Here is a 144,179-nt window from a genome sequence, read left to right as displayed (position 1 = left end):
ATAAATATTTGGACAGAGACAACTTTTTTTTCTAATTTTGGTTCTGTACTAGTGATGTGCAGGCCAGGAGGGTTCGGGTCAACCTCGCACTGCTCTTCGCGGGTGGAGGACAGGTGCTGGTTTAGCTTTTCTACTGCTCTCCCCGCCCGCCACTTTCAAATGGTGGCTTCCGACTTCTGGCTTCCTGCTTTATAGCCACGCACCTGCTTGCCCCACCCCTTTTGTGACATCATCGGCGGGGCATTAGGGAACCCGGAAGTGTGGGTGCGGGCGGGTGCAGGCTGAAGGAGGGCCAGTTAGGGTCGGGTGCAGGTCAGGAAAACCCCGAGCCGCACATCACTATTCTGTACATGACCATAATGAATTTTAAATAAAACAAGTCAGATGCAGTTGAACTGCAGATTTTCAGCTTTAAACTAGTAACTAAAGCCTTTTTTTTAACACAATCACTTCATTTCAGGGGTATAAAAGTAATTGGACAATTGACTCAAAGGCTATTTCATGGGCAGGTGTGGGCAATTGCTTCGCTATTTCATTATCAATTGCTTGTATGTGGAAGATTTTGACAACATTCTCCGTGCAGGTGAAACAAGCCATCCTTAAAGGGGACCTGGCATCCGAAAAAATTATTCCAAATCCTATTTTATCACGTTAGTCAAGCAAAATCAACTTTAATTACACTATATAAATTTTTTGAATCTTGTTTCCTTCAATCTGGGAATTCATAATTATAACAAGCAGCAGGAGCCATTTTGTGGACACTGTTATTAAGACAAGTCTTGTATCATCTCAGAATCTTGTTTGTGCACCAGAATGGGGGACCTGATGTCCATCCCCATGTACTGGCTACACAATTAAATGGTAAAGAGAATGGGGGAATGTGGGGAGAGCAGTGACATCTAGTAAGTGCTGAATGGAAAGTAAAAGTAGTTGTGCTGGAGCGCCAGATACAGGTAGAATTCTATTGTTTCTACTTGTTTGTTTGACGATTCAGCTGTACACGTGTGTATTGAAATGAAAGATCTTTTCCAAGAAAGATGGTAATTGTTACGTCTATGGCACCTTAACAGACGAGTATATTCACATATGACAGCTAGTATGATGGCTTCAAGATGGAAGAGTTGTATTCTGTGCTGAAATAGGAACGGTAATACTCACACTACAGTCTTTTGTATGAGACCAATAACACAACAATTATAGCTGCTAACACTGATCCGTGTAAGTAAGCTAATAGTGATAATAGTAATAGTAATAGATAATAGTAATAGAGTTAAAGGAATTTTAAGTCAATCAGAAACTGATTTTTAAAAGTACACTGTAGATAGACATGCCAAAGTGAATCATTCTAAGTGATTCTAGCCTAATAGCATAGGCATCTGCCAAAGATAGTGAGTTTCTTATTCATTTAAAATGGAAGCAGTCCCATTCATGTTGCTCTTGTTAAGACGTGAGCCTTCTTGCTGCTCTCTTTACTGTTGTTTCAAACGGCACATTTATGTTGCTTTCTCTCTCTTTAGCAGAGAGTCACTGAGTACCTTTTTGCTGCCCTATTTGCTTTTGTCCATGAAGCTACAGGGAAAAGATTACTGAGTACAGCAGAGAAAAGAATGCTGTGCTCTGTGGAATATTAGGGAGAATGTTTGTATTAAAAATAATAATAAAGAAGTGAGAAAAATGTATCTTCTGCTTCACCCTGTAGTGGGGAGGGGATCCATTGTTCTTTGTTTTGTGCATATATATATATATATATGCTATGATCTAAGCTACTAATTAGCCGTCTAGGGGCAGGTTTACATAGGGTCGAATATCGAGGGTTAATTAACCCTCGATATCCGACTGCCGGATTTACCGCAATTCGTTCGATCGAAGGATTTAAATCCTTAGAATCGTTCGATTCGAAGGATTTTAATCCATCGATCGAACGATTTTTCTTTGACCAAAAAAAGCTTACAAAGCCTATGGGGACCTTCCCCATAGGCTAACATTGAGGTTCGGTGGGTTTTAGATGGCGAAGTAGGGGGTCAAAGTTTTTTTTAAAGAGACAGTACTTCGATTATTGAATGGTCGAATAGTCGAATGATTTTTAGTTCGAATTGTTCGATTCGAAGTCGAAGTCGTAGTTGCAAGGTCGAGTAGCCAATTCGATGGTCGAAGTAGCCAAAAAAATCATTTGAAATTCAAACTCTTTTTTATTCTATTCTTTCACTCCAACTAAGTAAATGTGCCCCCTAATGTTGTGCTGTACAGAGGGAAATATGTTCATAGTATAATCTGAGCTGTGGGAGGCACCAAACATAGGGGCAGATTCACTAAAGGGCGAATTGTCGCCAGCGACCACTTCGCTCCACTTCACCAGGCGTGAATTCATTACCACTAGGCTAATTCTCTAAAATGCGAAGTTGCATCCTGGGCGTTGAATGCTGGCGACTTTTCGCTAGCGATACTTCTTTAGTGCGAGCATTTCATAGCGAATATTCGCTAGCGTTCGTTTGTAATTCGCTAGTAATCTTAACCTTAGGTCAGTTTGACTAGGGGAGGCGCATAAAAGTAGTATAAACGTCTTTTTTAGAAAAGTCTTTTTTATTACAAAAGTCCAAGGGAGCTTAATAAAGGCATAAAAGCTCCTCTAATGCCTTCGACATGAGCCCACCCTAAAATATATGTGGCATGCTCCCCAAATGTGTTAAAAAATGTTTTCATAGTTCAGACTTTTGAAGGCAATCCTGATTTAAAAATAGAAAAATTGCCTGCTTTTTTACACTTTTTATGACTTTCCGGGGTACAGGATATGATGTCATTGACATCAGATTGAGGAAGATGTAGCTTCAATTCAGCAGTTCGCCTGGTCCGGGGTGGCGAAGGAAACTCTAGCGATTTGTCGTCTGTGCCTGTTAGTGAATTGGCGATGTTATATCCTCATATAAAGTACTTTTATTTTACTGTGGTATAAGGTGAGCTATAATAGAGAGGAGGACAGTGTTCATATTGCTCAGTGCTGGAGCAGTGGTGTTGGGTGCTTAGGCTTCACAACATGATGTAGTAAGAAAAATAATATTCATTCTGCACTATGAGCTTTTTTCTGCAGAGCAAAATCTTTATGTTGATGACATGTAGGGGGTTATTTACTTAAACAACTTTATTTCACTTTTTCAGTAAAACAAACGCAACCTATCTCCCATCCACAAATTTCTATAATTTACGAAAATAACTTTTATTGAAAAAAATCGGATTGAGAAAAAACTTTCATGAAGTAGAACATCAATTCGAATCGTACGACTTTTTTCAAATCGTTGTGCAACAAATTATTTGAGTCATTATGAATTATTTAAGTTTTCCGGTGAAAACCAGTGTCAAACACCCCAAAACGTCCAAAATTTGTGAAGGTTAAAAACATCTTCAAAAGGTGAAAGGGACAGCTGCCATTGAGTTTTACAATAAATCGACGGGTTTTGGGTGGAGTATTTTCTGATTCTGACTTTTGGCAGCTTCGGGGCATAATAAAGCTCGAAGAATTCAGTTTCTTTTCGCAAACAAAACTCGACTAGAAAAAAGAAATATTTCATAAATAGCCCCAATAACCTCTGGAAAGTGCTGCTTAAATGGGACCCGTCACCCAAAAAAATTATTCCTAATTATTCCTGACTCCTATTTTATCATGTTAGTCCAGAAAAATGAACTTTAATGACACTGTATAAATTATTTGAATATTGTTTCCTTCAGTCTGGGAATTCATAATTATAACAAGCAGGCAGCAGCCATTTCGTGGACACTGTTATTAAGACAAGTCTTGTATCATCTCAGAATCTTGTTTGTGACCAGAATGGGGGACCTGATGTCCATCCCCATGTCCTGGTTACAGAATTAAACAATGAAGAGAACAAGGGGAATGTGGGGAGAGCAGTGACATCTAGGAAGTGCTGAATGGAAAGTGAAAGTAATTGCCTTTCCCGCCTCTGTGTCTAAGGGATGGCTCCGTTTTTTAAATGAGCTTACAACAGCTACGAATGCTTTAATAAAAAATTAAAAAAAAAGAATTTGGATTTCAAGTTTAATTTGAAAAGGACTTCGATTCTACAGCTTTTTATGTCTGGGTGACAGGTCCTCTTTAATATATTTGCTGCTAGATATGTTCAGGGCAGCCATCAGGGGGGACAGGGGGGGGAGAGTTGTAGGGGGCCCGAGGGTAAGGGGTGCCTGGCCACGCCACACTTACTTGATTAGCCGGGCCCCCCATCTTTCTGAGAGCTGCTGACTTCGGGAAGGCATGGACTTTAAGGGGCCCTGGCCACCAATTTTCTCATAATGTGGGGGGGGGCCTGGCCACCAATTTTGGCCACCAATTTTTTTTTTCTCATGTGGGGTCCTAGCCACCAATATTTTTTAATGGGGGGCCCTGGCCACAAATGTTTTTTTTATGGGGGGCCCTGACCCCTAATATCTTTTTATTTTTTAGCCACTAATATTTTTTTTGTTTTTTTACTGTGTGGTGGGGGGCAGACCTGTAGGTGGGGCTTGCGGTGGGTGCAGCCCAGGGGGCCCAGGAAATTTTGTCATATGGGGCCCTGTGATTTCTGATGGCGGTCTTGGATATGTTATACAAACAATAATCTCTCTCTGCTGGAAAAGAGAACATACAGGGGTTTCTGCTGTCTTTTACTATGTTATGGAACATATATGGACATATATGAATAAGTACTTGTTGCTTTTATGTTTAGCCTCATGTATTAGGGAAATAGCACATGGGTGAAAAATCATGTACCCCGCAAACAATAAACCAACTCAAAAAGCCCATGTATTGCAGTCAGTTTGTGAAATCAAGCAACAGTGCAGAATTAAGCTTTTTCACACAATTCCTGCAGTTTGCAATAAATAAAGTTTTTTCGCAAATTTTTTCACCATGTCACCATAAATTCGCAAATTTTTAGGCGAAATGGGACAAATTCGCCCATCACTACTTATGGGCACTTATGTGTGTCATCGCTCATCATAAGTATGAGACCATAAGGAAGAATCAGTCCTGTGCTCCCCTGCGGCTGAACTGATTAAAAAGGAACGTTGGGGATAGGGTTTTTTATAAAAATGATGGTTGATCCCAATGTTATTAATAGGGGAAAAAAAAAATATATAGGAAGGCCGGTATTTTTTTCCAGAAAAGGTGGCAACCCTAGTTGGGGAGCACAGGGCAAAAAACGTCCATCAGTAAGAGCCCTAACAGTACAGAGAATATAAACAGGCAGACATATGTTGCTTTTAATAGCAATTACACTTTCAAATAACATTTATACCATCCGCATCTTTTTAATGAATGCAAATCTTAAAGGGATACTGTCATGGGAAAAAAAATTTTTTCCAAAATGAATCAGTTAATAGTGCTGTTCCAGCACAATTCTGCGCTGAAATCCATTTCTCAAAAGAGCAAACAGATTTTTTTATATTTAATTTTAAAATCTGACATGGGGCTAGACATTTTGTCAATTTCCCAGCTGCCCCAAGTCATGTGACTTGTGCCTGCACTTCAGGAGAGAAATGCTTTGTGGCAGGCTGCTGTTTTTCCTTCTCAATGTAACTGAATGTGTCTCAGTGGGACATGGGTTTTTACTATTGAGTGTTGTTCTTAGATCTACCAGGCAGCTGTTATCTTGTGTTAGGGAGCTGTTATCTGGTTACCTTCCCATTGTTCTGTTGTTTGGCTGCTGGGGGGAAAAAGGGAGGGGGGTGATATCACTCCAACTTGCAGTACAGCAGTAAAGAGAGATTGAAGTTTATCAGAGCACAAGTCACATGACTTGGGGCAGCTGGGAAATTGACAATATGTCTAGCCCCATGTCAGATTTCAAAATTGAATATAAAAAAATCTGTTTGCTCTTTTGAGAAATGGATTTCAGTGCAGAATTCTGCTGGAGCAGCACTATTAACTGATTCATTTTGAAAAATTTTTTTTTTCCCATGACAGTATCCCTTTAAAGTTGCTTATTGGAAATTTGGTGTAGGACCCTTTGGCCAAAATATATAAACTCACAATGACCTTCATTGTCTGTGAGTCCTACAGTGCCTGTTGGTATATTAAACACGTATTTATATAATGTTTACAAAATTCTGCACAACAGATATATGTATTAAACATACAGATAACAAATAGCAGATCATATAGGATGTACAAAGGGCACTTCTCAATACAGTTTACAATATAATATTGCAACTAAATATTAGTCAACCACATAGGCTACCATATGCCCCAAAAAAAAGAAAGAAAACTTTATTGCTCAGTCTACACTGTAGAACTGAGTATCTGCTGCATTATTAGCAGTCGGACTAACCTATGTAAGGGTAAGGCCACACTAAGCGATAGCGCGGCGATTTGACTCGCCGCGACTATTCGCCGCGACTTTTAATCCTCAATCGCTGGCGAAACTTTGGCGCTGGCGTCTATGGGAAATCGCGCAAAATCGCCAGCGTAAAAACACACGCGGCGATCTTTTTTCTATTGTCGCTCGAAATCGCCTCGCTAGGCGATTTCGAGCGACAATAGAAAAAAGATCGCCGCGTGTGTTTTTACGCAGCGATTCCCCATAGACGCCAGCGCCAAAGTTTCGCCAGCGATTGAGGATTAAAAGTCGCGGCGAATAGTCGCGGCGAGTCAAATCGCCGCGCTATCGCTTAGTGTGGCCTTACCCTAAGCAGTGAAAACTTTTTATATTAATGATTGTGTCCTTTTAAAATTTTTATGGGTCTCCCTACCCACTAAAAGGCATACATGGGTTTGCTTTATATGAGGCTAGTATAAAGGACTGCCAGATATTCCCTTTCCCATCCTCATTTCTTCCCCTTGCTTTTCCTCTATGAGGAATAAATATATATTGTCACATAATGGTGTCCCCAGCAGTGTTCAGAAAGCAGCCATTAAATTCTTGGCTTCCCCCCTCCATTTCCTCACCTAACTAGGCCTGCTAAATACTACAGCCATTTAGGAATTAGCAAAAGAAACTGTCAGGGGCTGAAAGGCCTCTCTTAACGAGATCACTCAATTAACAGCTGTGGTGAACCCAGGCATGAAACCTCCTCAATTCCTCTGTCTCTCCTGAATACATAATTACCGTCTTCTCCCCCTATAATTTCAGATTTTGGATTACAAGCGTTGGAGGACTCTAATCGTTTGTTGGGTTTTTTTTTTAATGTAGTCGTCTGTCTATATTGTAATGCAGAAGTGAGCAAGTTAATGGTGAGAGTGGTCCTATTCAGTAGGCCAAATCTGCTTTTCAACCCCCTCGTCAACTTTCACCTGCCCTCGACAACATTAGTAAGACTCAAGCCAGATTTTTCCAGCTGTTATTGATTTTTCTAGCGTGGTTCTGATTAAGTACATTTTGTATTGTTTTATTATACAGTGGTTCCAACAATTCCATCAAAATTATCAACAAGTAATATTTAGAAATGCTTCTACATATTATAGCAAACAGGGTAGGAGATCTTTAATGGCAAAGACACATGCTCAGATTCGTGGAGACTAGTCGCCCAACGACAAATCTCCTCTTCTTCAGGGCGACTAATCTCCCCAAACTGCCTCGCGCCGGCTAGAGTGTAAATTACTGGTGGGATGGCAATCGGTCCGCTTCGTTTTCCGAAGTTGCCCAAAGTTGCCTCACGAGGAAATCTCGGCCGATTTCGTAAAGCAAATCAATCCGAGTGCCATCCTGCCGATTTAGATTCTAGCCAGCGGGAGGCAGTTTGGGGAGATTAGTTGCCCCAAAGAAGAGGCAATTTATAGCCAGGTGACTAAATCTCCCAAAATCTTAGCGTGTGCCCTTACCCTTAAGGGAGGAACTCCAAAGACGATTTTGGAGCGATCTGACGCACTGCGCAAAAACGCAGGCGTCAAATCAGACGCAACGGAAATAAGGTAAATTAATGCATTGTCGGATGGTGTTGCAGCGTTGATCAGACACGTCACGACTGTCGGATGCAGACGCAGTGCGCAGTCGTGTCGTGTCGGATCATTGCTGCGCCACCATCCGATAATGCCATTACTTAAAGGGATCCTGTCATCGGAAAACATGTTTTTTTCAAAATGCATCGGTTAATAGTGCTGCTCCAGCAGAATTCTGCACTGAAATCCGTTTCTCAAAAGAGCAAACAGATTTTTTTTTTCCCATTGTTCTTTTGTTTGGCTGCTGGGGGGGGGAAGGGAGGGGGGTGATATCACTCCAACTTGCAGTACAGCAGTAAAGAGTGATTGAAGTTTATCAGAGCACAAGTCACATGACTTGGGGCAGCTGGGAAATTGACAATATGTCTAGCCCCATGTCAGATTTCAAAATTAAATATAAAGAAATCTGTTTGCTCTTTTGAGAAATGGATTTCAGTGCAGAATTCTGCAGCACTATTAACTAATTCATTTTGAAAAAAATTTTTTTTTTACCATAACAGTATCCCTTTAACTTATTTCTGTCGCATACGATGTGACGCCTGCATTTTTGCGAATCATGTCAGATCGCGCTGAAATTGTCTGTGTAATCCTACCGTAAAACACAAAGGGGCAAATTCACTAAGCGCCGAAGCGCCGAACACTAGCGTCAGTTCGCTAGCGTTGGGCATTTTCGTTACTTCGCAAATTCACTAACGAACGCTGGCATAGATTCGCTAGTGTTACTTCGCACCCTTACACCTGGCAAATTTTCGCTATGGACGTAACTACGCAAATTCACTAACGCGCGCAGTGTACTGGACGCTACATTTTACGCTAGACTTCCTTCGCCACCTCAGACCAGGCAAAGCGCAATAGAGTAGATAGGGATTGCTTCAGTCCCAAGTCCCAAAAAGCGCTGGCGTGTTTTCTACATTATGGGTGATAGGCTGTAAAAGATCGAAAAAAATTTTGGGGCTCCCCTCCTTCCCCCCTACATTTCCTGACTCATGGCAACTTACCTATACAGTGGGCACATGTGTAGGGCAAAATAAAATTTTTATTTGATGTTTTGAAGGTTTTCTAGGCATTTGTAGTGATTGTACATATTTCTCCATTGAAATTTGAATTTGGCGCTGTATGCAAATGAACCATCGCTAGCGAAACTTCGCTTCGCTTGGCGAATCAACGCAAGCGCAACTTCGCAAACTTACGCTACCCCTGTGCGCAACTTCGAATCTTAGTGAATTTGCCCCAAAATGTACATTTCAATGGTACAATTCTCTCAATGTACAAGAAACTGTGAAGATGTTTTGTGTAGTGTGAAAAAGGGTATTTATTTTAATTCTGTAAAAACTTACAGCCACCTTGTTATTTTTTATATGGAAGTAAATGTCCTGGTAGCTTCTACCTTCAGCATCTGAGAAACAGCAGGCCTCTCATATGTTGTGCCTGGGATTATTATCAGTCTTTGTAACAGTACATAGAGTCACAAAATAATCATACATAGTCTATATTAAAATGACTTTTAGATACAGCTGATAATGTGTATGCAAAAGATGATAGATGATGAGATGAGTCTCCATACCCAAAGAACTTGCACTGATCAGAAGTTAATTAGATGCCTCATCCCTGCTCAAAAGCTGAATAGGAGAAGTACCATAGATGGAGATAGATATCTCAATATTGCATTGTTAATAACTGTTGTAAACCTGTCTATGATCCTATTGAATAACTACAGGTGGGCCCTATTATCCAGGATGCTTGGGACCTGGGGTTCTCTGGATAAGGGGTTTTTAACATAATGTGGATCTCCATTGCTTAAATCTACGAAGAAATCATTTAAACATCAATTAGACCCAATATAATTGTTTTGTCTTCAAATACGGATTCATGCTGCTGATACCGTGAAGTACAAGCTACTGCTTTATTATCACAGGAAAATAGGAAATCATTTTTCAAAATGTGAATTATTTGATTAAAATAGTAGAGTCTATGGGGGATGGACTTCATTTTTTTTTAACCCAACCACCATGCTCTGAGATGTATGTGATATGTAAATGAAGGAAAAGCACTTATGTTTCATTTCATTAGTGTATTTTCTTTACCATACTTCTCAACATTTTGGAAACATTTTGGAGACCTGCTTATCTTAAATTGGAACAATTGTTTCTGTTCTTATACTAAATTGCTACAAGTGCATCTGCCATGTATTCTGGACTCTACCAAAAGTCAATTAAGTTTTAGAAACATTGTATCTTTTTCTGGCTGTTCAGTACAGGAGATCAGAGAGAAATTTTAGTAACAATCCGGGACTGCGGGCTGAGCTGTCAAAATCTGGACTGTCCTGAGAATCTGGACAGTTGGACAGTATTACTTTTACTCAGTCTACAGGTACTCAAGAGCCCCATTTAAATAATGTCTCACTTTTATATTTTTTGCCAGGTGCCTCCTGTGCCCTGCAAAGGACCTCACTGCTGAAATTTTACATCAGTGTTTAAATAGACTTTCCTTTTTGGCCATGTGTGGGGTTTTGCCATGTTTTTAAAATAAGAAAACCATCTGGAATATGCTTGGGACACGACAATGACATAGGGGGAGTCATTGACATAGTGTGGGCCAAGTGTTAAACTGGGTTGCCGGGACACCGGCAAAAAACCCAGTGGGACCTGGCTTTTATAGGCCTTGCTGGAACAGCCCACTCCCCTGCCTACATCTGATAGCAGCAAATTAGGGAGGAGACCAAGAGGGAAGTATGCAGCAGCAGCGGCGTGGGGAAGGAGGGTGGCTAGGTTAGATGCTGGGCAAGTTTGCACAGAGGGCCCTTAAAGTTGCAGTCCTGTTGGGCCCCAGACATCACAGTCCAACCCTGAGTGGGCAATGACATAAAGGTGTGAGTTGTAGATTCTGAACAATCAGAAAGAGATGGGGTTAGATGGATTTTGGATGATTAGGGCTTAAGTGGATAGGCCAGGGGAAGAACAAGAGAGCATTACAAAGTTACTAGCAAATACATTTTGCCATTCTCTAAGCTATCATAAGAAAACACATCCTAGCACTGTTAAACTGGTTATAGTAGTTCTTTTTTAAAAGGGATTTCTAAATTACACTGCAAATAATTCACTCTACAATATAAAATACCATTCCTGAACCAGCAAGTGTATTTTTTTAGTTGTAATATTGGTGTGTAGGCGCCATCTCGGGTCATTGTGCCTGGTCATGTGCTTTCAGAAAGAGCCAGCACTTTAGGATGGAACTGCTTTCTGGCAGGCTGTTGTTTCTCCTACTCAATGTAACTGAATGTGTCTCAGTGGGACCTGGATTTTACTATTGAGTGTTGTTCATATATCTATAGGCTGCTGGGGGGGGGTGGAAATGGGATAACTTCAACTTGCAGTACAGCAGTAAAGAGTGACTGAATTTATCAGAGCACAAGTCACATGACTGGGGGCAGCTGGGAAACAGAATGTCTAGCCCCATGTCAGATTTCAAAATTAAATATAAGAAAATCTGTTTGTTCTTTTTAAAAAACAGATTTCAATGCAGAATTCTGCTGGAGCAGTACTTTTAATGGATGAGTTTTGAAAAAAAAAATTTTTTTTCCCATGACAGTATCCCTTTAATTTCCTTCATATGGCAGTTTATCAATGCTTAATCCAAGGACATTTTAAACATGCGCCAATAATATACTTTACTTACGTACTTGACCAGGGCTCTCCAGGACATAGAGCTAAGAGGACCGTTCTATCTTGGACTTTATGGCATAATTATGTGCTGGAAGAATAAATATATTGCTCAAAGACATCACCACCTCACCACCTGTTCATAGCGCATACTTTGGCTATTAATGCCTAAAATACCATATCTGCTGATTGTGGAGTTCTAGATATGGTCCTGAGTTTTATTTCATACAGGTATATACTTGCATGGGGCAGTGCTGAGGGTATAATGATAATAGTTAGACAACATCATATACTGTTAAGAGATTATGGTGTGCATACTTTGGAACTCTAGATTTGAATAGTAGACAATAGATTTCATGGTCCAATTTTCTGTATTTCCTGTGGGACTTGGCATTTTTACAGCAATGGAAGTAGCCACCATTTGGCACACTGATTCAGCTTGGAAATTTGAATATGATTTGACTCGCATTGGGTCAAATCTTGGACCAGGGTATTAGAGTCAAAATTAATCATTTAAACTCAAGACATTGCTTTCTTTAAAATCTAACACAACAGCCATCAACATGTAAAGGGTGGGTTAATATTTTGCAATTCAAGACATATTGTAATGAGTTGTATTTAGCTTTATCAGAACAAACACAGTATCCACAAGCAGTGTACACGAGAAAATATGCATCCATAAACCAAACTGTTGGGTTCAGCTCTCCTGTTCATTTCACATTCCCTCTGAGCTATCGGGTCTGCTAGAAACAAATAATAATTGAAATCTCTCCCTTGCCAACAAAGGCACAAAACTGGACAACAGAGAAAACATTTTTCTTCCTCTCTGCTACTTTATGCTCTTTCCCTCCTCCCTCCCTTCCCTTCACTCCCTCCTCCTCTTCTGTGCATATTGCTCCATTTCCCTTCGGCTGGCACTTCAACCATTGATTACCCGCCTGCTCCATCTATCACCTTGGAAAGCCGGCAAATTACTCTGCTCCCAGCATTCATTTTTCAACTCTCCTGCTTTTCCTCTAATCACTTTTTTCTGCTTCTCAGACTGTTTATATCCACTGTCCTCCCTCTATAACCTACCTGTCACCTACCCCCGTCTTGCCATTGCTTGGCAAACTGCTCTACAACCTGCTTCATGCACAGAGTGTGCCACGGTACTATGATGTGCACAATAATCATTTCAGAAATTTAAAAGAACCCTGCACTATCCCTGCACTCTTGGGCTCTCTCTCCAAACTATTCCCACAATTTATATGCTTTCCAAAACTATCTTTGAGAAGACATCTCTACCCTCCTTCTAAATCCACTTAGTTCTTTTGAAGTACTTCTTAATTTTTATTACTACTTAATTCTGTAATTGAATGGACCCACGTTCACGCTGGTAGCACAATCCAATTAAGAAGTAACGCTAGTGAATACCTCATACTAGTAAAAAAATAGGAGATGGATTTGTATAAAGAATTGAAATCAGGTCAACCTTAGATGGTTGGAAGGAATAGCTGTCTACCATGACATTGACCCAACTGCCAATTCTTACAGATAATCTTTGGAGCATGGCTTAATCCAAACAGACCCCTGTCTTGGTCTGAACAAGTCCTATTAGTGCACCACTTCCCCTTTAGGTTATCTGACCATTCTTACCTTGTATGTCCTCTTTTATGGTGATGCCAAAATGTATCTCAGCAGTAGAATGCTCCCTATATTTAGAGCCAATTTCTATTAGTTATGCATTATTTCCACATTTCCACAATAAAGAATACATTTTAGGACACAGACACTTTTATAATATGGGTACCCCATTGTATTGGGACATCACAAGGCATTATGATTTCCCCATGTGTTAGATCAAGTGTTGAATGATCGGAGGAGGTCAGCACATAAAGTTCAGTAGAAAATTGACCAAACTGTATACTGCAAGCAAACTTGACTCAATTGTCCCAAATGAAAATGGTTCTTTTGATGGTAGAATGTGGCAAAACCCCTGTCATAATTCATTTTAAAGGCAAAGTGCGCTGGCAATCGTTCTTCTTTTTGTGTACAAATATTGGCTTTTTATCGTTTATAGCAGCTGGTCAACTCCAGATTGTGGGTTAGACCGAGTGCTGCTCAAGGGGGTTTCTAGCAGCTGGTCAGCACCACAGCATGTGTTAAGCTCCCGATAGACGCAAAGATTTCTCTTGCCGAACGACCGATTTTAGCGAAGTCCGACCAATCCTTCGAAATTATCGTGCTGTTTGTGGGATTCGAACGATCGTACATCTTACGATTTTTCAGCCGACATCTGTCAGGAAATTGATCGGCCAGGTTATCGGTCCCAGTGCAATCTATCTATGTTTGCAGGGCCAAGCAGGCAGCTCCCCTTTGTTTTCCTGGCAAATTGGTCTTTTTAGTTGATGGACAATCGTACGATCGTTTCGAGGTAATCGTGGTCTCACGATGATGATCGGATCTTTTAAAAATCTTTACATCTATGGCCAGCTTTAGACCAAATGGTGGCTAGTTTTCTGTGTATTGTGGCAAAGCAGGCAGTTCCCTATTGTAACATTCACTGTAAATTAAATTAAAGTATACAAATTATTCACAATACCTCAATGCATTTTGAACTTTCCTCAAAAGACATAAATGTATTAAATTGGACTAAATTATTGCTAATAAAATCTACAATATACAGCTAAGAGCTTTTGTTATTATGATTTCATTCTCTTTTTCTTTACATATTGTACATCAGGTTGAACCTTCTGTATTGCTGCTGAACTCTTGCTCGTTGCTCTACAGACTCTCTCACTTCCCCCTTCCCCTCTCTCTCTATCATCCATCTCCCCTTCTCTCTCCCGCCTCCCCTCTTTTAATTTTCCAGGCTGTGCTCGGCTCTGGGACAGGAGCTAACATTTTTCTTCCCTTATTGTCAGGCGGATCGCTGTGCTCTCGGCTCCCAGAGAAGGCAAAAGCCAATCAGCTCGTCTATGGATTAAAGATTGTTGTTTACTGCTGGGGGATCATTGATCAAGTAAATGACTTTATGTTAATGAAGAAACCCTGCACACTCATTATTCTTCCCTGGCCTCTGACAGGACCTGCTACAGATGCAATTTTCAGTCCCCTACTCTGCTGCTGAAGAAATTCCTCTTACTGGAAGTACCTGCAAACCATATCTGCCCTTTAATGTGCCCTGTTTCTTTCTATGGACTTACTGTTTTCTCTGCTAATTCTGATGCTCCCCACTTTTTTTCCTATGTTCCTAATACCCTACAACGTCAGTGCTTACTAAATTCCACACAATTACCCTTAAAGAACCTGTTACACAGAACTGACCTCTGGCTACCAAATGGGAGATGTGAAGATCAAGATTTTGGGGTTCAAAGGATGTCAGTTCTTTTATGAGGTATGGTGAAATGTGCATTATTGGTGTCACAGGATGATACAAGTGGTCACAATAATGCAATGACATTAAGGGGCCAATTCACCAAGCTCGAGTGAAGGATTCGAAGTAAAAAAACTTTGAATTTCGAAGTGTTTTTTGGGCTACTTCGACCTTTGACTACGACTTCGACTTCCAATCGAAGGATTCGAACTAAAAATCGTTCGACTATTCGACCATTCGATAGTCGAAGTACTGTCTCGTTAAGAAAAAACTTTGACCCCCTAGTTCTCCATCTAAAACCTACCGAAGCCAATGTTAGCCTATGGGGAAGGTCCCCATAGGCTTGCCTAAATTTTGTTGGTCGAAGGATAATCCTTAGATCGTTGGATTAAAATTCTTCGAATTGTTCGATTCGAAGGATTTAATCGTTTGGACGAACGATTATTCCTTCGATCGTTCGATCGCAGTTTTTGTGCTAAAATCCTTCGACTTCGATATTCGAAGTCGAAGGATTTTAATTCCCAGTCGATTATCGAGGGTTAATTAACCCTCGATATTCGATCCTTGATGCATCGGCCCCTAACTGTAGGGACTATGAGGCATCCATTTCTCTCAAGGCCAGTTACTCATCTAATACGACACATAAATCCCATAAATGACAGGAAAGGAGAATGGGGTAAAAAGGCAACTTGCAAAATGTATTTGCAGTATCGACTGGATTTAAAAATATAAATTTGTATACCAATCCCTATGTGTACATTGTGTTAAGATAATTTAGTAGGTATTGCACATTATAATACACATTGTTCAAATACATATACGTTTGGATTTCCATAGCTGGATCCTCCTAATGGGGTACAGGTTGGTAGAGGGTATAGTAGGACAAATCTTTGAAGTAACAATCTCTTTCTTTGGTGGCACTTTTTGTGCCATGCAAAATTTTAGCTCCATAGAAGGCAATATATGCAATATACCATTAATTGGTCTATTGTCCTTTGTATCCCATTCAGTATATAGTATATCTCTTTGTATTGGTGGTCTACAGTTTCGCACATACATAGATTTTAATGAAGAATACATTTTTGATGTGCTTCTTGGTGTACTATGCAGTGCATCTAATATAATACATCGAATTCTTCCATTTAGTAAATATACTTCACTTTTTATAATCCTTTGTTACCTGAGCAACTAAATCTAGTTCTTGCAATTGTCTTTGTATGTCCCAACCAAACTATATATATATATATATATATATATATATATATATATATATATAATATATATATATATATATACATATATAGAGAGAGACCTGCTCGTTTGGCAATGTCCCCAAACTAGTAGTGATGGGCGAATTTGCGAAACGGTGCCGGCGTCTCGTTTTTGACGCCGGCGCCCGTTTTTGACGCCAGCGTCTGTTTTTTTTCGCTGCCGGCAAAAATTTTTTTGACACCGGCGAATTTTTTCGGACGAATTTTCGCAGGCGTTTTGCGAATTTATTTGCTGGCGGCGAATTGAGCAAATTCGCCACGAATTTGCGCCTGGTGAATAAATTCGCCCATTACTACAAACGAGCGGATCCCTCCCCGATATGCCCACCTTGAGGTGGGCAATATCGGGCTGATCTGATCGTGGTCCCTAGGGTCCAACGATCGGATCCTAACGATGGCTAACAGGTGGTCGGATCGTGGGACTGCATCAATGAACAGATGTGGCCGTCATCCAACGGGATTTTTAGTCCCGTCCGATCGACATCTGGCCGACTTTCGGCCAGATATCGATCGGGGAAACCCGTTGGAGGGCCCCATACACGGGCCAATAAGCTGCTGACTCGGTCTGTCGGCAGCTTTTATCGGCCGGTGTATGTCCAGGGCGGCTGTCCAGGGCCCCCCTGCTTACTCCCTACTGCGATGCTGCACATGCACAAAAGGACGTCACTGCGTGGTGCTGCAAATTGTTTTTTTTTTGTAGGTCCAGGAGACCGGGAGAGGGGGTCTGGCCCAGCAGTGGCCCTTGAGGGCTCTTAGGTACACTTGTGTAGGATATATTGGTGCTTAGTAAAAATCCTAACCCGATGTGCCCCAGCCCACACCCGACCCTAAACCGGTACGGTCATCTCTTTATATACCTGCACCCGCCCCACCCTGCTGTGATGTCACAAAAGGGGCGAGGCCTGCACAAGTATATAAAAAGGCATGCGCAGAGATTGAAGTGGAGCAGAATAAGGCTGTGGGTGGGGAGAATAATGACTAAAGTTCAGCCAAAACCCGCGGTCCAGGGACTTACTGAGGAAGTCGGTCCCACTGCCTGCACATAACTGTTGCTTTATAAATGAAAGTAAAATATAACATACCATTTTTGATACGTCAACTATGCATGCGAGTACTATAGGGTGTGATCATGATCATATATATATATATATATATATATATATATATATATATATATATATATATATATATATATATATATATATATATATATATATAAAACATATGATTATTTTTATTCTTATAGTTTTCCTTGTCAGGGTAGCATTGTACATAAAACAATTCAATAATGGAACAGACAAGGAGCAGTACAGTAATAGAACATAAATGTCAGGGTAATGTACAAACACAAATAGGATGACAATTGCCTCATAGACTGAATCAGAGGTTATGTCAGTGCTCCAGAGGATAGTCGTTGGGAGAAATGTAATAAACGTCGCACAAATAAGAATAAAATTTAGCATTTCGCAATATAATATTCGTCATTTTCATAACATTGTTATTGTATTGTAAATTTTAATTGTGCACTTTTAAGGCAATGTAGAAGGTGGTGGAATCTTTTGAAGCAAACATGACTGTGTGAGTGATACATTTTATTACAAACACTGCACACTGCCACAAACTATAAAATTCTCAATGTTTCTTCCACTGACGGAAGTGGTCACTAAACAGTTTCCGGATTCACAAAAGCTATATTAAATTCCAGCAAAGGAAAATATGTTTGCACAGAGGCATGTGTTTTAGCATTGAAAATATTTTCCCATTTCTGACTTTTATTACATTCCACTGTTTGAGTTTAAAAGATGGAGCAGTGATTTAGAGAAGCCTACCCTCACTCTGTTTAGCTACCAAATGCAATACCATATGCTACATTTCTTACTTGCTTATTTTGAATATTTTGCCTGCTCCCGCACCTGGGGGCAAATTCACTAAGCGCCGAAGCGCCGAACGCTAGCGTTACTTCGCTAGCGTTACTTCGCTAGCGTTACTTCGCTAGCGTTTGGCATTTTCGTTACTGCGCAAATTCACTAACGAACGCTGGTGTAGATTCGCTAGTGTTACTTCGCACCCTTACGCCTGGCGAATTATCGCTACGGACGTAACTACGCAAATTCACTAACGCGGGCAGTGTACTGAACGCTACCTTTTACGCTAGACTTCCTTCGCCACCTCAGACCAGGCGAAGCGCAATAGAGTAGATAGGGATTGCTTCAAAAAAAGTCAAAATTTTTTCTAAGTCCCAAAAAACGCTGGCGTGTTTTCTACATTATGGGTAAAAGGCTGAAAAAGATTGCACATTTTTTGGGGCTCCCCTCCTTCCCCCCTACATTTCCTGACTCATGGCAACTTACCTATACAGTGGACACATGTGTAGGGCAAAATAAAATTTTTATTTGATGTTTTGAAGGTTTTCTAGGCATTTGTAGTGCTGATACGTATTTCTCCATTGAAATTTGAATTTGGCGCCGTATGCAAATTAACCATCGCTAGCGTAACTTCGCTTCGCTTAGGGAATCAACGCTAGCGCAACTTCGCAACCTTACGCTACCCCTGAGCGCAACTTCGGATTTTAGTGAATTTGCAAAGCGCTGGCGAAACTACGCCTGGCGAAGTGCGGCGAAGTGCGGCGAAGTACGGCGAAGTTACGCCTGGCGCAACTACGAATCTTAGTGAATTTGCCCCCTTATGTCTCATTCCCTTCCCCTTTAGATTGTAAGCTCTTTTGCACAGGGCCTTCCTTACCTTTTGTACAGGTACCGGTTGTTATGTATGTTCTGTATAACTCTGTATGTAATTCATGTGATTTCTTTGTATACGCACATTCATTTTACAGCGCTGCACAATATGTTGGCGCTCTAAAAATATATTAATAATAATAATAATAATAACGGAACTCTAGAGGAAAGGAAGAACGATAGAGGTTTAAGGCTTGATACAGCAGCGGAAGTGGGTGGTTGGACAATGGCTCTGAGAGGAACAGAAGAGTTGGCCAGCAATGCATGAAGAAAAGTAAGGATTGAAAAGATGTAGCGAGGTACAGAAAGAAGGACTTTGAAAGCCGTAAATGTTACTATTAAAACAAGGACGTATTCCTGAAAACAATATATTTAGATTTTTTTACCTAGGTTGCAGTTTAAAAATCAGAATAGTATTTATTTATTACACATTGATTCATACTACATATATGGAATTTCTATCCAGAAATTTGTTACCCAGAAATATCCAAATTAAATGATGGCCATCTTCCATGCAGGGCATTTTAAGCAAACAATTCAAATTTTTGAAAATGATTTTTTTTCTTCTAATAAAACAGTACCTTGTACTTGATCATCCCAAAGCTGCATGAATCCATATTGGAGGTAAAACAATGCAATTTGGTTTATTTAATGTTAAAATGATTTTTACACCTATGGCGATCCAAATTACAGAAAGGCTCATTATTAGCGATGGGCGAATTCGGGGCATTTTCCCGCGAAATTCTTGAAACGGCGGAAAATTCTTGAAACTGTGCCAGCGTCTCGTTTTTGATGCCGGCTTCCGTTTTTGATGCTGGCGTCCGTTTTTTTTACGCCAGCATCTGTTTTTTGACATTGGCTACGTTTTTTTTTAAGCCTGCAAATTTTCGCTGACGAATTTTCACGGTGGTGTTGCGAATTTATTCGCTGGCGGCGAATCGCTGGAATTCGCAGCAAATTCACGCCTGCCGAATAAATTCGCCCATCACTACTCATTATCTGGACAACCCCAGGTCCCAAGCATTCCAGGTAATAGATCCCATTAATATATTTCATTCTACCTGCTTGCAGTCATAGGAGTCTGTATAACAGAACATCAGGTATGATCAAAGGGGCCATTATGGCTTTGAAGATGGGGGAATTGGACAATGTAAAAGAATATTATATTATTATATTTAAGCAGTAATCATCAACCCTTTTTAAAAGTATCTATAATCATTATTCTACCCAGCAGAAGAAACCCTGTTACCTCTATTGTTCCAACACTGGCTTCTACTGCAAGTGTCTTATTGAGTTCTTGGGGAGATAAATACCCTCTGGGGATAGGGAAGATAATTACCAAACTCCTTCTACTTGAGAGCTCAGCTGGGATTTGAACCCAGGTCTTTGGAGGTCAGAGGTTAATGTAGTAACCTTAGAACCTCTCCCGCAATTCATGTTTACAGAACATTCTGCAGCTATAGGTATTTCCCCCTAAAAATCATGTAATTATCAGACACACAAACTGACATACATGTACACAAATAACACAAAGTGGGCTCAATACCCCCATTGTTTACCTATAGCTGATGCTGGTTTTCATGTAGTTACACTTGTACCTAAAATCACTTCTGCAAATGCCACACTGGAGCCATATACACAATCAATAAGTGAGAGATAAATACTGCACTGATTGATGCTGTAAATACTAATAGACAAAAATAACTACCTATGTCAATAAGTCTCTTTTATGAGAGGCTCACGATGGTCTTTGACTTACTCATGTTAGTATGGTTAAGAGTTTGACTGTAAAGTGCCTGGTTTCAATATGCCTCCTCTACAGGGCCCTTCAAAGGGTCTCCAGTTACACTCACCTCCTCAATGAGGTTATTTAGCTGGAAATCACTGCCCCCAGCCTCCTCCTAAATTAGAGCAACAAATGACCCTGTGCCCAGCTCTGCTTTCATTCCCCCTCTGTATAGCACACAGATTCCTTCACGGGGCTGTGACCCCATGTGAGACAATTAGCAGCATGTGAGCCGGCTGTGTGCTCTTTGCTGAACACACCAAAATAGTATTTACAACTTATATACAAACTTTGGGGGAAAACTCAGTCTTTGAGTTAACATGCTATGTATTTTTGATTACTGGGTACACTTTTGTGTTTTTTTATTTTATTTTTATGGAACTTTATTTTCCCACTCTCCTGCACACATTAACAGCTTGGAAACACAGTAGAACCCGCATTTTACATCCCCTGATTTTAAGTTTGTTTGTTGTTTTGTGGTCCCACCTATATTTTATGCATAATACATTTACCTGATTTTACATTTTCCTGGATTTTACACCATTTTTTTCTGGTCCCCTGAAAAACATAAAATGAGGTTTCTACTGTATGAACATACCTCCCAACATTTTGGAAGTAAAAACATTTTTCCCCGCACGTAGCACAGCAATTTTTTGACCACACCCCTTTCCGTGGCCACACCCCCTAATTACCATGTTTGTTTTACAAAATTTGGCAGATTATGAAAGTTTGAAAATATTTCTCCTCATCTAAACTGTGTTTTTGTGTCTCAAAATTGTTACAAAGTATCTTATTTGCACCTGTTAGTTGTTCTGGGCTCTCTGCTAAAAGCCAATTAAGTGAGAAACTTTGTTTCTTTTTCTGGCTGTTCAGTGCATAGAAAAGAGGGACTTTCCAGTACAAATGAGGGACTGCGGGTTGAGCTGTCAAAAGAGGGACTGTCCCTCCGAAAAAGGGACAGTTGGGAGGTATGTATGAATTCTATTAAAAGGTAGCATAAAGGGTACTATAATGGTTTGTATGTTTGAGAATTTACAGTGGGTTCCCTGGATTAGCTGCTTTGTAGGAACTAGCGTTGTGGGCCAAAAATTGGGGTTGTAAGCAGGGCCGCCATCAGGGGGGTACAGGGGGTACTCCGGTATGGGCCCTGGACTAAAGGGGGGCCCGGCTGTGCTGCACTTTTTCGAAATACCCATGCCCCCCTTGACAGTACCGAAGCCATGCCGCCTGTTCTGAAGTCCCAAACAGCCGAAGTCCCAAAGCCGTAAAAAGACTCAAAGCCACAAAAAGAGCCGAACTTGAAGTCCCAAAGCCCCGAAATGACCGAAGCCCCGAAAAGAGCTGAAGTTGAATTCCTGAAGCCGCAAAAAGACCTTAAGTCACGAAAGGAGCCGAAATTGAAATCCTGAAGCCACGAGTTCTACTGAACATCAATGTGTTTTTTTTTAAATTGTTTTACACTCCTAGCCACCAATGTATTATTTTGATACTCTATAGGCCCCTGCCACCAATGTTTTTTTTAAAAATATTCCCTTGGGCCCCAATGTTTTTTTTTAAATTAGTTAGGGGGGCACTGGCGCCAATGTTTTTTTTAACTTATATTGGGGCCCTGGTCACCAATTATTTTTTTGAACTTGTAGGGGGGCCTTGACCACCAATTTTTTTTAAAAAAACTTTTATCTGGGGTCCTGACCATCAATGGCTTTTTGTGTGTGGAGGGGGGTTTACTGTTTTTAGTGCTGATGTCTGTGTGGTCTTTTAGGTCTGGGGTTGGTGGGATCTGGGGTAGGCCTTGGGGGCTGGTGTGGGCGGGGCCCAGGGGGCCTCGGAAATTTTGTTGTACGGGCCCCATGATTTTAAATGGCAGCCCTGATTGTCAGAAAGGGTTATATGTTCAACATGTAAACTTTGAAAATATTTGGGGTCAGAAAACAGAGGGGGTTATGCCGATGAAACAAATAATCAAAGGGTCAGTAAGGATTAATAGAAAGACACTGTAATGTTTTGAAAATATGAATGCAAAGTGAAGCCTTCTGAAATCAGAACATATTTCCTAGTCTCATTATAAAGGAGTGATTTGATGTTTCCACCCATGATGCCTTCTGGGAGAATTTTTGGTATTTAGATGTACAGTATATGGCATGAGACAAGTAATTACCTTCTGATTTCAGAAGGTTTCACTTTGCATTCATATTTTTAAAACATTACAGTGTCTTTCAGGTCCGGACTGAGAATTATAATAGGTCCTGGCATTTCAGTTACATAGAGGCCCAAACAGCCCCCACCAGCCCATTAAATACTGACTTCCTATGGGACTTTATAGCAGACCCTCAGCAGCATTTGTCAAAACCTGGAAAATGAGGTTCGATGTTGATAAATGCACTTTGGTAAAAATAATATAAATGTACGTTATACACTAAATGGCAGTGTGTTGGGAGTTTCCTTAAATGAGAAGGATCTAGGGGTTTTGTGGATAACAAGTTGTCTAATTCTGGGCAGTGTCATACATGTTCATACCTGGACCTATTTTCCTGGGGTAACTCATGTATAGTGGGTAAGGGGAGCTAAGGGCAAGACAGTCCCTTGGTCAAAAGATGGTCCATGTGATTTTTTGTATTTCCCCCACATCTAGGCAGGTGGTGTAAAATAAGGCCACTTATTTAAAAAATGTAGATGGATCACAGTTATCCACATTCACTTAAGAAATCTAAATGTTTTTTCTCTTTTGTTCACATACCGGTATATACCCCTGTAAGTGACTATGCAGGCTGTCGTTTACTTGGATGGAATCTTTTTGATACATTGTTAGTAATGGGCATGTTTCATTCAAGTAAATGAAAGGCTGCATGATCACATTCTGGCACAGCTATTAAATTCCAATGTATTGAACAAGTTTTATTAATGCATGTTTAAGTTCTATCTGCTGTTAATTTATTTGGATAATTAACATAACTGCTCAGCATCTTAATAGGGTTTAATAGGGTTACTGCGAGATTAATATAGTGACTATTTTTAATCTCATTATGTCCCTGAAGTTGACAAGAGGGTGGATTAAATCCAATAGCATTTCTTTTTTAAATTCCCAGTATCACCCCAAATGCCCAACCCCAATTATGTAAGTCGCATTGGAACAGCTAACAAAGCACTGAACTGTGTAATAGATAAGGGCATAACTAGAGACCCTGGAGCCCAAAGTGCATTGCACAGCTCTCTTCCTGCTTGTCATAGCCCCTAGACATTTCATCTTTTACGTTTCTAGTGTCAATAAGCCCTCCATATTACACACCCCTATCTCTACCCAATGATGCAATGCACATTAAATAGGAGTGCTTTGAGCAACTAAGATGCTTGTGGGCTCCATGTCTTTTAGTATGGACCAACATCAGGCAAACATTCCTGTCAATATATTTGTAATACATCCACCACAACTAGTTAATATCCGTTATCCGCCACTGTCAAAAACAATTGTAACATTTTCAACGTTATATTCCATAATAAGCTTTTAACTCCTCTCATGTACACTTTTTCTTTTTTTTGTTCTTTTAATTAAAGATTAAAAAAGAAAAGTTTGTAATCACATGAAAGAGCTTAAGACTGAGACACAGTTACTTGTGCTCTGGTGATCAAAAGTGGTTTGCAACAGACCCACTGGAGCAGGGGTCCCCAACCACCAGGCAGTGGGCTGTGCCAAACTGGGCCTACTCTGGTCCTGGCTGCAGTCTATAATAGCTGCACAAACAATTAAAGAGGCCCCAATTACCTGCAATCTATGCTCCCTGATGCACCATCACCATGATGACAGCTGTGCAAAGAAAACTTTCTACTGATCGCGACAAGGACCAAAATGCTGTTTGGACAGTGTTTTTTTGACAAGCCTGAAAAACAACTACGCATCAGCCCACTACCACCCGGTCCTCAGAAAAATTGTCTTGCTCTAAACCGGTCCGTTGTGAAAAAAAGCTCAGGGAGTGCAGCACTGGAGGGTTGAGTCAACCGCTAAGGTCCAGCTAAAATACTAAAGAGTAAAAGGATATTTGTGATCCAGAATTTATAGCATAGGCCTGGGGTCAATAACTACTGCATGGTTTGGAGGTGGTGGTAAACATAGGGTTCCCTTATATCACTAGGCACAACAGCACAAAATGTGGAAGAAGAGGAAAGGAGTGACATCAAGCACAACTATATGGAAATATGAGAAGCCTGACTGCGGCCAAGCGTTATTGTGCTAGTGTTTTCCTGCATATGTATACGATCCTAATAAAACTACCCCAATGATTTTATTTACATTGCTGCAGATATAATATCGCTTTTTAAATAAGAATATACAGTACATGCATAGAAAGAGAAAAACTGCCAGCGTGCGGTTTGCCCTTAAAAATAATTATTACAAAAAATTAGGTGTTGGTACCATACTTTGGCCAAAATATGTAAACTCACATGCAACGTCATTGCACATGAGTCCTACACTATCCATTAGCATTCTAAGTATGTAGTGCATTTAAAATCAAGTCTCTCAGCCAGTGTCGGACTGGCCCACCGGGATACCAGGAAAACTCCCGGTGGGCCCAGGTGTCAGTGGGCCCTTCCTGCTTCTAAACATTTGGCCTATTTCATGGCAATTCCTTATTTCATTAACAAAGAAGCTAAACAGATGTAATAATAGATTATAGTAGGTAAAGAAAAGAAGAGAATAGAGGTTGAGTGAGGAGAGGCAGAAAATAGTACTGAGAGTGGGCCCCTGATCTAAGGTTTTTTGGTGGGCCCCTGGTGTCCCAGTCCGACACTGCTCCCAGCAAACGGTGTGGCTGAGTAGTAAGACCAACAGTGTAATGTCAGTTTACCTGCCTGTATGATAAATTGATTCCACTCAATGTTGGAGTGCTCTACCTCTGTATTCCTTCTTTGGGAACAGGTGGTAGTCAGCGTATTACCCAACCTGCCACCGGTTGGTAAGTCACATACAATCCAAAGGGCTGCTGCTCACTGATGAAATGAATCAATTCTTTAGTTGTGCAATCTTATTGGCTCATGCAAAGTCCCCCCTCCCCCATGTGCTTACCTTTTTGCACCTGAGGGGGTCCACGAGGGTGGCAGAGAGGGCCAGTACTCTAGCACAGAGAGCCTAACTGCGCTCTCTGCGCTAGAAGAGCTGAATTTCCAGTTTGAAAATCGGAAATTCGGCTCATAAAATACCAGGAACCGCCCCTGGTACCTAGTGGGGTGCTGCCGTCTGAGGTGTCAGCCTCAACTCGCCTCATTGGCGAAGCGCCCCTGACAACGTTGCCTGTCTACTTTGCATGAGCCAATAAAATTGCACAACTAAAGAATTGATTCATTTCATCAGTGTGCAGCAGCCCTTGTGGATTGTATAATAAATTGAGTCTGGTACTGTGTCAGTGCATCATGAATATGAAACAGAAAAATATGGGAGCATATTTATAAATGTAAATCAGTAGGAGGCTAGAGAACGCTTATACCCCATACAAGTAGACAAAGCTGTGGAGTTCTACTGTCTGTTCACACTTTGATAAATATGTCCCACAGACTCCCACAACAACAGACTATTCCAGCAATGGAAACAGAAAGAAGAACAGGAAGGTGAAAGTCATCCTGTTGACTATAACGTGACAGCCTTTAAAGCAATGTGGCCCTAGAGAATTACATTTGTACCAATATAAACCCAAATAAATCTAAGGGGCCTAAATATTAAACCTCATTTTTTTCTGGTCAAGTTTTTAAAGGGGAAAAATTTAAATTTTTTAGATGAAAAAAAAACTAAAAATGTTTGAGATTTATTATCCTCTGAAGCTGCTAAAAATCCGAATCCAAAAATACTCCAGCTAAAATTTAAATCACGTAGAAGTCAATGGCAGACGGTCCCTTTAATAATTGGAACATTTTTTACCTTCAGGATTCTCAATAGTATCCAATACATTTTTTCAGGAATTCAAAAAAGTAGGACGATTCGACAGTCAAATCAAAAAAAAAGTTGCATGATACAAGTTGTTGCACAACTTTGTTGCGATTTTTTAATTTACCTAATTATTGGTAAATTAAGGGGATTCGGGTTTGGGAGCTAGGTCAAGTTTTAATAAATAGGCCTCCCCATGTTGATAATTACTAATTGAATTTTATTTTTACTAATATATTTGCTATTTCTGAGCTAGTACTGTACTAGAGCCCGATCATCACTGAATCACAGCTCCCCCCTTTCATTTTCTTCTGATCATTAATTCCTCCAGTTCATCCTTTTCACTTGACCATCTTCCATCTTTCCAGATTAGCCTTTACTAATAACTAATCAAGCATTCATGTGCGCACACTGATATATCAAAACAATATGCATAATAAATCGAAGCTTAAATTCCAGGGTGCCTGTCTTTCCGGCACTGCTTGATATATATTACATAAACTGTGAGAGACAGTCCATCTAACAATCAGTAAGGCATTGTCCAGCAGGGTGACCTTAAACCTTACCAAAAATGCTTTGCAAGGAAGCTGTATGACACCAAGAAAGTTAGCAAAGACATTGGTTAATAAATGGCGGTGAAAGAGGTATTTTCTAAGCAACAACCTTTGTCCGCCTCCATTGTTCACATTTGGCATTGCTGATACTCATTAGTATTTAGTATAGATACTGTATTTATGGTGCTATTTTCTGGCATAAACAAACATTTTAAGGCAAAGTAATGCCAAATTCATGTTAACACCATTCTTCCCTGTGTACTTCCTATATGCGTGCTCCATCACCTACTGTATCTCAGGGCCACCATCAGGGGGGCACAACTGTACCGGGCTCAGTGCTTTAAGGGGGACCCGACTCTGCTGCACTTCCTGGATTAGCCGGACCCCCTTGAGTCGCTGAAAATTGCCCGAGCTCCAAAAGCCACCGAATAGAGCCGAAGGCCGCGAAAAGAGCCGAAAGCCGTGAAAAGATCCGAAAGCCACAAAAAGAGCCAAATGGAGCTGAAAGCCACAAAAAGGGCCAAAAGCCACCAAATGGTTCTGAAGAAGAGGAGAAGCTGCTGAAAGTCATCGAATAGACCCAAAGAAGAGGAGAATGAAGAAGACGTTCCACTGAACACCAATGGTCTTTTTTATTTATTTATTTATTTTTTAAGCCTGGCCACCGATGGTCTTTTTTAACTTTTATGGGCGACCCTGACCACCAATGTTTTTTAAAAAAATTTATGGGGGGCCCTAGTGCCAATGTTTTTATTTAATTTATAGGGGACCCCTATAGAAATAAAAAATTGTTGTACGGGGCCCTGTGATTTCTAATGGTGGTCCTACTGTATCTTGATGCAGGTCTGGACTTAGAAACAAAATCAAGTACACAAAGATCTAAACAGCACCCCCCCACACACACACACGCCCAATAAATATTGTCAGTCAAAGGCATCTTATAATCAGCCTCTCTAGAATTTTCTGGAATGCACAGATTGACAGTCTGGGCCTGGCCAGACATTTAAATAAACTGCCCAGATTACTCATTTAACTGGGAGCATCCAGACAAAAAATGTTGTATGTATACATTTAAAACACTTAGGGGCCGATTCATGAAGCTCGAGTGAAGGATTCGAATAAAAAAAACGTCGAATTTCGAAGTGTTTTTTGGGCTACTTCGACCATCGAATGGGCTACTTCGACCTTCGACTACGACTACGAATCGAACGATTCGAACTAAAAATCGTTCGACTATTCGACCATTCGATAGTCGAAGTACTGCCTCTTTAAAAAAAACTTCGACCCCCTACTTCGGCAGCTAAAAGCTACCGAAGTCAATGTTAGCCTATGGGGAAGGTCCCCATAGGCTTGCCTGAGTTTTTTTGATCGAAGGATATTCCTTCGATCGTTGGATTAAAATCCTTCGAATCGTTCGATTCGAAGGATTTAATCGTTCGATCGAAGGAATAATCCTTCGATCGTTCGATCGTAGGATTTGCGCTAAATCCTTCGACTTCGATATTCGAAGTCGAAGGATTTTAGTTCCTAGTCGAATATCGAAGGTTAATTAACCCTCGATATTCGACCCTTCATACATCTGCCCCTTAAATTCCACACAACTGATAATATATTTAGGGGCCGATTCACTAAGGGTCGAATATCGAGGGTTAATTAACCCTCGATATTCGACTGGGAATTAAAATCCTTCGACCTCGAATATCGAAGTCGAAGGATTTAGCGCAGATAGTACGATCGAACAATCGAAGGATTATTCCTTCGATCGAACGATTAAATCCTTCGATCAAAAAAACTTAGGAAAGCCTATGGGGACCTTCCCCATAGGCTAACATTGAGTTCGGTAGGTTTTAGATGGCGAACTAGGGGGTCGAAGTTTTTGTTAAAGAGACAGTACTTCGATTACCGAATGGTCGAATGGTCGAATAGTCGAACGATTTTTAGTTCGAATCCTTCAATTCGAAGTCGAAGTCGTAGTCGAAGGTCGAAGTAGCCCATTCGATGGTCGAAGTAGCCCAAAAAACACTTCAAAATTCGAAGTTTTTTTACTTTGAATCCTTCACTCGAAGTTAGTGAATCGGCCCCTTAATGTCAGTCTTCTAACTATCCTATTAAAAAAGAAACTTATGAAACCCCGATACTATCTACAACTGAACTGTGTAATGTATACCCTGCAACAGCCACCCTCCAATGACTTATCTGTTCCCACAAATACAATGTAATGCAAAAAACATACAGCAAGGGGCAGATTTACTAAGGGTCGAATATCGAGGGTTAATTAACCCTCGATATTCGACTAGGAACTAAAATCCTTCGACTTCGAATATCGAAGTCGAACGATTTAGCGCTAATCCTACGATGGAACGATCGAAGGATTATTCGTTCGATCGAACGATTAAATCCTTTGAATCGAACGATTCGAAGGATTTTAATCCAACGATCGAAGGAATATCCTTCGATCAAAAAAACGCAGGCAAGCCTATGGGGACCTTCCCCATAGGCTAACATTGACTTCGGTAGCTTTTAGCTGCCGAAGTAGGGGGTCGAAGTTTTTCTTAAAGAGACAGTACTTCGATTATCGAATGGTCGAATAGTCGAACGATTTTTAGTTCGAATCGTTCGATTCGAAGTCGAAGTAGTAGTCGAAGGTCGAAGTAGCCCATTCGATGGTCGAAGTAGCCCAAAAAACACTTCGAAATTCAAAGTTTTTTTAATTCGAATCCTTCACTCGAGCTTTGTAAATCTGCCCCCAAGTGTAGTGAGGAAAGCTCGACTAGTTGAGTCCTAATAATCTGCCACACCCCTATTGGAAAGGAAGTTTTACAAAATGATGTGCTCATTTTTGTGCTTTAGTCTGAACAAATACTTTTGTACAAGACTGCTAAATAATGAACTTAATAGGTTTGGTCTCTATGCTAAATCAAAATTCTTGCATTATTATAACATTTGTTTTAATCTTTACAAAATGGCACAGTTCATTCTGCCCAGCAGAGGTTTCCATAGACATTTATTTCCTAAGGTGCAAGGAGATAAAATAACCCCGTTGTTGCAGAAGTATACAATTTTAACTTATCCCTCCTCAAGCAGTGCAGCAAGAGTTTCTGTATAGGAGAGGTACCCTCAGGAAACAGTGTTTCATGTGTAGAAATCGGAGGAGCCTGTCCCTATGTCATGCTAGCATGAAAGCTTGGCTTCTGGAACGCCAGATCTAAGGTGCTTGTGTTAGAAGCCATCTCTGAATTGTTATCCAGGAGCGCTGTGGGCTAAGAATGATTGTCAGTTTTTTTATACAGCATTTACTGTGTATTATACTCTGAGAGCTTCTGTTCTGCCAGATATAAGGATGACTTTATGGTGAGTTTGGTGCCCCTCCCTGGTCCTATTTTCATGTGACTTTTGATTTATTCAGTGCCAATGTGCATCTTCGATGAACAGAAGCCGTCAATATGTATCTTCAACCCTCGAAGAACCCCGGGGTTCCAGCTTTGAGATGTCACAGCTTCCTATATGCCTGGTTGCATCAAGCCCACCAGCACAAAGCATCAGGCAGAGGACAGGCAAGCCCCCCTAAACCACTAAATGGCACAAGATGATGGATCACTTTCCAGGGCCTTGGAGTCAAGAGGGGATGACCTCTCAGCACCAACCCCTCCAGAGGCCACAGCTCCCCCTCCGACAGCCGGCATGCCAGCCACACAGAGCTGTGTTGATGAGGTCCTGGGGACTTCAATTAAATAGAAGAAAATGAAAGATCCATCAGAGGAGGAGGGGAAAGGACAGGACAGCTAGGACATGCTGATGTATAGGACAGGTCAGGATTGATGAGATGTAGTGGGGGGGGGGTTATCTTAAAAGTGGAATATATCTTCCTTAGAGTTATATAAAACAGAACCCCAGGCCCAATCTGTCTCCTGAGGGATGCTTAAGCACATCCATGTGGGCACCAAGCTACAGGAAATATTTGACCTGTATAATTAAAGGAGCAATTACAGTAGCATTATTGGGGTATATATATATATATATATATATATATATATATATATATATATATATATATATATATATATATATATATATAGATATAATGTAAGCAAATGGAACTCACATCCATAAGAGAAGCTACAAAACCTGGATGCCAGTCCGTGTCTCAGTTATTTACTGCAAAAATTGACAGCACTCCAAGGATGATGTCCAACACGATCATTAAGTCAAAAAAGTGGAGGTTTATTTGAGTCCAACGTTTCGGTTCCGCACAGGAAGCTTCGTCAGGGAAAAACACAATGATCGTGTTGGAAATCATCCTTGGAGTACTGTCAATTTTTGCAGCAAAGTATATAAAATACATAGTACTCATTTAATATACCTTTTGTGGTGCTGGGTAAAAATAGTGGGCATTGATAGTATTAAGTCCTTGCAGCGGTTGAGGTGAGGTGATGCACATATGGACAGAAGGAGTAGAAACAGCAGTGGGATGGGGCTTTGTTCCAGTGCAAAGATCAGAGAACCCCCTTTGAGCCCAGCTGCTGGAATGACAAAGCTTTCCAGTAAAGATTCTGTGGAGATGCTTGTGGTCCTTCACAGCAAACAGCTGCCTGGGATGATGGAACAGCAGGGGCAAAGGCTCCTATAGGGCTGGAGATGTCCTGACCTCGGCTTGACCCCTTGCAAAATGGCAGCTAGCTCTATGCAGGAAAACAGAATCCCAATGCAGTGCAAATGGGATGACTGGACCGATACATGGACGCAGGCAAGAAAACGAGCTTCATCTTAAACTTCTGGCCACTATGCATTCTCCTATCCAATCTAGATTACTGTCAATCCTTGGCTGCATGGGAATAAAGGGAATTTTTTAGTCACAACTATATCCAAACTTCAGGCCTTGGGCCTTGGCTCTGTATGCAGCAATATCTCAGTAAATCACTTGGTACAGGGCGTAAATATTGCATGGGTTAGATTCTGAATACTTTCACATATTTACATGCACATTTCCAAATCGATAGGATCTGATAACAAAAAATAAATATTATATATATATATATTATATATATATATACACACACACATATCATACAGTATATTTATATATTTGGATTCCTTCCACATGAAGTCTGTGTATTTTATGTGTGATCTTAAGAGACAATTGAAAATGTTAAATCAGCAGGCCCGAATTTGTGGCAAGGCCACAAAGTCCCGGGTCTATGGTGGTGAAATTTTAGGGGCGGCATGCCGCCCCATTGTATAGCATGCACACGCCACGGTGCATACACTTGTGTTGGAGGGGCGGATGTACACGCAATCGGCGGCCGCTACGACCCGGAGGCCTCAGGGAGGCGAAGAATTGTTATCTATTCAGTACATCTTCTATGTGATGTATTAAGTACAAGGGACTTAATACATATTTTTAAATAAAAATTGCTTTGGATGGTGCTGTCTATATACAAAAGTATTAAGTACAAGGGACAGTACACACACCATTCTTTAATTATTTCAAATATAGGGATACATTTATCGTCACCACATTTTACCATAGTTACTGCTGAACATCATCGGAAGTGCCTAAACTGGGTTTTTATTTTAAAGCAGAAAATAATTGCATACCTCCCAAATGTCCTGTTTTTAGAGGGACAGTCCCTCTTTTGACAGCTCAACCCGCAGTCCCTCGTTTGCACTGGAAAGTCCTGATTTTCTCTGCACTGAACAGGCAGAAAAAGAAACAATGTTTCTAATTTCTTAATTGGCTTTTGGCAAAGAGATAATTGTGCTGTTAAGGAGCCGCAGCGCTGTACAGTTCATAAAAGTACAATATATATAAAAGTATACATGGGGGAGACAAATCACATAATAAATATATACAGAATCATAGGACAAAGAGCTTAAGTGCTATGTGGTAAGATACATAGTGGGAAGGAGGTCCCTGCCCCGTAGAGCTTCTTGGGAGAAGTTAGACTCACAGCTTAAAGGGCAATTCACCTTCATTAGCAAAATTAAAACTAAAAAAATCACAGAAATATGTTCAAACTTTCATAATTATGTAAAATGAACATGGTAATTAGAGGGTTTGGCCACAAAAATGGGCACTGCATGCGGCAGTCCCTCTTTTTATTTCCAAAATGTTGGGAGGTATGTAATTATCCATATCCTTTTCTCACCCATGTGATTTGCAGATTGGCCTGAGGATGTAAAACATACAAGGGACCAGCAGAATAGGCAGAACAGCAGGAAGTGAAGAAAAGCTGCGCCTCCTCTGTGCCACCATTCCTGTCTCCTCAATGAAACAACAAATATCCAATATATGTGCATTCTGGTGAGAATTGATGGCCACTATACCCGGCCGTACTTAAAATTGTACCAAAGTGGTGTTATTGGTATGTGTCAGCTTTGTTGGCTCACCAAATTACTAAATGGTTGACTTTCCCAAGTGCGGAAAAACTTTGCCTTAATTAAAGGTCAAAGGTTAGTGATATTGGTTACAAACAATAGAAAATACTTTATTAAGGCTAAGGCCACACTAGGCGATAGCGCCGCGATTTGACTCGCGGCGACTTTTCGCCGCGACTTTTAATCCGCAATCGCCTAGCGAGGCGATTTCGAGCGACAATAGAAAAAAGATCGCCGCGTGTGTTTTTACGCTGGCGATTTGTTGCGATTCCCCATAGACGCCAGCGCAAAAGTTTCCCCAGCGATTGCGGATTAAAAGTCGCGGCGAAAAGTCGCCGCGAGTCAAATCGCGGCGCTATCGCCTAGTGTGGCCTTAGCCTTATGTTTACTGTATTATGAACATATATGCTGTCCCACTGTGACAGAACACAGACATTTCCCCCCTTTTTATTGTAACAGCTTATGGAGCAACCTGTGAAGCTAAAGCTCTCTGTTTACTAATGGGAAATATCCGGGTGAAATTTAGTATCTACATGGCACCATGCAATGCTATACACAAGTAAGGAATCTATTATATTGAATGTTTGGGAACTGGATTTTCCAGATAAGGGGTTTTTTTTTGTTGACCAAAAAAACAAAGGTATTGGCTAAAGGGTCTGGGAAAGTGTTATTACAAAAGATAAGCGTGATAGAGACCTCTAGTGACCAAACAGAGGTGATACATATAAGTCCAAAATAAAATTTATATAGCTATAATAATGCTGTTGTAAAAGTTAATATTTATTGTAAAATATTAATTTAAAATACATTTATACATCCCCACATGGAGCCTGTGGGGATGGGTCACCATTATTATAAACATTTCACACTTGAAGAAAAAGTCTCAATGTAAATACCTAAAAAGGTTATTGTCTCACCAGTAATATGTGGGGTCTGGGTGCTCATGCGCCAGACCTACAGCTCGAGGTGGAGGTATCCAACCAAAAGAGAAAACAGCAGGCACTCACAGATACCACAAACAGGCCTGTAAAAGAACTGAAATTTTTATTTAGGCCACAAAGTAGATCAACTAATAGCCTTACGCATTTCATGCCAACAGGTACTTAATAGGCTCTACAATGGCATCATGCAATGCTATACACAAGTAAGGAATCTATTATATTGAATGTTTGGGAACTGGGGTTTCCTGATGATGTTTTTTTTTCTGTTAGATGGGTCACCATTATTTAAGGGTCTAGAAACATTTAAATACTAAATAAACACAATAATGTTGCCATTAAATGAGCAAGTACAAGTGGTTTAAGAGTTTTAGAGAAACATCAGACATTAATGAACAATTAAAGCCTGGTTTTATATATTATATATCTTAATTCTAACACATTACTTATTTGTATGTATCATTTTATTGCTTAAGTATAAAAAAAACCGAAGGGGAAGAGTAGGGAAAGGAAGCCAAAATTATATTTCACATTGATCGGTTTCTCATTGTAGGTGTACAATCTCTAGACTCTAGAGTTATGGGTAGAGGTTATATAAGTGTCCCATCTAGACCAGACCTTCTCCATTTCCCTCATATCTTTCACTCTATGTATTATATCTCTTATCTTGGGAGTGTAGGTGGATTTCCACTGGGAGGTGCCAACCTAGATGCCATTAAAATGGTAGTATTGTCCGGAATCAGCTTACCCTGAGTAAAATTCGGGAAAGCAGCTCTTCCGCTTCTTTCTATAATGCTAAAATCATGGAGCATTCCCACATTTCTCCAAAATAGTGGGGAGCTGCCTAGGAAGATGCGTCTCATTTTCATACCAAAAAAATTTCTAGATACTCTCTTTCTGCCTCACACATTTCACGTTTGTATTTGCATTTTACCAGATCTCTGTCCAATCCTCAATTTGGAATGTTCTTAAGATAAGAGATCCCATACCTGTGCAACAATATGGAGTAATCTGCTTTTTTGTTTGGAAAACCAATCATGTTGAGACGCAGGCATTATTTCCAGGATGCCACTCAATTGTGTTACAGCCAATCAGGAGACAGTATTAAGTTAAATTAAGACAGTTTGGGGGGGGGGGGGTTGTCAAAACAATATAAAAGTTTGCTTTGGTATAGTAACCTGTAGCAATCATATTCTTGCTATATACAATCACTGGTGTCCTATAATTACATACACCACCAATTACAGCAGGTTTTATGACAGAATTTTACACCTTACATGAAATAGGCGATGTCAATTAGGGTAGTGGCACATAGGACTGCTCATTGGCTTTTCTCATTAAAAAAACAGGTGGAGAAAAGCCTATGCATTCCCTTCCACTCCTTTATTAGCACATATTTATTCCACAGAACTGTACAATAAATGGGTGCATACAGTGAACACAGAGGTTAAAAATACCCTTGCTCAAAATATCTTACAATCTAAAAGGTGCATAGGCGGGCCTCAACTTTTTTTCAGGCAGCGAAAAGCCAAAGAACATATACAGTACGACAGATGATGAGTGAAATGTATGCAGTTTCAAGTAAACATGCACAGCAATAGTTGTAGTTAATAAATCTGCATGAGATCTTATTTACATACTAACCCCTGTTATTTATGCAAGATTACTGAGGGTCATTTATCAACACTGGGCAAATTTGCCCATGGGCAGTAACCCATGGCAACCAATCAGATTGCTGAATTCATTGTTCTACTTGCAGCTGGCTTCAGAAAGCTAAGCACTGATTGGTTGCTATAGGTAACTGCCCAGGGGCAAATTTGCCCAATGTTGATTAATGATCCCCACTGTCTTTCATGGCTTTTTATTTTTTTTGTTTTATCAGTTTCATGGCTCTGTCATAGGTTTATAACTGTGAAAAAAGTTGGTATAAAATGTATTTCTTTGATGAGTTTTTACACAGCTTTATACCAATCACCACAGGCAATGGGGCAGATACACTAAAGGGCGAATTGTTGCCAGCGACTTCGACAGGAGCAAATTCGTTACCACTACGCTAATTCACTAAAATGAGAGGTTGCGTCCTGGGCGCCGAATGCTGGCGACTTTTTGCTAAAGTCCCACACGGAGCAAAGATTCAGAAGCGAAAATTCGCTAGTAATCTTACCCGTAGGTCAATTTGACTAGGAGAGGCACATAAAATGTGATAAAAAAAACTTTAATCGTTCAGACTTTTGAAGGCAATCCAGCTTTAAAAATAGAAAAGTCGCTGTGTTTTTTACACTTTTTATGACTTTCCGCGGTAAAGGATATGATGTCACTGACATCAGATTGAGGAAGATGTAGCTTAGTTTCAGCAGTTCGTCTGAGGTGGCGAAGTAAACTCTGGTGAAAGAGGTAACGTTCAATAAAATTCACAGTTTAGTGAAATTACAGAACAACAACCAGAGTGAAAAGTCTCTTTCGCCAGCGAATTGTCGTCTGCGCCTGTTAGTGAATTGCCGATGTCCCTACTGATGTGATTTCTGGCTAAAATTCACCAGAAATCACATTCACCATGCAAATGTTAAAAAAGTGATAGACTGGGCGCCCCTCAGATTTTGCCGTCCTGGGCCGGATCTATGTGGCCTCTCCACAAATCCAGGCCTGGTTAGGCTGGGGGTTCACAAAAATCTTTGGGAAGGTCACATTTGTCTAACCTATCTCAAACTTTCAGGTGGTCATATAGGCCCATTTTGGTCAGACGGTTTGTCCAGTTTTACTGCGATTAATTGTTGTTTACCAATAAATAATTTTTCTGCTGTGGTTTGTGAGAAGGCACATTCAACCCATGAAATTGAGTTACATGTAAGGTGTAAGCAGCTTAAAGGAATTGTTCAGTGAAAAAATAAAAACTGGTTAAATAGATAGGCTGTGCAAAATAAAAAGTGTTTCCAATATAGTTAGTTAGCCAAAAATGTAATGTATAAAGGCTGGAGTGATTTGATGTATAACAAGTCAGTCAGGACCGTACTTCCTGCTTTTCAGCTCTCTTGTTTTACACTGACTGGTTACCCTGGTTACCAGGCAGTAACCAATGAGAGACTTGAGGGGGGGCCACATGGGTCATATCTGTTGCTTTTGAATCTGAGCTGAATGCTGAGGATCAATTACAAACTCACTGAACAGAAATGTCCCATGTGGCCCCCCTTCAAGTCGCTGACTAACTCAGAGTTATAGAGCTGAAAAGCAGGAAGTTGGATTCTGGCTGTTTTATTACACATCCAGTCACTCCAGCCTTTATATATTACATTTTTGGCTAACTAACTATATTAGAAACATTTTTTATTTTGCACAGCCTATCTATTTACACAGTTTTTATTTTCACACTGAACTGTTCCTTTAAAGTATTGAAAAGAAAACCATACATGGGGGTGCACTAATGGACACATTTTCGCCAGCGACCACTTCGCACACTTCGCACCACTTCACCAAGCGCAAATTCAAAGTTCTGTCCTGGACGCCAAACGCTTGCGACTTTTCGCTAGCATTACTTTGTCAGTGGGAGCGTTTTAATTCGAAATGACGCTAGCGGTAGCAACACTGATGTCACTGAAATAAGACTGAGGAAGATGTAGCTTCATTTTATCAGTTCGCCTGGTTTGAGGTGGTGAAGGAAACTCTGGGAAAGAGGTAACGTTACGTTCAGTAAAATTCACACTTTACTGAATTTGCGGAGTAAAGATAGTTGCCTGGTGATAGAGTGTGAACGAACGCTAGCAACAGCCCCGTTCGCTAGCAAATTGTCGCCTATGCCTGTTAGTGAATTGGCGATGTCCCTGCATGTGGGATTTCGGACGCTAGCGTTAGCCTCTTCGCCCTTTAGTGAATCTGCCCCCAAAGGCTTTTAGTAAGTGGGCAAATAAGAGATGGGCAACTAGTACTTTAGCACTAAAACTGCAAAAAGTGTCCTTGATCTGCCTTATAGGTTGTAAGCTCTTCTTTGGCGTTGGGACCATGTCCCAACTGGGAAATGGAATACATACATACCTAACTACCTAACAGGAGCTAGCTTCCTCTGCTACAGCAGACCTTACCCCGTAGTCCAAAAAGGGAAGCCAATGTGACACTTACCCTATTGTTAAATTTGTGGACAACCCATAAAAGTGACCTCAGAAATTGAATGGCCCTGAAAATTAGCATGCAGGTATCTATTAGCTAAAAATAATATCACTTTAATTGTATTTCCTCTAGCATTTTCAAAGATAACAGAAATCATAGAATATAAGTAAATGAGACCTATAAGTGCTTGACACTAACCAAATGTTTGTGTTTCTCAGCTGTATCAGTAAAAGGCCTTACCACCCCTGACTTTGACACTTTTCTCTGATGAGATAAGAGGACCCTTGGTCACAAATAGATGGAGTGCAGCAGAGCTCACACTTTGTGTGGGGTCCAGTTGTCACTTACCTTACTTGTTAACACTGAGGCATGTTGTGATGTTTTTCTTCTGTTTGGCCGTTTCAAATAAGGCGAGAACTTTAGATGTAATATACTGCACTGCACTTAATATTTAGAAAATTGTGCTGATTCCATGTAAAAGCACTTGCCAAAGATATGATGTTTACGGACAGGTGAGTGGGGCGTCACTATTGGCTTTCATTACAAGCATTGTTGCTTCATAAAACATGACTCCATTATTTTTAAACTTAAATGTTGTAACTATTAACACTTTTATTTATTAAGTGTTTCTCACCTTTGTAATTAGCAAGGGAACCCTTTAATTCCTCTAAGGCAACAGCTACAGCTGTTCTCAAATACATTGATTTACATTAAAGGGATACTGTCATGGGAACAAATGTTTTTTCAAAGCCGTCAGTTAATAGTGCTGCTCCAGCTAAATTCTGCACTGAAATCCATTTCTCAAAAGAGCAAACAGATTTTTTTTTTATTTCATTTTGAAATCTTGGGGCTAGACATATTATCAGTTTCCCAGCTGCCCCTGGTCATGTGACTTGTGCTCTGCTAAACTTCAGTCACTCTAAGAACAAAACTCAATAGTAAAATCCAGGTCCTACTGCGACACATTCAGTTACATTGAGTAGGAGAATCAGCAGCATGCCAGAAAGCAGTTCCATCCTAAAGTGCTGGCTCTTTCTGAAAGCACATGACCAGGCATGAAATATTAAAAAAACGCCAGCGGTTTAACCTTTTTTATGACTTTTTGGCATACAGGATATGATGTCACTGACAAAAGACTGAGGAGGATGCAGCTTCAGTTTAGCAGGTAACAATCGTTTGCCGGAGCGAATATTGGCCTGGCGAAAGGACACAAAACATCATTAGCAATGTATTCTTTTGCTACAAATTGGCAGTACCTCTGCGGATTGGATTTGTGGCAAATCTTTGCTAGACACGTGACGGGCACTTCACCCTTTAGTAAATTTGCCCCATTTGCCTTTTATGTTATCATTACAGTACTTTATTTTTCCTTGCATTTAATGACAGTGCCAGAGGACCGTAATAAGCATATAAACAATAGCCTTGACACAGCTAGACTACTCACTTATTCCTTGCTAAACCTTGTTCACATTTATTTTTCATCTATATTTTTCCCATTGATATTTTGTAATATACAGGTTAGTTTTTGAACTGGTGCATCTCGGAGTGGGGGTGGGTGCAATTTGCAATCCCTCTCTTTAAAGGGATACTGTCATGGGAAATTTTTTTTTTCAAAATGAATCCGTTAATAGTGCTGCTCCAGCAGAATTCTGCACTGAAATCCATTATATTCAATTTTGCAATCTGACATGGGGCTAGACATATTGTCAATTTCCCAGCTGCCCCAAGTCATGTGACTTGTGCTCTGATAAACTTCAATCACTCTTTACTGCTGTACTGCAAGTTGGAGTGATCTCACCCCCCCCCCCAGCAGCCAAACAAAAGAACATTGGGAAGGTAACCAGATAGCAGCTCCCTAACACAAGATAACAGCTGCCTGGTAGATCTAAGAACAACACTCAATAGTAAAAACCCATGTCCCACTGATACACATTCAGTTACATTGAGAAGGAAAAACAGCAGCCTGCCAGAAAGCATTCCTCTCCTAAAGTGCAGGCACAAGTCACATGACCAGGGGCAGCAGGGAAATTGACAAAATGTCTAGCCCCATGTCAGATTTCAAAATTGAATATAAAAAAAATCAGTTTGCTCTTTTGAGAAATGGATTTCAGTGCAGAATTCTGCTGGAGCAGCACTATTAACGGATTCATTTTGAAAGATATTTTTTTTCCCATGACAGTATCCCTTTAAGGTTGCGATTGAAAAAATAGAACTACTAAACCTGACTCCATCATTGGTATCATAAAACCTGAACCAAAGGCTGATTATAGCTGAAAAGAGGTTTCTATTGAGCATGGGGAAAGAAAGGATCCGCACACATTTAAAAGCAGCACAAGGACTTTAGCTGTGGTGTGATGGTGCCATCTGCTGGCAGAAGTAGAGCAGCAACGCTACACTATTTTAGGACAATATGACTATGAAGATTTTCATTCATCCATTTCATGGTATATTCATTACTCATCCAAGCAGCTTCTTCAGTTCAATGTCTTCAATGATTACTCAGGAAGTCCAGCTGTTGTTAGAATTACTTATATTAGATATTTTAGGACAACTTTATTATTGTTCTTTATTATACACACATAGTGGTGTTACGATATAGCCAAAATGATTGAAACCACACTCACTATAGAAATGTTTGTTAAATGGGAAAGATGTGGATGGAAGCTCGCTGACACTCTAAAGACTAACACTACAGATATAAATTTATGCCCATACGGGTTATGGCAAGGCAGAGAATTAAAAAAAAAGGGAGCTCTCCTCCTTCATTGACAGAACTATTGAAAACATTACAATTTGGACTGATTCCTTTATCCAAGGTACCATAACTGTGGGCTGCCTGTATATTTCCAGGAACCTTTGCCCACCTGAACCATTATATTAGATCATATTGATATTCCAGATTAAGCAAAGGGATAATCCAACCTTTCCTTATAGGATAAGTAAACCTTTAAAATAAGTGAATGCAAAATTGACGAGGGTGCTATTCTAAGCACGTTTGTAATTTACATTCATTATTTATTTTCTTTTTATTCCAAGATATTAAGGGATACATTTGCTGTTAAAGGACCAGAAAATTCAAAAAAAATTAAAAAATGTGTTAGTATATCACGAAAAAAACCCACCAAGACTAATTAAACTTTTAAATCGCACAGCCTTTATTAAGAAATAATTTACCGAAATTCCCGCTTGCTCTCCTCTTCTTTTAAAGAAAAAATATCATGCAATGACTATTGACTAAATAATTGCTTGGCCCTCTCTCTACTGTTGTACCAATTTAGTTGTAAAAAGGTACCAATAATGAAGTGTCCACTAAGGCGCAAAACGCATCAGGGACGTCTCTTGTGATGTATTGTATTTAAATAAAACCATTTTTTTAATGCATCATGTTACGCTGTGGTGACCCAGTTTGAAAGCAGCTAGTAAGTTGCAGGTAAAACGTATTCGTCCCTTTTATAAAATGTATAATGAAACCATAGAATTCTTAATGAATCAAATGAAAATTGAGCATAGGACTGGCCAGATATGGGATGACTTTGACGTAGTTGGCCAGCTTAAATATATTGCAATATATGGACAAACAATCCCTGTTTTGTTTAAAGGGTAAGGCATTTTTCAGTAGCAGTATGCACAAAATGTCTCTGTCTTAAATATATTGATAATGGGTTGAGTGCAGAGGAATCTAGTATGTGACCCAGTTTGTGCCAGTCTGTTGTTATCTGAGAAAAGTATGATTTACCTGCATTTAATATAAGTTTCAATAATTTTCAAAATACAATCAATTAAAAATTCTGCATTGTTTCTGAAATAATCAAGTTTATATTCACTATCCCATCTGTTTCTCTTCATTCTTTCTTCATGCAGGAGTTGGGTGTCAGATATTCATTGACAGTTAGATACCATATATCTTATAGCGGGGCAGGGTCAGACTGGGGGGCCCGGGGCCCACCGGGACTACTGTCCAGGGCCCCCTCCGAAACCCCCCACCCCCCTACCATGATGCGCCGAGCGCGCTTGGTGCGCCTGCTTGAAAGGTGCCGATCGGCGCGCCTGCTTGAAAGGCTCCACTCGGCGCTCCTGCATGAATGGCGCTATGCGCCTGCATAGATGGCGCTGCGCGACGCCTAAAGAAATTTTTTTTTTAACAAACGGTTGGGAGAGGGGTCTGGCCAGTCCGACACTGTAACTGGGGCTTCCGTTACTAGCAGATGTATTAGAGTTCACTCATAAATGATTCCAGTACAAACAAAATCTAACAAAATAACTGCCTTTTGCACAAATTCTGCATGTAGAGAGACATGATGTCTGGTGATTTTAATAGAGTGAGCTCTACTATATCTTCTAGGCAAATGGAGCCTCCCTATAAGATATATTGGATCTAACTGTCAATGAATATCTGACACCCAACTGCTGTATGAAGACAGAATGAAGAGAAACAGATGATGACAGAGGAATAATGAAGATACATTTGATTATCAGAATTTGTAATTGATCATATTTAGAAAGTTTCTTATTTCAGTATGCTTAAGCTTATATTAAATTTTAATATAGTTCCCCTTTTTGCTGATTGCTTGGGCCTTGTGCACCTGGACCCCACATTATCTGTACCCAAGTTTACTGGTCTTATTTTGCTTACCAAAAATGAAAGCGCCGATATGTTTCAAGATTTCCAGTACCAAGCAAAATAAATCAATGTCAAACCACAGCCTGTGCATATTGAAAATTCCTGAACTAACATGGTTTTCAAACAATATTCAAACAATGAAACCTGTTGCTATGCAGCTATAGAGTGCATATTTACATATACACAAATATCGGAGACACATATATCAGTATACAAGGAAGACCATGCAAAGAAGACCATGTCTATCCTATTGCAGAAGGGATATCTCAATGGTTCAGTAATATGTCACTGAATCTAATGTTTTATTCCTGATGATAACTCCAGGGACACCCTTAAACCACCACCCCCATGACTGTAAGCTCTGTAACCAGTGGCGGAACTAAAGTGCGCTGGGCCTCCCTGCAAAAAAATCTGGCGCACTCCAATCCCCTTCCTTCCGCCCACTTCCCATCCTGCCTCTGCCCCGCCCAGATCCCGCCTCCACCCACTCCTGCCAACTTGCTTTCCCTTTCCTCGCCAGTAAGAGAGAGCGGCTGGGGAGGAGGGTTTTATAGAGGAGGCAGATCCCACAGTCTTGGCTCCCCTGTTCCCCGGGCCATCCTGTGACTGCGGGGTCTACACCTCTGTGTGGACCTAAAACTCATTGTGCATGAAAACTCTATTAAACTCATTTACCTACTTGACAGGCACATCCAAGCATTTACTCCCAAGTAGTGATGTTAGAATTTATTTGCTAGGCAGGGATTTGCAGTGAATTTCTGCGTTTCCCCACCTGCACATGTTTTTGTGAAATTGCTGCGAAATTCGGCATCGAAAAATTTGCTGCGCCTAAATAAATTGTTGCGCGTCAAAAATTGCCGCTCGGCAAAATGATTCGGATGCACATTGGGGGTCATTTATAAACACTGGGAAAATTTGCATGTGCGTATTAAAAAATTGTTGCACCCACGTATAAATTGTTACGCATCAAAATTATTTTGATGCCCATTGACTTCAATAAGTTTCTCAAATTATTTCGCCATTCGCGAACAAAACAGATTCGCTGATCACTACTCCCAAGGGATAGGTGGTGCAAGATATGCTCTGCTCCTGGTACCAGACTAAAGTAAGGTGCAGCGTGCAGTACTCAAAATCAGACAGTAGGTACAGGTCTCTGTACATGGCACCAGAAAAAAATACAGTGGGCCTGTCCCTCGTAGGTCCTATTGACTCAGTCCTGCTTTCCAATGGGAATTGTGGGTGCTTGGTTCCCACCCCCCATGATCTCAGCCAAAACTGAGGAAGCAAAAGGGGGCAAATTCACTAAGCGCCGAAGCGCCGAACTCTTGCGTTACTTCGCTATCGTTTGTCATTTTCATTACTGCGCAAATTCACTAACGAACGCTGGCGTAGTTTCGCTAGTGTAACTTCGCACCCTTACGCCTGGTGAAGTTTCGCTAGCGACGTAACTACGCAAATTCACTAACGCGCGCAGTGTACTGAACGCTACCTTTTACGCTAGACTTCCTTCGCCACCTCAGACCTGGCGAAGCCCAATAGAGTAGATAGGGATTGTTTCAAAAAAGTCAAAATTTTTTCTAAGTCCCAAAAATCGCTGGCGTGTTTTCTACATTATCGGTGATAGGCTGAAAAAGATCAAAAAATTTTTTGGGGCTCCCCTCCTTCCCCCTACATTTCCTGACTCATAGCAACTTACCTAGACAGTGGACACATGTGTAGGGCAAAATAAAAATTTTATTTGATGTTTTGAAGCTTTTCTAGCCATTTGTAGTGCTGATACGTATTCCTCCATTGAAATTTGAATTTCGCGCCGTATGCAAATTAGCCTTCGCAAGTGTAACTTCGCTTTACATAGCGAATCAACGCTAGCGCAACTTCGCAACCTTACGCTACCCCTGAGTGCAACTTTGGATTTTAGTGAATTTGCGAAGCGCTGGCGAAACTACGCCTGGCGAAGTGTGGCGAAGTGCGGCGAAGTGCGGCGAAGTTACGCCTGGCACAACTACGAATCTTAGTGAATTTGCCCCTAGGTGTAGAGGAGCACGCAACTAGGGTGGGGGCCCATACTGCTGTAATTATGCCACTGGTGCTGCAATGAGAGTGAGGAGCAACTCTGTGTACTCCATCCAGAGAGCGCAGAGAATACAATCATTGTTAAACATAACACCAAAAAATTAAAGTGTTTTAAAGTAATTATAATATAATGTTGCACTGTAACAAATGGTGTGTTTGCTTTAGAAACTTTGCTATAGTTTATATAAACAAGCTGCTGTGTAGCTATGGGGGCAGCCATTGATAGCTGAAAAAAGGAGAAACGGCACAGGATACACAGCTGATAACAGATAAGATCTGAAGAATGCAAACTTTAAAACGTGTCTGTTATCTACTGTGTATTCTGTGCTTACATAGTAACATAGTAACATGGTACGTTAGGTTAAAAAAAGTCACACGTTCATCGAGTTCAACCTGTTAACTTTTTTTACCTGCCTATCTGCCAGTTGATCCAAAGGAAGGCAAAAAACCCATCTGAAGCCTCTCCAATTTGCCTCAGAGGGGGAACAATTCCTTCCTGACTCCAAAATGGCAATCGGACCAGTCCCTGGATCAACTTGTACTATGAGCTATCTTCCATAACCCTGTATTCCCTTACTTGCTAAACACCATCAGCCTGTACCACTGATTCAGGGAGAGAATTCCACATCTTCACAGCTCTCACTGTAAAAAAAACCCTTTCCTAATATTTAGGCGGAACCTCTTTTCTTCTAATTGGAATGGTTGACCTCGTGTCAGCTGGAAAGACCTACTGGTAAATAAAGCATTAGAGAGATTATCATATGATCTTCTTATACGTTTATACATAGTCATCATATCACCCCTTAAGCGCCTCTTCTCCAGCGTGAACATCCCCAATTTGACCAGTATTTCCACATAGATAAGATTGTCCATACTTTTTACCAGCTTAGTTGCCCTTCTCTGTACCCTCTCTAATACAATAATGTCCTGTTTGAGAGATGGAGACCAAAACTGTACGACATATTCTAGATGGGGCCTTACCAGTGCTCTATACAGTGGAAGAATGACTGCTTCCTGACGTGAATCCCTGCCCCTTTAAATACAGCTCAAGACCTTATTTGCCCTTGATGCTGCTGACTGGCATTGCTTGCTACAGACAAGTTTATCATCTACAAGGACTCCAAGGTCCTTTTCCATAATGGATTTGCCTAGTGCAGTCCCATTAAGGGTATAAGTAGCTTGGATATTTTTACATCCCAGGTGCATGACTTTACATTTATCAACATTGAATCTCATTTGCCACTTAGCTGCCCAGATTGCCAGTTTGTCAAGATCATGTTGCAAGGATGCCACATCCTGGATGGAATTTAATGGCTGGATGCTTAAGGGTTAGTCCACATGATGAGATTCAGGGGGAGATTTAGTTGCCTGGCGACTAATCGCTTCTTTTTCTAGGCGACAATCTCCCCAAACTGCCTTCACAATGCAAATGGCATTTAATATATTCTTATAATGACTTGTATTAGCCTTGCATTAATATTCCTTTACACCGAAGTATATATGAAGGGGGGTCATTTGATATATATAGTAACATACATAGTAACATACATAGTAAGTATGATGGTGGATTTCAGATATTGCCTTTCATACACAGAAGCTTTAGATCTACCTAAGACAGAGCTTCTCCATCCAACTTCTTATTATGTTTATTAAGTTTTATCCCAGCATCTAGCCCAGGCATGTTGGAAATGTCTTACTTGCTTTTCACAATTTAGTGTAGATACTGACAATAAATGTCTTTCTTGGATGAGCAATAAGGCACGAAGACACATTTTCAAAATAAAGAATTATATTCATAAAGTTATAGTTTTCTTCTTGCAATAATAGGACATGCTGTAAACCGTTCTCTCTCAGCACAGGCAGACTCAGAGAGACACTAGGGGAATAAAGAGAAAGGAGCAGAGAGATAAATCATAGAGAGAGAACAGCAGATTGAAAAAGAGAGAATAGAAAGAATAGTGATAGAGGGATAGGAGAGACACAAGCTGATGCAGGGGAATGGGCATAAACAGCAATAGAGGAAAGTAGCATCAAGTGCCAGAGAACTGAGAAGAATGTGGCACAGAATAGGAAATTAGCAATGAGAAATACAAATCCAAGGACTACAAATACAGAACGCGACAAGGAAACCAGTCTTATATATAAAATAGCCACACTGAGCGAGAGTACTGGTACCAGGGCTATAAAACCACTTCTCTTCTTGCCCCATCTGGTGCTAGTTACAGGCTATTGTCATTGTTTTATCATGTTTATTACGTAAACACATCCACATGAAAATAACCATTGGCTCCCGATGTGCCATATTTGTACAATGGACCAAAGTTGATAGTATCATTTAATATTATATGAGTGCATGTTGACTCCTGGGCTGGTCATTTTCTTCTGCATTTGGTATATCCACTGGTTCATGTAGAACAGCAGGCGGCAGCTTCATTGCAGGTGGGCCCAGGGTTGCTTTATGAATAAATAATGAACATTCTATGTGTCCAGTTGGTCCAAGGTCCACTTCTGTTACAAGAGATTTTTACATTACCCTAGAAGCACAAGGGCTCCATTCAATTCTTGACGTGACACCACTTTGTGAACAAATATTTTATTCCATATTTGGCCCATTACAGATCAAAAGTTATATAGCATGGATATGGTTATGATATACCGATATATATTCCCAGCTAACTCCAACAGGCATCTCTGGGCTAGCAAGAAAGATGAAATAAAGCACTCATTTATCAAGACAGACCAACTTCCCAGTTCCACAAGCCCCAATAAATTGAGCAAATTCAACATGAGCAAATCTGGAAGACCTGATGTTAAAGGGATTCTGTCATGATTTTTGTTATGAAGTTTTTAATTCTAAATTACTCTGTTTACACTGCAAATAATTCACTCTACAATATAAAATTTCATTCCTGAACCAGCAAGTATATTTTTTTTGTTGTAATATCAGTGTGTAGGCGCCATCTCAGGTCATTTTGCCTGGTCATGTGCTTTCAGGATGGAACTGCTTTCTGGCAGGCTGTTGTTTCTCCTACTCAATGTAACTGAATGTGTCGCAGTGGGACCTGGATTTTACTATTGAGTGCTGTTCTTAGATCTACCAGACAGCTGTTATCTTTTGTTAGAGAGCTGTTATCTGGTTACCTTCCCATTGTTCTGTTGTTCGGCTGCTGGAGGGAAACGGAGGAGGGTGAAATAACTCCAACTTGCAGTACAGCAGTAAAGAGTGACTGAAGTTTATCAGAGCACAAGTCACATGACTGGGGGCATCAAAAGTAAAGAGAGAAGGCGCACACCCTTTTAAAGTGAATTACAGGGTGCTAATCCATAGGTGACTCCCCATAAGGGTCTCCATGTAATCTATAACTGCCGCAAGGAATGGATAGCACACCCAATTTGAGAAAACCAAAATTAATTTATTATAAAAAAGAAAAAAATCTAACAGAAAAAAATAATTTACAAAACAAAAGCATAGTGAGCCCAACACGTTTCGACCTTAAGGGTCTTCATCAGGGGCACAAAAAATTAACAAAAATCAAATCAAATTTGGGGGCAGCTGGGAAACTGCCAACATGTCTCGCCCCATGTCAGATTTTAAAATTAAATATTAAAAATCAGTTTGCTCTTTTGAAAAATGGATTTCAGTTCAGAATTCTGCTGGAGCAGCCCTATTAAATGATGCTTTTTGATAAAAAAAAACTTTTTTTCCCATGACAGTATCCCTTTAACTACAGATGTTAATGCAAAATTTACACTGTCAATATCTTTAGCATGATTGTGTAGCCTGAAAACAAGAAAACGGTTGGAAGTATTTACTGATGTGTTATACATGACCTCACCTTTTGCATTAGTGAAGGTAACTCTAAAAAAAAGTCTACGACTATAGTAAGAGCAAGAATACAGAAGTCAGCAAACCTTCAAACCTAGTTACTGAGCTCTAAGTTTCAGTCGCGATTTTATTGCCTTCAGCCAATGAAGGTAAGGTCTACTCAATGCATCTATATATTAAAATGAAACAAGTATGACTACTCACGGTGATCAAAAAGTACCAACACGTATCATATAAAAGCTTATTCTGCTGACTGTGTTCTATGACCTAATAATGGATAAATGCTTTCTGGTATTTGTGGCGTGTCTGTTTTTTTTTTAAACACTTGAACACCAGCTGTGGCAGTGCAATCAGTTGTAGGAGGCTCAGTTAAAACACATTAAATTCAGTATATAATGGCTTAATCCTGATTGGCTAGCTCAGGGATCATGAACCAATTGAAAGGGCTTCAAAGAATGACGAAAAGGATAAGAGGAAAAGCACAAAGAACCAGTCTTATATTACTAAACTGTAAGAAAGGGCAGTGAAAGCTGTAAATCTTACCTATGGCTTTCATGGGTTATCTAGTGATGAATTGTGTACAGACATGGAGGGGGGTCTGCACCTCTGAATTTAGACATGCACAATATATATGTTCTTTTGGAACAGTGGCAGAAAATAGATTATGGATCAGCTTGTATTCTTTGACATTTTCTGAAAAGAATGGCACAAAGATAAAGGAGATTGTGGGTTTTAGCATGTTCCTCCCTCTGCAGTGACACAGGATACAGAATGACAAAAAACGAAGCATCTTCAGGCCCGGATTTGTGGAAAGGCCACCTAGGCCCGGGCCTAGGGGGGCAGGATTTTAGGGGGGCGGCATGTTGCCCAACCGCACCCACATTGGTTCAAAAACACTGGGGATGTGCTGGAGATACAATCATTTTTTACATTTCCCATGCGCCAATCCCCATTGATGATGAAAATTTGCACAAATAAAGGGGGGGAACAGGGGTGACGAATGACAGTGGGCCTTGTGGTGCCCACTATGTAAATCCGGCCCTGAGCATCTTTCATGGGACCAGAAATGTATACTGTCACCTGTACAGTAACAGCATCTCACTTCCCAGATGCCTGTCCCTTGCTGATGCTGAGCATTAGAATCCGATTTTAAAATGGGTAGCTGGTCTTTCCTGGTAGCAAGGAATCATACATTTTTCCTAATAGTATGAAGGAAGCCACACACTTCAACTGAAAGGATTTCGGATTGATTTGCGATTGCTTTACTATAGAAAACCTCGTTTGTACAAAATCCTCAGGAGCCCTTTACTTTTTCTTTTGTGGACTGTAACAGGCTATAGTGACGCATTAAAAATTGCCAACAAGTAGAAATGACTATATGGGTTTAAAGCCCCTTCACTCATAGCCAAAGTCTTTGAAAAAAAAAATCATCTGTCCTCTTGAAGAAGGAGATAAAAGCAGGCCTTTACATAGAACTGCTTAGGTGAAATATGGGATTATCTTAATGTCAAATGATGCAATGCTCCCACTCCATGGTAGCATCATCAGTGCAGTCAAGAAACATTTCCATCTTGTGATGGTTTTTAACACTTTACCCCTCTTTGGCCTTCTGTCCCTGAACTGCTCTGAACATTTTTGCTTTGAACATGAATTGTACTTTTGGAAATATAAAAAGCTGGCAATCACCCTGAGTGCATTAAGGGCAGAGACACACGCGAAGATTCGGGGTGAGTCGCCTGGCAACAAATCGTCTCTTCTTCGGGCGACCAATCTCCCTGAACTGCCTTCCCAATGGCTAGAATGTAAATCGCCGGCGGGATGGCCCTCGGAGTGCTTCGTTTTCGGAAGTCGCCCAAAGCAGCCTCACAAGGAAACTTCGGACACCTTCGGAAAACGAAGCACTCCAAGTGCCATCCTGCCGGCGACTTACATTCTAGCCCCGGGAAGGCAGTTCAGGGAGATTAGTCGCCCGAAGAAGTGGGGATTTGTGGGCGACGACTAAATCTCCCCGAATCTTCACGTGTCTCTGCCCTTAATGCACTCAGGGTGATTGCCAGCTCCTGATATTTACAAAAGAAATCTCCCCGAATCTTCGCGTGTGTCTCTGCCCTTAGGAAGGATAGGAAACCTGCAAGAATTATGTCTATGGGAATTTTCAGAATCATCTGTGTGAGTGGCAGAGAGAAGGTAAATGGCTTTCTGCAGAAAGAATGCATTGACAGTCATGTGACCCATTTGGATCCCAGCAGTAGTGCATTTAGTTTAGCATCTATACCCCTAGGAAATCAGTTGTACTTTTACAGTTGCACGAAAGTCCAAGTACTAGTATTTTTTTTTCTATTTATTAAGAGCTGAGTTAGTGAGAAACATATTTTAGTTTTCTTGTAAGCTTCAATGTGAATTTTTCTGCAATATTCTGAATAATTGCACCAATTTCCCTACGGTTTTGTGACCTAAAATGTTTGCCTGTTTGGGCCAGCATAAACCATTAAAATCTAATGAAAAATGGCAGAAAACTTCCTATCAATTAGAAAAGAGGCAGAATTTTTATCTGTCAATTTGCAAGACACTCATGCTGCGAGTCAGCATTTGTTCTGCGCATGATTGAGTTGTTTACAATTGGAAATACGAAGTTACTTTGAGAAAGCACATAATGTTAAAAATGATAAGATAAGATACAATGAAGGTAAGATAAAAAAAATAATACTAATATGTCATAGTGGTTTATTAAAGGGGAACTATCGTGAACATTAAAATGTAAAATAAGCTTCATCATACTGAAATAAGAAACTTTGTAAATTCAACCAAGTTTATCTTCACTATCCCTCTCTCAGCATCTGTTTCACTTCATTCTGTCTTTATGCAGCAGTTGGGTGTCAGATAATCATTGACAGTTAGAACCAATATATCTTCTAGGCGGAATAAAGTTTTTAATTTTCATGATAGTTCCCCTTTAAGTATACACTACAGTTAGGTATTTCCTTTAGAACAGTGACAGTTCCCCTTTAAAGAGTATGAAGCCCATTTTGAGAGAGGACAGCATGTTCCCCCAACCAACCTGACCACCTAATGGTACAGGCCTTTTTGCCTAGAATTATATAAGAACGTAAAGGAAAAGCCTTTCCTTGTTTTTTTGTCAGCCTGGGATATTTATCCTCTCTGTGAGTGAAATTGAACTGTTCTATTGTCGCTTAAGGGGGATCCACCTCCTTGAAAAATGTTGAACTCCATTTACCCCTCTTCTTACAGCAAATTGTGCTATTTTGTTACCCCAGGAAAGAGACAGCAGAGGGAGACATTTAGGACAGAAGGGTTTAGAAAAAATAAATAAATAAATAAACACATTATACCGAGTCTGTGCCCTCGAACTCTACTGTAATGAAACATCTCAATATCCAGTTTGGGAGAGTCCATGGAATGACTGAGGCCCGAGTTCATAGAGGAAACTGACTTCTGCATCCTCATCACCTTTCAGAAGCCTTTAATATGGCAGTAGGCTTCCAGGCTGGAGAATAATATATACAGCAGCCAAAGGCCAATGAACAGCATGGATGTGAGGGTCTTGGAGAGGCGGCTGCCACCCAACTCTCCCCCTATATGAGGTCTTCTGCGATAGAGCAGGACGCTGATGATAATGAATGCGAAGATAGTGTACAGGGTGACAGAGAAGGCCAATGAACCTGTCTCCACAATAAAGTCTTTGCCCTGGATAGCCCAGTAGATGGCCGCCACAGACCAAGCCACGCCGATACCCAAGAAGACGTTAACTGCATTGCTACCTGTCACGTTGCCAATACAGGCATCAGCATACTGGTCCTGCATTGCTGCCACCTTACTGGCAAATGTATCTGATGGAGAAATAAAAGAGAAAAAAGAAACATTAAATATGTCCTCTACTACATATTGTCTAGAATTTTGTCACTCTGTGGTTACATTTTGGTCTAGTGTCAAAAATGTTTGGGTTATTTATGAAAAGCTTTTATATCCAGATAAAACGTCTAGCAGCCGCATTTACTAAATCAACAAGCGGAGTGGAAAAAACAAATGTAAATCACCCTGTTTGTTTGTACTTTGCAAATTGCCCGTGAGCTGTGCACTGTCCAAACACGGGGAGGCAAATTTATCAAAGGTTAAATTTCCACTTCGTGTGAGTTTTTTTTAAAAACTTGAGTGCAGAGGACTCTTGTATTTGTCTACTCTATATGTATTTTGTGGTCACAGCCTCATTGCACCCCCGCCTAATGGAATTAAAAATTAGTAGTGAACACAACTTTCCCTTGTTTGTTATAGTTTTTAAAAACTCCCATAAGCTCCCATGAACTCGAAATTTGAATGTATTTTTAAAAAAATCTAATTTGTTAAACTCGGGTGAATAGGATCGACCCGAAAACTCGAATCGAATTTGAAAAATTCCCTAGTCGAATTTGACAGTTTTGGCCATAAAAAAACTCGAAAATTCGAATTAGAAATTCGACCCTTGATAAATCTGACTCTAAGTAGAGATTCCCCTTGTTCCCAATAGCACTGTACTCTTGTACTTGTATTCTGGCAAAGGTACAAAGGCCCTAAGGGTTGCAATCTTCACCCACAGAGTCATCTAGCCCTTGTATCCATGGCTGTGCTAAAGGACCCATTAAGTACATTCATTAACCTTTTTTAAATGGTTTTATAGTTATTTATAAATGTATTTTGCTTTCAAAAGCAGTATCTGTAGACAGGAAGTGAAGTTGCTGCAAACCGGAAGTGGTGTCACTTCCAGTTTGATGTCAAAAGTGGGCAGGGACAGAAAAAAGTTTTGTAAAATATACAACAGGAGTAAAATATAGACAACATAACATAATATAAGAAATTTAGATGAGACCTGCAACCGACCTGCAACTCGCAGACCCGCATCTCTACCCGCACCAGAAAATCCTACCCTCATCCCGCAGGGTACTCGCTTTTTTTTGCTGGTAACCCGCGGGTACCCGGCCTGCTGCAGGACTCTACCTCCCCCTCCCCAACGGTCATGGCCGTGTCTCCAGATCTCCTAGTTCTGGCTCTGTCTTCTAGTTCTGACTCCTGAAACATTAAAAGCATCAGGCAGCTGATTAATAGACCTGGATGATAACTAGGGTTGCCACCCGGCCTAGCCGCTAAAACATTTGCCAAGGCCAGAGCCCGTATTACAAATTTAACAGCAATGTAGTTGCCGGTAAATTTGTAATACATTTAAAAAAAAGCCGTTGGCCCGCCCCCAATTCACTTAGAACTTACCTTTTTTTCGGCCTTCTGGCCATCTCGCAACGTGGCTTGTTACATGACTCCGCCCCTTTTTGCATCACGCCCCTTTTCTTCCCGCCCCCCCACCAGCCAGTAAAAACTTTGAGAAAAGGTGGCAACCCTAATGATCACTGATTTCTTCTACATTGTTTCTGAATCAGTAGTGAGTGTAGAGAACAGTAAGAGTACACAGACGCGGCTTTCTATTGTAATAACATTTACAAATTACTTTAAAACCAGTGGAAATTATTTCATTAATGCAGTGCCGGGCCAAGTCGGCCGGGCGCCCAAGGCAACCCGACCGACTACATCGCCCCCTTCAGAAGTGTGCACACGCACAGGCGAGCGCACACACGGGCGATCAAGCACACAAGCCAATCGTGCGCACGCACATGAGCAGAAGAGTGCGTGTCTATGAAGAGTGCGCGTCTGTGCGCGTTTAGGAAGATGGCGATTGCTGCTACAGGTGGGAAAAGAAGCGGCCGAACCAGGGGCAAGGCGCAGAAGAGGTACTGTTCCTGGCGCCCCTCCACATTTGCGCCCTAGACACGTGCCTCTTCTGCCTACCCCTAGTTCCAGCCCTGCATTAATGTATACCTCAAAAGAGCTAAGAATTTTTGGGTGGACATTCCCTTTTACAGATTTTTTACCCCAGGACTGAAAAGTGTGCCAGAAGTTGGTAAATAGACAAAAATCAGCATTAGCCTTTGCTTGTTGGAAAGCTCAATTTGTCTGTCATAATTCCCTCTGTCTATCATGGTACTGTTATGCAGTGAAATGTGCAGATTCATTGATCCATATCATCCTGCTGTATGTAACAATATACTGCAATACATTATATAGCTATCCCTGGAAACATTATAAACTGCTGAATTGAGTATATTGACCTTTAGACTAATGGAACTCTTCAGCATTAAAGGGGTAGTTCACCTTTAAATTATCTTTTAGTATGATGCAGAGAGTGATATTCTGAGACAATTTGCAAACGGTTTTCATTTTTTATAATTTGTGGTTTTTCAGCTGCTTTTTATTCAGCAGCTCTCCAGTTTGCAGTTTCAGCTATCTGGTTGCTAGGGTCCAAGTTCCCCTAGCAATCAAGCACTGATCTGAATAAGAGACAGGGATATAAATAGGAGAGACCTGAATATAAAGATAAGTAATTAAAAAGTAGCAGTAATAATAAATGTGTAGCCTTACAGAGCATTTTTTTGTAGAAGGGGGTCTGTGACCTCCTTTTAAAAGCTGGAAACACGAAACATTATTAAAAAATAAATAGTGAAAACCAATTGAAAAGTTGGTTAAAACTGGCGATTCTATAACATACTAAAAGTTAATTTAAAGGTGAACCACCCCTTTAAGACAAATGCATTTGAGTCTGTTGTTCTTCCGATCCAATATCTGGACGATTTTTGCCCAGATATCAATCAGGTAAGTGTGATTTTCCCATCAGATCTAGGACCACACCTGAGTGTCAGTGGTGGGCCGAGTTGGCCCAGCACTGAGCATGCATACGCAGAAGTGCGCACGTGCCAAATATGCACTGCATCTAGGGGAAGGGGTCAGAAGAAGGAAGGAACTAGGGGAAGGGGTCAGAAGAAGGAAGGAACTAGGGGAAGGCAGCAACAGAAGAAGGAAAGAACTAGGGGAAGGCGGCAGAAGAAGGAAGGAACTAGGGGAAGGAGGCAGAAGAAGGAAGGAACTAAGGGAAGTTGGCAGAAAAAGAAGGAAACTAAGGGAAGTTGGCAGAAAAAGAAGGGAACTAGGGGAAGGAGGCAGAAGAAGGAAGGAACTAGGGGAAAGAGAAAGAAGAAAGAAGGAACTAGGGGAAGGCGGCAGAAGAAGGAAAGAACAAGGGGAAAGAGAAAGAAGAAAGAAGGAACTATGGGAAGGTGGCAGAAGAAGGAAGGAGCTAGGGGAAGGCGGCAGAAGAAGGAAGGAACTAGGGGAAGGCGGCAGAAGAAGGAAGGAACTAGGGGAAGGCTGCAGAAGAAGGAAGGAACTAGGGGAAGGCTGCAGAAGAAGGAAGGAACTAGGGGAAGGCGGCAGAAGAAGGAATGAACTAGGGGAAGGCGGCAGAAGAAGGAAGGAACTAGGGGAAGGAGGCAGAAGAAAGAAGGAATTAGGGGAAGGCGGCAGAAGAAGGAAGGAACTAGGGGAAGGCGGCAGAAGAAGTAAGGAACTAGGTGAAGGCGGCAGATGAAGGAAGGAACTAGGGGAGGGCGGTAGAAGAAGGAACTAGCGGAAGGCGGCAGAAGAAGGAAGGAACTAGGGGAAGGAGGCAAAAGGAAAGAACTAGGGGAAGGCGGCAGAAGAAGGAAGGAACTAGGGGAAGGCGACAGAAAAAGGAAGGAACTAGGGGAAGGAGGCAGAAGTGGTATGTCCCTGTTGCCACGCTACCTTAGCGCCCTAGGCACATGCCTCTTCTGCCTACCTCTAGTTCAGGCCCTGCTGAGTGTTAGCGTGGTCTAACGGCCTACATAGCAGAAATTATGATCCAATTCTTGGTTTGATGGTCAAATGATTGAATCAGTCTGATATTGCCTTCCTCAAGGTGGGCATGTTGGTGAAATGTATAATGTATGGCCAGCTTAACTACTTTCTGTGCCATAACTACTCTCCTGGCTGTAACATTCTTACCTGGCAAAGATGTGCCAAAAGCCACAAACACCACAGCTGTCACTGAGTCCTTCAAGCCAACAGTGCAACCAAAGTGTGAAGCCAGGTCTCCTATAACAGCTGTTAGCATACCCACAATACAGATACAAACAAAGAAGCAGGCCCAGCCATTCCAGTACTCTGTGGGGGGAACGAAGGCAAAGAGAACTTTCCAGAAGACTGTGAGGAAATGCATAACGTAGTCAAAGCATGATGGCAAACGTTCTTCACGTCCATCATCTTCCTCTTCCTCGTCACCTGTGGATACAGATAGGTATGCACACATCTCTCAGATATATACTAATATATGTCCCTTAGCTCCTACTTCAACAACAGGCACAGCTGCTTAAAAAAACCATTTAAATGAAATGTTTGTTTTTTAGAAAGTGGACAATGGTTCACAATCTTGCCAGGCTTAAATGCAGCTGATGCCAAATATCTCTTACTCCTCTAAATACATTGTTTACCACTGGGCTCCAAAATGGGAAATCCTGATTTATGAGTTGTGAATGGGGAGGGGCTGGTGGCCAGTGGACAGCATCTAGAAAGATGAAAGGTGGAGTTTGAAAAAATAGGGGAGTAGCTGGTGAGGGTTATGGGAAGGGTTTGACATAATCTGGGAGTGACCAGGGTGGATCAGGGGTGTGGCTGGGTATTCAAGGGCTTTTTTTTCATTGGGCTCAATTTTACTTGCTGGCAGGACCCACCTCACAGGAGGCACAGGTATACAGACAAATACTGTATATCAACCACTGTCTCTCTACCAAAACAAAAATAATTGTTCTTTGCATCTTTCCCCCCGAATATATCAGTCTCTCCTTCTGTTAATGCAGTAATGCATTGCTCTCTGTCTTTGTGCACTAACACACCAGCCTTTGTTTTGATGCCTCAGTGACTGTATCTCTCCTCTCCTAAATCACATTTACGGGGGTTATTTACTAAACTCCGAATGCAAAAATCCTGAAAAAGTCGTGATTTTTTAGTATAAAATCGGACTTTATTTATTATACTCCGAGGATGGAAAAGTCCGAATCAGAAAATCGGCATCTCAGACCTGACGAGGTTGCATATAAGTCCATGGGTTTTCGGGTAAAAATTCGAAAAAAACACGACATTTGAATTTTTTCCGGCAAAACCATATTTTCTGCAAAATCTAATAATAAATACGCCAAAAAAACCCGTGCAGATTAGATCGGGGTTCGTGGCTGGAAATGTTGAGATAAATTTGGACTTTGATAAAAGTATCAATTTTATCATCCTGTGTTTCTCATCCCTGCCAGAAAAGCTTAGTCTTTGCCTAGTACTTAGCCTCCACATCCAACAATAGCTCCTGTCCTGTGCATATATCTTATAACTGTCATTTCAAATGCACCATGAAAGTTCCTATAATATACTGAATTGCAATGCTGCATTCTTGTCTGCAAAGGATTAGAAGACTATGTCTATGTTATGTTAATATGTTTAGTATCTCACACCATGGGTCTGATTTACTAACATGGATGCTAAATTGCACCACTGTAGTTACCAATAGCAACCAAAGTTCTTTTTTTTTGTTACTATGGGTAACAGCCTCCAGGCTTGAAAGCATTCCTCACAGTGTGAGACACATTTCGTCTCTCTATATACAGCAGCTTTCGTAACATAATAAAACTTGCCATATAATCAATAATTTGGTTGGGTTTGCGGCCTCTGCTTCATAATATCTCATAAGTTGTTGGAATACACTGTCCTTTTCAATCACTCTTGTTTCTTTTTTACCTAACTTGTGCATAAGGTGCTATAATGCTTCTTTTTTGGGGGAAAAACACAAAAATCAACAATATACTGTATATTTCTCTTTCACAGCAACATCCAGTGGTCTCATTCTCCCTCTCTGTCATTCCTGGCAAACCTTCAATAGTATTTATCCACTTAAAGATCTGTCCTGTCTAGTAAATGTTCACCAAGGAAAGGATGATAAAGATAATAATGATGACTAGTATCTACTGTACTTACCCCTATTAATAACAGAGAATTTTCAATGTCAACTCACCAGCACTAACCGTGATAGCTTCTATAAACTGCTCTCTCCAGGAATGGGTACCAACCACTAGTGCCAAATTGGTCTTCTTAATTAGCTTGTCTACTGTGCTCTGGTAATAGAGAAAATCAGTTAATAATAAAGAGGAGTAGCTTTAATATTAAGGTACATTTCATAACAAATGGAAGTAGTGCTCTTCGGCAATGTTGCTAAACAAGTCTTCTTTATTTAGTTCAACAGAACAATGCTTCTAGGTCATGAGTCTGGAGAAACTGACATGTTTCTGTCTTCCACTTATACACTATAACCATAAAGGAAAATAGGAAGCAAAACTATACAGAGATGAAAGCAATTAAAAAAAGTAGTGAACACTCATTTGTCACCTTTGAATGTGGATTGTGGTACCATGGTCAATGTGTATACTGTACAAAATAGTGAGATAAATCACCATGGAGGAGAGTGTGTAATAATGCATGTTCTATTGTAAATAAAGTATACACAGATAAGAATTGCTCCCAGGTAGTGATGGGCGAATTTATTCGCCAGGCGAAAATTCGCGGCGAATTTGTGCGATTCGCCGCCAGCGAATAAATTCGCAAAACGCCCGCAAAAATTTGCTGGCGTCAAAAAAATTTTTTGTAGAAAAAACGGACGCCGGCGTCAAAAACAAGACGCCAGCGCAAATTCGCCCATCACTACTCCCAGGCCTGGATTTGTGGAAAGGCCACCTAGGCCAGCAGGATTTTAGGGGGGGCGGAATGCTGCCCAACCACACCCACATTGGTTCAAAAACACTGGGGATGCGCTGGAGATACAATCATTTTTTAAATTTCCCCATTGATGATGAAAATTTGCACAATAAGCACAAAGGGTTTACCCCATGATTGAACAATTCCATCTGTAGGTTATGTTTTTTTAACTTTGATGAACAGTAACTAACAGTAACAACAACTTTCTAGGCAGCCCATGGCACAAGAGCATATAATGTATAACTGGGTGCAAAACTAAGCTTGTGTTGATTCATTCATAAAGATATGTGCCCCTATAAGTAGGGATGCACTGAATCCACTATTTTGGATTAGGCCGAACCCCCGAATCCTTCGTGAAAGATTTGGCCGAATACCGAACCGAATCCTAATTTGCATATGCAAATTAGGCGTGGGAAGGGGAAAAATTTTTTACTTCCTAGTTTTGTGACAAAAAGTCACATGATTGCCCACCCCATCCCTAATTTGCATATGCAAATTAGGATTCGGTCGAATCCGAATCCTGCTGAAAAAGGCTGAATCCTGGCCGAATCCCGAACCGAATCCTGGATTCGGTGCATCCCTACCTATAAGAAAGCAAAATTGGCATATTTTCCAAACACATGCTAAATTAGGCCCCGTAGGAGCATTGCTCAAGTTATGATGGTCACAGCTTAGAGGAACATTTATCAAGGGTCAAATTTCAAATAAATTTTTTTTAAAACTCCCATGAACACAAAATTCGACTATCGAAATGTTAATAAAATCTAATTTTTAAATCTCAGATGAATAGAATCGACCTAAAAACTCGAATCGAATTTAAATAACTCCCTAGTTGAATTTGACAGTTTTGATCATAAAAAAACTCGAACATTCGAATTTCGAAAATGAATTTTCAATTTGACCTTTGATAAATCTGCCCCTAAATGTGCGGCAGCCTACATTTTGGGACAAAATATAGCAATTTGGGTCCACAAATTTCTATTAGCTTCATATGTAGCATATTGTTTAGTGTAGGAGACTGACTTAATAGTATAATAATATTATAATATACACCCTGCAAAGCTAATCTCAATCAGGTATTTGGATAATGCGCACTAGTAACACTTTGGATAGCACTTCATTCTGGCTGTAAACTAATTATAGGGATTATTTTTCCATTTCTTACTCAAGGCCTATTCAATCTTGACACTTAGGGGCCGATTCACTAAGGGTCGAATTTCGAAGTTAAAAATACTTCGAAATTCGACCCTCGGATTGAAATCCTTCGACTTCGAATATCGAAGTCGAAGGATTTAGTGCTAATCCTTCGATCGATCGATCGAAGGATTTTTCGTTCGATCGAACGATTAAATCCTTCGAATCGAACGATTCGAAGGATTTGAATCCAACGATCGAACGAAAATCCTTCGATCAAAAAAAGGTTAGCAAGCCTATGGGGACCTTCCCCATAGGCTAACATTGACTTCGGTAGGTTTTACCTGCCGAAGTAGGGGGTTGAAGTTTTTTTTAAAGGGCAAGTACTTCGACTATCGAATGGTCGAATAGTCGAACGATTTTTCGTTCGAATCGTTCGATTTCGTTCGAATTCGAACGAATTTAACCAATTCGATGGTCGAAGTACCAAAAAAATACTTCGAAATTCGAAGTATTTTTCATTCGAATCCTTCACTCGAGCTTAGTGAATCTGCCCCTTAAAGAATCTTTACTTCTCCATGCCTCGGGCTGTGACATGCTATCCTTCCAACCTCAGGTAGAGGGCATAACAGAGAGACCCTTAATTTTGAATATTTGTATTTTCAGTGAGGTTTCTTAGCATTGTGGGTCCTAGAATGGCCTTTGCAACAATAAGAAACACCATAGGGCAGATGCATCATGGTCATTATCATGGTTGTATCTAACATATATGACACTTAACTTGTTTATTCTCACTCCAGTTTTTTTTTTGCCTCAACTGAATATATTCCTGGTCCTGGAAAATAGATTTTGCAGCAAAGTTGCCTTTCATTCAGATTTCCTCACTGTCATTGAGCACATCAATATGTCAGGTTTTTAAAACATTGCTAGGAGGATACAAGCTGTGTTTTCTTCCTGCGTGTTCCATTCATATTGCTAAGGGGCACATTTACTTAGGGTCGAGTATCAAGGGTTAATTAATCCCTCGATATTCGACCGTCTAAGTTAAATCCTTCGACTTCGAATATCGAAGTCGAAGGATTTAGCGATATTCGTTTGATTGAACGATCGAAGGAATAATCGTTCGATCGACCGATTAAATCCTTCAAATCGAACGATTCGAAGGACATTTGTACCGTGACCTTCGGCCTAAAGACTCTGCTACCAGCCGTGCCCCTTCGCCAGCCAGAACATCTCGCCTTGCACCCCTTGTTAAGTCCAGGTGGCACCCAAGTAAGCTGAGGGCTCCTCCCGAAGCCCAACGGTGGTCACACTACTGGTGAAGCCGAGCCAAAACCAGGGTGCTTGGCATTTGTTCTGGTATCGGGTGCCGGCCGTGACAGTGGGTAGTGGGAGCACAGAGTACAAATATTGGCTTTTTATCGTTTATAACAGCTGGTCAACTCCAGAATGTGGGTTAGAGGAAGTGCTGGCACAATGGTGTTTATAGCAATGGTCAATGCCACAGCGTGAGTTAGACCGATCGCTGGCGATTTCTTTCTGTGTTTCGTGTACAAACTTTATCCACATATTACCTATAGCTGCCTTTCAACCTTTAAAACAGGGAATCATTTATAGATGTATGTTAATTGGCTAGGGCTAAAAAGCTCATTGCTTTTACACTATAGCCCCTGAGTTAAGGGGAAGTGCACCATGGTCTTATTACTCACATTGTCACATTCACACTCATATAGTCACATTGTCTACTGGGGGACTTGATTTTAAATGCACTACATAGGAACGTTATTTTTCACAGGTGTGTGTTTGTTGGCTGGGGTGTTAAAGTTCCCTGCTTTCCCACTAGAGCTCCTGAGCTAATGGTGGCCATGCACGGAGAGATCCGCTCGTTTGGCGAGAGCGGATCTCTCTCCGATATACCTTGAGGTGGGCAATATCAGGCTGATCCGATCCTAACGAACAGGAACGGGCGGTCAGATCGCGGGACCGCATCAATGAACAGATGCGGCCGCGATCCGACAGGATTTTTAGTCCCATCCGATCGAGATCTGGCCGAATTTCGGCCAGATCTCGACCAGGGAAGCCCATCGGGGGGCCCCATACACGGGCCAATAAGCTGCCGACTCGGTCTGTCGGCAGCTTTTATCAGCCCGTGTATGGCCACCTTTAGGGTAAGTGCACAATGGTCTTACTACTCAGTCACCTTGGTTGCTGGGAGACTTGATGTTAAATGCACTACATACTTAGGGGTAGATTTATCAAAGAGTGAATTTAGAGACTGTGGAGATCTCTAACTTCACTCTTTGATAAATCTATTAGAATGCTAATGGATATTTTAGGACTCACATACAATGAGGGGCCTTTATGTGGAAAGCGAGCTTATGTATTTTGGCCAAAGTGTGGTACTAACGCCTCATTTTTTGTTATAATTATTTTTAAAGGCAAACCGTGCAGTGGCAATTTTTCTCTTTCTCTTAGTGGGAGCACAGAGGCCTGTGGCTAGTTATATAATGCAGTACACAGTGTGCAAAATAATGGCACTTTTTTTGCACATTGCACACTGTGTCCTGCATTGTAAATGACCCCTGTAATGATTAAATTCCTTATCCCACCCTCCCTGCTTTAGGCCAGAATCATATTTGTTTTATTTATAAAGCAGATACACCAGTCAGGGCTGTCTATCCCTTCCACCTGCATAACCACTACCTGATACTCTCAGAGACAGAAGCTTCTCAAAAATGCTGACAACCCTTGGCTGCCTGATCCATAATATCTATTTATATTTGCTCACTTTACTACTTTGTAGAAAGCTTTAAGTTGCAAATATCCTGAAGGAAGCTAAATGGATTACATTAGAATTGATACATTAGTATGGATACATTAACCTGAGCAGCACCATGTAAAGAGAGTTGGCCTGAGCAGACTGTATGCCAGCACACTGCTAGCGAGGGTTTTGATTGCTAAATGTTCTATACTCTCTTTTATATGCAACTGCCTTATAAAGAGAACATGAAATTCAGCATATTAAACTTTCCAAACAGTCGCCATGCACTAAAAGCAGGGCTCTGCAGCATCACACATATATCATAACAGTCATGTTCTCTGACCTGTGCTCTCCCACTAGGAGCAACCTAAATGCTGTAACAGAGATCTGTATTATTTCCACATTCAGCGGGTTATTTATCAAAATTAGTGATGGGCGAATTTATTCGGCAGGCGGGAATTCGCCGAGATGCCGGCGCCATTTTGCCCAACTTCGCCCATCACTAATCAAAATCCAAAATTTTCAGATTTTTTATATAAAAACAAAGTCAGACCGAACTAGAATCCACTATTAGATATTATTTATTATTTAAAAAGCACAAATGAATCAGAGGTTTTTTCCTGAATCATACAGGGTTTTTTTTTAGATTTTTTCCTAAGATGCCAGATTCTGACTTTTTGCACCATCAGGCTTTAATAAATCCAAAATATTTTTAGTTTTTTTCCACTAAAAATTCTGATTTTATAGTAAAAAAATTTAACATTCGGACTTTAATAAATAACCCCCTCAATGTTCGCAGAAAAGCAAAAACAACACTCAATTCTGTATTGTGTAATGTTGTGCAACAGTTAAGGCACTTCATTTATTTAAGCAGGGGGTCATGCATTTTACAGTGATCACAGTAACAGAGAAAGTATTTTAACATACTTTGTAAATATACGACATATTTTGGTGCAGTGCACTACAGAATCTGTGTACCGACCCATATGAAGGTTAAAGATACATTCTGTCTCAATGGCTACTTGAAGCAGTTCCCTGTAGATCCCCCTTTTTTATAAAGCATTGGAAGTGACAATTCTTTACTCCAGAGGATATCGGTATTGTGGCAAGCAGGTTGTCAGATATCTGATAAATTGAATTTATTCTTTGTACTCGACATATACAACTCTATTGCACAGCCTGTGAATTCTGTAGGCATTTTATAAATATCTGTTACAGTGATAACAATTGATATTCGCGGGGGAGATGCATTTTGTGACATGCGCTAGTTTTGCCTTAGCTGAAAATTTCCCCACTAACTATTTCTGCTGGAGCAAAAGCTACTTTCATCCACCCTACACTAGCTAACCAGACCTTCATTCACTAAGATCTCCTGTTTAACTAGGTTGTACAATTCTTGGCTCTCTGTTTTTTTATTTAAAAGGATTCTGTCATGATTTTTATGATGTAGTTTTTATTTCTAAATTACACTGTTTACACTGCAAATATTTCACTCAATACAATATAAAATTTCATTCCTGAACCAGCAAGTGTATTTTTTTGGTTGTAACATTGCTGTGTAGGCACCATCTCAGGTCATTTTGCCTGGTCATGTGCTTTCAGAAAAGGATGGAACTGCTTTCTGACAGGCTGTTGTTTCTCCTACTCAATGTAACTGAATGTGTCGCAGAGGGACCTGGATTTTACTATTGAGTGCTGTTCTTAGATCTACCAGGCACCTGTTATCTTGTGTTAGGGAGCTGCTATCTGGTTACCTTCCCATTGTTCTGTTGTTAGGCTGCTGGGGGGGGGTGATATCACTCCAACTTGCAGTACCGCAGTAAAGAGTGACTGAAGTTTATCAGAGCACAAGTCGTGTGACTGGGGGCAGCTGGGAAACTGACAATATGTCTAGCCACATGTCAGATTTCAAAATTAAATAGAAAAAAATCTGTTTGATCTTTTGAGAAATGGATTTCAGTGCAGAATTCTGCTGGAGCAGCACTATTAACTGATTTTTTCCCCATGACAGTATCCCTTTAAGAAGTACGGAGCCAAAGTCATAGAGCTTGACAATAATAGCTCCTTCACACCCTTCTCTTTAGGAGGACGCCAACAGATAGTAAAACTTGGCTGAGATAAGATTTACAACCCCTGGAGTAAGTACAGTATACCTTAAGCATTAGTGGTGGGCGAATTTATTTGCCAGGCGCGAATTTGCAGCAAATTCCCGCGATTCGGCACCGGCGAATAAATTTGCGAAACTGCAGCGAAAATTCGCCAGTGTCCAAAAAAATGGACACCGGCGCCGTTCCACGAATTTTTCACCGTTTTGCTAATTTTATGGGAAATTCACGAATTTTTTGGCGAAGCGAAATGCCCCAAATTCGTCCATCACTATTAAGCATGCTTTTAAACAAAAACAGTTAAAACGTCAGAACTGGAAAGCACTTGTTGAATAATATACCCGTACAGGACACTCTCTTGCTTAGAAAACCCTCACTAAAAGCCTAGAAAACAAGACAATTCTAAAGTACTTTTTTCATTCTCTGCAACAGCATTGCACGCACATTCCTGTAGGTAGAACACTTGTACCTTTTGCACCGTGGCCTTTCAATGCCTGGCTTGATGCTTTTCTAAATGTGTGGGTAAATGTCTGTGTTGTCCAAGAACTGCTCTTCCTCCCATTCTCTGGCTCTCACCCAGCACTGCAGCTGCCTACCATTTCTGTAGGATTATTGTGCATTTTCATTTCAATGAACATTACATGTTACTATAACTGCTCCACTAATCTGAGGATATCAAACAAGAAAGCAAAATAAAGCCAGAACCCAAGGTCTTATCCCTCCCCCATCTCAATTTTAGGGGCACTGGGCCTGCTATCCATGCACATATTTAACAAATCATTTCAGTGGCTGGTGAAGCTCTGTAGATCCGCTGCTGGGAGCTTATATTAGGATTATGCTAAATTTCTTTCCTCTTTGTGGGTTTACTATGGTGAAGAGCAGATAAACCCTTCCTATAATCCTTCTAAAGCATTTTAAGGAGCGGGGGTTAGAAATAATAATTATGGAAAAGAGGAATCTGCTTGCACATGAATAAACTCAGAAATGCTATGCAACACAGAATAACAGTCGGCATACAAACATATTACAGCAAGGTTAATTGGATGCTAAATCATGGGTAATAATATGGGGGTTTAGATATTTGCTGTAATAAATAAAAACGTCATTCTCATTTGATAAGATACAGTATATAAAGTAATAGCATTGTCCTGATAGCAGTAGTTTAATACAGCCTGATTAGGCCATATTAAACTACTGATTAATTAGTGTCAAGCAAAATGATACATAGAGACTCGTGGTTAATTGATATTTAGGACCTAGCAAATTCAGAAATAAATTAAGGTTGGAGGTGAGCCTGGAAGTCATAGCAAATTATTTCCACCACCAGGCCAGAGCTTCTCAGAATATATGTTGTGGATAGTGATCAAGAGATACCAGAAAACCCAAATTAGGGTTCAGAAAGGACACAACTTTTAAAGGAGAACTCAAACCTAAAAGTGTATATACTGAACTAAAGCTTTAGCCTCTTTACAATAAAACGATCAAGGCCTTCAAAGTTGTCATCTTGGATTTGGATCAGCAGAAAATGAGTTTATCTGTTATATAAACTGATGCTATTGGGCGGATTATTAAACTCTGATGCTAATTGTGTTGGTATGTGAGCTGGCATGTACCAATAATCTGAAGTATTTACTAATCAGTCTTATATTGTGACATTTCTATTCTATGTGTACTGTATATTACGAGTGGGTCCTTAAGCTCAGTTAGTGACAGCAGCACAGAGCATGTGCAGTGAATCATCAGAAAAGAAGATGGGGAGCTACTGGGGCATCTTTGGAGACAAAGATCTTTACTGCTAAATGGCTGTTGTTGCCTTGGGCTGGTGCAGAAGCACAAAACATAATGTATTACATTTCTGCCCTACTTCTTTAGTTACTTTAGGTATACTGTAATGGGGATTTTTTTTTATTCTTTTCAAAACACCTCAGTTAATAGTGCTGCTCCAGCAGAATTCTGCACTGAAATCCTTTTCTCAAAAGAGCAAACAGATTTTTTTATATTTAATTTTGAAATCTCACATGGGGCTAGAAATATTGTCAGTTTCCCAGCTGCCCTCAGTCATGTGACTTGTGCTCTGATAAACTTCAGTCACTCTTTACTGCTGTACTGCAATTTGTAGTGATATCACCCCCTCCCTTTGTCCCTAGCAGCCCATCAGCAGAACAATGGGAAGGTAACCAGTTAACCACTCCCTAACATAAGACATAACAGCTGCCTAGTAGATCTAAGAACAGCACTCAACAGTAAAATCCAGGTCCCACTGTGACACGTTCAGTTACATTGAGTAGGAGAAACAACAGCCTGCCAGAAAGCAGTTCCATCCTAAAGTGCTGGCTCTTTCTGAAAGCACATGACCAGGCAAAATGACCTAAGATGGCGCCTACACACCAATATTACAATTAAAAAAATACACTTGCTGGTTCAGGAATGAGATTTTATATTGTAGAGTGAATTGTTTGCAGTGTAAACAGTCTTATTAAGAAATAAAAACGACACCATAAAAATCATGACAGAATCCCTTTAAGCTAAAACCCGACTGGTGTTACCACCTTTGCTAATAAAATATATCTTATTTTCAAAATGTTTTATAGGAAAATAAAATAACATAGTATCTGTTGATGAGTCTGTAAATAATGTTTCAGTTTCTAGAGTCTGCTTTGGTCAAATTCCTAACTATATCCATTAAAACTGACAACCTACACTAATGGGAAAACAACTGCATTCTAATTTCCATGTATACTTATATATTCTACCATTCGATAATCGAAGTACTGTCTCTTTAAAAAAGCTACGACAACATACTTCGGTAGTTTAAACCTACCGAGGTACAATGTTGGACTTTCCCCATTACTTTGCTAAGGTTTTTTTGATCGAAGGAAAATCCTTCGATTGATGGATTAAATCGCTCGATTCGAAAGATTTCATCGATTTTTCCTTTGATCGTTCGATCGTAGGATTTGCGGTAAATCCTACGAATTTGATATTAGAATTCGTAGGATTTTACCTCGAGGGTCGATATTCGACCCTTAGTAAATGTGCCCCTTAGAGTACAGTGATGAATGGCATCATGAGTATAAGAGAAAGATGTGTTTCTGGTTTCTCATCAGTGTAGCTTATGTTCGCTGTAACGCATGACTACAAACGAAGATTGAGATTTAAAAATGCAGGATTGAAAGATGTACATTTTGTAAAGAAAATCAATATGGTTTTTAAGCATCGATTGAACTTTCATGGTACAAGGATTTGCTGACAACACAGCAGGAATTACCTTGAATTCATACGACTCCTCAATAATAACCTCCAACTTGGCATGCTCTCCTAATATTGGCTTTCCCATCTCTGCAATTCTCTTTGCCTCTTCCTCCTCAGCTGTCAGCTTCTTGTCATCTTCATCTGTCAACAGAGGGATGCAGGCAGTTTCTAAGTATTATCTAGGTACCAGCTGGATTTCCTAATCACTCCCTCAGTGGTATCGAAAGCACAAATTATTCAGTTGCTTAATCAAGCTTGCCACACTTTACTTGCTCCAGCCCCACTGCATTGCCATCATAGCAACTATATCACAAATGAGCTAGCTTTACCACTGAATGCTTTTATTTACATTGTGTAATTGCTGTAATTGCATTGGATGAATTGCCAGGGAATACTGAAAGTTGAGGCTCAGTAACAGGTTGTTAACAATTATCTGGACCCTGGTACCAATATGGACAGCCTTGATTATTAAAGCAATAAACGGGCACAATCTATGTGTACTGTCTACTATTGATTTGTGTGGATAAGGCCTACACCGTTCTTCAGCCATATACTTACATGAATACATTTTGTGTAATATATGTCAAATGAAAAGGCTGTTCATTTTCCCAGTACCAACAGAAGTCAATAGATTTAACGTAGAATTGGATTAGTGTATAGGTCGATATATATTTCTACAAAGATGTGTACTTTTACATAGAGGTGCCAAATATAATTTTTATTTCCTCAATGCACCTATGGAGTATCCATTTCGTAGTTGGCCCCAATTTTTTTTCAGGATCATGGAGTCTATGAGCCATTGGTGGATCTGGAAGTGAGAGAGCTCCATCTTGCAACCATTCACATTAATATTATTTGCATCAGAAATGTGATCAAAGAATGAATATTCATCTGTGGCCAACCTCCCAGAGAACCTCCAAAATAGTTGGTTTCTAGCACTGTTGTGTATATATGTGTGTGTGCATGTGTGTGTGTGTTTGCCAATAGCAACACTTGCTATTCTACTGAATAAAGACCAGTTTGTGGAATGAAACAAAGCAAGATGATTCCTTACCCTGATTGATTAACAGAGCTGCAGAAAAAGAAAAGAAAGTGTCAGCAGATATTTGGATGAAAAACGTAGGCATCATACATATGGCAGTTTTCCTAATGTCACTTCATATGTTTGCACTCTGACCCAAAGGCATACAAGGCTATGGTTATTTAGTGAATTGCATGCAGGGAAGTAATTCATTTCGTTGTTATTTACTGTATACCTCCGGGGGAATTCAGCTCCTTGCACCCCCACACCTCTCATTTACACAGTGGATCAATATGTGAGGGATGGTGCTGGGAGATTAATGACACTTCTGGAAAGGAGAGGAAAAAACATTTCCATTTTAAACCTCTCTGTGAACCTCCATTTCTGGTGGTTACATGTACAGGCATGGGACCCAGGGGCGTAACTACAGAGGAAGCAGACCCTGCAGCTGCTGGGTGGCCCAGGAGGTATAGGGGGCCCAATGAAACCCTAATTATTGAGCAATTTAAATATATATTGATAAAACAGGACAACCTCTGGATATGTTGGTGGCCCTAAAATTAATCTGCTGTGGGGCCCAGTAACATCTAGTTACGCCACTGATGGGACCCATTATCCAGAATGCTCGGGACAAGGGTTTTTCTGGATAACGGATCTTTCCATAATTTGGATCTTCATGTGCCAAATATAATTTTTATTTCCTCAATGCACCTATGGAGCAAGTATCCATTTCAGAGTAGTTGGCCCCAATTTTTTTTCAGGATCATGGAGTCTATGAGCCATTGGTGGATCTGGAAGTGAGAGAGCTCCATCTTGCAACCATTCACATTAATATTATTTGCATCAGAAATGTGATCAATGAATGAATATTCATCTGTGGCCAACCACCCTTAATGCCTTAAGTCTACTAAACATTAAATAAACCCAATTTTTTTTTGTTTTGCTTCCAATCAGGATTAATTATATCTTAGTTGGGATCAAGTACAAGCTACTGTTTTATTATTACAGAGAAAAAGAAAATCATTTTTTAAAATTTGGATTACTTGGATAAAATGGAGTCTATGGGAGATGGCCTTTCCATAATTCAGAGCTGTATCTGTATATATATTGATATAGGTAAAATATTTTCATACCACAACATATGCATTTCTCATGTACACCGCAGCAGCATCCTTTTATGCCTAAAAAAAAACTATAACTATACCTCCCTCAATTTCTCAGAGTGCAGCCCTTGTTCTTTAATTGTAATTGTTCCAGTAAATTTGTGTTGATTTTTATTGCACACTGTTACTAAGCAACTGTTTCTAATACTACAAAGTAATAGTTACACAGTTAAATCAGGTTAAAAGTCCTAAGTTCAAATACTCCAAATACACACACCGCTCCCTACTTTCACATAAATTCTATATCCCTATATCTATACTAAACTATAGAGTTTAGTATCATCCAAGCCCCTCTTATAGTCATTAACTGAATCAGCATCACAACATCACCCGGCAGTGCATTCCACAACCTCACTGTCCTGACTGTGAAGAACCCCCTACGTTGCTTCAAATGAAACTTCTTTTCTTCTAGTCTAAAGGGGAGGCCTCTGGTACGGTGATCCACTTTATGGGTAAAAAGGTCCCCTGCTATTTGTCTATAATGTCCTCTAAAGTAATGTTGTTTTGCAGAGACTGACCATGAAAATACATTGCTAGGAAACAGATGAAGCCTGTTGCCATGTGAAAGTGTAGTCATGTGAAAGTTGCTAAGCAACAAAGTAACCATGAAAACGAATGCATCCAAACCAATGGAGATGTTTCTGAAGAAAAAGATTAACCATTACCTACGTTGCATTGGATTTCCACACTAGTGTGCTTTCTATATTTTGCTAAGTATATTATGAACTGGTCTCCAGAAATGCTAGCAAACCATGGCATGTATGAAGAGGAGTGGGTTAAAGGAGAACTATACCCTTTTTATTAAAATCCCCTACCCCCCTACTCTTTATAAACCCCCCTCCCTGCACCCCCCCAGCCTAGGTGTTACCCCCCCATACTCTTTACTTACCCCTCGTTGCAGATTCAGGGCATCAGAGTTCACGGGCGCCATCTTCTTCTCTTCGGTAATCTTTGGGAAGAGAGCAGCATGTTGGCACATGCGCAGTTGGCGAAATCTGCTGGTCTCAAACAACTGTGCATGTGCCGAAAGCCACGGAAATTGCTAAAGCGCCAGAAGAAAACCCGGATATTACCGAAGAGAATAAGATGTCGCCCGTGAACTCTGATGCCCTGAATCTGCAATGAGGGGTAGGTAAAGAGTTAGGGGCATTTACCCAGGGTAACACCTAGGCTGGGGTGGCAGGGATTGGGGTCTATGTAGGGTAGGGGGTAGGGGATTTTAATAAAAAGGGTTTGGTTCTCCTTTAAGTATTAATTGCAGACAGAGGGCAATAATTTCCTTAAAAGGGCAATTTGCTCTCTCCCATTTATCGTCCTACAACAATGCTGACCAATTATCCATAGAGTGAGTAAATTATTTACTATACTATTGGGCACATTTACTAAAAGTTGATTTTCTATGGTTTGTTGAAAAAAATCTGAAAAGGTCACAGGAAAAAAAAAAGCACAACTTTTTGGAATTTACTATGCCACAAACTGTAACAAATCCAAATCCCAAAATATTCCAGCTAAAACCTGTCGAAGTCATGTAGAAGTCCATGGCAGATGTCCCTTTACAATTGGAAGTTGTTTCTTGCGATCATGATCTTCTAGGGTTTCGGGCATTTTGACGCTGGTTTTTGTGCAACACAAAAAAGTTGTGGTTTTCTCTCATGTGATTTTTTTTTGTAAATTACGGGCATTAATGGTTGGGAGTTTGGTTGGATATTTTTAACAAAAATGAGAAAAGAATGAGTTTTAAGAAATACCCCCTTATATGTTTAATATAATGATGATCCAAAGAGGTCAGTGTAGGCCTTGAGTATAGTATAGAGGCCATAATAAAGCCACATAATGTGCAGTGGTGTAACTAAAGTGCAAAAAAATCTTCAGAGGGGCCCGGCGCACTCTGATCCCCATCCTCCCACCCCCTTCATGTGCTGCCTCTGCCCCGCCCATGCCCCACCTCTGCCCCACCCGCTCCCTGCCCCTTCTCCTCCAACTCCCTGTCCCGACTTGCGTCTCCCTTCCTCGTCGCAGCTAAGAGAGCAATTGGGGAGGAGGGGTTTTTTTTGTATTAGCTATAGAGGAAGCAAACCCCACAGTCTGGGCCCCCCTGCAACTGCGGGTCTGCTTCCTCTATAGTTATGTCTCTGATCCTGTGGTTATTACACAATCAAGTGGGACAGCCCTGAATTAAATATATACACAATGGCGCCAGTCGTTGATCTTAGCAACTAAATAGCAGTATAAAGGTCTGTACTCCCTTTGCCTAGACAATGTATTAAAGCTGTTTAAACTGTTTTTCAAAATAGCCAGCTCTGACACAAAGCTGCATGTAGAGAGACAGATTGCGGAGAGGGGATAGTAAAGAATAATTATCAAGATTTAATAGGTTACGTTTAGAAAGTTATGCTTTTTATGGGTTACCTGAAATCCCGCGTTTCATCCATCGTGGCTCCTCCAGAATAATAAAGAAATTTTCCTGTTTTTCATACTCCTCGTCATCAACAATCTTTACTTGCAGGGTTTTTCTGAAAATGGAATAGATGGAAACTGTAAATACTAATAAGAGTAACAGTATAATAAAAGGTGATAACTTTTATAACTAATAACCTTCACTATAGTGTTAAAATGGCGTTTTTGCAAATGTTTAGCGCTGCTCTCAATGAAAAACCATTGGCTGGTGAATATTGCATTGCGCATTATCGCTAAGTAAAGGTTGGCTTTAACACCTGCTCTGGAGTTTCATTAAATATTTTGTCGCAAAAACCATTTTGCGACTGCAAAATTTTATTACATAAACTGCAAATGTTCGCCATTTGGTCTCAAACCTTACGAAGAAGTTGTTGAGGTCTGAAATCGGTCAAAAAGGATGCAAACATGGTCACTAACGTTTGCAACATTGGTGTAACTATAGAGGAAGCAGATCCCACAATCACAGGGGGGGGGGGGCACAGGGAACAGGGAGGTACAGACTGTGGGTTCTGCTTCCTCTATAGCTAATAAAAAAAAACCTCCTCCCTTACCGGCGGCAAGGAAGGGGGGACGCAAGTCGGGTGGGAGTGGGCTGGTCAGAGTGGGGCGTGGAAATGGAAGATGTGGGTGTGGGTGAGGCAGTGTGGGATCGGAGTGCGTCGCGCCCCTCTGGAGATGTTTTTTGCAGGGGGGCCCAGCGCACTTTAGTTACACCGCTGGTTTGCAAAGGTGTTTGTGAATGTTTTTTGCACTAACGACACATATTACATTTTCCCATTAATATTTTTCAAAAGCCAAATTTCCTCCTAGTTATTTATCTAGACTCTGGTATGTTGTTTATGAAGTTAGTAAAATAAATGTAAAGTTAGTAAAATAAATGTAAAGTAAATGTAAAAAGGCAGATACTGTAGGTACTGCTTTCAATAGCAATTACAAATTACTTAAAATGTAAAATGTAGATTTGTATTTACTGTATACTGGAAGGTTGCTTAGAAATACATTTTCTCTACCACTTGTGTTTTTTGGTTTTTCAAATGTCAGGGATTCAACTAAACACGTGCATTTCTCTACAACCTTTTGAACCCGTGAGCAACATTCAGAAGTTAAAGGAGTTGGGGAGCAACACTACCATGAAAAATGTTCTTGGGGTGCCAAATAAGTGCTGTGAATGGACATTTGATAGCCCCTATGTGGATTGTCAACCTACATTGAGGCTCTGTTTGGCAGTACATCTGGTTTTTATGCAACCAAAACTTGTAAACCAAAACTTATTAAAAAATAAACACCTGCTTTGAGGCCACTGGGAGCAACATCCAAGGGGTTGGAGAGTAACATGTTGCTCACGAGCTACTGGTTTGAGATCACTGCTCTACAGGTTCTCTACAACGTTACCAGGTAATGTGAAAAATCAGGGACTGTCACGGTTGGCACCCTAAATTCAGAATAAATGTTAAGCACCCTGTTCTTGGCTCTTGCTTCCGTCCTTTAACAGCCGCCTTTCACCTCTGGAGGAGCCATCGGCTAATTGGATGCCGCCAGGTCTTATTAAGAGAGGTGCAAAGTGAGGGGTTCTGAACAAGCTAAGGGGCACAACTGTAAAGCAGAGTCTTTTGGGCAGAGGGTCATGGTACAAGGCGTAGACAGAATCGTAGTCAGATCAGGCTGGGTCGGGGCAGGCAGAGTACAAAACGGAGTCAGGCAGGCAAAGGTCAAACCAGGAGATCAATCAGCAGGGATATACAGTAGAGTAACGAAGTCGGATATCAGGCAGGGGTCAGGATACAGAAGTCCGAATCGTCACAACAGGAATCAGAATTACAGATAGCTAACAGCTCAGAAGCACCAGGAACACAATCCTATAATGGGCAATGAATAGGACGCCAAGTCCCCTTTAAATAGTTTTGAATTTGGCGCCATTGCGCGCTGGAATCATTACGCCAGCGCCAATGCGCCTATAAATACAGGAGATGTGCGCCACGCACGCACTAAGGAACCGGCATAGAAGAGGAGGTGGACGTGACACGCAGCGGGCGTCCCTGCCGACCCCCCACTAGACCACCACGGTATGTTACATTAGCCGCCCCCTCGAGGAGGGGCCATTGGACCCCCAGGTTTCTCAGGAAACTTAAGGTGGAATTGTTTCCTGAGACGATCAGCCCTAATGTTACAAACAGGAACCCAGGAATTCTCCTCAGGACCATAGCCCTTCCATTTTACTAGATATTGCAACTAACCCTGCACAAGGCGAGAATCAAGGACTACAAACTCAGGCTGACCTTCTACCAACATTGGGGGAGGAAAAGACTGTTGACGGACCTGTGAGGCTAGAAGAAGGATTGATTATTTCAATAATGGGATATGGACCAATAAACCTGGGACCCAATTTGAGCGAGGGAACCTTAAGTTTGATGTTTTTTGTGGATAACCAAACTGAGTCTCCTACCTGATATTTGGGTGCCTCTCTACGAGACCTATCAGCTGCTCTCTTTTGCATTATTGTAAGCATATTCTGCCCAGGGTAATAGTTCATCCCATGAGGATTGGTTGTCAGACACATAACACCTCAGGAATTGTTCAAGGGACTGATTAACCCTTTCAGTTTGACCATTGGTTTGAGGGTGGTATGCGGTAGAGAAAGACAACTCAATCCCAACCAAAGAGCAGAATGCAAATGCAAATTTTAGAAACAAACTGTTCCCCTCTATCAGAAACAATATTAACAGGAAAACCATGTAATTTGAGAATGTTAGAAATGAATAACTCGGCCAAAGTCTTAGCAGATGGGAGGTGTGGGAGGGAAAAGAAATGACTCATTTTGCTGAACCTATCCACCACCCAAATCACTGTTTTCCCATGAGACGAAGGGAGGTCAACGATAAAATCCATAGACAGATGGGACCAAGGTCTGTCAGGAATAGGTAATTGCTTTAGCAATCCCTGTGACAGATTCCTAGAAGACTTTGCTCTCTGACAAACAGGGCAGGAATTAACACAATTTTTGTTTAAATGGAGGCCACCACACATCACGGGACAATAAAGACACCGTTTTAGAGATTCCTGGAATGTCCTGCCATTTTTGGATTATGAGCCTCACCCAGCATCTGTTCCCTTAAGTCTTCGGGTACAAATAACCTCCCAGAGGGAGTATCTACAGGGGCAGAAGATTACAATAGTGCAGCAAGGTCTCATCCCAGAGCTGCCACAATCAACTTGCCCGGAATGATGGGAACACACTCACTAGGTTCCTGGTAGCCTTAGTGTTTTTGGAACCAGGCCTGTAAGTAAGAGAGAAATTAAACCGGGAAAAAAATAATGCCCATCTAGCCTGCCTAGGATTCAACCGTTTGGCAGACTCGATGTATAACAGATTCCTGTGGTCAGTAAAAGCTCTTATAGTATGTTTAGCCCCCTCCAACGAGTGTCGCCATTCCTCAAAGGCCCATTTGATAGCCAACAATTCTCTATTACCAATGTCATAATTGGCTTCAGCAGGTGAAAATTTCCTAGAGAAGAAGGCACATGGATGTACCTTGTTGGTTATCGGATGCCTTTGAGAAAGGACCGCCCCTGCCCCTACCTCTGAGGCATCCACCTCTATAATAAAAGGAAGAGTAGTATCAGGGTGACGGAGAATGGGAGCAGACACAAATTCCTTCTTATGGAATTCAAAAGCTTGAATAGCCTCGGGAGGCCACATACTTGGATCCATACACCACCAAAGAAAAGTTTGTTATAAACTGACGATAATAGTTAGCAAAACCTAAGAACCTTTGAGTTGCACGTAAGGAAAGAGATTGAGCCCATTCCAATACTGACTTAACCTTCCCAGGATCCATTTCTAGTCCCTTGCCAGAGATATTGAACCCCGAAAAAGGGGTGCATTTCTCTAGTTTTGCAAATAAATTATTCTTTCTTCAAAATACAGCTAAGGGCTGCAGTGATTCCATTTAATTCAAAAGACATGCGTGTGCAATCAGTAAAGCCCAGCAAACTGCATTTATTGGAAATATCTTACTCTAACCCAAAGAGTTTAGAACTTTGCCAGACTGGCGATGAGAAAAAACCAATACTAAACGGGCTGTGAAATGAAGAAAAGAGATTGTAAGGACATCATCAGGGAAGGAAAGGAAAAGGCTGAATGTGATAGTGGAGTATAGGAGAATGACTAAGAGATAGCTGGAGAAAGTAATTGAGAGAAAAGTTTGATTAATGCAGAGCAGCAGATGGTGCCCTAAGCTCCAGGCCATTGATTAGTATTGCTCAAGGTACCCATCAGGAGATTCTGAAATAAAGGAACTATATCTCCAGAATTAATACTTAGGGCTCTTACACACAGCCGTTTTTTCCTGTGCTCCCCTGCATTGCGCTTTCTTCCATTCAGCCGTAGGGGAGCGCAGGAGTAGACACACTCAATTATTGTGAAGGGGGCTGTACTCACACAGACGCAAGTAAGAGGCAAACGCAGGTAGGACGCAGCATGTTGCATTTCACCTGCGTTCGACACATACATGCGTCTATGTGAGTACAGCCCCCTTCACAATAATTGAGTGCATCTACTCCTGCGCTCCCCTACGGCTGAATGGAAGAAAGCGCAACGCAGGGCAGTGCAGGAAAAAACAGCCGTGTGTAAAAGCCCTTAACCAACAAATAATTTATATTGTATTCAGTGCCCTATTAAATGTGATGATTTATTCATGCAGGAAGGCCGTGTGCAAAATACCAAAAAAAGACATTGTGCTCATGGTTTTTACTTTGTACACTGCCTGACATAAAGCCGGATGGGCTTTTGGATTCAAGATTTTCCTAACTTAGCTCTGCCCCTTCTTCTGAGCCTCGCTACTGGTCAGTGAGGTTGACAATAACATTATGGCATGTCAATTCATGAGAAAACGCCAATTAATTCAGCAGCCTATGGGGCAGATTTACTAAAGGGCAAAGTGACTAACGCCAGCAAAGATTCACCAGCATTACCGCTTTCAGGGACTTCACCGTTTACTAACGGGCACAGGCGTCACTTCGCTAGCAAAGGAGATAGACACTAGCATTGATTCGCACTCTATCGCCAGGTGAATTTTCGCCCTGGCGAATGGATGTTACTCCACAAATTCACTAAGATGCGGATTTTACTGAACGTTACCTCTTTCATCAGACTTGCCTTCGCCAGCTCAGACCAGGCGAAGTGCACTCGAGTACATAGATCTTCCTCAAAAATCGCTGGCGTCTTTTCCTTTTTTCAGGGTGCAAAAGTCTCAATTTTTTTTTTTCGTGTAACCAGTTTCCCCCATACATTTTATAACACGTGGGAACATTTTTTTACAATGGGCTTATGTGTAGGCCATTATAACAACTCTATTGACTTTATTAAGGTTCCCTTGGCATGTGTAGTTATCAGTGTAAATGTAATGTATTACATTACAGCATGCAGCATGTAACATGTAACATAAAGAGGTGCATTCAACTTTAAATTTCCCACCATATGCAAATAAGCTATAGTGCAAGACCTCTAATGAAGTTGGGCTAGGCAGAATTGAACAGTAGCACATCTTCGTTTTGATTTACGCGCACTGCCGAAGTAACGCTAGCGAAAATTCGCCACTGTTCGTCGGCCGGGACGAAACTTCGCATCTTAGTAAATTTGCATTGTCTGAGCGAATTTTCGCCTGGCGAAGTATTGCAGTGGCTGCGAAGCCATCACTGGCGAATTTTCAAAAAGTGACCTGAGTAAAACTGTGAGAGAGCGCAAATGAGAAAATAGAGAGAGAGAGAGAGTGCAAGAGAACACAGGGGAAGGGCTGCAGATAATAGATACGGCAATGTAATTTATTTTACTTTAAGGGCTATTCCACACGGGGAGATAGCGACGCGTTTGCGGTCGCGGCGACAAAGCGCCGCGACAGTCGCCGCGACCGGCGCAGGCGACAGTTTTGTATGGGCGCCTATGTAAAAACGCCTGTGCTAACCACACGAGGCGATGCGCTTTTCAACAGTCGCCTGAAAATGCCTCGCCAGGCTTTTTCAGGCGACTGTTGAAAAGCGCATCGCCTCGTGTGGTTAGCACAGGCGTTTTTACATAGGCGCCCATACAAAACTGTCGCCTGCGCCGGTCGCGGCGACTGTCGCGGCGCTTTGTCGCCGCGACCGCAAACGCGTCGCTATCTCCCCGTGTGGACTAGCCCTAAAGCAGAAGAGGCTCTAATCTCTTGCAGCATGCAGCTACTAAGAGAAAGGCTGGATCATCCATACAGAGAATTGTTCATCCTGCCAGGACTACTGTATTCTGTTATACAATTTGTCTGGCAGTTTTTTTTTATAGAACATGACAGTTTTATGTTTTATGTCAGGAAGAAGAGGCTCATTTAATGTAATTAGAAGGACATTATCTGGTCTGTGTGCAAGCAGATAAAGTCAACAGAGCCTCTTGAAGAATCAAGAAGAATACTACTTGCAACATTAAATATTCTTTCTGGCACAAACAAAAGTTTTGTATTTTGATAACAGCGACACTTCGAGATTTCTTTCAAACAAGGGTCATTCCATTGTTTAAAATTACCATTTTGTATTTTCATTACCAAAATGCAATTAATTACACTTTCTTATGGGGTGGAATGGAATCAGATTGTAGATTATACTGGAAAACCTCATCTTGTTCATAACTGAACATAATAAACTGTCATTGTTACTAGGATTTTAGTTCAGTTTGGTTACAGACTGCACTAACCTGTGGGCTAATTGTTGAGATCGCTATATGGATGTAGGCCCGTGAGTTCCATGTCAACGTAGGATGTCACACATGCTCCAAATTGAATACTGGATGATCCGCTTTACTCTTTTGCCTACTCAGCTTCTGAATGATTACACAAGAGACTGTTTTGGGGGGTTAAACACGTCCATGAATGATTTGGTTGGAAATCTGTGTGTCAGGACCAGCCCGGACTCAAACTTTTGTGTAGTGCAATTCTGGGACACTTGCACTTACCTTGTGAGCCACAAGAGGCTCTGGGACAGGCCCTGAACTCTTCATCTATGTTCCTGACTCTGCCTGTTCCCAGTATGTCCCCTCCCTGGTCTCCTCCCATCTCGTTACTCCCTGGTCTCCTCCCATCTCGTTACTCCCTGGTCTCCTCCCATCTCGTTACTAAACACTCATGTGTTTCCCATTTCCATTTATATCCCCTTTATAAGTCAAGCCCTGACCATTGCCCTGCACTTGGTCATTGCATTTTCCTGCAAGACTTGCCGTCCTGATTCCAAGTTCTGTGTTCCAAGTTCCCAGTTCTGAGTCCTCTTCCTTTTCCTGTACCCTTGTCTTGGTTTCCCGATAATGACCTCAGCCAGCTCTCTGGACATTCTCATTGTAAGACGCGCAAGGAGATCTTCGGGCATCCTTACTTCCCGGCGTGTCTCGACCCTTATTGCCTAATTGCTACGTCTTTGTCACGACCGGCACCCAATACCAAATAAAGTGCCAAGCACCCTGGTCTCGGCTCGGCTTCACCAATAGTGTGACCACCGTTGGGCTTCGGGAGGAGCCCTCAGCTTACTTGGGTGCCACCTGGACTTAACGAGGGGTACAAGGCGAGATGTTCTGGTTGGCAAAGGGGCACGGCTGTTAGCAAAGTCTTTTGGGCCAAAGGTCACGGTACAAAGGATTAGGCAGAAGGATGGTCAGACAGGCTGGGTTGAGGCAGGCGGATATCGGAATCGTAAAACAGGCAAAGGTTCAAACTGGGTGATCAAACAAAGGGTTAAGCAGAAGCGTTGTCGTAGGCAGGCAAAGGTCAAGATACAGATTGTCGGATTGTCAGGAAGCAGGCAGGGTCAAACACGGATAATCAGATCAGAATTTCAAAGACAGACGCACAAGACTCAGGAAAACCACTAGAACTAAGTTCTATCACGGGCACTGGCTGGGGGTCAGAATGGGCCTTAAATACGGTCAAGGTTCGCGCCAAAACATGCGTCAATGCGCGCTGGCGCAATCACGCCAGCGCGCCTGTACCTTTAAGAGACGCGCAGGCGCGCCGCGCGCTCCCTAGGAATCAAAGATGGTGCCGGCTCCTAAGAACCTCGTGGCGGGCGACCCCGCCGCACAGGTAATTTCATTACAGTCTTGTCTAATCCTTGCTGGTACCTCGTTTACGGACCTATACTTTTTCACGCGCTAACTCCTTGTTGGTTCCACAGCAGAAAGCCCGGGGGCCCCAAAAGGGCGTCGGTGAACACTGGAATCCACAGGGGTTCCCTGTGCATCTGAGTGTACCCACTGCTTCCAAGGTTCCTAACAGACGAGTATGTTACACTCATTGACTCCCTGCGTCCTTAGTGTGAACTCCCGGTACTGACCTTGGCTTGTTCTCTGGACTTTCACTTTGGACTGTGTTTTGCCTGCCGGTATCTCCGTTTATTCTGTCTATTCACGGATTACTGTTTTGCACCTTTTTTCATTAAAACTTTACGTTATCATGGCTTCTAGAATCTACGGGTATACCCCAGGCTTCCCAACCTTACCTATTACCTCCTGAGTACCTCTCTGCAGTGTCAGAGCATTACACTGTGTGTGTTTGGCAAATCATATACAAACACCAAAATCTCATACCACCCAACTATTGAATGATAAGTAGATCCTGGGGTAAAAGAAGTTTCCATAAAAATGTGATGCAAATCAGCCACTGGATGTTGTATTTCATCAATAAATGCAGACAACATCTATTGATGAAGCACAACCTGTAATGTTGTAAAATTCATGTGTGTAAAACTATTATTGTTTTAAAGCTCACGTGTCGATAAGGTTAAGTAAGGATAAATGATAGCGAGAGGGAGTGATGAGTGAGAGATGCTGAAGAGAGCTGGCAAAAATTAGAGACAAAGAAGTGTGTACCAGAAATAAGTGCCCACAGCACCAACAGCCAGACGATCAAAGGGAATTCTTCTGCTTCTGTAGAGAAGTAGAATTTCCAATGAATAATTTAAGCCTTAGCTTAACTATGTGCTATCCCATGAGGCCCCTAAAATAATCCATAAAAGCATTGCTTCATTGTGGGGGCAACAGCTGGGAAATACTATAGAGATGGATACATGTTTTTCTATTATTTATGCACTGATCATAGCCCAGCAAACCTCAGCTCCCAGGAGCAACACAGAGAACAGTCACATTAGTATCCAATTGAGGGATCCAACAATGTCGAACAAGAAGCATTAATTAGGAAGAGAGAACCAAAACAGGGCAAACCATGGTCCTCAAGTTGTTAAAATTCTGGTTGAAAAGGAACACCATTCCATCAAGTTAAACCCTTTGTTACAATAAGCCACATTGTGAATACAGAAGATTTAATAAAAATCTGTTGTCTTAAAAACTGTTTCTTACACAAAACACTAAAAACCTTATTTATCAAAATCCAAGGGGCCCATTCATTAAGTTCGGGTGAAGGAATAGAAGAAAAAATACTTTGAATTTCAAAGTGTTTTTTTGGCTACTACAACCATACGACTTTGACTTCGAATCGAATGATTTGAACTAAAAATCGTTCGACTATTCGACCATTCGATAGTCGAAGTACTGTCTCTTTAAGAAAAAACTTTGACCCCCTAGTTCGTCACCTAAAAGCTACCGAAGTCAATGTTAGCCTATGGGGAAGGTCCCCATAGGCTTTGGTAGCTTTTTTTGGTCAAAGGATAATCCTTCGATCGATGGATTAAAAGCCTTTGAATCGTTTGATTCGAACGATTTAATCGTCGATCTATTTGCGCAAAATCCTTCGACTACGATATTCGAAGTCGAAAGATTTTAATTCCCCAGTCGAATATCGAGGGTTAATTAACCCTCGATATTCAACCCTTAATACATCTGTCCCCAAATGTTCTATTTAAAATAAAAAAAAGTCAGACCAAACTAGAATCCATGATTGGACCTTATTTATTATTGAAAAAGCACGATTTTTTCATATCGCTCGTTTTTTCCCCGTTTCTTTTGCCCGAAAAGCTCGAAATAGTTTGATTTTAGGGCTAATTCCAGGACAGGCCACAGAAACTTCCAAATAGGGTAAGGACCTTTACCATTGACTTATATACAACCTCGGCAAGTCTAAAATCGAGTATTTTCGGTTTTGGACTTGGGGATATAATAAATCTCGAAAAAATGTGAGGTTTTTTTTCACAAAAATTTGGATTTTACAGTTAAAAAAATAGAGTTTTTCTAGTTTTTTTTAAATAAATAACCCCTAAGTTTTTTTTTAACCAGCTAAACAAAAGCTCCTGTATGCAATTTCCAGTCACCCCTATGATATTTGCTTACTGGGCCATTATTAATATAATGAATCTTTCAATATTGTGTGAAACATGTCAACAATACATGTGGATAAATTCACACAGTGATAGTGTACCAAGCTATTCCAACCTTTCAAATCATATTGTATGCTCTGGTTTGAGTCTGATTCTCCTTGTGACCATAAATCCTGTGTTACTAATGGTGTTCACAGGTCGTTTGTCTCTTTATGTCTGTGGCCTCACAAGTAACATTTGCATGGAAACGCAGATGGTCAGAGCTGATAGTCAGTTGGTTTCTTACAACCACAGCCATAAAGGGACCTGTGAAACATGTCAGTATTGTATTACTTTACTGACATGTTCTGAAGCTTATTTGCAAGAACATCCATTCCATGGATAATTATGCCTGCAGACCCTGGCCTCTGTGCAGCATTATGCTGTTGCAAGCAGTGGAAAATAGCCTTCTCCAGCAACAATGCAATTTCACCTCTGCCAAATTTGATTTGATGTGCAAATAACTTGATTTTTCTCCCTGGGAATGCAATGTTCAGTGTGCGTGGGCGTTTGTGCAAGAAGAAATCTAGTCTCTGTCCCCTTTCTCTGTTGTTTCAGCCCCCAACGCTTTAAAATATATAACAGTAGTCAGACAGACAGGAATATCATATATATATATATATATATATATATATATATATATATATATATATATATATATATATGATCAGCAATACAATTATAGTTCACGAATAGAAAGCACTCACGGCACAGTTTTCATAAATAGTAAGAAGACCTTTATTCCTCCGATTACATGTCCTCGCAGGAATAATTAGGGATGCACCAAATTCAGGATTCAGTTCGGGATTCAGTCTTTTTCAGCAGGATTCGTATTCAGCGGAATCCTTCTGCCCAGCCGAACTGAATCGGAATCCTAATTTGCATATGCAAATTAGGGGTCTGTAGGAAAATCGCATGACTTTTTGTTACAAAACAAGGAAGTAAAAAATGTTTTCCCCTTCCCACCCCTAATTTGCATATGCAACTTAGGATTCAGTTCGGTATTCGGACGAATCTTTCACAAAGGATTCGGGGGTTCCTAATATATTAGGGATGCACCGAATCCAGGATTCGGTTCGGGATTCAGCCAGGATTCTGGCTTTTTCAGCAGGATTCAGAGACGGCTAAATCCTTCTGCCTGGCTGAACCGAATCTGAATCCTTATTTTCATATGCAAATTAGGGCGAGGAGCGAAATCAAGTGACTTTTTGCCACAAAACAAGGAAGTAAAAAATGTTTTCCCTTTCCCACCCCTAATTTGCATATGCAAATTAGGGTTCAGATTCGGTTTGGTATTCGGCTGAATTTTTCGCTAAGGATTTGGGAGTTCGGCCGAATCCAAAATAGTGGATTTGATGCATCCCTATATATATATATATATATATATATATATATATATATATATATATATATATATATATATATATATAATAAAAATTGCAGCAGGCGACGGCACTCCTAGGAATTTCACCAAAACAACAGTGGTATGAATCAAAGGAAAACTTGGATTTATTAAACCTCAAGGTACAAATCAACACTTTGGCACGCACTCCACAGGACTCCAGGTAACGGTAAAAAGGATTTTTCTTTATTACACAAACAAATATCCACCTAACGCGTTTCGTATGTTACCACACGTAATCATAGGCATTAATGACAATTACAATCACATGGTTTTAAAAAGCATTGGAAGCTTGCGTCACTTGGGACGTACTTCCTCCTTAAAAACTTCTTTAACTCTTTCAAAGCTATTGGTTGTGTTCTAAAGTTTTAATTTTCAAATTTTCAAAAAAAGATTCTTACAAGTTATTTCCTATTCAGTCTATAATCATTTATGTTTTTCTCAACTTCACCAACATTATGTCATGTCGTTTAATATATCTCTTACAAATTTTCTCTTTAAAAGTAAGTTTGTTTCAATCAATTTATTTACTTTGTTTCAATTGCTGATCTTTCACTTTGCTATCTTATGTAGCTTTAGAATTATAAATTCCAGACCTGTTTGGTGATTTCGAAACTTTTATTAGGGCGGAGGGTTATTAATTTCGCTTTCTTTTATGTCTTTTTTTATTTTTATTTTTTTAATTTTTTTAAATTATATGTATTTACGTATGGCAGCTTACATCCCATCTTACGTTTAACCCCTTGGGTTCTCGTGTATCCAATAGAAAAATCCATTTCACTTCTAATTCTAGAAGTTTTTTCTGTTTGTTTCCCCCTCTACTTCGATTTCTTACTCTGTCTATTCCCTGAATCCGTAAGTAGGCAACGTTTCCTTGATTACATTGGGAAAAATGTCTAGATACTGTGGTGGCACTGCTTTCTGCCCCTATCTGACTTATATGTTCTCGCATTCTATTTTTTAAGGGGCGAGTGGTGCATCCTACATACTGAATGCCACAATGTGTACATGTTAACAGATACACCACATGGCTTGTATTACAGTTAATAAAACAGTTGATGTTATATTCTTTTTGCGATATTGTGCTTACAAATATTTTCGACTTATGCATTTGTACACATGTAATACATCTTGATGCTCCGCAGCAGTACGTACCCTTCGCTTCTAGCCAATTCCTACTATTTTCTTTTCTTTTAAATTCGCTTGGGGATAGCATTTGTCCCAGTGTTGGTGCTTTTCTACTTACAAACTTATACCCTTGTGTTAGTACCTCTCTCAGTTTGCTATCATTAAAAAGCATTGGTATGTGTTTATTGATAATCTGCTTTATTTGGGTAAATTGCCTACTATATGAGGTAATAAATAGTGGTTTTTCCATTTTGTGATGTTTGTTAAAATTTCTCGTTTTTAGCAGGTCCTCTCTAGTTTTTGAAATAGCTATTTTAAATGCTTTTTCTAGTTCTTGCATTCGATAGCCCCTTTGTAGAAATTGATCTCTTAAGTTACAGGCTTTTCTTAAAAATTCTGCTTCTGTGCTACAGTTTCTCTTAAGCCTACAAAATTGTCCTATTGGTACCCCTCGAAATACATGTCTCGGGTGACATGAGTCTGCATGCAATAACGAATTTCCTGCACATTTTTTGCGATATACTGTGGTTTGTATCTCACAATTTTCATGGGACAATTCTAAGTCCAAAAACTGTATATTTGTGCTATTAAATGTGCCTATTAATTTTAAATTTAAATCATTATCATTTAGTGTTTCCAGATATTTTAAATACGATTTCCCATCCCCTTTCCATACAAAAATCAAATCATCTATATAGCGTTTATAGATCATAATTGCACCCGTGTCCTCTATGTTACCTTCATATATGTGTTTCTCTTCCCACCAACCCATATAGAGGTTGGCGTATGTGGGCGCGAATTTCGCACCCATTGAGGTCCCACATATTTGAAGGTAATGTGTTTGGTCAAATTTAAAAAAATTGTGTTTTAATAAAAATTCAATTGCTTCTAGGATAAACTCTTTAGTATCCGTGTCATAATTACTGTATCTTTCTAAGTGGTATCGAATTGCATGCAGACCTTTTTCATGGGGTATGCAGGAGTAAAGACTTGTTACATCTGCAGTTGCCCAAATATAATCTGATTTCCATTGAAAGTTTTCAAAGATCTGTAGAACCTGCTTTGTATCCCTTAAGTACGAAGTAAGTCTTTTCACCAAAGGTTGTAAATACAAATCAATTAACTCCGAAAGTTTTTCGTTTAATGAGTTAATCCCTGATACTATAGGTCTCCCTTTGGGCGGAAATGTTCCTTTATGGACTTGGGGAGATGATAGAATATTGGTAGTATTGGGTTATCTGGTACTAGCAGGGATTTAATATCTTGCCCAAATATTGCTAAATTATGGCCCTTTTCTACAATCCTTACCAATTCTTTTTTAAAAAGCATTGTAGGATCTCCCTTCAGTACCTGGTAGGATGTGTTGTCACTTAGTTGCCGTTCAGCCTCTTTTAAATAATCCACTGTATTTAGTCCATATTTATTAAACCTCACCTTTGATTCATACCACTGTTTTTTTGGTGAAATTCCTAGGACTGCCGTCGCCTGCTGCAATTTTTATCATATATACTTTTGACTGGCACCCAGGGCGAACATGGACACGTGGTTGTGCGTTCCTTATGCCTTTCTATATATATATATATATATATATATATATATATATATATATATATATATATATATATATATATATATATATATATATATATATATATATATATATATATATATATATACACACAACTATGTCAACACACAGGCAGAGTAGAGAAGGGTAGGGGACCATCAGGACCACTCCACTCTACTGTACTATGTACAGGGACAATGCTGCTCCTACAGACTGTCTAAATTGTGAACAGGTGAACAATGTGAGCACTGACAGTCTGAGGTTTGATCAATGCAGGGTCTTAGGTGTAAACAATACAGGTCCTCAGTGCCGGACCAAGCTGACTGGGCGCCCTAGGTGACCCAGGCAGCCACTGCACTCCCCTCCGTGCTCGTGTGCGTGCGCTCCTCTCTGTGTGCGCGCGCTCCTCTCCGTGCGTGCACCCCCCCATCCAGCGTGCGCACACATACACAGAGCGACGGAGGGGAGGGGAAAAACCGAAGAGGTGAGCTCGGCAAGGGAGAGGGAGGGCAGGGGAGCGAGAGGGGAAAAAGCCGGAGGGGAGGGGGAGAGAGCTAGGGAATGGAGAGGGAGCACGAACATGGACTAGGGGAAGGCAGAAGACTGGTACCTGCCCAGCACCCCCCTTTCGTTGTGCCCTAGGCAGGTGCCTCTTCTGCCTACCCCTAGTTCCGGCCCTGCAGGTCCTTACAGGTGTGAACAATACATGGGATTAGAAGTGTAAGCAATGCACTGGCATCTTGAATATGAGGTGTGAACAATGCAGGGCCAGTTGATCATAGCTCTGATAACATTTAAATGTATGCAAAGGCAGTAAGTACATAATCAAAGTAGCCACAGCGTGTGTCGGGGGGGGCACACAAGGAGGGTGCCAGTTGGACAGCACTTGGTTATGATATCACCTGGCTGACTTCCAAATTTGATGCCTATCCGCAAGAATTAACACTGTGGCACACTGCCTCAGCATGGAATGGAACATCATGAGAAAAATATAGCATATTGCACAAGAACATGAGCTTTCCACTCTGTGACCAGTTGATAAAAGCATTATAGTGAAACTGGAGCGAATCACAAGGACAAGTGTATGAGTCTGTAACTGGACTTTATGCTCTACCTCTACATAGATTGCGAGACACTGATGGGATTTAGCAGTCACTACAGATGCATGGCCTGTCTCAGCAAAACACCTCCACCTTTCACTGTCTGAGACGAATTGTACTACAACAATGTCCTGAAGAGCCTCTTGTGGATTATTACTGTGTGAAGAGCATTCGGAGCTTTTTCTGTCCTCCTGACGTAAGACCAGAGGATGTTTTCTATAACGAATGCTTCACATCAGTACTCAAAACAAGTGTTTTATGAAGCCATTGTTGAGAATGATGTGACTTCATCAATATAAGAAGCAGGATGATGAAAAGTGGTGAGGCACTAAAAATACGCTGTTAATTGGTTAACAGGGAAGACAGCCGGAACTGGTTATATATGAGAGAAATTAGCACTGCTCTGAATAAATAAGGTGCCAGCCTCCATGGGTACACTTGGCAATTCCAAATGAATTATTATCTACTGAAGCAGGTGATTCCTTTGTACGAATATCCAGCATGTGGCCCTCTGCTTGTTGTCGAGCTACAGCCTCCAACTTATTTAGTCTATTTCCTGCCCAATATAAAGGCCATAAAATGTGGAAAATGTCCTTACACCACAATCCTCTGTATGAGCAACTTTTGCTGCAAATGTATGTTTTACTGTCTGTTTTTGTTTTGACACTTTTTAGACACATATGGGAATTCTGCTATGTAAACAACTTGCTAGTACTTCTACAGTTTCTTAAAGGGGAAGGAAACCTAGTCGGCACAAACCCCCACAAACCCCCCGGGCAACAAACGGGAGGGGGGGTGGGGGTTTGCGCCGACTAGGTTTCCTTCCCCTTTAAAGGGATTATGTCATGATTTTTATGATGTTGTTTTTATTTCTAAATTACACTGTTTATACTAATAATTCACTCACAATTTAAAATTTCATTCATTCAACAAGTGTATATTTTTTTTTAGCTGTAATATTGGTGTGTAGGCGCCATCTCATTTTGCCTGGTCATGTGCTTTCAGAAAGAGCCAGTACTTTAGGATGGAACTGCTTTCTGGCAGGCTGTTGTTTCTCCTACTCAATGTAACTGAATGTGTCACAGTGGGATTTTACTATTGAGCGCTGTTCTTAGATCTACCAGGCAGCTGTTATCTTGTGTTAGGGAGCTGCTATCTGGTTACCTTCCCATTGTTCTGTTGTTAGGCTGCTGGGGGGGGGGTGATATCACTCCAACTTGCAGTACAGCAGTAAAAAGTGACTGAAGTTTATCAGAGCACAAATCACATGACTGGGCTCCTGGGAAACTGACAATATGTCTAGCCCCATGTCAGATTTCAAAATTGAATATAAAAATCTGTTTGCTCTTTTGAGAAATGGATTTCAGTGCAGAATTCTGCTGGAGCAGCACTATTAACTGATTCATTTGAAAAAAAAATATTCCCATTACAGTATCCCTTTAACTAAAATTACAATGGCAGATGCTGGAAAATAAGGTTTAATGTTAATAAATGCAGGTTATGCACTTTGGCAAAAATAATATAAATGCAAGTTATACACTAAATGGCAGTGTGTTGGGAGTTTCCTTAAATGAGAAGGATCTAGGGGTTTTTGTAGATAACACGTTGTCTAATTCTGGGCAGTGTCATTCTGTGGCTACTAAAGCAAATAAAGTTCTGTCTTGCATAAAAAAGGGCATTAACTCAAGGGATGAAAACATAATTCTGCCTCTTTATAGGTCCCAGGTAAGGCCTCATCTGGAGTATGCAGTGCAGTTTTGGACTCCAGTCCTTAAGAGGGATATAAATGAGCTGGAGAGAGTGCAGAGACTAAGTGAAACTAAACTGGTTAGAGGGATGGAAGAAATTATGAGGGTAGACTGTCAAGGTTGGGGATGTTTTGTCTAGAGAAAAGGCGCTTGCGAGGGGACATGATTACACTTTACAAGTACATTAGAGGACATTATAGACAAATGGCAGGAGACCTTTTTACCCATAAAGTGGATCACCGTACCAGAGGCCTCCCCTTTAGACTAGAAGAAAAGAACTTTCATTTGAAGCAACGTAGGGGGTTCTTCACAGTCAGGACAGTGAGGTTGTGGAATGCACTGCTGGTGATGTTGTGATGCTGATTCAGTTAATGACTATAAGAGGGACTTGGATGATTTCTTGGACAGACATAATATCAAAGGCTATTGTGATACTAAACTCTATAAGTAGTATAGATATGGGTATATAGAATTTATGTGAAGGTATGGAGGGGGTCAGTGTATGTATATATGTTGGGTTTTATTTGGATTGGTTAAACTTGATGGTCTTTTTTCCACCCAATTTAACTATGTAACTAGATAAAGATCAACAAGATCTTTTTTCCAACCCAGTTACTGAAGAATTTTATACTTCATAATCATGGGTAAGTAATCCTGATGGCAAGCTTGAATAGATACAATGGTGTTCAAGACTTGACACGGTCATGGGTCACCTGTTCCTTATGCCATTTTAGAAATACTATTCATGCAACACAACACTCACTCTTATCTCTGATGTATTTGTTTTTGGCAATGTGAAGTCAATGTCTGCATATTAGTATAGAAAAGCAGCTTAGTCCAATAGTATTGCTGGGAATTGTGTACATTAAACATAGTAAATCGCCCAGGCCTCTCTAAAATCTACAAAAGGCACCCAACTCCAGATGATTAAAGTGGTGTAAATACCCACAGTGGGGTCAGAGGTTATTTGACCCTGGAAAAATCATTGATGTAGGAAACAGTAAGCTGATCAATTATTTCTTCAAATAAAGCCTGAAAATGGCCAATCACAGGAAGCATATAGAAGGTCCATCATTAAAAAAAAAAAGCACAGATCTTTGGTTCCTTACTGGACTGACATTTTGCAATGGCAATTAGCATTGCATTATTTGCTGTTTGTGTGGAACAAGATGCAGCTACAATCAGACTTAAAACAACAGGCAACTAGAAATGTGTCTGAAGACCCAAAGGGTTCGTATTGGCTGCGATGATCCTTTCCCTGAGCAACCTGGAAAGTCAGGTAAACTATTATCAAGACAAAACATTTTCTAAAGGCCCAAAAAGTCTTATTATTTGCGTATTTTCATGTTGGGGGTACAAAGTCATATGTAATTGTGGCAAATTATTAAGTTGTTTTGAGCAGTTTAAACAGCCACACTGTAACGTCGGACTCCGTTAAAACACATTCAATAACAATTATGCCAGAGAATTTTAATATATTTACTATATTCACCTATCACCCATGATCGGGAAATAGAATTCATAGTTTTATTTTAAAGGGATTGACAATATAAATATAGTAGTTGTTTTACTGAGAATAGGAGAAAAGGAGCTGGACAGACTTTGGGGTTTAAGCTCCATTATGCTAATCATTTCCCTCTATGGCCTGAATGGTCTAAGAAGTTTCCTCATTAGGCAATTTCAGGCGACTTTAGAAAACGAAGCGCTCAGAGTGCCATCCTTCCAGAGATTTAGATTCTAGCCGGCGGGGAGGCAGTTTCGGGGAGATTAGTGGCCTGAAGAAGAAGTGAATTGTCGCTGGGCGACTAATATCCCCAGTAGCTTTGTGTGCCCCTGCCCTAAGGCGAGATACATGCAGGAATGTGCACCATGTGGTATTTATGTTATATCATATAATATGCATCATTTTTATTTTTTGCGTTTATCTAAGCATTATTGTATACACAGCGAGCCAGGCTAGCCGGGCGCCCTAGGTGACCCAGCCGGCCAGCTCGCCCTCACTTCCCCTGTCGCTTGCGCAGTGACGTCACACGCAAGCGCGTTGATGGAGCGCCGCGACGCGCATGCACGCAGACTACACAAGCGTATGCGATGCGTGACGCCGATGCTCGCGTAAGTGAGAAAGTCTGGCGAGTAGCAGAGTCTGGTCTAAGGGTAGGCAGAAGAGGTAGCTGCCCAGCGCCCCTCAATTGTTGCACCCTAGGCAGCTGCCTCTTCTGCCTACCCCTAGTTCCGGCCCTGCACAGCATGCTTTGCCTTGCAAGACCACCATCAGAAATCATGGGGCCCCATACAACTTAATTAGCAAAACACACACAGACCAGGCCCGAGAAAGTAGCCTCCTTGTTACCCCACCTCTGATGGCAGCTCAATTGCCATCCCTTCATTCCTCTCGCTATGTTTTAAAGTAGGCAATATTAATATGGTATCTGAGCTGAAGAATAAACAGCCACTGGGCAATGTTATTCAGGGTAGAAAGGAGATTTTTCAATAAGCAACATGACTGACTCTGAATACATATAGTACTGGCTTTAACTTATTTTTAAAATGGTATGAAACATGATGAATTCAGTGAATTCAGTTATCCTTCCTTATAAGATAAAGGTTTGTTTATCCAGAGGCAGACTTTGTTTGATGCTGTGCTGGGAATAATGATGGTTGTATTAACATGCAGTAAGCATTGGTGGAGAGACACAATCTGTCTGTGTGGATAACAACAGTTACTTGCAGCCATTGTCTGGCTTTGGGCGTGTTTCGCTGCAAAGATGTGTTCATTCGCATGACCCTGCTGATGGTTTTTCCTTTATTCATTTGATCATGTACACTTACACTAACAATACAAGCTACAAAAAGAATTTCCTGATTTAAAAAAATGCAGCTACATAGGGTCGCTTTATAACTCCCCTGGTTAAGTGGCAAGTTTCTCATTTTGGGGCAGATTTACTAACCGACGAGCGTCCACTTCGTAAATTGTCACCTGACGATAGAGTGCCTGCCTCTTTCGCTAGCGAATTTGCGCCTGCGTCCATTAGTAAATTGGCGATGTCCCTGCGGGCGGTAACACTGGCGAATTGTCACTAGCGTTAGCCACTACCCCCTTTAGTGAATCTACCCCCTTGTCTCATGGAACAGAAAATGAGCATAAAATCAGGAAGAAGAAAAATACAAATAACATTAAAGCTTTTCAGTATCAGATATTCAAATCATAGGGCTAAGGAAATGTGTCCATACAAAACCTGGTTTATACATAATGAAAGAAAATGTCATGTAAGCAACTTTTCATTATACATTTTTTAAAATTATTAATAGGGAAAAAAGCTAAGGCAATGGGACTGACTTATGTAGAAGTTAGGAGTTACTGGATTTTGGGCTCTGTACCCCAGTCTCTCATCCCTTTCAAGCATTCAAATATTTTTCAGTGACTTTCCTCAATTCCAGACGATTTTGGGGCAAAAATCAGCTGGCCACCAAAATGTTTAGAGGTTGACTTGTTTTACCAATATTTAATGAAATTGTATACAGTATGTATTAGGGTCTTACAGGGCCCTTAGACCTCCTGTGCCCCCTCTGTAGTTACGCCCCTGGTGACAGGCGAATCTGTCCCATTTTGCTTCATGGAAAAATTTGCGAATTTTCACATACATTCATTTATTTATTTTTTAGACTTTTTTTTTCACTGCACATATTGTGCTATTTTTGGGCTACTTTTGAAGTGCCTCTTGGCTAGGTTTGGGCTGGTTTTGTAGCCGACTTGGGCTGGTTTTGAAAATTAGACCTGGCAACCCCGATAACCTTTCTCATTACTCAGTCTACCCAGTGCTAAGCTACTAATGCAGATTAAAATGAACATTTAACATCACAGGAATGGATGGAACAACATTACAATAAGGGGCACATTTACTTTGCTCGAGTGAAGGAATAGAGTAAAAAAAAACTTCGAATTTCAAAAGTTTTTTTGTCTACTTCGACCTTCGACTACGACTTCGACTTCAAATTGAACAATTCAAACTAAAAATCGTTCGAATATTCGACCATTCGGTAGTCGAAGTACTGTCTCTTTAAAAAAAACTTTGACCCCCTACTTCGCCACCTAGAAGGTCCCCATAGGCTTTCTAACAATTTTTTGTTAGAAAAAAAATCATTTGATCGATGGACTAAAATCCTTCGAATCGAATGATTCGAAGGATTTAATCGTTGGATCGAACTATTTGCGGTAAATCCTTCGATTTCGATATTCGAAGTCGAAGGATTTACATTCGGCAGTCGAATATCGAGGGTTAATTAATCCTCGATATTCGACCATATGTAAATCTGGCCCTAGGCGTCGCCACATCCACCTCAGTTTTCCTTTGGATCTACTTTTTAAAATGGCAATTTTCTATTTATGATTACCCAATGGCACATAATGCTAAAAAAAAGTATATTATAATGAAAATGGTTTATTTACATGAAGCAGGGTTTTACAAATGAGCTGCAATATATTTTTATAGAGACCTACATTGTTTGTGGGGGGTATAGTTTTCCTTTAATGTTTGACTGTTTTATCAGTCCTAAAGTGGTAACACTAAGGACACACATTTGACTCCATATTTTCCTTAAATCAGAAATAATCTCAGCACTAAAGTGTTCAGGAGAAAATTCATTTAGCCATGCTTAGGGCTCTTACTGACGAGCGGTTGAAGCTGCGCTCCCCTGCATTTTTTCTGCGTTCAGCCGCAGGGGAGCCTGTGTGAGTACAGCCCCATTGAAAAAAGCTTAAAGGGATACTGTCATGGGAAATGAATCAGTTAATAGTGCTGCTCCAGCAGAATTCTGCACTGAAATCCATTTCTCAAAAGAGCAAACAGATTTTTTTATATTCAATTTTGAAATCCGACATGGGGCTAGACATATTGTCAATTTCCCAGCTGCCCCAAGTCATGTGACTTGTGCTCTGATAAAATTCAATCACTCTTTACTGCTGTACTGCAAGTTGGAGTGATATCACCCCCTCCCTTTCCCCCCCAGCAGCCAAACAAAAGAACAATGGGAAGGTAACCAGATAGCAGCCCCCTAACACAAGATAACAGCTGCCTGGTAGATCTAAGAACAACACTCAATAGTAAAAACCCATGACTCACTGAGACACATTCAGTTACATTGAGAAGGAAAAACAGCAGCCTGCCAGAAAGCATTTCTCTCCTAAAGTGCAGGCACAAGTCACATGACCAGGGGCAGCTGAGAAATTGACAATATGTCTAACCCCATGTCAGATTTCAAAATTAAATATAATATATATAAAAAAAAATCTGTTTGCTCTTTTGAGAAATGGATTTCAGTGCAGAATTCTGCTGGAGTAGCACTATTAACTGATATGTTTTGAAAAAAACATGTTTTCCGATGACAGGATCCCTTTAATGCGTCTATTCCTGCGATCCCCTGCGGCTGAACGCAGAAAAACGGAACGCAGGGGAGCGCAGCTTTAACCGCTCGTCAGTAAGAGCCCTTATAGGTGCTGAATAAACAAGAAGACCTGGTTCCATTAAATGTATACAGGTGGAAATAATAATAGTATTTGGCTGAAGATGTGGATACATTATTAAAAATATATTTCTGTGTTTTGACTAACTTTTTTCTCTTGATATATTCTTGGCTAAGATATTAAACCTGTGTGCTGCAGGTAACACCCAGTTGGCCTTGGTTTTCCATTTTTTTTTCTTTACAGATTGAGATATGCACAGTAAAAGAAAAAAACACAGAAATATATCCTTCTCCAAGAGCTGTGACTGTGTAATGCATTAAAATATTCCCCTTCTGCCTGGAATGGGTTTGACTAATGAGGGACCCTAAACATAGACATAAGTTCAGCCCTAGGGTACCATTATCCCAATTAGGATACTGACACAGAGCTTAGTGAGACTCAGAGGCTGCTAATTGGTCAGAATAAGAGTAGGTTTCCCCCAGCACGGCTGGATTCGCTCTGTTTGCAACCTCATAAACAGGCCTTAGCCTCCAGCACATACAGTAGCTATGGGGTAACTGAAGTAGAGCAGGATGAAGAAAGAGCGCTGATTGCTTATGCTTACTCTCATTTGTGGCAGTAATAATGTGGACTGACCCTATTACTACATCCATATTTATCTCAATTTATTATGGTAGGATTGTACATAGGACTAGTGATGGGCGAATTTGTACTGTTTCGCTTCATCTAAATGGCAAAAAATCTGCGAAACAGGAGTTTTAACGCCTGCGTCAATTCGGGAGTGTCAAAATCAGTGCCGGAGAAAATTTCTGAATTTTCGTCGGCGACAATTTGATGCGCACCCATTTTAACCAATTGCATTAAAGCCAATGGGCCTGCGGTAAATTGTCACCGGCGTTGAAATTGTCGCCGCCATCGGAGTTGTCATCGGCACTGATTTTGCTGCCAGCAAAGACTTTCACCGTAGCAATTTCACGTGGAAACGTGGAAACTCACTGCGAATTCGCGCCTGGTGAAGAAATTCGGCCATCACTACATAGGATCCCTTGCACTGCAGATTTTAGTTTTACTGAGATGAGGTGCTTTCTCTTCTCCACATCCCTTTTAGTATGCTTTTTATATTTCTCTCCTGTTCCTCCATGGTTCAACACCACTTTGGTTTTCTTCTCTCATATATTCATGCAGTCCCCCTTCTTTCTAACCTCCATATTAGATCTCTCCTTTAATTCTCTCACTAATAATTTCATTATCTCCCCACTATTTTTTTTTCACTCCCCTTGAAAGCCATTTATCCTCGATGTTATAAGAGTACTGCTGGGGCCATAAAAAAATATTTATACTATTGAAAATTATAATACATATAATTATAATATATATATATATATATATATATATAATATTTAAACTTGTCTAATAACTCATGGAAGCTGCTTTTATGTATGTGTAAATATATATTTCATGCCGTATTTTATAAACATTTATTTATTAGATATACATTTTTGTTTTCATTTATTTACTGTACATGCATGTGGCAGATTTTATTTAATCCACAGTTTTCCTTTACTTTCAGGACTGAGATGCTTGTCAACTTCAACTAAATTGCTGTGAAATGCAAACGCAAGATATGTCACAATGGTAAGTGTAACAGCTCACCAACGTAGCGCTGAGAATGGAATTTAGCGGAAGTTAGTAAGGAATGGAATGTATCCTATAGCTGATATACCAGCGATGGTAAGTGTTCAATGTAGAGCTCATATGTATTTTTCTTTATGCCTTCCTCATCCTTGTGTTTCTTTTTTAATTAGCTCTGAGAATGTTTCCTGGCCTGGGGTGGAAGCCTTTTAGTCTGTGAAATCTGCTATCTATCCAAGTGTGACACTTCTATCTATCAACCCTGGCACTTGTATACAGAAATGCCTCACTCTCGCTGCAAGTCTCGCTATGTGGTTCTGCTCTGATTAAGAATAAATTATTTATTAGCTGTAGGGGGGGAAGGGGCTTTCTCATTAATCTTTTGTGTCTGGGGAAACCTGCAGCACAAGGGAAACATGTAGATTGCATCTGCCTCTCTCCCAATCACACCTTTCCAGATCGTGTGTTTTGTGTATGTATATACAGTATACATAAGCATGTGTATATATATATATATATATATATATATATATATATATATATATATATATATATATATATATATATAAATTCCAGGGAATGCCAGCACTCACGAAAAAATAAATAAATTTGCCTGGGTGCGCGATCAAAAGATAAGTCATACAAACCAAAAAAGGATCAGCACTCACAGGTTTTAAAAATAAAATAAAATTTTTTTATTAAAGAGCTATGGACTGACGTTTCGGCAAAGTCTACTTTGAGAAAGGCTCTGGAAGAGCCGAAACGTCAGTCCATAGCTCTTTTATAAAAAAAATTTATTTTATTTTTAAGACCTGTGAGTGCTGATCCTTTTTTGGTTTATATATATATATATATATATATATATATATATATATATATATATATATATATATATATATTTATAATAGCCATTCCTCAAAATCTGTTCACAGAAGTGTAAATGAAAGAATAATGATGGGCGAATTTGTGCCGTTTTGCCGAAAAATTAGCGAAATTCGAAAAACGCAAAAAATACCAGCGAATTTTCAGGGCCATTTCACGAATTTATTCGCCAGCAGCAAATTGTGCAAATTCGCTGCAAATTCGCGCCTGGAGAATAAATTCGCCCATCACTATTAAAGAAAGATAAAGTTACCAGGGAATTCTGCTAGGTCCAGCCTGCTGAAATCCACCAGCCAAATTCAGACCATGACGCAAGCCAACACAAGGCTTCTGGACGTAAACACACAGAAGAGAAGTCTGCAAGTGGTCGGGGGCTGAAATTGGCCTGTGGAATTCAGCAGGCTGGTTTTGGCCCCGTCTGGCCCTAGGATTAATAGGAGGGCATAGGAGAATTTGGCGAGTAAGATGATAAGAATGGAATACTTTTGTTATTGTAGATTTGACATAGTAACATAGTAAGTTAGGTTGAAAAAAGACACACGTTCATCGAGTTCAACCTTTTAACTCTATTTTAACCGGCCTAACTGCTAGACAATCATGTATGCAGAGTAAAGGACAGAAAGCAGCGCAGTGAAAGCAGAAAAGAAGATGGGGAGCTACTGGGGCATCTTTGGAGACTCAGATCTTTTATTGCTAAAAGGCTGTGGTTGCCTTGGGCTGGTGTAGAAGCCCCAAATACAATGCACACAATTTCTATGCTACTGCTTTGGTTATACTTTAGTTCTCCATTAAATTGCATGCCCAGACAGCATTATGGGCAACATAGTATAAATGAGAAGTTAAAAGCACGATCAGATCTAGTGAAAAGCTAAAACTGGTGGGGCTTAATAAAACTGGAAATGTTTGAGGAAAAAAAGACATCCATAGACAAAGGCAAAGAAATGCAACTGTCAGAAGACTGGAATTGGTTGAGATGAAACGACATCTGGATATAAAGCAGTGTTGCAGAAGTGAGAGGGCTGTTGGTGAAAATCGAGAAGCAAAGACGCATAAGCAAAAGGAAAATCTAAACAAAAGTAAAAAAAAAAAAAAAAAAGAATAGTGGGTTGCTGTGAGTAAACTACATTTGCATGTAAGGCAAATGAAAGGAAATTTGAGGAAAGAAAATGGTTTAGATTAAATTTGTTTAAACATAAAACATCTTGACAGCAGCAACATGACAGTGGAAATGGTTCCCAGCAAATGTTTCCAGACAAAAGGCAAAAACGTGCAAGAAACAGAAGCGATAATAAGGCTGAAATGAAAAGACATAGGCAAAGAGATGGTGTCATCAGAAGAGTGGAAATGAAAGCACAGAGACAAAGAAAAAACAGTTGAGAGGGAAGGTATATAAATAGAAGGTAAAGAGCTGGATAAGACAAACATAGGAAACAGCTGAGAGGGAACGCTATTTAGTTAGAAGGCAGAGGGAGGGAAGTGACAGTAGAAAGGAAATGCTTAAGTGTAAAAGACATCTAGATTTTAAGAGATAGAAGTGACAGGGCAGAGGAAATACTGTAGCTGGGAGTGAAAGACATATACAGACATATACAGAAAAAAGAAAACTTAAACACAGTAAAAGGGGAAGTTGTGGAGAAAGAAAACCTTCTTATCTGTCTTGGGCTCAACATCTAGGCACCAAAACATGTGTAAGTTTGGGGAAGTAAAATAACATATAAAAAGTATTTATCTAAGCCAGTGATCCCCAACCAGTGGCGCATGAGTAACATGTTACTCTCCATCCCCTTGGATGTTGCTCCCAGTGGCCTCAAAGCAGGTGCTTATTTTTGAATTCCAGGCTTGGAATGAAGTTTTAGTTGCATAAAAACCAGGTGTTCTGCCAAACAGATTCTCCTGTAGTCTGCAAGTCCACATAGGGGCTACCATCAGTCAATTACAACCTGTATTGGCACCACAGGATCTTTTTTTCATGCTTGTGTTGCTCTCCAATTTGTTTTTAATGGGTAGAAAGAAAGAAAGAAACTAGGCCTTCTTATCTGTCTTGGGCTCAACATCTAGGCACCAAAACATGTGTAAGTTTGGGGAAGTAAAATAACATATAAAAAGTATTTATCTAAGCTATTCAGTGCACATGTTCCTTTCACTGGTTGTACCTATTAATGTGAATAAAGTACTTGGTTGAATATACAAGGCAGCCCTTTAGTTTACTTCTGCCATTGCAGATCTCTGGCAAAGGGGTATTGAAATATATTCAAATGTACCACCAGTGTCATGCTCATTTTTTTTGAAAGGGACACATTACAGGCAGATTTATAGCTGATTCCCTATCCTATGCAAAATGCTGAGCTTAACTTTAAGCAAGATTTTGTCCCAGATTTCAGCAGGCATTAATTACTATGGAATTCTGGGAAAAAAAGCATAATAGTGCCAGATTCCATATTTGTTCTGCACTTTGTCGCTGATAGTAAAGTCTCATTTATGTTTGGCCTCATTGCTGTAAAGGGAGCCTCGGTAATGAGACAGCATAGCTGAGGAATTCTCCTCTCAAAAAGACTGTTAATCAATGTTTTGGGATCAAGGTAAGATAACACTAGGGGGGTTATTTACTAAACTCCAAATGCAAAAATCACAAAAAAATTGTGATTTATTTTTATAAAATCTGACTTTTAAAAAATTACGAATTTTTCGGAATTTATTAAACTTGGAGGATGGAAAAGTCTGAATCTGAAAATCCAGCATCTCAGACCCGTCGAGGTTGCATATAAATCAATGGGATAAGTCCCAATGATTTTTTGATGTGCGCTGGGTTTCTTGCAATACCTCCGAAATTTTCTGAGTTTTCAGGCAAAAGGCATAAGAAATCTAAGTTTTTGGGTGAAAAATTTAAAAAAAATGGTGAAAAACTGATTTTTTTTTTCCCGCAAAGCAAATTTTTGGGAAAATGTAGTAATAAATAAGCGTAAAAAAAACCCAGCGAATTTGATCGGAGTTTGTAGCAGAAAATATTGAGATTGATTTGGACAAATAACCCCCTTGGTTTGTAAAGTTGATTTGCTGATGCTTAAAGCTTCTTTCTCTCTACCATAAAGCAAGTCATAACTTCTGGCATGTGTACCAGAAAATGGATTTCTCCATTCAAGAAAAATTACAACTTTTTCTGCATTACTTCATTACTTTACATAGTATAACTGTCATGGGAAAAAATGTTTTCAATACGCATCAGTTAATTGTGTTGCTCCAGTTAAATTCTGCACTGAAATCCATTTCTCAAAAGAGCAAACCAATTTTTTTATATTTCATTTTGAAATCTGACATGGGGCTAGACATATTGTCAGTTTCCCAGCTGCCCCAGTCATGTGACTTGTGCTCTGATAAACTTCAGTCACTCTTTACTGCTGTAATGCAAGTTGGAGTGATATCACCCCCTCCCCTCCCCCCATCCCCAGCAGCCTAACAAAAGAACAATGGGAAGATAACCAAATAACAGCTCCCTAACACAAGATAACAGCTGCCTGGTAGATCTAAGAACAACACTCAATAGTAAAATCCAGGTCCCACTGTGACACATTCAGTTACATTGAGTAGGAGAAACAACAGCCTGCCAGAAAGCAGTTCCATCCTAAAGTGCTGGCTCTTTCTAAAAGCAGATGACCAGGCAAAATGACCTGAGATGGCGCCTACTCACCAATATTACAATATTTTTATATACACTTGCTGGTTCAGGAATTAAATTTTATATTGTAGAGTTAATTATTTGCAGTGTAATTTAGAAATAAATATGACATCATAAAAATCATGACAAAATCCCTTTAAACTGTGTTTTTTAAATACATCTTCAGATGACAATACTGGGCCAAATTCAATTCAGTGAGAAAAAAGTGATTTATCATGTGAAAACTCATGGATAACATTCAATTCGAGGAGAATTCAGTTCCAGTTTTTTCTTACAGACGTCAATCGTTGATAAACAGTAAGTTTACGTTTTTTCTGAATTGCATCTCAAATAGTGCTAGAGGTTAGTAAGATTGATAAGGTTAAAGTAGTTCAGACTGAGCCAGTCATTTAGAGAGAAGAGATTGTTAATGCAGATGTCAAGTCTTTCCCAAATAACATTATGACAATCTGTTCTCTGTCCCAGCATTGATATAGAGATGTCTTCTGTATTGATAGATTCCATGGTTCAATAGTGAACGTGGTTTACCGGAAAGGTCAGGAGATGGCACATTCCTCTGCATAATACACTGGGGTTTCCTAGTGTTCATTTTTCTTGTGTTTCCACATGTCTCACTATGCTCTCCTGAGCACAGATTAGGATGTAGTGGTATTTCTAATAAATATAATATAATTATAGCAGGGAACCTTCCATTGATTACAAAAGAAATCAATATCAATCTCTCTCCTCCCAACATGGAGTGTTAATCGTCATTAAAAACGCATGCAAGGGACAACTGGATCTACTGTAGGCGTGCGAACTGGGTTCTGCATCAAGATAGGAGAAAGGGACCTGCTACAATCTGTGTAGATGAGGTGGTTTCTGTTCAAGAGTGTATTAAAGGGAAACTATACCCTTAAACATTGTAGGTGTAGACCCTTAGGATCATGGCACCTATGGCTTCATTCCCTACTAGTACATAGTTTCCTTGTTGCTGAGTTAAAACCATTTGTACTTATTTTGCATACCCAGTTAGGCCCTAAATGGACAACCCCTTTAGAGAAGTTGGGGAGCTGGGACCCCATGAACGAGATTAGCTAGTGTGCAGGATAGCCACTGTAATAGCACTCTCTAGGAAGGTGTATTCAACTCCCCCTGCTATTGCTTCAGTGGTGCAATTCTGTCTGTATCTGCTACACCTGTGTCTGTCCCTGGAATTTATTGACTGCCTCTTGTGTGTGTGAGTATTATCAACCCTGTGACCATTTACATTGACTGAAGCCTGCTGTTATTTTATTTGCAAAGAGCCCCTGGTATACTTTTTCTATTATTTGTAGATCACCAACACCCTCACATGTTGTTTCCACTTATCGAAAGCCCATGCTGTTGAAAGAGGGTCCAGTGTAGCCCATGCTCTACCCCTCTAGTTGGTATTTGCCTTTTTAAGCCTATTACAGTTACAGCCCACATTTCATGTCAAGTGATCTCTGAGGGATCACACAAGATGTGAATGGGCAATATACACACACATATATATACCAATTGGAGATGATTTTCGAATAGAAAATTCATTCATAATTACATTTATCTGATGGTCAAGTAATCATTCTGAAGGAATACTGTTCCTTTAGCAAGTATAATTATTATAGAGACTGTATAAAAGTCATTTACTGAGACCCTGGCTCGCACAAAGGGGCACCGTTGCACAAGTTAGGGGCAGCAACAAGCCACCTCCTTTCTTAAGTGGAAAGGAGTCTCTTCTAGTGCCTAGAGTCCATTTGTGCTCTTTTCAATAATGATACAGATCTCCTTGACCAGCTCCGACACACATGGGGGGAGGTTAAACAGGCAGCATTGAGCCCTGCATCAGTTTTTGGGTGCATACATAGGGAGGAAGTAGAACCTCTGACTGCTGGGGTGCTGAGGAAATATAGAGAGCCGAGTCAGGCACTAAATGATAATCAGTTGAATTATATGTCTAAGAAAAATGTCAAATTCCGGTTGTGTAGGAGGGCCCTGAAATGATTTTCCCTGTGAGGGTTGTGCAACTTCTAGTTATGCTATACCACTGTGCTTACAGTTAATTGGAATATGTGGTCCTGCAGCAGCTGAGCCTTTAATATAGTTCTCCAGCGATCAAGACCATATTAGTAGAAATTATATTCTGAGTCCTACATATGGTGATCCTACGATCCTACACTGCAGTGGAAGACCCGCTGACAGATATTCTTAACTAAACAGAAGGTTGACCTGCAACAAGGCTTATTTTAGGTATGTGAACTGCTTGGGGCATCAGCAGTATAAAATAGATAAAATAGAGGAGCTGAACAGAATACACAATCAATTTACTACTACCACTAATATTAAAGTCATCCATAGACAGGCAAGGCAGGGAATATAGGAGAGGAAGAAAGGAGACAGGCACATACACTTCAGAAAAGTTGATGGAATCCAAAACCTATTAGGGAAGAGTGTATTTAGTGAAATCTTCCCTCATGTTGAAGAATCAGCCTGATGTCTCAGACATCCAAATATATAAATGCAAAATGACAAGCATTCAGGATCTCTAGACTCTTAAAATTACAGTTTGATGTTCTCACCTATAGTATATAGCATATGGCTAATGTCATACTGTTTTCTCACCACTGCTCAATTGTGTATATTTAGGCTGAAGTTATTGTTGTAAGTAGCCATATGCTTTGTCTCATCCAATGTGTAAGAGATTGGCATCAAGATTCACTACCAGGATTTTATCGGATACCAGTGCTGGAAGTAGTTGCAGGGAAGAGAGGCACCTGCTTAGGCCCACAGATTACCATACTTACTTACTACAGCTGCTTGGCCTCTTTTGTCTGACATTGTGAGAACTTCTCATTTCTAGATTACCCTAGTTAATTAACAACTAATTTATTTTGAACACTTATTTATTTTCTCTGAAGGTTCCAAGTGGCTATTCAAGAGCGAAGAAACGAGTTCTTTATATAAGAAGATGCAAATGATATATTTTCTGAATATACAAGAATTGAATCACATGGTTTCCATATAGTCAGATGGAAGAAATATGAGAAGGTATAAGAGTGACACTCTTCTCTTGAATGATGAAAGATTTAGGATTCTCATTATATATTTTACAAGGTACAATTTGCCAGTATAATCCATACAAGGGATATGTACTATGTATAAAGAAAAAGATTGTGTATATTTGTATAGCAAATATTCTACAGCACTTTACAGAGTTTATATATTCACATCAGTGCCTGCCAAGTGGAATTTACCATCTAATGTCCCTATCACATTCACACACACACTATGGTCAATTTCTAGGAATTAGATAACCTGCCTGTTTGTATTTGGAGTGTGGGAGGAAACCAAAGTACCTAGAGAAAACCCACACAGAATGGGGAGAGCATGCAAATTCCTTGCCCTGGCTGTAATCGAACCTAGGAACAGTACTAACCATTACCCTACCATACTGCTCCAAAATGGATAGGTATATATGGGCAGGTGCATGTTATTGGAACGTAAAAAGAAAGGAGATGTTTGTATATAAGAAGGAGAGTCCATAAAGAGGAAAGAGGTCTATGTTGGCTTTGTAAATCCAGCTGAAAATTATTTATTTCTGAATTAGACAGGTCACTAGCACAAGCCAAACGTTTTCCCTTTCCTTTACTGATATTTTACAGCTCCTCCCACTCACACACAAACACTCAGCCAGCGCTTACAATCAAATTATTAAACCTGCTAAAAGTCTCTCCCTGGAATCAGCAGAAGTGGTGGGTGGAGGGGGCGAAGATCTGCTGCAATGATCGCCACGTGTCTGCAGAGAGCTCATAATACCCTCACAGCTCATCATACGGTTTCCAGATATCCTGTTACTAGACCGGTTATGGCAAGGTTCTGCTCATACAGGGCTCATATGATTACCTAAAATCAAGAGGCTTCTTATTAATGGGATTCAATGATTAGGAAATATGCCTTTTAAAACAGAAACGTTTCTTTTTTTATAATGCTGGAATAATCATGTTGAGATGTATAGAAATGGCATATCCAATGCATGAAGGAAAGACAATTTGGGATAAAATCAGAGTTATTGGTCACTTATACTTCAGACAATAAACAATTTTATTGAACAAATACACTACCATGTGCTGATTGGATGCAAGCATCTACACTTATTACCTAATTATATGCATTGTGAAAAAATACATTTTTATTGTTTTTTTACTGGTTTTCTTGTGTATTTGTCTTGTAAATGTGCTAATTTTGGCACAAGCAGTACAGCTATATAAGCTACGAATTTCGCCGTGGGCGAATAAATTTGCGAAACTGCAACTAAAATTTGTTGTGTCTACAAAAATTTTTAGACATGCGTCAGAATTGTCGCGTGAATAAAAACTGTTGTGCATAAAAATTATTCGAATTATTATTGACTTTAATCAATATTCATGTTTTGTGAATTTTTCAGCGAAGCTAAATGGGAGAAGTAGGCTACATGAAGTACTGAATGCGAGCAGTAATCCAATGTTCATCCCATTGTAGGAAGTACACTTATACTGCAATGTTACCTCTTCTTTCTTTTTCATTGTCTGAGTAATCTTCCTATGTTTGCCAAAAGATGGGTGACCAAGAATTGGTACTAAATCAAGCATCATTTACAAAATTGCAGGGCATAGCGGGAATATTGCCATACTTCGAGGTGCCAAGTGCAACTATACAGAAGGTATGGGACCTGTTATCCAGAATGCTCGGGACCAGGCGTTTTCTGGATAACAGATATTTCCGTAATTTGGATCTTCATGCTTTAAGTCTACTAGAAAATCATGTAAACACTAAATAAACCCAGTAGGCTGGTTCTGCTTCCAAAAAGGAATAATTATATATTAGTTGGGATCAAGTACAAGCTACTGTTTTATTATTACAGAGAAAAAGGACATTTTTTAAAAACTTTTAATAATTTGATTATACTGGAGCCTATGTAATTCATAACTTTCTGGATAAAGGGTTTCCGGATAACGAATCCCGTACCTGTACCTCTTCATTTCTTCACCTTGTTAAATTGCAAGGCTGGCATATCATCTAGTACTGGTAATGTACCCCTAAGATTTGCGAGAAAAGTTAGACTTCTAGAAAAAGTAGTTACAAAATAGGGAGACATCAAATTATAATAAAAGCTCTCGATTAATGTTTAAGGACTAACACTTTCCTTTTCCTATAATTGTATAATCATTTTATTTGTGGTAAACCCATATTCACCGAAACAGATTCTGTCTCTCTTGTTCACCAACTATTGAACAAACTAACATCATCATATGTGAATAGATTAAGCATTTGTTTTTCAGAGCTGGAGGATGGTGACTACAAGCACGACAAAGTGAATTACTGTCATAGAGATTACAGACGGGACTTATATAATAATGATGATGATGCTGTAGTATTAACGCTTTTGACTGTTGGTATTGCCTAGAAAATATATATATATCACATTGTGCTACTTTTGTGTTTCCTTAAACTGGTCAATGCATTCTCATGGTCCTCACTTTACCAAGGGTTCATTTTTTATATGCAAGATTTTGCATTTTTGCTGACAGGCTTTTGGGTTGTGCTGGCATGGCAGGACACTGTAGACATCAATGTCTCTCACAAATTGTAAAAGGAAGGAAGGGAAAATGGGGTCACAGAGCAGAATGACAAATGAGAAGCCGACTATATAGATGAATACAAGATATGAATAGGTATGATGCACAGCAGATAAGAAAAAAGGGAGGAAAGAGAGATTTTATGAAGGGGATACTGAGAGAAGGAACATGAATGAAAGAAAAGGAGAATGGAGAAGCTAAGAGATTATAAAATTAAAAACTGAAGAAAAATGAAGAATAAAGAGAGAAAGAGATTTGTGAATCCTTTGTTTGTTACCAGTGGATGCCCAGCACTCAAGTTCCACTATGCCTGCCACTTTGTGTAGCAAGCCACTTAATAAAATATGTCCAGTAAAATGTAGTTATTGAAGTCTGAAGTCAAGATCAGAACCTACTGCGATGGCATTTCATAACCTACCCACCCATCTGTTTTTACATGTATTAGCCTGCACCAATTCCCATGCCTTAAAGCAGTGATCCCCAACACGAGCAACATGTTGCTCACCAACCCCTTGGATGTTGCTCTCAGTGGCCTCAAAGCAGGTGCATATTTTGTAATTTGTGGATGGAGGCAAGTTTTGGTTGCATAAAAACCATGTGTACTGCCCAACAGAGCTTCCTGTAGTCTGCTAGTCCACATAGGGGCTACCAAAGAGCCAATTATAGCCCTTTTTGTCATCTGCAGGACCTTTTTCATGCTTGTGTTATATTTTTGCATTTGAATGTGGCTCACGGGTAAAAAAAAAGTTTGGGGACCGCTGCCTTAAAGGATAAGTAAACCTTTAAAATAAGTAAATGTGTTTTACATTCAGTATTTATTTTCTTTTTATTCCAAGATATTAAGGGATATATGTGCTGTTAATATGAATGAATTTTGTTCCAACAGCACCACCTGCTGTCAGTCTCTGACCAGTCTGACCACTAAGTAGTCAAAGAAGTTATCAAGAGAAAGAAAGAGGCTGCTCTGATATTCTTCTGCATAGGAACGATTTGAGAGGTTTCTAATTTCTTTCCTAAGCAGAAGAACATCAGAGCAGCCTTAGAGTAGCACTCTCATCAATTTTACATTCACTTATTTTAAAGATTTAATTATCCTTTAAAACAACCAGCCCATGCATCTCACTCTGTTGCATCCTATTCACTAAGTAATGCATCCTTTCCAAACTCACCTATCCAGTCAAACCATGCATCTCCTAACCTACTTATATATAATACTTAATAAATATGGCTTGCTCTTGCGCGCCTCTAATGTGTCAGTGTCTTCCATGATTATGTCTCTCAGTGTGTTGTTAAAAACATTATTGATAGATACTTATGAGTTTATATAAAAATGTTTTTTGTTGTTTAATTATCAAATACATTAAATAGCTGATCTTAACCTTTCTTGATAAGATTATGACTTATAGCATAGAATTTTGCTGGCTGTTTATACGAGAATTCCCAGGTTCTTCCCCAACAAAGTATTTTTGTAGTCCCTTTAGAACATTTTCATGCAATTGAGTAGACCCCACACTCCTGAATCTTATCTGCAGATAAGATGGATCTTTCTTACATGTAACTGCACCATTGAACCATGAAAATGAATTATGTACTGTGTATTCTAGATAATGTTTCTTCTTTGCTGGGATATTACCTGTAACTATTTTGGCCAATTAGTTTATAATCCAGTGATCCCCAACCAGTGGCTCGTGAGCAACATGTTGCTCACCAAACCTTTGGATGTTGCTACCTGTGGCCTCAAAGCAGGTGCTTATTTTTTAATTCCAGGCTTGGAGGTAAGTTGTGGTTGCATAAAACCAGATGCACTACTAAACTGAGCCTCCTTTAGACTGCCTGTCCACATAGGGCCTACCAAATAGCCAATCCCATCCCTTATTTGGCACCCCCAGGAATATTTTTCATGCTTGTATTGCTCCCCAACTCTTTTTACAATTAAATGTTTATGTTAAAATCTATTGCACATGCAGCATTACTAGAGATTTGTGGTACTTACACAGTCTCATCATTATGGAACTCCAGCTCCCCATAGGTATCCTCAAAGTCAACTCCTTCTCCCCTAGCTGTTCCCTCCATTGTCCGGTATGGGATGACCACTGTCCCTCTTGCCCCTGAGTTCCTCACCACTTTCACCTCTAGAATCCCAACACTTTCACTCACATGAACCAGCTTCTCCTCAAAAGTGAATATTCCAGCATGATCATCATCCAGTATAGTCACAGTTGCAATTAGAGGGGGCACCAGGCGAGCTTTTGGGCACCCTTCACCATCTGGTTCAAACATCCCCTCAGCGTCACCAACCCGCAGGTTCATCAGCCTGACAAAGAAATGTTCATCTTCTTCAAAAATGTCATCATCAATTATCCCTATCTTAAGCTCTTTTTGTGTCTCTCCTGGTTTAAAGATAAGGGTGCCCTCACTGTATTCATAGTCTGACCCTGCATTTGCAGATCCATCCTCAGTCTTGTAATCCACATAGAAGGTGCTTGCTCCATCTCCTCCTTGGCAAGCAACATTTAGAGTCATAAATCCACAGTTTTCCAGACAATGGTAATTGCTAGGCTGGAAAAAGATCTTGCTAGTGTTCTCTTCACTGGAATCAGATGTCACCTCCTGCAAGGTGGTTGGCTTTTTGCTGTGGTCTGCAGCATGTTTCTTCAGTACATTGCCAGCTCCAATCATCATACGTGTGGCCTGGATACGATAGAAGGCCCTGCTTTTCTGCTGATGGAGGAGAGCATAGTAATTAGCCATTTCCACCAGCTGGTCCAATTCTCTCTCTGGGTACTTCTGCTTCAGCTCTTTTAGAATGCGGATGACTTCTTTACGGCTTTCGTCTAGCTCTTTGGCTTCAGCAGCTGCTGCTGCACTATCTTGCATGTCGGTTTCCTTTGTTTCTGGTGCCACTACTGCTGAAGCCCCCAACTTCCCATCCATTTCTATACCCTTTGGGAACTCACCCTCTGTCTCAATGATGATGCCTCTGCGTTTATCTGCACGGTACCTCTTGTACACATACTTATAGAAGAGAAGGCGCTTGTCAGCAATCCATGCAAAGACCACACAGGCAGGAAAGAAGAGGAGGGTAACCAGTGCCTCCCAGACCTGAACACGCTTTGGAGAACTGACTGCAAGTATTATGTATAGCCAGATGTAGGCAAAGATGCTCCATGTAGCGGTGACAAAAAACACACGTGGATGCTTGATCTTGCGTGACTCACCATTGGGAATCACGTAAACACATATACCAATTATGACAAACATGTTAAAAGCAGCTGAGCCTACAATGGTTCCAGGGCCCAGTTGACCTGCATGAAATCCATGACCACACACCTCAATCACTGAAAGGAGTATTTCAGGAGCTGAGGAACCCAGGGCCATCAAAGTCAGGTTAGACACTGTCTCATTCCATATGCGCACAGTGGCTACGCTGGTCTCCCCGTTGGCTTTAGTAAGTGTGATCTCTTTCTCTTGGGATGTGATTACTTCAATGGATGCCATAAAGCGATCAGCAATTATGGAGACTCCCAAGAAGAGGTAGAGCATGGCTACAAAGTATACAACAGCCCGGGCAACCTTGTCCCCCATAGAAGGGTTGTAGGGTTCCCACACTGGGAGCAGGATACCTGGTAGGCATTTCCCATCACTGGATGTTGCACAAGTCCCATTTTCTAGTTCTCTTGAGAAGGTTGAGGTTAGCATTATAAGCAGCAATACACTAATTCTTAATAGGACTGCCATGGTGCTGAGTCTCTTGAGGTGGTATTGAATTGATAGTTGAAAGGTTTATGTGGCTTTAAGACCTGAGGGCAAAAATTTAAAAAGTGCTGATTAAAATACTGATTCATACTTCCATAGCACAAACTTGTCACATGCCATTAAAATGCTGTTGCCTTACAACACTAATAGAAACCCTACCTGTGATGCAGATCACTACAATGCATCTACATTGTTATTGCTGTCATTTCCTCTTTAGATAACAGAAACCAGTACCAACACCTCTCCCCAAGATTATGTTCTTTGCTTCATAGAGAATTCTGGACTTTTTAACTGGTAACTGATGAATAGTGAGCATTGTTGTTATTTAGTTTCCATGTATGTGTTTGTTCTCACACTGAGCAAAGCTTTGTCTGCTGTGCTCCCATGAGACGGATCTATTGTCTGCCTATTTATAAGCCTCTAACCCTCAGGAGAGCCCAAGATTCCGTTCTTTCCATCAGTACCTCCTGTGGAGGAATCTGATGACAGGTGCAATACTCGGCAATATTCATACCGTTAAACATCAATCACCCTTGGGATCATTTAAGTCTTTCACAGTTCAACTGGAATATCTGTTTCTGTAGCAAAGGCACAGTGTGAATCTTAAAGTATAAAACGCCATCTCCTTACCAGTTAATTAATGGAAACACAAACATGATTCGTAGACTTATGATTAGAGGGTTAAAACTTGTTAAGTAGCAGTTGGCTATTGTGGTGGGCAACAAAAAAAAAATTGCCAGGCGCAAATATGAGCCGAACTTCCGCGTTTTGCCATGGGCAAATAAACTTGTGAAAATACGGGAAAAAATTCGCAGCGAAAAATCGGCATCGTCAAAAAAAATTGGAAGCATGTCAGAATAGTCGCGCGTCAAGACTCAAAATTATTCAATAAATAAAAATAATTTTGATGCCCATTGACTTCAATGCGCTTTGCGGGTTTTTTGCAGTTTTGCAGGAAAAATACGCCCATCACTAGTTGGCTATCTTCATGTTAAAAGAAATGTCATTTTTGAGTTGCAGAACATTGCAATAAAAAGAGAAACAGAGGGTTATCCCCTCACTAAAATATAAATAAACTGCAATACTCCAGTGACTACAGACAAAAAGAAATAGGTTCCACAAGAATCAGCATAGGAATATGAGCATGTGGTCTGAATATGTTTTTTATGCTCCAAATTTTTGCTTGCAGTACAGGTATGGGACCTGTTATCCAGAATGCTTGCGACCTGGGGTTTTCCGGATAACAGGTCTCTCTGTAATTTGGATCTCCATACCCTAGGTCTACTAGAAAATCATGTAAACAATACATAAACCCAACAGGCCGGTTTTGCTTCAAATAAGGATTAATTATATCTTAGTTGGGATCAAGTACAATCTACTGTTTTATTATTAAAGGGAAAAATGTAATTTTTAAAATTTTTGATTATTTTGATAAAATGGAGCTCATGGGAGACGGCCTTTCTGTCATTTGGAGTTTTGTGGATAACGAGTTTCTAATAGATAGATAACTGATCCTATACCTGTATAAAAGTATTTTCTGATATTTTTTCACTTGCACATGAACCTATTACGCACAGCCAACAAAACATTCCATGACATGTGCCATTGCCTTTACATGTGAGCTAGTTGCATTTGTGTGGTGGGTATCCTTGTCTACTAGACAATAAAACCACACAAAAAATAACTAACTCTATCTATCTTTCTTTAGTCAAAGAGTACAGCAATCTTGGAAATCAGAAGAGAGAAGTAAAATAGAAGAACATTTTGCATTAGAAATCTTTTGACTTTAGACTTTAAGGGGCAAATTCATCAAGGGTCGAATATCGAGGGTTAATTAACCCTCGATATTCGACTGGGGAATGAAAATCCTTCGACTTCGAATATCGAATTCGAAGGATTTTGCGCAAATACTTCGATCGAAAGATCGAGGGAATAATCGTTCGATTAATCGAACGATTCAAAGGATTTTAATCCAACGATCGAAGGATTATGCTTCGACCAAAAAAACTTAGCCGAGCCTATGGGGACCTTCCCCATAGGCTAACATTGGGTTCGGTAGCTTTTAGGTGGCGAACTAGGGGGTTGAAGTTTTTTCGACTATCGAATAGTCAAAAGATTTTTAGTTCGAATCCTTCGATTCCAAGTCGAAGATCGAAGTAGCCCATTTGATGGTCGAAGTAGCCAAAAAAACACTTCGAAATTCGAAGTTTTTTTTCTTTTATTCCTTCACTCAAAGTTAATGAATTGGCCCCTAAGGGTCAGGGCACACGCTAAGATTGGAAGAGATTAGTCAACCCCAGCGACAAACCTCCTCTTCTTCGAGGCGACTAATCTCCCCAAACTGCCTCCTGGTGGCTAGAATGTAAATCGCCAGCGGGATGGCACTCGGAGTACTTTGTTTTCCGAAGTCACCTGAAGTTTCTTCATGAGGCGACTTCGGAAAACGAATCGCTCCGAGTGCCATCCCGCCAGCGATTTACATTGTAGCCAGTGGGAGGCAGTTTTGGGAGATTCGTCGCCCCGAAGAAGAGGAGATTTGTTGCCGGGTGACTAATCGCTCCGAGTGCCATCCCGCCAGCGATTTACTTTGCAGCCAGTGGGAGGCAGTTTTGGGAGTTTAGACGCCCCGAAGAAGAGGAGATTTGTTGCCGGGTGACTAATCTCCCCAAATTTGAGAGTGTGCCCTGACCCTATAGAGCTCAACATAAGGGCTGAGATAGGCTGAGATGGGGGCAAAAGAAGAACATGAAAGATTCTTTTGGATACATCAAAGATATTATCTGGGGACTCCACAAAGGCTTTTTTTCTAAAGAAAAGAAAAACGTATAATAAGGAAAGAAGAAGAACTCTGGGGGCTTGAAGAAAAGGATTTTTGTGGATGCTGGTGGAAAGGTTAAACTCTAGTGAAGGTTCAGACAATCATATTAATGCCTTGCAATCAATATTCTGCCATAAATTTGGTCAAAATGCAAGGGAAGTCCCTAATACTTCTTTTTTCTCTGTTTTTCTGCAAACATGTACGAGCCCTTTGGAAATATTTCTCTAGCAAAAGATTGAGGGGAAAGATTACACTGTTAAAATCTCACATTCGTTTTAATCATCATTTCCTAAAGGTAACATTTTACTATAATCCCATTTACTACCCTGAGAAGTACTGTATAAATAATTGTCTTGCTTTCTTTCGTTTGGAGCAATCAATCTAATTCAATTAAGTATAGTTCTTACAATAATTTAGGACAGATTTACAGTAGCTAGGAAGAGTTCATCTATTGCACAGGCAAAAAATAGCTGGTTAATCAAAAGTTTTCCCAAATATGTTTATCTTAAAATAATTATCTATACGAAGACGACTACGGAGGTATTAGAAAAAAAGAACCCAGGGTGCACTGCCTTGAGTGGGTCTATTTAATTTGGAAAAAAATTCACAATATGATTGAAACAAAATTTGTAAGTTAAGAATGAAGGCAGTGGATGTACAAGTATGGGATCCGTTATCCAGAAACCCGTTATCCAGAAAGTTCCGAATTACGGAAAGGCTGTCTCCAATAGATTCCATTTTATCCAAATAATAAACATTTTTAAAAAAAAAAAAAAAATCCTTTATTCCTCTGTAATAACAAAAAAGTACCTTGTACTTGATCCAAACTAAGATATAATTAATCCGTATTCAAGCCAAAACCAACCTGTTGGGTTTATTAATGTTTGAATGATTTTCTAGTAGACTTAAGGTGGCCATACACGGATAGATCCGCTCGTTTGGCGATGTCGCCAAACGAGCGGATCTCCCTCCGATATGCCCACCTTGAGGTGGGCAATATCGGGCTGATCCGATCGTGGGCCCTAGGGCCCAACGATCGGATCCTAGCGTTCGCCAAACGGGCGGTCGGATCGCGGGACCGCATCAACGAACAGATGCGGCCGCGATCCGACGGGATTTTTAATCCCATCCGATCGAGATCTGGCCGACTTTCGGCCAGATCTCGATCGGGGAAGCCCGTCGGGGGCCCCCATACACGGGCCAATAAGCGTCTGTCGGCAGCTTTTATCGGCCCGTGTATGGCCACCTTTAAGGTATGAAGATCCAAATTATGGAAAGATCCGTTATCCGGAACGCCCCAGGTCCCAAGCATTCTGGATAACAGGTCCCAATCCTGTATCTTACCTAGCTTTCTCTTCTTTTAGTACCAACTAAAAAAATCTAGAAAACTATCTGGTAAGTTATGTTAAATGCTCTCTTTTTATTCTTCTCTTATTTACCCTGTAAAAGATATGGTACATTGCTTTCCCCTACATTTAGGGGCATATTTATCAAGGGTCGAATTTTGAATTTAAAAAAGTTAGAAATTCTAATTCAAAAAGACCAACCGAAAATAAGTCGAAGTTTTATCCTCCCCCCCAAAAAATAAGGTTTTTCAAAGTCCGCCAATTGACTCCAAATAGGTTCTAGGAGGTCCCCCATAGGCTAAAACAGCAATTCGGCTGGTTTTACATGGCGAAGTTGAATAATAAATTTCTATATTCGAATTTTTGAATTTTTTTCAAATTCGAAACGAATTTGGACTATTCCCTAGTCGAAGTACATAGTTTGAAATTCGAATTTTTCTTCATTCAAAAATTCACCCCGACCTTTGATAAATCTGCCCCTTAAATTCCAAGGCAAAGTATGTTTTACATTTTCCCACATTGCATAAACATTTCCTATATAGCTATATTTGTCATTTTACATCATTGCTAAGACAGCATTGTGTAAATGCACCATGTGTAGTTTTAATGCTTTTATTCTAAGCTTTTCTGGTTGACCTTAGTGCAGCATGGTAGCATTGGTTCTTGAAACTTCAGGTTCTTAATGGTGGTTTCAGGCAGCCTGCACAATACCTGGTTATTTTTGGAGAAATCGTTGTCTTGGTGACTGCATAAGATACATTTTTAAAAGCAGATACAGCTGAAATCAGTTAGAATTTTCCTTTCCTAACCTTGCCACTCTATGTCACAAAGCTAAGAATAAAATAAAGAGTGCTTATTCACATGAAAATTATACATCCGTTCAAAAAAAGAGAAGATCTTGTGAAGGTACTATGATATATGGAGGGCAGTCAAGTCAATGCGGGTAGCTTTTAGTTGTGATTATAGTAAATGGTGCCTGATACACAATTTAAACTACAGAAATGACTTAATAAAATGCTTCTTAAAGCTGACAGCAAGAATAATATTCACAGGAGAGAGGATATAAGGATTTCAAACTCGGGGTACTAGGGGCATGTAGTATGAAGTATAAGCTGTCTGTGGCCCCTGAACCACAGAGTGTAATGGAAAACACCAAGGAAAGAGAAAGATCTGATGTGTGTTAGAAAATCAATTGCTTCACCACTTGAATTAATCTATATATATATAATTTGCCACATTAGCCTTTAGTTATCAAGGCATCTTTGATATGCACTGAAATATTAACGAAATGCTATCTCTACTGTCTGTGAAGGTTTTCCCTACTACTCAGCTGAATCAGCTAGTTGGTTGCAGAATTACTCAGCATGTCCAGTACTTTCGACTTACCATTACTAGACACTATGGCTAGTGCCTCTTAATGATTTATCCAACTGGAGACGCACACCCTGGCCCTCCTGGAAACTGGATCCCTGGTGCTCAGCAAACAGGGCATCGGCAACCCATCAGCAGCACAAGACAAAAAAGTTCACTGGCACACAGGTAATGCTGGCAGGGGGAAACCCTTGCTTTAAATTTATTTAGTGCGGCATGCAACGTTTCAGGGACAACCCCTTTATCAAGCATACTGGAACAGAATGCACAAAGTAATTTAAAGGGATACTGTCATGGGAAAAAAAAAATTCAAAATGAATCAGTTAATAGTGCTGCTCCAGCAGAATTCTGCACTGAAATCCATTTCTCAAAAGAGCAAACAGATTTTGAAATTTTGAAATCTGACATGGGGCTAGACATTTTGTCAATTTCCCAGCTGCCCCAATTCATGTGACTTGTGCTCTGATAAACTTCAATCACTCTTTACTGCTGTACTGCAAGTTGGAGTGATATCACCTCCCTCCCTTCCCCCCCCCCCCAGCAGCCAAACAATAGAACAATGGGAAGGTAACCAGATAGCAGCTCCCTAACACAAGATAACAGCTGCCTGGTAGATCTAAGAACAACACTCAATAGTAAAAACCCATGTCCCACTGAGACACATTCAGTTACATTGAGAAGGAAAAACAGCAGCCTGCCAGAAAGCATTTCTCTCCTAAAGTGCAGGCACAAGTCACATGACCAGGGGCAGCTGGGAAATTGACAAAATGTCTAGCCCCATGTCAGATTTCAAAATTGAATATAAAAAAATCAGTTTGCTCTTTTGAGAAATGGATTTCAGTGCAGAATTCTGCTGGAGCAGCACTATTAACTGATTCATTTTGAAACATTTTCCCCGTGACAGTATCCCTTTAAAGCCTAGGTAGGTAACGTGACTAACAAGTGGGTGTGACCAAAATTAACATAATTAACAAATTAAATAAGCAGTTAATTAATTAAAGTTAATGAAAAAACAATAATTCATTAACAAAACACAAAAGAGAAAAAATAAAAAAAAGGCAATAAAAAATTATCCATAAGCATGAATTCATAATGTGGGGCGAAGTGAAGGTGTCCAAATGATCAAATAGTCCATAAAAAATCCACCGGAAAAATAATCCATAATAGTAGAAATTCTTAACTTACAGAAAGAGCCGTTATCTGGAATACCCCAGGACCCGAGCATTCTTGATAACAGGTCCCATACTTGTACTAGTTTTAGCTTAATGAATGAGGCAATATTAGCAATTTCAGTGAATATATTATCTAAAGGAAAAGTAAAGACTCCCAGCCATTTTTTTTAGTTTTAGCAGCAATTAGACACCTGGGGCACATTCACTAAACTCAAGTGAAGGATTAGAATGGAAAAAACTTCGAATTTCGAAGTATTTTTTTGGGTACCTCGACCATCGAATAGGCTACTTCAACAGTCGACTACGACTTCGATTTGAACTAAAAATCGTTCGACAATTCGACCATTCGATAGTCGAAGTACTGTCTCTTTAAAAAAAACTTTGACTACCTACTTCGCCACTTTAAACCTACTGAGCATCAATGTTGGCCTATGGGGACCTTCCCCATAAGCTTTGTAAGCTTTTTTTGATCTAAGGAAAATCCTTCGATCGATCGAATAAAATCATTAAAATCTTTTGATTCGAAGGATTACATCATTCGATCGAATCATTTTAATCGATCGATCGAAGGATTTTCCTTAGATCAAAAAAAGCTTACAAACCTTATGGGGAAGGTCCCCATAGGCTAACATTGATGCTCGGTAGGTTTAAAGTGGCGAAGTAGGTAGTCGAAGTTTTTTTTAAAGAGACAGTACTTCGACTATCGAATGGTCGAATAGTCGAACGATTTTTAGTTCGAATCGTTCGATATTCGAAGTCGAAGGATTTTACTTCGACGGTCGAAAATCGAGGGTTAATTAACCCTCGATATTCGACCCTTAGTAAATGTCCTAACCTAAGATAATAAAACATATTTCTGATACAAATCCCTATATTATGCAAAATAGCATTGCACGACTTAGACCCTTATATCTTGTTACAGCATTGGAATTACACAAACATGTAGGCAGACACAAATCCATAAAATGCTTCCATGGTCCCAGACCATATGAAAAAGGTATCGTTTTTCCTATGGTCTGGGACCATGGAAGCATTGCATGACTTTGTGTCCTATCTTAATTCAATGATCAAATTCCCATTTGAACATTTCTGAGATGTCAACATTCCGGTTGTGGGATCCACTTTTGTTACATCATTATACAGTAAGCCCACTGATAGGAACAACTTGTTAAGGCCCCTTAAGTTTTCATCCTCCCAGCCTCTTTAAGGGCCTTCCTCGTAGCCAATTATTGAGGGTCAGAAGGATCACCTCCACGCCTGAACTCTACAACTCTGAATCACTTACTATGGTGTATAAATTTATTGAGAGGGGTTATGATCAATCCACATTGCTGGCCACACAAAGAGAGGTTGAGATTATACCAAGGGACACTGCGTTAACTAAGAAATCAAAAGATAGATCAGATAAACCCCAAAGAATCCCGTTTGTTACATCTTATGACACTAATTCCAAATTTCACCGTAATGTAATTTTGAAACATTGGAAGATTCTGAGCACGGATTCCAAACATGGGCATTTGTTCAGGGCACCACCATTTTTTCTTATAGAAGGGGCAGGAATGTTGGTGAATTGATGAAGCGTAAGGTCATCTCACACAAAGGGGTACGTAACATACTAGGTACCTTCCTAGGGACAGCACTGGATAGACTAGAGCCATGACCACGGGATGTTAGAATAAAAAAATGTCTTTATTTCCAAGCATCTTTAAAAACACATACAGGCATTCTCCTGAGACTGTTCAACTAAACCATGGCGTGTCTAGTCACCTGACGCGTTTCGTGCCTCTCATTGGCACTTCATCCTCTGATGAAGTGCCAATGAGAGGCACGAAACGCGTCAGGTGACTAGACACGCCATGGTTTAGTTGAACAGTCCAGTGCTGTCTTGAAGTTTCTAATTTGCCAGGAGCAGAGTCCGGCTGACTGAGGGCCACCACGAGGGTAGATGCGGACCGGTCGCATGTGAGTAATGTATATATGCAAAGTTACCTTCCTAGGGAACCTTCCCCTGCATAAATTGTAGCCACTGCAATGCTATCCTCCCCGGGCAGTTTTGTGGCACATCCACATTCAGGTGTTAAACATGAACTTCAAGGCTTTTTCACTTGTGACACATGTGATGTGGTTTATTGTATCAAGTGTCCATGCGGGTTATTATAGGGCTATTAAAACTAGGCTCAATGCGCTTAAATCAAATATCAGGACTTATCGCCCAGTACTCCCCGCGGTACAGGTGCAATGTAAAAAGACAGTTGATAGAATAAATAAACCAAAAACAGAATCTTTATTGGCAAAACATTTTTTTGAACAGGGACACCGTGTATCTCAATTGAGACGGCAGGTTTTTGGAGAAAGTTGTTTTTAAACCAGGATAAAAAGAAAGATCTATGACAGCGAGAATGCTATTGGATCTGGTTGATGCAGTCGCGATCTTAAATGAAGATTTTCAATATGGCTTGTTTTCTGTAAAATGTATATATTACTAAACTGTGCTGTTTTCCTTTTAGATAAGCGATGTTGCCGGATAGCCTCATAGGGTAAGCCAGTTAACTTTTTTCCTCATTGATGATTGATTGAGATTGATCCATTGTTATATACTAGACTGCTGTATCTTGTCTATTGATACTTTGTCTTCTTTTTCCTGGATGTTTTTAATCTTTGGACTATTTATGGATTTTAAGAATATAAGGAAGTTAAGAATTTTTACTATTATGGATTATAGGATTTTTTTATGGACTATTTGATCTTTTGGACACATTCACTTCGCCACACATTATGAATTGATGCTTATGGATCATTTTTTATTGCCTTTTTTTTAATTTTTTTTCTCTTTTGTGTTTTGTTAATGAATTATTGTTTTTTCATTAACTTTAATTCATTTGTATCTTTCCGTAATTTGGATCTTCATACTAAAGTGTACAGGTATGGGACCTATTATCCAGAATGCTCGGGACCTGGGGCTTTCCAGATAACAGGTCTTTCCGTAATTTGGATCTTCACTCCTTAACACTACTAGAAAATCATGTAAACATTAAATAAACCCAATAGGCTGGTTTTGCTTCCAATAAGGATTAATTATATCTTAGTTTGGATCAAGTACAAAGTACCTTTTTATTACAAGGGGCAGATTTATCCAAGTGTGAAATTATAACTCACCGCACAAATAACATGCTCCACTTCCTACTCATTCCTATGGGATTTTTAAAAATGTTTTTATCAAACTCTAACCTTCACCCATTGATAAAAATGCTTCTAAAATGCCATAAATAGGACAGATAAACAATTATGACGCGTGACTATTTTGACGCAAGCAACAATTTTTCTATGCACGACTATTTTTTTCCAAATGCATTAAAGTCAATGGGCATCAATTTTTTTTTCTGCAGTGGATTATTCGCTAACAGATGCCGCAGTGGAAATTCGCCGCAAATTCGTGCCTGGCAAATTTATTCGCCCATCACTAGTGGTGACCTCTAATCTTGCATTTTGATTAATCTGCCACTAATGGGCAGATTTATCAAATGGTCAAATTTTCAAATTGATGTGAATTTTTTTTTTGTACTCTAGTAAATGTTAATATGCTCACAACTCGAATGGGAGGTTATTTAAGAAAAATATGAATGTCTAATATTCATTCGAATAGTCCCGACCTAAAAATTTGAATCAAATTTGAATTGTTTTACCTCTGAAAAAAAGGGAAGGCAATTAACGTATTAAAATGGTTCAACTGACCTCTGGCGCTGACTTGTAAATGAACTCAGCAGGTTTTGGATGGCGAATATTTCAATTAGAAATGTTTCCATGGTCGAGGTGTGATAAATATCACATGCAAATTTACATTCGAATAGGGGGATTAAAATTTGAATGTGTGTATTTTGCCATCAATAAACAATCCAAAAATTCAACCCTTAATAAATCTGCTCCTAAGTGTTCCTTCAAGATTAGTGATGGGCGAATTTGCGCCGGCGTCCGTTTTTCGAAAAAAACCCCAATTTGACGGCCACGAATTTTCGCAGGCGTTTCGCAAATTTATTCGCTGGGCGCGAATCCCGCGAATTCGCCGCGAATTCGCGCCTGGCGAATAAATTCGCCCATCACTATTCAAGATGTTTTAGCCCAAATCTTCTCTCAGGAAACTGATGAGAACAAAATATTTAGGCATGGAGCTGTCCACCATTTCAGCATCTTTACACCATGCCTAAGTGCTCTTCTAATATATTTGTATATTATGTTTCCGCTCTCTTCCGATCCTCATTCTCTTAGATCGGGTTCTTATATCAATGGCACTCTAGGACAGCATTTACAAAACTGTAATTTTAGAGTGTGAAAATCTTCAAGAAGTGCTGGAAGTTTACTATGCATGCTAAACCATCTCACGTCACTACACTGTGAATCAAAACAGCTCTAACACAGAAGGGATTACTAATATGTATTTTACATCTACAGGAAGAGATATAAAGAGAGTTACAAAGGACGATATAAAGAGTATACAGTTATGGGGATGTGGAGTAAAAAGAGTTATTAACAGAAAGCATTATATATATATATATATATATATATATATATATATATATATATATATATATATAAAATATATATTGAGCACGTTCTAAAGTGAATTAAATATGAAGAAGCTGAATATTTCTGTCTTAACCATAATGATATTGTATAAAAAGCTGTTATTTAATGTTGATCCAGGAATGGCTCCTACTGCCATTTAAAAGCCATAAAAATTGTGTTCCCCTCTTGCAGTCGACTAAAATAGAGTCTAAGATGGGGTCATTTTTAACTTACTTGGCATCAATTAAAATGACATTTTTCCAGGGCTGAACTTGATGCATGTTAGTCTATTCAAAGCTACAACTATGCTACTATGACAGTAGGGGGCACATTTACTAAGGGTCGAATATCGAGGTTTAATTAATCCTCGAATTCGACCCTCGAGGTAAAATCCTTCGACTTCGAATATCGAAGTCGAAGGATTTACCGCAAATCCTACGAGCGATCGATCGAAGGAAAAATCGTTCGATCAAACGATGAAATCCTTCAAATCGAACGATTCAAAGGATTTTAATCCATCGATCAAAGGATTTCCCTTCGATCAAAAAACCCTTAGAAAAGTAATTGGGAAGGTCCCCATAGGCTAACATTGTAGCTCGGTAGGTTTAAAGTGGCGAACTATGTAGTCAAAGTTTTTTTTAAAGAGACAGTACTTCGACTATCGAATGGTCGAATAGTCGAACGATTTTTAGTTCGAATCAAAGACGTAGTCGAAGGTCGTAGTAGCCTATTCGATGGTCGAAGTACCCCAAAAAAAACTTCGGAATTCGACTTTTTTTACTTTGAATCCTTCCCTCGAGCTTAGTATATGTGCCCCTAGATGTCTCTCCTTGAGTGACCAGGGCCCACTTAACTACAAGTATTTGTTTAAGTAGTACATTGAGCAGTAGGCTGTCATTAGGCAAAATATTTTAGAGGAGTAGAACATTATGGGGCCGATTCACTAACTTCGAGTGAAGGATTCGAAGGTAAAAAACTTTGCATTTCGAAGTTTTTTTTGGGCTACTTCGACCATCGAATGTGCTACTTCGACTACGACTTCGAATCGAAGGATTCGAAGTAAAAATCGTTCGACTATTCGATCATTCGATAGTCAAAGTACTGTCTCTTTAAAAAAAACTTCAACCCCCTAGTTCGCCATCTAAAAGCTACCGAAGTCAATGTTAGCCTATGGGGAAGGTCCCCATAGGCTTGCCTAACTTTTTTTGATCGAAGGATATTCCTTCGATCGTTGGATTAAAATCCTTCGAATCGTTCGATTCAAAGGATTTTATCGTTCGATCGAAGGAATTATCCTTCGATCGTTCGATCGAACTATCTGTGCTAAATCCTTCGACTTCGATATTCGAAGTCGAAGGATTTTAATTCCTTGTCGAATATCGAGGGTTAATTAACCCTCGATATTCGACCCTTAGTGAATCGGCCCCTATATGTAGAAATGGGAGACGGGAGCAAAGGGATTTTTAAGTTACTGCTACACAGTGATATATGTTTCTTGGAATCAACAGAATCATCGACATGTTATACAACAGGGTATAGATGTATTTTACATTACAGTCATGTCTTGTTCTTTCCTTTTAGATTCTTTAAAGGTAGGGATGCACCGAATCCACTATTTTGGATTCGGTCGAACCCCCCGAATCCATCGCAAAAGATTTGCCCGAATACCGAACCGAATCCGAATCCTAATTTGCATATGCAAATTAGGGGTGGGAAGGGGAAAACGTTTTTTTACTTCCTTGTTTTGTGACAAAAAGTCCAACAATTTCCCTCCCCGCCCCTAATTTGCATATGCAAATTAGGATTCGGATTTGGTTCGGCCTGGCAGAAGGATTCGGCCGAATCCGAATCCTGCTGAAAAAGGCCGAATCCTGGCCGAATCCAGAACCGAATCCTGGATTCAGTGCATCCCTATTTAAAGGTTTCAATCACAAAGGTGAGACTAAGGGGCAGTTTTATCAAGGGTCGAATTTCGAAGTAAAAAATACTTCGAAATTCAACCATCTAATTCAAATTTTTTTCATCAAATTTGGGTATTCTGGAATTGAAGTAAAATCATTGGATCGAACGATTAAATCCTTCGAATCGAACGATTCGAACGATTTTACTTACACTTCAAAAAACGTAGAAAAATGCTGTAGAAGATCACTTCGGCAGGTTTAATTTGGCGAAGTATTGAAGTCGAAGTTTTTTAAAGAGACAGTATTTAGATTATTGAATGGTCGAATAGTCGAACGATTTTACTTCGAATCGAATTCGAAGTCGTAGTATCCTATTCGATGGTCGAAGTATCCAAAAAATTACTTTGAATTTCGAATTTTTTTACTTCGAAAATTCCCTCGAATTCACTTCGACCCTTGATAAATCTGCCCCTAATACACTGCCAAATAACTGAAAATAATTTTTAAAGCACGTAACACGTAACAGATTCTTGTTTGGTGCACATAGATAGTTAGAGCTTTCAATAAAATCTCCCAAGTTAATTAACTAGGTAAATGGAGAGGAAAGGGATCTTAGATCTAGTTGGCCTTTAATAATTACAGTTCAATTATGAACCAACCTGACAAATGTTGACGTCGGTTAAATCTCCCTTTTCTGCAAATACTCCTCTATATGTATTGATCCATCATCTGTGAACAGTTAGCTAACTGCCCCCTTGTTCGGGGGTAAAGGTTTGATTGTTAATATTAGTGAGTCAATTAGAGTTAACAATTCCCATTATTCTTTTACACGTGCTCCATCATTAGTGCTGCAAGCTGCTGCTTTAATTTGAGAATTAGAATTGGGTTTAATTAGGGATACGCGCAAAAATAGAAATTTATTTTGAGCCTATGTTCTATATGGGGGCAGCTAAAGTTAAATATTTTTTGAGCCTTGAATTCCATACTGGGAATGGCTACACAAGAGACACTTTAATTGAAGATTAATCATCGACATGTCACACAAAACCCTTCCCAGTGCTAATTCTAGCTTCTGAGACATCCATGAATCCATGAATGCAGTATATTAGTAACTATGCACACTAGAGAGGAAAAAAATTGGTAAAGCAAGCAAAGAAGGTAGGTGGGAAGTTATGGAAGGGCAGGAAAAACAGTAGATGATAAACAAGCAAATTGAAACATAGATGGAGAGATATAGAAAGAGAGACAGAAAAATGGAAGTGCAATTACTGGGAGATACAGTAACTGCTTCAGTGTGTCTCTTATGATAGAGGAGAGGGAGACTGGAGAGACTGGTGTGAAGATGAGAAAGGGAAAGCCATTGAGACTATGCACAAGAGCTAGACAGACGAGGGGATGTAGAGAGGGATGTGTTATTCTGCGTGTCTGAGCAACAGAGTGGAGTCTGTATGTGAAAGAGATAGAAAAAAAGCAGCAATTATACAAATTACAATTCAGCAGAGGGGTGAGTTACAAAGTGAATAAAAAGCCAGATGTAAAAGTCTGAATGTCACACGGCTGAAGGGGGATCTGGGAGGGAGTCAAAGGGAGAGACAGTGTCTATTGTAATCAGCTTGAATGAAGAAACTGGGAGAGCAACACCAAGCAGCACCAAGGGGAAGAGATGGAAGGAGAGAGGAGAGAGGAGATATGGATAGAGAGAGTGGGATAGTTGATAGTGGAGGAGGAGAGTCTGGCACAGGATAGATACCATGTACCAGTGGCTGGCTAGGATTATAGGCAGATAGATACATCTCTCACCTGCTCCCTCTCTTGTCTCCCGGTACTCCGGCTGCTTCCCACATCACATGCGCCAATGCATATCTGTCCGTCTTCTGGTTCTTTCAGGGGGTCCTTTGGCTGCCTGGTAAGAGGGGTGGCTGGGAGTATCAATGTCTGCAGAAAGCCCTGTGCTCCCACCCCCTCTCTCTTCTCCACAGCTGTTGCGCCTCCAGCCTCTCTCCACCTCCCCTCCCTCCCTCCTTCTCGCTCCCTTTCTCCTCCTCCTTCTCTCCTTTATCAATTGCCCACCTCTATTGTGAGGCTTCTCTCCCCCTTCTCAATCTGATTCCCATCACTGTAAATCAGCACCGGACAGCTCCATGCACACAGTACATTGGGGAAGGATTCCCAACACCTGGTTAAGACAAAACAGAGAAAGCTTTGGCTGGCAGCCTTGTGCTGCATTGCAATGATGCACTGGGGAAAATATGGACCTACAAAGCAAAATAGAGCAAAATGTGTTAAAGGAACGTTAACAACAAAAAATGTAAGTGGTTTAAAGTAATGAAAATATCATGCAGTGTTGCCCTGAACTGGTAAAACTGATCTGTTTGCTTCAGAAACACTACTATAGTTCATATAAACAAGCTGCCGAGTAGCATTGGCGGAAATTGAAAAAAGGCTATATGGCACATGATAATTACTGTATAACAGATAACATTATGTTCTACAGAGCTTATCTGCTGTGTAACTTGAGCCGTTTCTCATTTGAATGGCTGCCCCCATTGCTACAGCTTATTTATATAAACAATAGTAGTATTTCTGAAGCAAACACAGCAGTTTTACTAGTGCAGGTCAACACTGCATTATATTTTTATTACTTAAAACAATTTAATTTTTTTTGATGATACTGGTCCTTTAATATACAGGTAGAGTTACACAGAACTGTAAGGGAAGGTGCATAGCAGATTTATATGGAGTAAAGGGAAATTGGGGGGGTGATGTGGCTTTATAGAAACAGGAAGCAAGGAAGGGTTATAAAAAGAAAATTAAATTAGGTAAAGGACAATAAGAGGTGTTAAAGGAAAAAATAAGTACTGTAGTTATAAGCAGGAGAGCATAGATAAATAGTCCTGACACAAGGGGATTTATGGAATAATAGAATAAGTTGTCAATACGATAAATCAGAAGAAGGAATTGATAGATGCAGAAGGCAGAGTAATAAGGAGTATTTTATTAGCAGGGTGATAAACCAAACAATCAATTAAGCGGAGAAGTACTGGTCAAACGTGCCTTTGCTTCCTTACAACCCTAGAAAACTAAATGTTATGACCATTCTTTGCAAGCTATGGATGGCTCCTTAAGGGGAACTAAAGTCTAAAAAAAATAATGCTAGAAATGCTGTATTTTGTATAGTAAATATAAATATGAACTCACTGCACCAGAAGCCTAATTAAACAAATGATTTGTGCTTTTAAAGTTGGCTGCAGGGGGCTGTCATCTTGTAACTATACATCTTTGCACAACCATGCACATGCTCAGTGTCTATCATGCCTATGATTAAGGGATTGTTTCCCGAAACGCGTAGGGCGTTTTTGATCCTTGCATGAGCTTGCAATAAAGACTTTTTGCCTCTTCAAGTGAAGTGCCGCCCTTTCTTTTGGCATTGTTCGAGTTAAGTGGTGGGGACGCTGCGGGCTGAGCACACCTGAAGAGGTTTTTGGAGCTGCTACAGGAGGGGGATGCTGAGCGGTCTCATTGGAGAGTTAGAGGAGCCGACTACATGCACATGCTCAGTGTGGTCTGTGTTTCAGTTGGGAGGATAAGCCTAGGGATCGTCGTCAATTATCAAAACAGCACAAGTCAAATAATATCTGTCATATAATCCTATACAGCAAGACTGATTAATAATCAGAATATGCAGAGTGCACTGGGTCTACGGATACAGAACTCTACACAGTCACCGGCTGCTGTACAGGGAAACAAACAAAGCTGCTTGAGTTCCGGGAAGTAAGGTGGGGGTGGGGGGGCCTCCCGGCCTCCCCCCTGCCGTTTGAAAGTATGATTGTTTCCTGCAGAGCAGTTAGGGATCGTCTGAAGTTTCCTAACTACATCAGTCAGAGCAAGTAAAACGAAGGAGGATTTTCACTGCATACAATCAGGTTTCTTATGAAAACAGTACACATTTTGTTATCAAAGTATAATGGAGATAGATTTTTTTTTCAGTAAAGATTTTATTTTATTTTTTTGCCTTTACTTCCCCTTTAAGCAGTGAATGGGGACCCCAGTGTGGAATCCAATTACAGTGACATTTGTGATCAGTATTGCTTGCTTCTCTAAATTAACATATGGTGATGCATTATACAGCAATTTTTTTCATATGCTTCAGCATTGTTTTACGGTAAAGTGTCAGAAAGTGAATATGGAGCAACTTGAGGATCTGTATTTTGCAGTCCATTTCCCTATAACCATACAATATATTATGCATGAGTCCTTGAACCTTGTAGCAGAATGAATCCAACAGCAGTTCGGGGGGGTGTAGTTCAGGTTCTCCACCCTCTCACATACATTATGTAGGATAACAAACTGGAGTGAGAGACTTTATTCAGTAACTTAACCTCATGAAATGATATGTTTCACTTTCTCATGTTCCATGGACAGGAAAGTAGTTTTACTATACTCAGTCACCACCACAACATAGGAAATGGGTATTCTGTGTCACAGACTCCTACACACAACTTCCTCGGACTGCACTCCAGATACACAACGCATAAGCAATGCGCATTTCCAATTACATACCCAATCTGATATTTGTACGGTCTCTCTCATTAATATCAACTTCTATATATAAATAAATATATAAATTTATGTGAATAAAGTAAATATATATCCTACTTTATGGTATGTACGAACAAAAAATTAAAAAAAAAATGGCCTGTCCACCGTAAAGCCCTCTGTATAAACATACCCCTCCCTTCCTACAACTGCAGGGTTTTGTAAGGCCTTGATGGAAAAATAGGCTTCTTATTAAAAGTCTTGATTTGTTTTAGTTGTGCTTATAAGAACAGGACGTTGAATGTGACTTTACTTTCAATTTCAATGTTTGGTATATTTTTTGTCCTGTTTCGCTACGCCAAAAATTTCTCGCGAAATTCGTGAAACGGCGAAAAATCTGGGAAACACATTGAAGTCAATGGGCGTCAAAATTATTTTGACACGCCTCAATTGCAACGACCGCAACATTTTTATATGTGTGCCTATTTTGTCCAAATGCATTAAAGTCAATGGGCGTTCGAATAATTTTGATGCAATTATTATGCGCGCACTCCCAAATTTTTTTGACGCAACTGATTTTTCGCCGGTTTCATAAATGTATTCTCTGCCATCGAAAAGTGGAAATTAGCTGCGTATTCGCGCCCTGGCGAATTTATTTATTGCCCATCACTAATGTTCAGCACAAGCCAGTGGTATAAACCACTGAGCAAACTTATTGCTCTTGAACCCTTCTGTACCAAATCACTGCAACCATCTTGGGACACTTTGTCAGGATTTTTGTGAACTGTTTTTTAGAGCATTTACTCTGTATTTGTCTGTATTTAAAGGAAAACCATACCCACCAAACAATGTAGGTCTCTATAAAAATGTATTTAATAAAACATCTTCTATGTGAAGCCCTGCTTCATGTAAATAAACCATTTTTATAATAATATACTTTTTTAGTAGTATGTGCCATTGGGTAATCATAAATAGAAAATTGCCATTTTAAGATATAAGGGCCGTCCCCTGGGATCCTAGGATTCATTGTGCACACAAACAAACCAACAAACTATACTTGTTAGGGCACATGAGCCAATTAACAGACAGAGTTCTGTCATTTACTTCCACACTTCTTCCTGTTACAATTAGAGCTGCAGTATTTCTGGTCAGGTGATCTCTGAGGCAGTACACAGACCATCACAAAATGGTGGTTCAAGGCAAGAGATGTAAAAGGGCAGGATTTACTTAAATATATAGACCAGTTTGGTAAGATTCTTTAATATGCCACTTAATATGATATAAACTATCTGTTGCTTAAGTAATGATTTTGGGGGGGGGGGGAAGTTTTCCTTTAACTTAAAAGGAAATTGAACCTTTTTTGCAGCTAGTCATAGAATGACTTATTCATTTAGTGTGATTCATCTGCATCGTCCCCTCCAATGGTCAGTACCACTAATATTGTATTTAGTGAATCAAGACCCAAGACCTGACCAATATGGCTAAACCTGTAAATCATAAGAAGATTAATAATCAAACTTTCTAGCCTACAGTTGGCACACATTGGGATTTGTTTCCAAGTTTACAACAATTTATGCTTGTCATGATTTAAAGCCCAATAGCGTCTATGTACTGCAGTGTTGACAGCTCAAAATGCAAAAAACAAATTCTCAGTACTATAGGACTTGAATCCAAATGCAGATGTTATTATCTTCACAAATCAAATTTCAATTTGAAGCTAATTGATGCTCTTTTTTCCCCAGTGAATGTTTTTTCTTGATATTGTCATTATTGTACCGAGTTTTGAAGAAAATCTTTTGCTTTACAGGTACTGAGAAATCTATTCTTTGTAAAATGAAAGGTTTGCTGTATTTTGTTTTTTTTTAATGAATCTCCATAAAAGGAATCTTTGGCTTTCACAAACAGTGGGAAAGATTACCTGTGCAATGGCTTTATGTGGCTGCACTGCAGAGGGTTCAACAGTTTTCTACATATATTTTTCACTGTTAAAGGGATTCTGTCTGTTGTAGGATGTATTTTTTTATTTCTAAATGACACTGTTTACACTGCAAATAATTCACTCTACAGTATAAAATTTAATTCCTGAACCAGTAAGTGTATTTTTTTTAGTTGTAATATTGGTGTGTAGGCGACATCTCCGGTCATTTTGCCTGGTCATGTGCTTTCAGAAAGAGCCAGCACTTTAGGATGGAACTGCTTTCTAGCAGGCTGTTGTTTCTCCTACTCAATGTAACTGAATGTGTCTCAGTGGGACCTGGATTTTACTATTGAGTGCTGTTCTTAGATCTACCAGGCAGCTTTTATCTTGTGTTATCTGGTTACCTTCCCAAATAAGCCTCCAAGTGTCTACCCCTCCTCCATATATTTCTTAGTGGTCTAAAATCCAGGGGATCACATGACATGACACAAGTGACATCACAGATCTTCCTTTCCCCACTATGGACCAGCATTCAACCTGGAAACTTTTCTTTTTCGATTAAGTACAACTGCGATATAGTGTAAATGAGTTCCTTAACAAGATAGTCTTAACTGAAATTTAATTTTGCCTCTCTATTGACTCCAATGCATTTTGGCAAAATCTCACTCATCATTAACTGGGAAAGGAATAATGTGTCAGATTAGATGCTGCACAATCACACGGTGTAACAACTCTATTCATTTAAAACAGATGTTTCATGATTAACCCCAAACCAAAAAGCAGAGCATGACTATATATATATAACTTGTGATAACTTGCACATTGTATATAGGAGTAAGTCTTCATCTAAGCTTGAGAAAGTGAATATTTATTTATTAGAAATTACCTTTTGCTACCAATATGCAGAAGCTGTTGGTGATGATTTCATACTGCAAGCTCATATTTCTAAGCATATATATCCTAGCAGGCCTTTGCATACAATTCAGAACACACAATATGCTTTAAACTGGCCATAGATGTCGAGAATTTTAAAAGATCCGATCCTCATTGTGAGACCACGATTTTCTCGGAACGATCTTACGAATTGACCATCAACTAAAAATACCAATTTGCCAGGAAAGCAAAGGGGAGCTGCCTGCTTGGCCCTGCAAACATAGATAGATTGCACTGGGACCGACAAAGTTTTTTTGACCTGGCCGATCAATTTCCTGACAGATGTCGGCCGGAAAAACGTAATATGTACGATCGTTCGAATCCCACTAACCGCACGATAATTTCTAAGGATTGGTCGGACTTCCCTAAAATCCGTCGTTCGGCAAGAAGAATCATCGCATCTATGGGGAGCTTTACTGTAATTTTATAGAAAAGGAATAAGCTAAACCCTACGTATTGCTCATATTCTTTACATGAAGGAGCAAACATTGCCACTATGAAACCATGTTCTCTGTGTAAAATAACTATATAATACACAAAAGCTATGAAAATCTTGTAAATTATATCCTTATAAACGGTGAGTTCTGATGTCATCAGTTATAAACGGTGAGTTCTGATGTCATTTCTGTCACATGACTTACTGAAATTTGTGTACTATAATAAATAAAGTACCCCCAGTTGTAAAATATGAGGATATTAGAAGTTACCTCGGCCTCGTGCTTTTATATGGTCATGAAACTCCTCGGTAACTTATAATATCCTTATATTTTACAAGAGGGGGTACTTTATTCACTATATATACTGTATTTGAAAATCTCTGTAATGGTTTTGTGAAGGTAAATCGAAGCTTAAATTTGCCTGTGAAAAGTGTTGCTAGTCACTCCGTTTAACACCACTTTTCACACCAGAAATTCTCTTCTGCTTGAATTTGTGCCATTGATTTCAAGGGTTTACTGTAGGCCTGAAATAGTCTAAATACAATGGTGTAAGTTGTAGCCTTAGTCTGGTGTAAAATAAATTGCACACCTTTATAAACAGGTTAATTAGCGATTAATTATTTCTGTGATCACAATGCATGACATTAATTCACATGTAAGTACAACAGAGCTTTCTCTAGAAATGCTTTTTCTTTTACGGTCAGGGCACACAGGCAGATTCGGGCAGAAACAAAACTCCTCTACTTTGGGGTGACTAATCCTCCCGAACTGCCTCCCCACCGGTTATAATGTGAATCGCCGACGGGATGGCGGATCGATTCGTTTTCCGAAGTCACTCAAAGTTGTCTCACGAGGAAACTTCGGACGACTTCGGAAAACGAACCGCTCCGAGTGCCATCCCGCCTTTGATTTACATTTTAGCCAGCGGGAAGGCAGTTCGGGAGATTAGTTGCCCCAAAGAAGAGGAGATTTGTCGCTGAGCGCTTAATCTCCCCGAATCTGCCTGACCCTTACACCAACCTTTACACTGTTTTTGTAGCATCAATAAGGGGCAGATTTATTTTGAATTGAAAATTAAAATTTTTAAATTCGAATTTCGAGTTTATTTTAGTGTAATTCGACTAAGGAATAGTTCAAATTCGATGAGTTTAAAAAAAATATCAAATTTCGAAATTTATCATGTATTGTCCCTTTAAGAATTCAAATTGATCTATTTGACTATAAATATAAATCCTGCCGAATTGGTGTTTTTTTTTTTAATCAATTTGGAGTCGTTTAGTGAACTTTTAAAAAAAATGTAAAAAAAAACCTCAAATCGAATTCGATTTGCATGTCGATGCTATTCACCCGAATTTTAAAAAAAAAACGAATTTTCTAATACATTTCAATTGGTCGGGTTTTTTTTTTCAATTTTGAGTTTATGGGAGTTTTTATAAACTCCCGAAAACTCGAAATTCGACCCTTGATAAATCTGCCCCTAGGTATTGACTGTCATCAAATTCTATTCATACTGTATGTCTTTTCCTTTGTTAAGCTGCTGAATGAAATGGCACTAATTATAAATGGAAGTTACACAATATGCGCTTCCCTATGGAGAGCCATACATACAGATCCCAGCAGGACTAGAATGTCTTGGGGAGAAACTCAGCCAAACAACAAGGGCACAGTGTCAGTTTTTTGATCAGTAACATGTGAGTCATAAAAGTCACACAATTATTAGACAGATGCTCTTCGTGAAAAGAATAAAAAAGCAACAATTTGCATTTTACCTATATCTGAAAAATATCTGATGTTACATATAACAAAATATCATTTGAAGAATATATAAAAAATATGTATATAATGAAAAAAACAAAAAAAAAATTATATATATATATATATATATATATATATATATATATATATATATATATATATATATATATATATATATATATATATTATCAAGTGCACAATGTTGCCCCCTAGTGTTGCCTTTAATCCACCATAACCACAGGATTTACACTAAGGATTTTCTAGGGGCATTTTGCAACTGCAAAGTGGCAGGTTGTAGGAACGAATCTCCATGCATGACAGTTATACAGTTATTTTGTTTTTTTAAATAAATGTAAACATGACAAACACAATACCATCTATACACCCCCCCCCCAAAAAAATGCCTATACATGAAACCTTTAATGACAATGGGTAAGGTTTAAAAGAGAAGCTACTTTTTGCTGGTCATAACTTACTCCTAGCAGTTACTAGAAAATGTTGCAAAGGGGAGAAAGCAACACTTATCAAGGGTCGAAGTGAAAATTTGAATTTTGAACTATTTTTTCTGTACTTTGGGGCATATTTATCAAGGGTCGAATTTCGAATTGAAAAAAACTTTGAAATTCGAATTCCAAAAGACCAACTGAAATTAAGTTGAATTTTTTTTTGGTCCGTTTTCGATCGAATATCTCTGTATTCAGCCAAATCGTACAAATGTAATTAATAGCTCATTCGATCGAATTAGATTCAAAGTTTTTCCCCCAAAAAACTTTGAATTTTCAAAGTCCACCAATTGACTCCAAATGGGTTCTAGGAGGTCCCTCATAGGCTAAAACATCAATTCGCAGGTTTTAGATGGCGAATGGTTGAATTCGAATTTTTAAAGTGCAAGATAAATTTAGAATTTTTGATTTTTTGCAAATTCAAATTTGGACTATTCCCTATCCTAGGAACTAAAAATAACTCGAAATTTGAATTATTTTCATTCAAAAACCTTTGATAAATCTGCCCCATAAATTAAGAATAAAAGGTCAACTGGCTGGCACAAACTATAAATCTCATGTGGCTGAGGTCAAAGGATATAATTAGCATGCACATATTTAAAGGGATACTGTCATGGGGGAACAAACGCATCTGTTAATAGTGCTGCTTCAGCAAAATTCTGCACTAAAATCCGTTTCTCAAAAGAGCAGATTTTTTTATATTTCATTTTGAAATCTGACATGGGGCTAGACATATTGTCAGTTCCCCAGCTGCTTCCAGTCATGTGACTTGTGCTCTGATAAACTTCAGTCACTCTTTACTGCTGTACTGCCAAACAAAAGAACAATGGGAAGGTAACCAGATAACAGCTCCCTAACACAAGATAACAGCTGCCTGGTAGATCTAAGAACAGCACTCAATAGTAAAATTCAGGTCCCACAAAGAGACATTCAGATTCAGTCACATTGAGTGGGAGAACAGCCTGCCAGAAAGCAAGAACTGAATTCCAGTCTAGTTTCCACTACTCTGTTTAGCCTTACTTTTCCAGGTCATACCATTTTCACACTGTAGTGGAAGAAATATACCAACTTTCATGAATCATTTTTCCTGCGACAACAGGAAGTATGAGTCTCATGTGCCTCTTATCAGTTTACATGTGTAGCATAATTCATGAATAATTGCCCCTACTGTCTTTCTTCAGTCTACAGTAGGCCCCTGTACACAAAGCACATAGGGGACAAAACTTTGTATTTTTATGGATTGATATAATTTTCACACAACCTCTTACACAAAATGATGTTGGGGGAAGCAACAAAAGATCATGGTCACAAAGGTCCACCTGTATAAAAGTGCAGGGGTTGCTAAGAACAAATGATGTCCTGTAATTACCACAAGCTCAGAGTAAACAGTTTTCTACATCTTCTACATTACAAACTCGGCATATGCGTTCCCATTTAATTAACAATTTCCCTCCTAGATAATAAACATCCTAGATTGTTTACACTTTAAAAAGAGAAGCACAGTTTTTATATTAAATTATAGAAACAGTTTATATATAATTGTGTGTGTGTGTGTGTGTATATATATATATATATATATATATTTATATATATATATATATATATATATATATATATATATACATACACACACACACACACACAAAGTCCATAACCTGCTGCAGAACAAACAGTACTGCCTGGGTGCTGGTTAAACGTGCATAAACCATACAGTCAGAGGAACAAAGTCAGAGATATTAAGGATAGAAAAATCTAAAAAGTACTTAACACAGGAAAAACTAAATATTTCGCCCATAGACTATAATGGAAAGTCCCATTGACTGTAATGCCTTTGGTGACTTTTTTTGCCGTTTCGCTGATTTTTTTGGAGAAGCAAAATGGGTCAGAGTCACTAATGCATATGATAAGAACTGGGAACTGGGATTTATAGCGCAGTGCCTCCACCTAGGGAACACTGAGGAGCACATCTCAGGGGATTTCCACTAGGAAAAATAAAACACACACTGTTTGCAATAAAACAAATATAAACTTTATGTAAACTGTATTCAGTAACTGCAAATCACACAATATAGCTGTTACTCTGGGAAACCTGTATGAACTATCAACCCCTGGCACAGTCTCTCAATGCCACAGTCCCACACTGGGTGGAAAAATGCAGAATCCCTCTGGTCAGTTCAAAACCCCTTCCCCATAAGCTCTTATGTCCCCAGGTAGCACTACCTGTCCCAAGGTACCTTTCACTTTGAAAGTAATAGCCGCTCCCACGTGGCAGGTACACAAGCAAGACCTGTCCTCACCCTGGGAAAACAAACAGTGGCCAAAGTTTCCACAGGCAAGAGATAGAAACAGGCTCTCCCTAATGCTCACACACTTTATCCAGCAGAGCAAAATACAGCCTTTTCTCTTTTTCTTCTTGGAACTCCTTTTCAAGCAGCACTGTCACACTTCACAGATCTGGATTTATATGGCTGCTGCAGCATAGAACCCCTGTTAAGCTCTGTTGGAGACCCTGTACATTTGACTCCAAAGTCAGGCACACCCTCTTTCCCAAGGATGCACTGGGGCACCCAGCCAATCAGATGGCTCTCCAGCCTGTAACTGGGTTGGATCATGTCACAGACAGAAAAACAGGGGAAGGATTTGTCTGATCCCCCTACATTTAATATAATTACCCAAATTAGCACCTAATAACACAACCCATTTCTATCTTTTAGGGATGCTATCATCGCATAACATTTTACAATTCTGTAACCAGGCAGTGTTTTGAAATTAGACATAATTAGTAGGGCAAATACGATTGTGTAGACCTGAAATGTGTTAAGCTGGCCAAAGATAGAGTTGTATGAATTCGAAATTTCATCCAATTTTTGGCACAGTTCAGGAGTTGGGGAAGGCTGAGGATTGTGCAGCCTTTCTCTAGTAGGATACGTTTGTGTAGTCTGGTCAAGGGTAATTGCATCTTAGCAGACTCCTCACAGCCAATGACCAATGGCCAATGGCAAAGCTGCACCTCTCTAGTAACACAGGTTTCATGATCAGGTAAGTAAGCTGGTTCATTCTAGCGTTTAATCAAAATATATTATGTGCATAATAATGACATACACTAATTTTTATGAAAGGGATTGTTCACCTTTTTAGTATTATGTAGAGAGTAATATTCTGACACAATTTGCAATTCGTTTTAATTTTTTATAATTTGTGACTTATTTATAGAGATGCACCGAATCCACTATTTGGGATTCGGCTGAATCCCCGAATCCTTGGTGAAAGATTCGGCAGAATACCGAATCCGAATTTGCATATGCAAATTAGGGGCAGGAAAGGAAAAAGTGGAAAAAATCCTTCTTTTGTGACGAAAAGTCACGTGATTTCCCTACCCGCCCCTAATTTATATATGCAAATTAGGATTTGGTTAGGCCAGACACAAGGATTCAGTCGAATCCGAATCTTGCTGAAAAAGGCCGAATCCCGAACCGAATCCTAGATTCGGTGCATCCCTACTTATTTCGCATTATATTCAGCAGTCCCCCATTTTTCAATTTCAGCAATCTGGTTGCTAGTGTCCAAATTACCCTTTCAACCATACACTGATATGAATAAGAGACTGCAAAATGAATAGGAAAGGCCTGAATAGAAAGTTGAGTAATAAAAAGTAGCATTTGTTTTCAGATGGGGTCCCATTTGAAAGCTGGAAAGAGTCAGAAGAAAGGCAAATAATTAAAAAAACTACAAAAAAATATATAATGAAGACCAACTGAAAAGTTGCTTAGAACTAGCCAATCTATAACATGCTAAAAGTTAACTTAAAGGTGAACCACCCCTTTAAACAAAATATATTTAGGCACATTCTACACTACCATTCTACAAAATTGTGCTTAATTCGGTTTCCATGAACTCAGTTTAACAGTAAAATAAGCTCCTTTCCTGGCTTTTTGTAGGCTGCAAAACCTCTTCCATTAACAATCAAGTTTTACTTCGAATACACAGGGGCTGATATTGATTCCTCATTCTGTCTTCATTCAGCAGTTGGGTGTCAGATGAATGATCCAATATACCATATAGGGGGGCTCCTTTTGCCTAGAAGATGTATTAGAGCTCGCTCTATTAACATCACCAGAAATCCTGTCTCTCTACAGGCAGAATTTGTGCAAAAGGCAGTTGTTTTCTTAGATGTTATTTGTACTGTAATCAGTTATTTGAGAGAGCTCTAATACATCTGCTAGGAAAGGAAGCCCCCCTATAAGATATATTGGATCTAACCTATCACTGAACATCTGACGCTCAACTCCTGAATGAAGACAGAATGAAGAGAAACAGATGCTGAGAGAGGGATAGTGAAGATAAATGTGATTATTTCAGAAACAATGCACAATATTTAATTGATTGTACTTAGTATGAGGAAGCTTATATTAAATGATAGTTTCTCTTTAAAATTTGCCTCAGTATTTAACCAGTAAATATATTGTGTGTGGCTGCACTAAAAACTCTACATACAAGTTATGTAACCGAGGCAAGATGTCATGAGATGGAAAGACGATTATCACTAGACGGATACTTGCTGATTAGGAAGGAAAGCCAAAGCTGACTATGCAACTAACAACCTCTTATACAGGGTACTGAAAATGCACAACTGCTCTGATTTGGAAGGTGGCAGTGCCTAGAATAAGCATAACATGTTTTCCCCAAACTAGAGAGGCAGGTTCCTTTTATGCTTATTTAAGAAACTATGTCCATTATTGCAGCAACAATCACCTGCAGTCATTACCATATTTACAAATATGGACAACATTTGGGGGCACATTTACTAAGCTCGGGTGAACGAATAGAGGGAAAAAAAACTCGAATTTCGAAGAGTTTTTTGTGCTCCTCGACTATCGAATTGGCGTTAATTCGCCTGAGTAGAATGATTCGAATAGATCGAGCGAAAAAACGCTGCGACTATTCGCCCATTCGATAGTCAAAGTACTGTCTTTTTTAAAAATCATTCGACTGCCTACTTCGCCAGATTAAACCTACCGAATTGCTTTAAAAGCCTATGGGAAAGTCCCATAGGCTTTTTTTTCTAAGTTTTTGATCCAATAAAAAGGCATTTGATCGATCATTCAATCAAATGAAAATCCTTCGATCAAATATTCGATCGCTCGACTATTCGCCGGGTAAATATTCGCCCATTCGACTATTCACCAGCGCGTAAATTCGCCCGAATTCCCTATTCGATTCTATTCCCCAGTCGAATTTCGAGGGATTTAACCCCTCGAAATTCGACCCTTGATAAATCTGCCCCTAAAAATTACCAAATAAACCAAACTACTCAAATTAAGGACATGTTTATTAAACATCCCAAATGATATGTGGCAGATTATACTGGAAACACTCCAGAGCTTCAGGGCGAACTTTCAAATCCTTACAAAATGGACAATTACTAATGGGCGAATAACACCTCTCCAACTGACAGACAAGATAATTTCAGTGTGAGTCCTGTGTCTGGTCTGGAAATGCTGCAAAGCCAAGTCTTCCCAACGAATGTTATAATTTTCCTTTCAACTCTGCTAGATATTGAAAAACGGCATATCATTAAAGAGACCCAAGAAACAGGAACGAAAAAACAGTCAAGCGAGAAATATTTGTTGATGATTGTGTTCCTTTTAGAAGCTTATAAATTAGATCTAACTCAGTTATATATATATATTATAACGAAAGCAAGTTGGAGACTTCAAACTAAAGCTGGAGCTTGCAAACAAAAAAATATTCAGAGAATGTAAAATCTAAACAAGAAAAAGAGGTCGTGAGAATTTTGATTGCTTTTACTTTGTGCGCACAAGCATTGGAAAACAATCAAATACATGCAGCCCTTTAACAGACTACTCTAGCCTGTATGAAAAAGCTTTTAAGTAAGCCCTTACCACTTTGCAAGTAAACACTATCATTGGGCATTGCCTCTGCATTTAGTTATCATATTAAAAAAACAAACAATATTCTCCAGCAGAAGAAGCCATGCAGATTTCATAATGCTGTAACAAGCAAAATTCTCAGAGCAAACTTTTTTTTTTATGTTTAATATTGAAATCTGACATGGGGCTAGACATATTGTCAGTTTCCCAGCTGCCGCCAGTCATGTGACTGATAAACTTCAGTCACTCTTTATTGCTGTACTACAAGTTTGAGTGATATCACCCCTCCCTTCCCCCACCCAGCAGCCAAACAAAAGAACAATGGGAAGGTAACCAGATAGCAGCTCCCTAACACAAGATAACAGCTGCCTGGTAGATCTAAGAACAGCACTCAATAGTAAAATCCAGGTCCCTCTGAGACACATTCAGTTACATTGAGTAGGAGAAACAACAGCCTGCCAGAAAGCAGTTCCATCCTAAAGTGCTGGCTCTTTCTGAAAGCACTTGACCAGGCAAAATGACCTGAGATGCACCTACACACCAGTATTACAACTTAAAAATATACACTTGCTGGTTCAGGAATGAAATTTTATATTGTAGAGTAAATTGTTTGCAGTGTAAACCGTGTAATTTAGAAATAAAAACTACACCACAAAAATCTTGACAGAATTCCTTTAACATATTAAAATTCACTGATTTTAGATGGTTATTACCTTATCTCATGAATGCTTCCTAAAAGTGTCAACGCACTGTCCAGCCTTTACAAGTATTTGAGCAATCTGCAAAATGACCCAATCATCCATATGTTGTTTGACGTTGCTACATACTTGGGTAGACATATGCTATTGTTTTGACCCGTATAACTGATCAAGTACAGCACAGCTTGCCTTAATAACAGTGTCACACAAAATGGCTGCTGCCTGTTTCACATGATTGTGAATTCCAAGACTAAAAACAAACAAGATTTAAATATCAAATCAATTTGAATTTAAAAAAACGTAATCCGGGTTTTGTTCTAAAATCAAATATGAATTTTTCGAAAAACTCGAACCGAATTTGAATAATTCCCTAGTTGAATTTTGACAGTTTTGACCCTAATAAAACGCGAAAAGTCTAATTTTCAATACAAACCTTGGTAAATCTGCCCCTTAATGTCATATGACTTACTTTCTATCCACAATTTATGAAATTAAGAAAAGGTCTAAATTAAGAAAAGGTCTAAACAGAATGTTTGGCAGAATCTATTGTGGAAGATTTGGTGCAGCTCTACTATACATCACCAGATGGCACCAGTTTCCCTCTACTGAACATTTTAGGATGGAAATTGTAATGTAAAAAAAGCAAATGCTAAGAATATCAATGTGATAAATCCTAAATAACAATAAATCATATCAACTCTGGCTGATTTTTGCACCAATCCACACTCCGCAGTCAGACTCAAACACTAGTCATATGACAAAATTTTTCCTCCAGGTCAAGATTCTACGTGAATAAAATATGCCAATCTTATAATGTTGCACAGAGTTCAGTTGTCCAGGATTTCTGCAGTTCTATCCCTGCCAGCCCGAAAAATCCATTCTCCACTGGATGTGTCTCAAGTAAATCATCAAACACTTTTGCTTCAATTATTATAGTTGCAAACCAGCCCGTGTGTGAAAATTTTATTTTGCTTTTGAAATTTCCATGCAATTGCAGATTCATTTTTTAGACTATAGTAAAATTTGTTTAAATCAATCGGTTCTTTTTAACTTTTCTAATATATGCTATACAATTGACTATTGTGCTTCCACTTTACAGTAATGTTGGTATATTTATATAATACACAAAAGCCATGAATATCTTGTAAATTATATCCTTATAAACGGTGAGTTCTGATGTCATCAGTTATAAACGGTGAGTTCTGATGTCATTTCTGTCACATGACTCATTGAAATGGGTGTATTATAATAAATATAGTACCCCATGTTGCAAAATACGAGGATATTAGAAGTTACCTTGGAGTTCCATGACCTGTATAAAAATACTCGGCCTTCGGCCTTGTGTTTTTATATGGTCATGAAACTCCTCGGTAACTTATAATATCCTTATATTTTACAAGAGGGGGTACTTTATTCACTATATATGGCGGACATCATGGCTATAGTAGACAAAAAAGTTAAAGGTACATGGGAGGGAGAGTGAGAAAAAGTTGCAAATCCCCCCCCCCATTCAAAATGAATAGGAAACTCTGCAATTGGGCCGAACTGGCTAGTGACGTAGTACGTATCACTTAACAACATGTGATCCTGCATAATAGATTTGTTGCTATGCCTCATACATAAACCCATATTTTTAAATACAGGTACATTATATGCCCCCCAAGCCTGAAAAGTAAATTAGTCACTTGAATGTGAGTTAAAAAAAATGTAACAGCTTATAGTAGATATGTTTATATAGTGCTTCTTTGTTTGGCTTGTCTAGTCTCAAAGTACAACATGATTTAAACCAGGAACTCTTTTTGAAATTTATAGAGTCAGGGTACAACACAAGACTTCTTCATCGGTGTGTGTATACAGAGTAGAATTGTTTCATACACGGTCAACTAAGTAATAACAAAACATATACATTTGCATATGCACACTGACCAATTTGCGTACAGTTTTTTGGGCCTTTGTTTTCCCAATTGAGATACAATGTTGGAACGCTCTTAGTTTGGCCAAATTGATCTAGAGCAGTGCTGTGGTACTGAGGGCCGGAAGTTTTTTGGCCTACGTAGTGGAGGGCCAATAATGGAAGCCAGTGTTGACCACTCCCCCTTTTAAATCACATCCATTTAAACCTCACCTGTGTTATCTCAAGAATATTTAAAACCATGTCCACATTAATGGTGGCAACACACCAAAACAAAATCAAATGGTTGGTGCTCACTGTAGGGATATCACTCATATGTAAAAATGTCGTACCCTTAAATATACCATAAACCTATAAATCCTCTCCTGTGGATAACACAGCACCCCCCCCCCAGCATTTGATTAAACACCTTAGGGGGCCCTAACAACAATTTCCAAAT

The 144,179-nt window shown here is 39.8% G+C and overlaps 1 protein-coding gene across 1 annotated transcript; it reads right to left on the bottom strand.

Moving 5' to 3' along the window:
* Positions 1-52,016: 52,016 nt before the first annotated feature.
* Positions 52,017-127,169, bottom strand: slc8a2.S (solute carrier family 8 member A2 S homeolog). Its single transcript, XM_018233352.2, has 8 exons — positions 126,958-127,169; positions 110,227-112,033; positions 73,661-73,764; positions 70,122-70,139; positions 69,084-69,208; positions 59,079-59,178; positions 57,029-57,304; positions 52,017-52,977 (listed from the first exon to the last, which is right to left on the bottom strand). The coding sequence occupies exons 2-8, from the start codon at positions 111,969-111,971 to the stop codon at positions 52,601-52,603; spliced, it is 2,745 nt and encodes a 914-aa protein (XP_018088841.1). The 5' UTR covers positions 111,972-112,033; positions 126,958-127,169; the 3' UTR covers positions 52,017-52,600.
* Positions 127,170-144,179: the final 17,010 nt, after the last annotated feature.

The sequence above is a fragment of the Xenopus laevis genome, chromosome 8S (assembly GCF_017654675.1).
Source record: "Xenopus laevis strain J_2021 chromosome 8S, Xenopus_laevis_v10.1, whole genome shotgun sequence".
Classification (NCBI taxonomy): Eukaryota; Metazoa; Chordata; class Amphibia; order Anura; family Pipidae; genus Xenopus; species Xenopus laevis.
This window is presented reverse-complemented; position numbering and strand designations above follow the sequence as displayed.

Bases quoted from the DNA above. Each gene is read 5' to 3' on its own strand.
- slc8a2.S (XM_018233352.2), bottom strand. From the start codon at position 111,971: ATGGCAGTCCTATTAAGAATTAGTGTATTGCTGCTTATAATGCTAACC. The intron at 57,305-59,078 runs GTGAGTTGACAT...CTGTATCCACAG, and splicing joins AGCTATCACGGTTAGTGCTG to GTGACGAGGAAGAGGAAGAT. The intron at 52,978-57,028 runs GTAAGAATGTTA...TTTCTCCATCAG, and splicing joins TTTTGGCACATCTTTGCCAG to ATACATTTGCCAGTAAGGTG.